Below are 144,179 nucleotides of genomic sequence, written 5' to 3' on the forward strand. Positions count from 1 at the left end.
ATGCCTGTGTGTGGCAGTGCCTGCACTACATTGGCCACTACCTGGGCAGTGGCAGAACACATGTGTATAATAAAACCCTGATTTCTGAGCTTTTAGACACATCCTGGACTACTTCCTAACTTATTGTGCAAGGAGGCAAAGCCATCAACAAAGCAATGAGGGAACCAGGACCTCGTTACAGCCCCTGGGTGGGCAGGGGCAGGGTGGCAGGGTTCAGGGGAGAGCGAGCTGCCTCAGAGTAGACATGGAAACTCCAGCATCCCACTAAAACCAGAGCACACCTGATGAAAGCCCTGCATCCCAGTCTGGCTGTGCCTCCCTGCTCCTGCCAGCTGCACCCAGACCCAGCACTGCTCAGCCCTCAGGGCCACAGCAGTGCAGGGCAGGGAGCAGCTGTGCAGAGCCTGGAAGGAGAAAGAAATCTGGAAAATGATAACTTTTAATATTGACCCACAGATGACTGGTAGCCCAGAGGAACCCCACAAACACCAAATAGCTCAGGGCTTCTTAGCAATGGGCCAAGAGAGCAAAACTTCCCAGCTCCAAGAAAAGAAATAATCTTTACCAATGACATTTATTTTACATTTTTGTCTATTTCTCTGGCATCAAGAGGTGTGAAGTTCAGCCCCTCCATACCTGTGTTTCACACACAGTGAGTATGTGTTTCACAGTTCAGTGGGACCAGCATGAGCTGAAAGCCAAGCATCTGCATTGCAGCTAGGAGTGAGGACAAGGCTTCCCCTGTGCCTTAAATCATCTTCTCATCAGTTTTGAGTGACAAGAAGAATTTCTGTGAAAAGTGTGAATCAGCAAATTTGGGGAATTAGGAACATACTTGTTGATTTTACACAACATCCACAAATACGGGGAGATGTGAAACAACATGAGCTGAGCTAGGTGTCAGGATTGCCCCTCGCACAGGCAGCTGGGGACTGTGCTGCATGGCTTGGGGCTCTGCTCACCACCTTGCATCAGACACCACTACACACTCCAATGATACTGCTAGGAAATCCACAAAGAAAACAGTCTAATGAAGAGTAACAATCAAAACAATGTCATGCAGCTGGCCAGTTACTTAAGGAGCGTTTATAACCATGTTTTACTGCTTCTTAACATAATGAACACTTATTTATATAAATGTTTAATTATGTTATGAATTAAATAAGTATCAATCTAGACTATCCCATAACAACATATTACAGCAACAAGAAATCAATTTGTTACCTTGTCACCTTTTAATCTTATGCAATGTTGCTAGCTTTTATGGTAGCAGAAAGAGTTAATAAGAATAGCGAATTTAATTAATCTGCTCTACTTACTTTGTACACCGCCATTTCTTTCTCAGTTGAGTGCAGGCTGACTACACATTTGCACTAGAAATTACAAGTGAGTGAAGCAAATACTTTCATGAGTCATAAACTTTACCAATCTCTTATATCAATATTTCTTGTCAGAAGTTAAAGGCAACCAATTGATAAAGTCACTTTCAAAAAAATATAGATGGATTAAGCACATTCCAAACTACCATTTACAGTACAATAAAGTCTGACTGCTTTGAATGACCCAGAAGGTTGCCCTAGCATGGGCTGAGACCTGTTCTTAGTTTGCTGCATCATATTTTATTGTCTGGTTTAAGAAACAGCTTAGAGATTTTTCACCTGGCAAGGCTGACTAGCTAGAATAGCCTAGAAATAGTAAGGGGAAACCCACTCCTCCATGTATTTCCACCTAAAGACAAAGAGTTGTTCAAAGGACTCCCCAGTCAACTTCCCACAAGCAAATCATGCCCATGAACAGAGATGCAGCAGGTGGTCTGTGTCCTGCACTACAGCCAAATGCAAAAACATATATATAAAGGCAAAGCCACAATTGTCATAGCTGGTGACCTTGGGGACAGCCATGGACATGGCCCTGCTCTATTCCTCTCTGCTCCCTGCAGGTGACACATCAGGGTAAGGGCTGGACACCAGCACTGCACAGATTGTCCCCATCCACCCCTGTATGCCTTTTGGCCTCTCTGGACCATGGCTGGCACTGCCACAGTGGGACTCCTGTCCCAGCTGGAGTTGAGGTCCCCATATCGGAACAGGACTCTTATGTCCCTCACAGCCTCCCACTAAAATATGGCCAAAGCATTCAAGCACTTCCCTGATGGGACTTCTGGATATTCTGGATCACTCAGACTAGCATCAGGTGGAAAATCTTGGGAATTCTTCTGTTCATTCTTAAGACCAATGCATGTTCAAATTCAGTGGAATTGGGGTCGAGGATGTAGTTTAATGTTTAAAACTACAATTCAATGGCTACAATTTTTTGCTATAAGGAGACTCCAGGCTTGAAGAGGTTGTTTTCCTGCTTGCTGCCCCCAAGGAACACAAATGCAGGCTAGACAGTCAAGGTTTATGGAGAGAAGTAATATCTTTTATGAGACCAACTATTAGAGTTGGGGGGAAAATACACAAGCAAAGCAGCCATTCTTTAGGTCTGAAACTGAGGTTTCAAACTGCAGCAAAAGCATGTTGGAAAGCTATGCTCTGGGTTGAAGTTATTATATGATCAATTAGACATTATGAGAGGAAAGGACAATTAGCACCTCTGGAGCAGCAAATGGCTGCAGAACAGGAGCCATGCCAGAGTCACTCACTCCCATGGGACAGCAATGAGAGAAACAGAGATAGTTGGACATGAGTGAAAAGTGAAAAGCTAACAGGAAGGGAATGAAAATTACAAAATTACATGGTCCCTGCTTTTTAGTATTTCCTAGAATGGGGAATGTTCATTTGCAGCTTTTCTCTGCAGTTTGTTTTGTAAATAAGCTTTGAAAATTAGAATGTTATAAAAGATGGTTTTTCTGAAAAATAATGTTCAGCCTGTGATGATATTTCTATCATATCTTCTTGAATGCCTGAAGGAATTAATTTTGGTGTATGGGGCTCATTGAATCTCACACCATTTCCACAGATTTACTTGGTGCACTGAATAAAACCTACCACAGTACTGGTACCTATGTGGGTGTGTCCACGCCATGGAAAAATAAACTGGACTACAGAAAAACTAAACAGTACCACTAGACAGATATTATGCTTATCACAAAAATATCAAAATAATTATTAGAAAGCCTTTTGTCTTCTTCTTGACTTAGCTTTTATGGATTAACTCAATTAAAAATAATTTACCTATGACCTGCAGATTAGCTTTTCTCCTTTGCATAATACATTCAAAATTATTGTGGATACCATAATAAAGAAGTCCCAAATAGCTTTTAACTTTTGTAATCCTGTTAATGGGATATGGCTGTCTCATTTTATTTTCCCATATTACAAAGCAGAAATACATTTATGCACTCCTTGCTATTTCCTAACATAAGGCACCCAGAATACCTTTGTGAAAGTGGAATAATCACTAAAACATTAACTATTACATTATTACTATTACTGCACCCATCTTGGCTACCAGTTTTCTGCATCTTTCACTCTGGAGGAAGAAAAAAAAAATGCTTGGAAACTCACAGAGCAGGCAAGAAAATTATTATATTGGATTATAGAAACTTTACGAAGTCTAACCTAAGGTTAGAATTCAACCTTGTTTTATTTGATCCTGTAGCCATTAAATGCCACCTTTATGCTGACCTTAGTGACTTCCAGCTCAGACCTGCCACCTCCTTAAGGCAATTCCAGCATTTCCCATGCATGCAGCTGCAATGGGCAGAGCTGTCCATAACAGATGACTGCTCCCTGTACCACCTGTTTTAGCTAGCAGATACATTCAAAGAGAATTACAGGCTCCATTTTATTAAAAGAGCTAACAAGGACAACAAAGGTATAACACAGAGACAGGGTATGGTTTAACAGAAATACTGACAGTTCCACATGCTTTAATTTCTTCTCAAACCGTGAGGAGCTGTTGGCTGCAATGCTCAGTGAGAGCCATCTCCTTTCACAGCAAGCACCCAGGATACTGATGGTTCTCAGACCTGTCCAGAGTTAGTCATGGCATTAATACCTCTGTTCTCCATTCTCTTAATCACTTAAGGCTCAATCATCCTTGCCCACCAAGAACTTGAAAGGGAATGGTATTGGAGATCTAAAATCAGGCTGTACTTTGGTTGACATAACTTACCCTCCTCAAAAGACAACATTTTCCTTGGCAGGTGATAAGCAGCACCTCCCACGTTTAGATGCTGCTTATTAAACCACAGTGAATTTCAGATAATTAGCAACCTTTTTAAAAACAGCACATTACTCATTTCAAACCTTTATCCAGACAAAATTATATTTAAGACATTTTAAAAATCTGCCATTTTCCATGCTTTCAAAATTATTACTCTGTTCTAATAGGAAGAAAAGAAAAAAAAACAAAACAAAACAATAAAACGGGATAAATCATAAGGAGCCCAAAAGCAGGGCAAGCATTCAGCATCAGTGGTAGTATTTGGATTGTTTGACTAAGTGAATACTGCAAAGATGTTCAATCTCCCTAGCAAAGACAGTCCCTCAGATGATAATGATATGGCATTTTTATTACATTCTAAAAACAACACTAGATTTGTAAAACCAATTCAATGCCTGTATACCTCTGGTGGGTGCTCTTTTTAACTTTTGCAATGTATTACATTACCCACATTTGGTAGGCAGTGAATTATTATGCTTAATTATTTATTATTGTACTTAAGCACACATTGCTGGATTTTCTGTAAAAGGAGATTTGCTTATATTTAGAATTGATATAAGGAAGGTATATTTACCAGGATGGAGGCATACCTATCCCACAGGAAATACTGCACATTTATCAAATCCTTCCATTACTCTGCTGGCTGTAGCTTCTGCCCACAGACAGGTGTAAGGGGACTGACCCACCTGCCCTCCCATTCTACAATATTTATAATATTGTGCAACAATAACAGTGGCCATAAAGAATATACAAAAAAGCAATTCCTTTTTTACTCTTTGCTTGCAGTCACAACTGTCTAGCTACTCTGTGTCCTTCCCATCATTCCCTGCCTTGTTCAGCAGGGCTATTGGAAAGGATGCAAGCAGGGCAGGGTTGCCAAAGCTGCTGAGCTGAGGGACCCCAGTTGACCCTTGCTCATAACACTGCAATTTATTTGGGACCTGGGGTGCGTGGTTGCAAGTTTTGCCCTCTGCTGCCTACAGCCCTTGAGCACTTCTAATTACAGTTTGTCAGCTGTTCTCCCCCTTCTACACACCCCTAATCACACTTCTCCCTCATCAACCTGGGAGCTCTGCAGGGGTTAACTTTGAAAAATTTTACAGTAAAGGCAGCTTTTATTGTAGTGGAAATTACAGAAAGAGAAAAAGCAATTTAGTCTTTTATGTGGTTCACAGTTTCACTAATGCCATAGACTTTTAACTGCCTTGAGTTGTTATGCATTAACTCACAAAAGCATGGTACACAAACACTGCTAAAATAAAAAATAACATAAGACACCTCAAACTTGAACTGCTCAAACATAGGCTTAATTCCTCAAATACCAATAATGCTTTTATATAACAGCTTTGTTAGTGCCCTCAGCTTCTAGCCAAAGTCACTATAAAGTAAACTACTCAAACAAGGCTGCAGAAGAAAAAGGTTTTTAAAACTGTGAAGAATTCCTTACTCCTCTTGTGGTGTAGTGTTCCTAGTGCTTTCTGCATCTCCTGTCATGTGATGACAACAGGAACTTAGATAAAAGGCTACATGGCCAGTTGAATCAGTTGAGCTGGAACAAGGACTCACTGTTGTGGGATATCCCTGTGTTGCTGCTGGTGCTGAATAGATCACATGGACACAGGTCGAGGTGTGGTGAAAGGAAGAGAGAGTTTATTTTTCCTCCCAGGACTTATAGGCTTGTGACCATGGCCAGGGACTGGATGGTCAGGATAGCACCTTTCCAACCACACTGGCCGTGAGAGATGTCCATCACAAGACGTGTAACAGAAAGAATGTACACATATCTCTGTTTACAGTTACTGTCCTGGGAAAGTCTTTAGAAAACCATGTCAGCAAGCTCAGAAGCTGAGTTTTCAGGGCGACACCCCTGTTCACTTCTGGGGTGAAATCTGTTCAGAAGACTTTCATAGTCTTTAGTTCTGATTACACCATTCAGCACTGCATGTCTCCAGCTCTCTCTTGTCCAGTTGACCCTTGCCAACTGTCTGGCATAAAAAAATGTCATTCTCTCAAAGAAAACTGCTTCAAGGACTAGAAAAAGGTCTAGTTAGTGTTTTCTCCTCCCTTCCTTCCCATCAGGTATAGGATTGAATCTCTCAACACAAGATGAGAGGTGTTTCCAGCACTCTGCTTATTTTACAACCGTGTGAGGCAAAGTTCCTCCAAAGTATTTTATCCTTTTATCTTTGGCCTGCAAAACAGGACAGAGGACAAATTGAGATAAGAGTAATCACCTGAATTATTTTGTTGAGCCCCAGCTTCAAATTCCAGAATTTGTAATTTTGTCTGAGGAGTCACTGACATTGCAGTGCCCAGCATGCAAGCAGATACCAAGCACACTGAGACTGTTCAATTATTTCTGGGTAGCACAGTCACAAATAAAGAACTACCTTTGTTATCCTTTGAGATATGAACTCCTTAACAAAGCGGTTCTCACTTGTCACTTAACATGGATACACTAAAACCCATATCAGATTAAGGACATGAGTACATGACTATGCTTTAAATAAGCTAGCACCAGATATCTATGTCCGTGGCTTTTCTAAAAAAGATCGTCCAGGGAAGTTAAGATAAACCAACTAAACCCATGATGATAATACATGTAAGTCAAAATGCATTAAATCCCTCTGTGGATATTCTCACTGAGAGGCAAAGTAGTCTGATTTTACTGTAAAGAGGATTAAGCTACCATGAACTACAGCCATTTTCCTTTTGAACTAGATCTTCCACAGAGGAGTTTAAAGCACTGTAGCCTTGGTGCACTTACTTCACATACATCCTTAATTTATCTGAATTTTCCTACAAATGGAACAAGCCTTGATTAACCAAAAGGCTCCTTTACTGAATTTCTGCTGACGTTGAACCACATTACCAGTTTGCTTGGTTTACAGATGTCCTATATAAAACAGCTAAGGTTGTTTTACAACCAGCAGAACCAGAGGCACCCTTTTATATTGCACAGGAAAATGCCAGCAGTGGGTGTGGAACCCGGGACACCTTGCAGGATCACCGACTGCAGTGCTCATCCTAAACTGTTGTTAATCTTGAAAAGCAAACAAAAAACCAAAATTTGAATTCAGTATTACAGCCCATCTGGAAATGTCTTCTTAAGCATGAAAAGACACAAATAAGGCATTCTCACAGGACAAATTTGGGATGGAAGGCATTTTTGTCCTCCTCCCTGAGCGGGGTTAGCATAGCACTGGAGAACCCACATCACTGACCTGAGGTATCCTGATTTCAGCTGGGAGTTGATTTTCTTCCAAGCACATACAGTGCAGTGTTTTGGATTTAGGGTGAGAATACTGCTGGTGACACACTGATGTTTTAGCTGTTGCTAAGTAGTGCTTACTCTAAATGAAGGCTTTTTCATTTTCCCATGCTCTGCCAGCAAACAGGTGCACAAGAGGCTGGGAGGGAGCAGAGCAGCACAGCTGACCCGAGCTGGCCAGAGGGATATTCCACACCACACAATGTCATGCTCCGTAAATAAACTGGGGGGAGCTGGCCAAGAGCTGCAGATCACTGCTTGGGGATGGGCTGGCATCAGTCAGACAGTGGTTAACAGTTCTATTGTGTATCACCTGCATTTCTTTAGACCCCTCTCTTTTCATTATTATTACAATTTTTTTCCCTTTATTTTGATTATTAAACTCTTCGTATCTCAACCCATAATGATTATCTTTTTACTCATTCTCCTCCCCATCCCACTAGGTAAGAAATGGTACTTACCTGCTGTCTGCAGTTAAGTCATGACAAGAAGATGCATTTTTAGAGGTTAAATCAGATGCACTCTGAAATTTATCCATCCCACGCTCACAGATGAAATGCTAACTAATGAGCAAGGAAGAGCAAACACTTCCTCAATCTGATTCTGACTCTGATGTTAGTTTTAGTATCTGAATGATAAATTTTACACTTGACTAAAATGAAATTGATACAATTCATATTTCTGAGTATTGGCAGGTAATTGAGATGTGGCAAATAAAAATCCAAAGAAAATAAAGCAAAAATACTTTAAACAAAGATTACTCTTGATTTCTAAAAGGTAGTTTGGTTTCAAACTACCAAATTTGTGCCAGCAAATAGAGAGCTCTAACTACAATATGAAAGAAAAAAAAAGCTACTAATTCTCCAAATCTTGTCTTTATCCAGTTTTCTCCATAGCACATACAGACATACACTTGCAATAGAGTTTTGTGCTAAAGTATCTATTGTTATTCCCTATGGATCTGAGATATTAACGTTGGCAGAGGGAAAGTTTAAAAGAAATCTAACACACAGAGATGTTGAGCTTCATTTTTTATTATGTCTTTGTTAATTCTTGACCTTCCCCAAAAAGAATGAGAAGGAATCTGCCCACCCAAAGAGGCAGTAGCTGCCAGAGGCACTGCTGGTCTCACACCTGCAATCCAAATGCCAGCAACAGCAACACCTCTGCACATCTGGGGCAGAAAGCAGCAGCTCTGCTGCCAGTGGTCCTGCAGGAGAGCTCTAGAAACTGCTTTTGCTTTGACTCCAAGCAGGTTACAATTGTCTCTGCAGTGCATCTCCAAGTAACCAGCATCAAGACAAGGCTTATGTACACTAAGCTGTTGTACCACTTAGATGAAAATCTGGGATTGTTTTCTCTGTGGTGATCTACATCAGATTAAATAAGAGTCAGATCTAAGAAGAGAGTCTAGCAGTAAAAAATAAAAAATTAAACAAGAAGCAAAAGACTACCTACTGTTCATGAAACAGAGAATATGTCCATCTCACGTGTGCTAGTAAAATGTTTTAAATTTATTCAATCATTCTCTATAAGAAAGAGATTTTTCTTACAGATCTCTGTTTCACCAATGCACAAGCCACCACAGAAAGAGCACCCCTACAACTCCCATAAATACAAGACCCTTCATACTAGATTACAACACAGATTTTTACTTGCTTTTTATACCAAAAGTGCTAGAATTACAGCAGGAACTACATTGTGTTAAATCATTATTATTATTAGCAATTGAAAGATTTATTTAAACTGTAACTGAAAAATTCCTTGTGCAAGTTCAGAGAGCACAGTGTCATCCTTACACTCCCAGCTCTGTTACCCTGTGCTTCCACATGAGGTGGCTCAAACCTCCTCCATGCCCACGGAGCCTGTCCATGTCCCATGGTGCTGCAGCCTGCTACCCTGAGGGACACTGCAAGATCTCTGCCCGTGAGAGGTGGCTCCTGTCCCTGCTGCTAGGAACACTGCGAGCCACAAGGGTCCCCATCCCCTTGACCTACCACGGTCACTGCGTGCTGGGATATGCTATCGACAGGGACAAGCTTCAACATTCATCCTCAAGTGGCAAATTGTACACATCAGGTCGTCTGGCACAGTCTGAATCTCCTGCCAAGAAAAGCTTGGGGGCACGTGTGGCTGCAAGGGACCAGTCATTCAATGCATATTTCTCCTGCAAAACTTTCTTCAGTGTCTGCACTGCTCTATGATTATCTGAACGCTATTCAATCTACCTCTAACCTGAGTTACGTAAGTATATTTGCATGTAGATTGTAAGCATTATACTAAATGAGATGGGACTGCCTATGTAATCATGCCGTGACTTTCCCTTAGGGAAACCTGGTAAAATTATGTTCTATTACATTTGTAAAATACTACCCATTAAAAGCAGGAATAAAACTTTTATGTTCATGTGAAACAAAGCACAAAAGATTCTCCACCCTTTAACTTGTATCAATTTTGATACGAAAGAAGCATTTTCCAGGCAAGAAGGGAATCTGAATTTGACTTCACTATTATGTGCTTTTGGCTTTGATTGTTTGAAAGTTAAGCCTCTTAACAAAATTCTGTATTTTTTTCTTATTTGAACATTATGAAACAAGAGAACAAAACCAGTTCATCTGCCTGGAAGATGACAGACAACAACCTTGGAACAAATTTTCTTGGGGACTTCTTATTTGTTATTGTCTATGCCCCAGAAGAGAACAACTCTTTGTACTGTACTATTCAAGGTCTTTCCCTTTTGCTGCTGGTCAATTCATTGTTTTAATTCGTCGATGCTCTGGCAAACCTTCAAGTATGTCATGGGAGAATTTTAAAAATGAAGCATTCATTTAGAAGTCGCACAGTGGTGATATATATACAGAGCTTCAATTTAAACCATTATTGCATACCATCCTTTTCCTTTTGTAATGATCTATTAAATGCTTTCAAGTATGGAGAAGGAATAGCAACCTGTAGATCTGAATGGAGCCCAGATGACCTATAAAATACATCCTGCCTCACTGCCTGACTACTTCCAGCTCTCATCTCTAATGGTTACTATTGTTATTCTACCATTCAGACAACCACACACATCAATTATACATTCTTCTGGGTCACAAACCTATTTTCACAGGCAACATTTTTGTCTTAATGCATGACTCCTCTTCTTCAACCAGTGACCAAAGTTGAAGGTCTCAATATTAAAACGATATTACTTTTTCTATGTCGATAATTGGAAAAGCAGCTTCATGGAAATCAGAAGGTGCAGCTTTTTGAACTATTTATAAGAGTATGTTTAGACCATATATTGTCTCTTTATTACAGCAAATGTATTAGGCAGTACTTTGTGCTTTAGGTGAACATTTTTTCTTTTGTTCTATTGGTGCCTGGCAGCACAGCTATAATTAAATGTCCCCTGCCTTCTCTATTTTATGACACTTAAAATTCAGTCATCTTAATTGGACTTTTCCTAAGCATATAAATGGCTGGCTCAAGAAACAAAACTTTTCTCAGTGAAGCAAACCCAAAACCTTTCACTATGCATTATCTCAGTGACTTTTTTAGAGTCTTTGGCTTCTGTTTGCCTTTTTTAAGTGATTATGATGACAATAGTTTCAGATAACTATCTGAAATAAGGCTAAGACAGGTCTCTAAATTAATTTCTTCTGCATGTACTATTCTCACAAACAAACCACTCATTATTTCCAAAGGGGCAAAGTAATTTCGGTTTCTTGGTTGACAAAATGAATAGAGGAAGGTAACACACCACTTCCAAATGTTTCTTGCACATCAAGTATATTCTTAAAACTCAAAGTGAGAATTCAGGGTAAGAGTCCTGAAGCCTCTTCAGCAAGATGTGAGGGCCAGGCATCAGCTCTGTCCAGCCACAGGAGCCAGCAGCACCCCATCAGCAGCAGGGCCTCGCCAGCAGTCCTGGGGGCTGGAGGAACACACCCAACTCACCACCACTCACTGGAGTGCAGAACATCTGCCTGCCTCAAGGAGGTTGCTTCTAGCCGTGGGATGCCAGCACCAGAGATGCCATCAGATCAACCCGACATGTTAAAGACCAAATCAGTGGAACAACCTCTGCAGCTAAACTGTTGAATTTCCATCATTTCAAGCTCTAGTCCCAACAGCCTTCTCAGGACAGAGCCAGTTTTGCTGGATACAAGATTAGGCTTCTCTCCTGTAGGCACAGTGGGCACCACAACAAAATCATGGTATGTTTAAGCCACGCAAACTGACCTACTGAGAATGGATATTTGAGATAGTCAGAGAATCTTGTACTTGGATGAGTAACGCCACAACCAAGGAAAGCATCCATTCACTGGCAGACACAAGCACCCAACAAACCAGAACAAATATGCAGATGACTACAGAGAAACAAAAATTGCTTCATTTGTGTATAGACATACACACATAAATGTTCATGTTCATATAAATGCACATTCAAGTACACACACACCAGCAGGCACAAACCTAAACAGAAACCTGCTAGCTTTTTGCCTACTGTAGGCTTTTTGCCTACTGTTTCCTCCAGCCATGAACCACTTTCTCAGGATAGTGTTACAGTCAGAGGCTTGTGGACAATCATGCCAGTCTGATCCTGAAGCATTCTCCTCATATGCTCAGTCTCTGCTGCCATCCTCATTGAGCAGGTTAATTGCCCTACAAAAAGCAGCTCTTCCCTTTGGAGACCTATGACCAGGGGTGTGGCATCATTAGGAAAATCCTTTAAAAAGTAGTTTCATGTTCTCTTCATTTTTTTCTGGGGCATAAGTCAGGGCAGGGGAATAATTTCTAAAGCTGGCTTAAAAAACCTTGTTCTTTTCAAGCGTACTCAGAGGCATGAGATGAGTTTTCTTAACTCACTTGTCTTCTTGTCCTGGTTTCTCCTTCCCCTGGATCAGCCAAAGAAGTCACATCTCTCTAAGGACATCAGTCTATAGAGTTTGCAAGGGTTTTTACTCCATGTTCAAACATGTGCCATTTTCAGGACAAGCCAGTCCAGCATTCAGGATCTGTATTTTCCATGCTGCAAAATTCAAGAAAGGGTCTTCAGGTGCTAGGTAACATGAAAGGATGGTAATGGAGCCCATTTCAGTCACTTTGTAACCATACCACGAGGACCACATTAATTCCTAGTCTCTCATCCTGGTCACCCACTCTGTGCCTTAACTCATCCCACATGAAGATAATTTTTAAAGAAAACCCTTGGTTTATCCTCATGAGAAGAGCTGAAGTTGAAGGGATGGCCAAAGCCCTGCATTCCTGTATTTCACATGGTCACAGGTTCAGGCCTTTAAAGCAGCTGGTTGGAACCATTTAGCTGAATTCTGTTCAGATCTAGGAAAACTGACAGATAAATATTATTTAACACAGAGGTTTCTGGTTGGCTGGTTGATTTGTTTGTTTGTGGAGGCAAGGGGGTGGGCTAGGTTTAACCTTATTATAACTAAGCCTATATAAATGCAAATACTGTTTTCATAGATATAATTTCATAAAGCAAAAGTACCCACAATCTTTAGCAGTGAAATTCAAGTGGCAACTGTGACAAGTAAAGAAAAATGAATGCAGTTAACTTCAGCCATTCCTGCTCATCTGAAAGCTTGTGTCAGTTCCTAAATAAGCTTTTCATTTTCCCTATTCAGTCTGCTGATCTTTGTTGATTTACAGCATGAATGAGCATAGCACATTGCAACTTGTAGAGTATATTTTTCCTAAATAATAAAACATTTATTGCAGACCCATCAAGCCTGCTAGTAGCTTTGAATTATTATTGCAATGAAGTGCCATGTTAACAACTCATTTACACTGTTGCAGAAGACTCTGGCTTAACACTATATGTACTTTAATCCCATTCAGGAGTGAGGGCTCCCTAAAATATAGCTAGAGCTGATAAATCACAATTTGAAGGTATTTTTCTAATCAACTGTTTTTCCAGATGAAGCTGCCTTCATCAAGTCCATCCCACCCCTCACCTTCCCTGCTGAGCAACAGCAGCTGAGCGAGCCACTTCCACATGGTGTTCTCGGCAAGCTCCAGCCTCAGGCTCTCCCTCTGTCAAAACAAGAAAGAATATTTAGTGGAGAGCTACAAAGATCTTATTGCTTTGGGAAGAAAATAATTTGTTGGGCAGAGAGTGAGGTCTGTATTTTGGTGGCTCTCGGAAGGGTCTGACCTACAGCTTCATCACTGGCCTGGGATGGGTACCAGCTCTAGCTGAGGAGGCACAGGAGCACAGGCTCCCTGAAAAGCAGGAGCTCCCCAGGGCAGGGCAGTGCTCAACACTGCCACTCTCCCCAGCTGCACGGGCCCAGAGAGAAGGGACACACCGCAGGAAGATGCTTCTGCTGGAGCACTCACATGTTTTGGATGATACAATAACAATAATTATGATAATGATGATTATAATAAATAATAAATTATTTATTAAATAATAATAAATTATTAACAAATGAGGAAAAAATCACCCAGAAGTACATACATAATTGTCCATGCACCAATCAGAAATTATCTTGTTAGTCAGAGCTTAGAACCAGGGTAACACTTCTTTCCACCAGGATTCCCTTGGCATAGACAATACACTGCAAAACCCACCTTTACATGAGCATCCTGCAATTTTGCAGCAAATGCCCCAAGGCCACAGTGAGGCCAGAATCAACACAGCAGAGGGAAGGACATGCTGTCCAGCACACAGGGACATGCTGTGATTGCCTCTGGAGATGGTGGCACGGTGTTAAAGAAGGCACAAGACACACCATCTCCACGATGAGCACTAGTGCTGTCCCTGCAGCACCCTGCTGCCCCTCCATAGTCAGCTGTGTACCAGTGCTGCTGACACAGCTGCAGCACTGTGCCCAGACTAGGACAGTGTGCTCAGACCAGGCTTAGCCACCCCAAATCTGATGGGTATGGACTCCTAGGAATGTGCTGTATGATATCCTATGTCACAGGATATCCAAATTATGACCATTTTTGCATTGTAGCATTGTTGTTTTGACAGATACCCGCCATCAAACAATTTACTGCTCCTGGTATCTTGTGGGCTTGTGATTTATTTATAAGACCCCAAAGATAATTTTTCAACAGTATTGTTTCTAGTTCCTAACACTTTGTTCTGCTACTTATGAGAAATACATCCTTTCCTGAATATAATTTAATTTGTGTCCAATAAATACAAATTCTTCTTGCACAATCTTCCATTTCTATTTAATAACCTGGGAGAGACATCACTAATTTCTTTAACTATCTTGGGTACAGTCAGAGTACCCAAAATTTCACCAAATTTTGACCAAGTCATGTCTAACAAATACTTTTTACCACATCATCAGGGCAGCCAGTCCATTCCTGAGGTCATTCATAAATAATTTTATTTCCTTAGTCTTTTTTTAAAGTTTTGCTATCATTTTCAAAGTCCCTGGAACTGCTTATAGTAGAGGGCAGAATTTTACTTCTCATCTATTAGTTTTGTTCGCAAAAACATTGGGTTTAGTTGGGTTTTTTCTTTCCCTAGTACTCCAGGTTGAATATTGACTTTATTCACTTGAAAAAGCCTCCAACTTCAGTTCCATTTCAATCTCCTTCCAGGGACTGACTCTAAACCAGCAACGTGCACTATTTCCCGTGAAACTAAACAAGCCAGAGCCTCTCTCCTACCACCAGCTGCCTCATCTAATCCAGCACCAGAAGCCAGATGTCCCAGACAAAGGCAACACTTCCAACACACATGTACCTGCTCTCCCTCACAGGCATCGGTGAGAGAGGCCACCAGAAAGAAGCCATGTGGCAAAAACTGCTAAATATGTCCCATTAGTTAGAGAAACATTCCTGCATGCAAAATCACATTGCTCTTATTCAGCTAAAATTGCATGGCTGAAAAATACAGCCATAAAACCCACATCCTACCTCCTAAAGGTATTAAATAATGGTAACCTAACTCAATTTCAATACCCCTTTCACATGAATATGCTTATTCTGCTTTATTTCAAATAAATTACCTAGTTAAAAAAATTATTTGAACTGTAAGGCACAAATAAGTGAGCATTATTGTTTGCTGGTTGACTAGATAAGGAGTTAAACATCTAGAGGTGAAGTGGAGGACAATTAATGTACTACCCTGCTTAATTATCATACAATGCCCACTTCTCAGGGAATTAGAGCTATTATGATCTACTCCTACGAATAAATGAGAATTTTAGCTCTCAGAGGGTAATGCAATAGTTTTGGAAATAATCTTTTTATGAGATTGTGGCTTTATCAGTTATGTTTCAGAGTTGGTATAAACACTGTGTATCATAGGAGAACAACTTTGGACAGGCTTGTAATTTTAATTTGTGTACTCATTCTTTCAGTTCACTTTTCCTATGCTCTTATTCTAGAAACAAAAGGAAAAATTAATTTGTTTTCTTAGATCTTTTCACAAAACATTATCAGAACAGTCATATGCAAATAAAAATACAAATTGTGATTTAAACAGTAAAAATTATGTATAAATTGGTTTCCAATACAACTGAACACTCAGGAAAAGCAGTCCTGATGATGCTCAGTCATATCCATACATTGGAGGGTAACTCAATCACAGCTTCAAAGACAAAGAAAGAGGAAAGGATACTTTTTTCAGAATTTTACATGATGTTGTAAGACATCTGTTTTTATTCAATTTTATATAAAAATATTCTTTATGGGACATTCAGACATTCAAAATTCTTTTAATCTTTATCAACAGAACTGCTGAGTTATCCAACGCTGCCCGGTTTCAGTTTCACATTCACCTTTCCAGCAGACAGAACAAACCTAAGCATACACAAGTTTTAAAGCAGCTTGACCACAAAAGAAAGCTTTAGGAGACCCAAATAGTGGACCATATGTGATATCAAATGGGCAAGCCATTAGCATCAGCTGTGAACATATTGTACCAACTGGGAATGAAAATAAAACATTCAACTACCAACTGTTATAATCTGTAAATAGTCCCCAATAGAACCCAATTCCTCTGGGTTCCAAAAATATATGAATAGGGTGACTCACTGGGGCCCCATTGTCCTGTTCATAAGTAATGCAGCAGATTTGCTCCTAGAAAAAAACCAAGAAAAAAACCCCAGAAACTGTGGTTAGTGAGATCTGATATTAGCAACAGGCTTTGTATATTAAAAGACTCTTGGGCTTTTTGAAACTGTATCTAAAGATTTCATATTCGGGATAACAAAATAAAGAATTCTTTTGAAACAACTTTTCTCTTTACAATGTGAAACATGAAAAAAAAAAAAAATATCCCCATTGCAAATTATGTTGAGAAACTGGCAGAATACTAGAAAATTTACAGAGGGCACCAAACTACTGAGAATTCGTTGTACAGCTGGCAAGTGCACTCCTACCTACTAGTTGCTTCACATTTAATAATGCATGTTATGAACAGATGGATAGAATGTCAATAAGGCTCTCTGTATCATCAGTGGTAATGAAATAGTGGACTTTGAATGCTTAATAGCACAGAAAACAAAAAGCCTAGAGGAAATTTGTCAATGTCGTGCATGCAATACTTCAGCAGTGCTTTAACACTGTTAGTGTGAGGCCATATGTTTCTTCTAACAGGATCTACTGTAGCTGGGTGCCAAAAAAAGTTTGACACTTTTTTTTTTAACTCCTACAACATGTTAAGAGCAAATACCCTGTGAATCAGTCAAGCAGAGTAGTCAGCAGAAGTGCAATATCATTACTCTTCTTTACTCCTTTCCTCAATGAAAAGAAGTTAAAGGAAACTTAATGGTAAACATTATTCTTTATACCTGTTTCAGAAATACATTCAAAAGTAATCTTTTTACAATTAAATATAAAGGCACCAATATGTTTTACGCAGTAGATCTTGTTGTCAAGAGCTGTAAAAGATGTGAATTTAGAAAATATTGCAAGTATAAATAAAGAAGAAAATATACATAGCAGCACCTAGAAATCAGACACATTAAAAGGAATAAAACACACAATTCTCTTTGTCAAATAATCTTAGGCAAAACTCAGCTAAAATATCCAGTAAAAATATATTCCAGCCTTGGAATAGTCAAAATGAGGAGGATAGCAGCAAGTGGCCATTCTAAAGTGCAGATCTGGGAATAAGTGTGAATGAGCACACCAGGCACAGGCTTTCTCTGTAAAATGGATGGACAAACTGCAGCCTGGCAGGTAGTAGCACCTCCAAAGACTACAAGGACACCTGGAGTGGTGTTTCCACCCTGCACACTTTTCAGGGAAACTGCCCTCAATATTTCAGGAAGCGTTAGACAGCTGTGGCAGGTAAGCCTCTGTGAAACACCAAGATCTCAGGTTCCACAGTATAACTGTAATCCTAAGCATGTGAAGTCAGCAGAACAAGTTTAACTATTGATTCTGGGAGAACAATTAGACAATGTTCTAACAGTCTGAAAACTCCTCAGGAAAGGCTCAAGTACTTTGAGCAGAAAAGCAATACTTTCTGCCTTGTGAGTCACTGGTAAGTGACCAAACTCCCTATCCATGCCCTCCTTCCCCACATTCTCCTCAAAGCCTTCCAGAGCTGCTCCAGTGCTACCCAGTCATGCTACCCTGAGGTGCACACCATGCTTGTCAGCCAGGACACCCAAAAGTGCCCCTTTTGATTCCCAAGCCACCACACAAGGCCACTTTGGGATGGGATCTCTACCACCACTGAACTCAGCTGTGAAAACATTCTGTGTGTCCAAAAGTATTTAGAGAAGTTTGATAGACAAACAACATTTCCCGAGAAAACCAGGCTAGAAATGACAGCTGAAAGCTGTGTAAGCTATTTCAATTTCTTCCCCTTTCCTGCAAGACAGAACACCCATAACTAATAATAATAAAAAAAGTTGCGTTAAAAAGAAAGCAAATTTTTCCAGCTGCCTGCAGGTTTTGGTGTATGTAGCACCAATACCCACCAGCATGCAGCAGGAGATTGCAGCTGCTTCCTTGCAGAGGGAAAGGATGTGCAGAGAAGCAGAGCCTGTCTCTCAGTGCCAGGAATGCACTGGCTTGTTCTCTGAGCTGGCACAGGCTGGACCCCTTCCTGCAACCCTGAACTATGCAAACACAGGACTGGCCATACCAGTAAGCCCCATGAAAACTTGCTACAGCTCTCTGCATTTCTCTGCATTAACATATCCCAGTTTCTCCTGAATAAGAAGCTAAAATTCAACCCAATTCCAAATCAAACCTCAAACTTAAGAAGAGCATCAACCACCTTTCTCCTGCCTTCTGTTTCCTCAGAAATATTCTGAGTTCTGACCTCAAGAGCTGCATCTAACAAGAATGAAGTGAATTTTTTGCAAGTTGCAGAGGTACAAAGACTAAGCAGAATGCAGTCTTTCTGTGAAGCAGAGCAGCAAGAGATGAGAAATTAAGAACCAAGTACCAGTTGGGGATCCTCACTCACAGTGACCATAAGAGCTGTGCATTGAGAATTAGAAAGACGGCAAAGGGACTTATGTCAAATCACTGATGAAAATAGGCTGCTTATCAGATTTCTCAAAGCTGAAATCTCTTGTGTTCTTTGGACCCTGAGAAAGAGAACACGAAGAAAATGCTGTGATGAGCATCTGACTGTCATATGTTTGATGGTAAATGTAGTTATCAGTCTAGCAGGTCTTAGGTGAGTTTTTCAAAACCAAAAAGATATTGGTAAACTGAAGAAAGTTTCTTAAGGGAAAAGAAAAAAATCTAGAAATATTTAACATGTGTAAAAGCTATCAAGGAAAAAAGGCATGACTAGAAATAATGAAAAGAAAAAGCTTAAGTGCAACAGAGTATCGGGAAAGCCTTCCTGACAGTGAGATGTATTAGCCTGTGAAATAGTCTCCCAAGAAGAGATATGGAAGCTTTCACTTGGGATTTTAAAAACTAAAGTTGACATAACACTAAAAAAAATGTTCTCAATGAAATAATTCTACACTGGCAAAAAAAGCAGGCAGAATGATCTATTATGTCTTTTCTAAGTTTCTTCAGTCTTTGATGCTTTATGAACATGTCTTGAACAGCCAAAGGTTATCAGAAAGGAGCTTCTTCAATTAATATGATGAACAAGATTACAAAGGTGATCACTGTGAGAGCCTATTACAAAGCATCTCTCTAAATACCAAAAAGGAGATGCTTTTAGGACAGTGGAAATTTTAACCAAGACCTGACAAATACAACCTCAATCCACCAGCTTTCAAATACATGCTCAGTTTTAAATATGACCTTATTTCCCATTAATTTAAAGAAACACAAACTCCTATCTAAAATGAACTTAAAAGAAACAGGCTACCCAAGAGTGTTTGGAAAGTTGCATTCTCTCTACGCAGACCTGGGAAATACTATGAGTAACCAGATTTAAGCAAATACTATTTATTACACATGTATATTAACACTTTTCAAGTCTCCACTGACATGTTCTGCATCTCCATCTGAAACTGTTCTGTCTTCTCATACATTGGCGTATCATTACCAATATCAGTATTTAGCATATACTGTGTTTCATTCACTTCTCCAAGATCACTGATGAACAATTCAACAGAGTCATGGAAATAATGAATTGCTGAGTTAGTGGCTGAGAATAAAAAGAAAGAAAAAAGTGCCCAGTAAATATAACCTACAATAATATTTTCAACTTTTTCTTGCCAATAAGTTACTAAACACTCAGCTATAATGTAGTTGTAAACTATTTCCTCTAGGAACATTACTGAGGGTAAATCAAGGTTGACTTAAAAAGAACTCTCCATTTATGTGTTTTAAATAACAACACACTATTTGTATATATTAAAAAAAAAATCCCATCCTCTATGGGACATGCAATATACACCTAAAGAATAAAAAGATTTGATATCTTGTCATCCAAAAAGTCGCATTTGCAAATATTAAGTGACTCTACAGCACAGGTGCCTCTCACTCTCTCAGTCATATTTTAAGTCCTTCACCCACTTGTACCATGATTTCATCCCAAAATAACTCCCCAGTTTGATAGAAACACAATCACAAGGAGTTCCTTGTAAGGACAGAAAGTGGGGAAGAGAAGAATTAGCTCATAGTCCTCTCTCCTGCCCATCTCACTGCTCCTTGGGCAGCTGAGTGTCCCAGCACCCCACAGGGACCGCTGCTCCCCTTCCTCACTCCACCTGGACCCTCCCCACCTTTTCTCCCCACACCCTTTTATTTTTCCCTCTTATTATAAGACTTTTCACAAGCATTACTATTATTATTATTATTGTCTGAGTTTTACAGCTGGCACATCATCCCCTGCTGCACTAAATCAACACTTGTGAAAGCAGCAGCCTTGGAGTGAGTGAGTAGAGCTGCTGCTTGCAGAAGTGTCAATTTGGTGCAGCAGGGGATGGGGTCGCAGCTGCCAGAGAAGAGAGGCCCTATTTTATGCCTCAAAATGATAAAAATGTCAGAGGGGAGGGAAATCTGTACAAAATATAAAAGGGGTATAGAACAAAGAAAATAAAGAAGAGGAAGAGGGGAAAAGGGTTCAAAAGAAGGAAGAAAGAGGAAAATGATACCGCACAATGGAACAAAATCACCACTGAATAAGATACAGGATTTTTGTAAGTAGGCGCTTTCAAGTTAAAAACAAGTCCTATGCATATCAAAAAATATGACCCTTATGATAGTGCCATTCTGCTTTGGGGGAGGGGATATCTGGTTCATTAAACCGAAATTATTGTCTTAACTACATCTGTGATAGGTTAGAATATGCTTCTAAGCACAAATGCAGGGTATAAAAAGATTATTTCACAGAGGGCTTGATTTTAAGTGGAAATTCAAAGTAGAAGACTGAGAATCCTGCATTCAGAAGTCTGAATCACCAAAAGTGAACAGAAATTCCATGTTCTGGAGTAAATTTGGGCATCTCTAAATCTACCATTGTTTAGAGGCTCCCATTTGAAAGTAGGTACTTATTATTTTGTATATTAAAAGGAAAATAAGCCAAAAGAAAGTGTAGATCCAAAAGCAGTCACAAAAACTCATGTTTGCTTTACACACTTATAAATAAGCAAATCTAATGCATATTTCAAATACCATTGTCAATAATGTTTTCCTTTCAAGGATTACCTTTGTTTCTTCTAATCTTTCTATGGGAGCTTCTACTTTACTCTTTATTAATTTTCCAGTGTGTACTTGAAGAAAGCAAGTAGAAAATGGGCTACACAGCTTTGTAGAAGCTCCAAAATTTGGCTCTGTAGGTCACCTTATACATACACCCAAGCAACCTCATTTTCTCTCTCTGTTCCTTTTCTTTGACCATGTTTCCTATCCAGATATTAGATGAAAATAATAACAAAATTCAATGAACAAGCAGACAAAACTAAAAATCTGAAAAGAAGCCAAATGAAGAGACTTTCCTATGAAAGGAAAACATAGATTAAATATTCCTTATCAAGGCAATTGAGCTCTGCAATACTGTAAAAGAGACAAGGCAAGTGCACCTTGTGAATTTTACACAAAATTTCAACGATTTATTTTTAAAATATTATGTAAAGTTCATCAATTCATCCAGTCCAATATTTAACAAAAGTTTGACAAAAGAAGGGCTTGGTTTATAAATCTCATAATCTAAGATTGAAATGAAGATTTTATGAACCTGCAGGGCTCCCCCCTCCTTGCATTTCAGGTAAGGTGGGTCTCCGATGTCCTGCTGCCAGGGTGGACACCTAACCACAGCGTGGCTTTCTCAGTCTTCTGAACTCCTCACCCCTAAAGGGTCAGAAAAAAATGAATTTGTGCCCAGTCAGAGCCAGGGGAGCTCAGCCAGTAGGTGACACCCAGCACAACCATCTCCCACCAGCTCTTCTCCCAGGATCAGCTCCTGCAGAACTGGCCAGAGAGCATCCAGCAAGGTACACCTGGGTATACCAACACATACACAGCCAGATCCTGTGCCCCCAGAAGTTAAAGACAGCTATTTGTCTTTATAATATATTTTATATTGGCCATGTGCAGCTCAATGCCTGGGACCCCTCCCAGTAATTACAGTTCTTGTGGCTGCAGTGGTTCCTCTGGGTGCTCCAGCAGTTCTTCCATCAGCCTTTAAACAGCTGAAGTTCTTCACATTTGTTTGTGAGGATTTTAAGACACCTTTGCATTACAAAGAATAGATGTAACAGGGCCCAAGTGCACTGTGAATTCATGTGTTTGGGCTCACGTGAGAGTGGGGTGGAGGTTTCCCAAGCTCTCCCACAAGAGCAGCTCTGTGATCTGGGCACACTTGGATGTAATAACCCAAAGTAGCCCTCCCTCCCTCAAGACTACTCTGTGTTAGGGCTTGTTTTCTTTCTACTTGCACTTTGTGGCCTGATTCAACACACAACCTACTGTACACTCTCTCCTCCTGTTCTGACCTTACCTGGTCCCTATGCTATTCATAAGGTGAACTTTCAACATTCTCCATCAAAAGGAAGATGGATGTAGATTCTGCCTCAAGGAAAAATCCAGCATGGACACATGTAAAGAATGAAGAATGTCATTTCTGTAACTGGTCTTGGAATATAACACTGGTCATTTTTCAAAGACTTTTTGGAAGGAGCATATTTGCAGGACACATTTCAAATGTGGTCTCAAAACTTAAACACTTTGTTACAAGAATTCATTACTCCCCTTATGTCCACTTCATTTTGCAAAGTAAATTGTACAGCCCCTCAGCTCCTATCACTATCCTGGTGCCCATCTGGCAGTCACCACTCTTTACTGATACTCACATTTGACTCCATGCTTCGTGTTCATAAGTCTTGAAAAGATACAACCATTCCTTTCTTCACAATTTGCCAAATTTAAACACAAATATTAAAAAAGGCCACAAAACCCTCCAACTTCATTGATATTGAAGTCAATATTCAAGAATGACTACTAGCTTAGGTATGTGGCATTGTTTTTCTCTAGCAGTTAGACTAACAATACAAATAGCAGACTAATTCTTTTATGAAAAACTCCTTTGTTTAGTTGATAGAGCCATTAGGTTTTTAAAAAGCCATGTTAGGGGTCTAGCAAGATTAACATTGTGTCATCTGATTATATTATATATCAACGTATTGATCAACCAGTCTAATTGTATAGCCTTCTTCAGGCTTGTTCTAACCTTCCACAAAAAGGCCTCCCAGACCAAGCAAAGTTGTTGTTAGTTATAGCTCAGCCTCTATAAAACATACAATATGCAAAAACAAGAGCAAAAGATGCACATTAGGCAGTCCATCAATTAAAATACTTCTCTAAACCTACTCCTTGCAGCAATACCAGTGTAATTGAAAATTTCTTCAGGAACAAATTTAAAGGCAGAACAGTGACATTAAGCAAATTAATGATTATCAAACAGATCTGTGCCCTTTTCATTTACCTTCTTCAGCTGGTAGGTATTCATTCAGCTCATTGTGTACATCAAATTACAAGAATGCCTCAGACCACCTTCAGAAAGCGTTTGCACAGTATGAACACTGGAACTACCAAAGACAGAGAACTATTCTCCTCCTGCCAAATTCCTCTTTCTTTTACAAGATCTACAGTGTTTCCATGAAAAGTCATGCAGTGAGAACTCCTCAGTTATTCCTTATCATTTAATGTGATTCCAAGTTATTAAAAAAATAAAAAAGGGGAGGAGGAAGGGAGAAAGCAACCTTTTACTTTGACCTTTACATAAATGACCTATTCAGTGTAAACACACATGGAGTGTAAAGCCTAAATTCTTTAAAATGGGCCTAATTTTCTACTGTTACTAATTCTTTCTCCATGTTTTCCTTCCCTTGGACTAGAGGCAAAATACACATTCAGCTTGCTGCCCATTCAGCAGCAAGAGTCAGCTCAACTATCCCTGGTCCCCTAGGTTTTAAGTTTTGTTCTAGAGCTGCTCTTGTGCTGTGTCACTCTGAATTAACAGATAAGCAACTTTTCATAGTGCTGAATGATGAACCATGATTAAACAAGGACTCAAACATTTCAGTAATCCCTGCTTTGGATGGGGTGCAACAACTGCTGCTCTCTCAAAAGGTCTTGTGCTGGTAATTGTGTTTGTTCCCTGATTTACATTGGTGACAAACATCAGTTTCACTTACCATGAGAAAAGACAGCTGCTAGTCAGGGTGTTTATGGTACACTGATGCCATACTGATAGGAATAGTGTAGCCCAATCCAAACAGAGCAGAAAAAGCCCCACATTTTGGCTTGGGACAAAATCAGTGTGTCTTGCTGGCAGAATAGATCAAGACAAGAGAATACAGCTGAGCTAATAATATGCTGAGTGACAGTAGTTCCTGCAGTCGCTAATGCTGCCATGGCAGAACTTCTGGCCTGTTTTCTACAAGTCTTTATTCACACCAGCTTACACCTCAAAAAGAAAACCAGTAGCATGCAGCCAAAAACTTTCTCCTACAAGAAAACTTTCCTCTATTACGAAAACTAAATAAATACAATCCAAAAATATTTATGAATCTGAATGTTTGTAACACTGGTTCAATTCCAATGATTTTTGAAGCAACTGGTTTTTTAAAAATCAGAATTTATAGCCTTAAACAATGAAATGAGCAGGCACTATTAAAAAAATAATTATATTTTATACAATTATCCATTATTATCTATTTCACAATAGCCTAAAATTGCATACATATATCCAAGAGTACTGTGCTCACATTTACAGGATTACCACAGTACATCCACGCTTGGGATTTAATTTCTAAGGACTGACATGGTCGCTGTGGAACTTGGGGTGGCAGTATGAGTTTGGAGGACACCTGAGAGACAGGAATGCTGGGCAGAGGATGTCAGCAAAGCACCACCTAAAGCTGTGCCCATCCCACAGCCCCTTCCTGCTCTGGCCTCCACCAACTGCTTGCTACTCCCAGACCCATCAACACAGCTGCTCTCCAGAGCAGAACAGGATCTGACCTGCCTTTGAACCAAAACCAGAGAGGTTTTATCAGCTCCTGCTCTCAGCCCAAATCCATGGCAGGACACAGCCAGCTGCGATGGCCTCAGATGCTGTTTGGTCCTATAAACACCACTAAGTTATTTCTAAGACACTCTCAAGCACGAGGGGACAAAACATTACCATCAATTAATTCTTAGCATAACGACAATTGTGGAAGCGGAGCAAATATTTATTTTGTAAGACGTGTGTTGCCATGGGAACAGCTGCAGACGCCGAGGGCTGTGCCAAGGCTGAGGGGCTGTGTGCCCCCTGTGCCCTGCAGCGCCAGGCTCCAGCCGGGCGGCACTCGGCACCCGGGACAGCAGCACCCAACAGGAGGCTGGCACATGCTGCCACAGCCTGCCAGGGAGGAGGACGGGGAAAGCAGCACTAATTCCCAAAAAGCTACTGCAATTTACGCTCCAGCAGCTCTGACCTACTTTGTAAGTAGCAAGTTATCTCATTAATTTGCTCAAAATAGCAGATCGTTCTGTGTGAAGGGATGAAAAACAAAATCCATCATTTCCGCTGCAGGAGGAGCACCAAAAAGAGACAACTCCATGCTTGTCACTGCAGCTGTAGTTTCTTCTCTGAGGTAACAAACAGATGAGCGATCCATCTCTAGTTGCACATGTGTGAGACAGCAGCTGAAGCCAGCCACCCACCGCAAGCTGCACACGGGAGAGCCCGGTCCCCATGGCCCAAGGCATCATCATTACAGCTGGCAAGGCTGAGCTGAGCAGTCCTCGTCCCACGCCTGGCCCCACAGCATTCTCCCTCAGTGAGGGCTCTACAGCAGTATCTGGTGACTTCTAAAAGGGCAGTTTACCCACGTTTTGGTTATTAGTCAGTCTATAAGTGGGTTTCCCTCAAAGCTTATTTGTCCTTGTAAAGGGCATATGCACAGACTTGGTAAAAAGCAAACAAGAAAATTAAATACTAACCCTAGGACTTTTAAATTTTTTTCATTGCTCTTAGCACATCATTCCTTGGTCTTTTCTGTATGATTAGAAATTGTTTTGCCTCCGTAAGTGCAATTAATTTTGTTTTCAGGTTTATATTATTACTGTACCCATATATTAAACACAGTGCATACATACATGAGCATATGCAACCAGTATTCTGATGGAGGCATGAGAGAATCCCTTTAAAAAAAACCCACAATATTTCAGTCCAATTATAACAGAAAAAATCTTCAAACATTGGAGTACAATGTAGCTACCCTAGAGAATAGATATTTGGTTTTCTGACCAGCAGTAACAGTCTGTAATTGAACAGCTGCAGAAAAGAGAGGAAACAAACATCCAACAAATTAGTTTTCAAGACTATGTTCACAGAAAATTTCTACTGTATTGTGCTTTCGATCACAACATGATAAACAGAGTTCCTCCCTTCCTTCTCTGATCTTCTACAAAACAAATTAGAGTGGTCTGTAGAAGTTTAACCTATTGTATTGCATATTCCCTCACTCACTGAAGCAAGTTAAGCACAGAGTAGCTCAAGAACTGAATGTTTTCATGACTGTAAGGAGAGTCAGTTCCCAAGTAGAAATTCACTTATTAAACAGATACAATCATTTTTCTTTTTTTTTTTTTTTACTAAATTTTGCTCAAAAATAGTAACTTTTTCATGTAGTTTTTGGTTTATTTGTATTTTTTTTACATGCCTCTGCCATTATTAGCATTGCAAACAAGATATCAATCAAAAGGACAAGGCAAAATTTTAATCATACTTATTTTAAAAGTGCAAACCCTAGATTTTCAGAGAGAATGGAGGAATGCATAATAAAATACGAATTTAATTCATATATGTGTATCTGCATCTATTTATATTGATAAAATCTACTGCTGAAGTCATAAATGTTTAAATCCATCCACTGCTTTTGTTCATTTCCCATTTTCAGGAAAAAAAGAAAAAGAAAGTTCTTTACTACAGTACAAAGAAAAATGTTCTAATACCAAAAGATCCAATTAAAATAATAGGGCCATTTGTTTCAGTAGGATTTCACACATACAAGAGAAATGCTAACCCTTGGGAGAATGTTTCTCAGCTCATTTAACAATATATGTTTCCTCTGATATGAAAACTTTAGCTTTTGCATTATAACATCATTGCTAACAAGGCACACGTATATATCTCATAAGTAGATGGAAACACAAATGTGGGAGGAATTATAATAGTTCTTTATCCATACTGCATTCCTCTCAGGATAGACTTGCATCTGTTGTTTACTCACCTAGGTAGCTTTTTCCTCTCCACACATTTAAAATACACACTCAAGAAAGGCTCTGTACTCTGAAAGACAAGAAGAGAAGCGAAAAACTAAGATACACCAGTCAGGGAAAAAACCATGAAGGGAAAGAAAGGAAGAATTTGTGTTCCAGTTCCAGGGCCACCAAAACATTTCAAAGCTGGCATAGAGCGTTTTCCACCAGCCAAAAGAAAGCTGGATTGCTCCCACTGGGACACCCTGGGCAGGGAGGCTGGGCAGGGCTGCACAGAAGCTCCTGGTTCTGTCAGCAGCCAGGGACAGCAGCAAACCTGAAGTCTGCAACTCAGGAGGGGCAGTTCTTATCCAGGCAGTCTTAATGGCAATGAAATAGAAAAGCTAAAATTATTAGGTCATTAGAAGTTTACTTCCCATTTTTGTGTACCTGGAAAAAAAAACTCTGATTGGAGATGAACTTTTTTATTTTTTAAGTGGTTTTACGAGTCAGTTAAAGATAGTCAGGACTAGCATTTGATGTCAGTGAACAATTTCTAACACCTGGATATTTTAACATTGCAATAAATCCACATTCTAAATTTTCCTGTTTATACCAGCATCTAATTTTCTCCATTTGTATGCGAAAGTTCAAACTTGACCAGTCAAGCCATTAACAAGGGAATATTTCTTTTTGTAGATCACTTTCCACTGACTATGACCACACAAATATTTCTACCTAACCGTGAGGACAAATGTAAAACTAAGATCTGAAACATCAAATCCCTAAAAGAATTTAGGCAATAATCTCAAATTACAGATACAGTTCTACAGTCAAAATGTCAAAATTATGTCCAACCAATTCAGGATAGAAACATGAATGATGTGATTAGGAATTTCATAAAGCCAACATAAGGGACAGATCTCTAGGAAAAAGCTGGTCTCTGAATACTTTTTTTCTGCAATACTGTACTTGTAAGTCTAGAACTAAAACTTGCACATGCCTTGTATATTTGATTGACTCCATAAGGTTTTCATCTAAATTCAAAATATAACTGTGTTTAGATATATTTGAACATTTTATTGCATTTAGTTATGAGAGATGAATTTTTCCTGAGAGAACCTAGGGCACACAACATTGCCAGATCATTCCAAACAAGTTAATTCTGAAATGGGCTTGAATCAATAACACAAAACAGGCGGTAAAGCCAATTTTTACGGTAGTCATGGCTGCATAAAATAATATCAAGACAGTCAGATTGTAAGCTCCCTGCATCACAAATACAATTTGCAACCAACTCTAAACACAAAGAGGAAATAGATAGGAGGAAGATATAGATAAAAACAAATGATAGATAGATTGAACAAAAGGAACTGGAGGTAAAGAAAGAATGCAGAGTAGTTGCCGTTCACCATAGCATGAAAAAAGCCAAACAAGTGCAGCATGTAAGTAATTCAAGGTAAATAGAATGCTTTTCTTTCATTTAGGCTTTAAAATTGTTATGAAAAGCCTATTTTTTTCACTCTATCTGCAAGACATAGGCAGACAGGGGATGAATGTATAAATATGTCGCTGCAATACATGGCTTTTAATGAAAATGGATTTTTAATGATCCCAAAAGCTACATTTCTTTCTGACTTGCTCCATTTCCAGACAATCAGCATGAAGTATGCACAGCAAATGCACTGGTTTTGCATGTCCTTCACTAAATCCCAGGACAACCAAGCGTCCAAGCGCTGTAAAAACCAGAGCTGCCATTATGCAGAGCAGATACAGAGAAGTGACACATCCTTCACTGCTTTTATTGAACTTCCAGAGCTCTGTGACACTGCTGTTCCTTCTCCCACAGCAGACCCCAGTGTGGGTTACCTTGCACTCCATATGCATAAATAAAGGATGATGCATGGCAATGTTCCTCGCTGTTGTTCTCTGCCTCAAGGACACTTGTTAAAAGTGTGCCATTCCTCCCACTCCCCCAAGCAGGCACATTGTGTTGAAGTGCTCCATGTAAAACTCCGAGCACACAAATACCAGAGGATTTAGCTCACAAACGAAGAAAAGTCACAAGGGGGAAAGAGGCTGATGCAATCCATAGCCTTCTTGCTGTCTGAAAACAATGAATTCTTCTTTCCAATGTCAAAGTTCCCCTTTCAGTCATAATAAACAAAAAAACGCAGTGAATAATGTGCAGAAATGTACCAGCTAGTATAAATAACATTTTTTTTCCTGTTTTTTCATGTAGGCAATAATATTTTTTTTAGATTTCAGCATCATCAGAGAATAAAGGAACATTTTCCTTACTTTATCATCATCCATGAAGTTTTATCTACAAATATTTCCTGTAATGTAGGGCCATAGATTAGGAAACTGTAATATTGTTGTCATAAAACCAAGATATCATTTACAACGGGCTTGGACTCCTGTATTGACATCATGTTCAATGCTTCAAGGTAAGCTTTGTGCAAACTACGTTCCTTGGAGAAAAACAACTCCATGTTTATTTCCTGTGTTATAAGTTTTGCTTCTTTGAAATATTTGAAGACAGAAGGAATCCAAAAATAGAATACTGATGAAAAAGATAATAACTGAAAGGTGCCACATTATCAGTTAACAAATGCTCCTATCAGTTAATGAGTCAGAGGGCACAGCCTTTTGAAGGGCTCCACAGAATCACAGAATCAAGTAACTACATTGCCTAACAAACAACCAACAAAAAAGGAGGCCCCCCAAAAATCCCATTTGTTGGGCACTTTCAAATTCATAGTTTTTTCCATTTTGTCTGCTCTCCTGACTCAGACTGCCTCCAATTAATATATACCAAATGTCTCTCCCTTCTTCATTTAAATCAGTTCAAATACGGCACCTGTTTCATGAGACTTGTGTGTGCTTCTGACAGCTGATATCGGAGAAAAAACAAAAAGAATTTAAAAATCCTAACTAACTACATTAAAGTGTAATCAAGAAAGAGGGTGCTAAGATTAGCTCTTCCAGTACAAGACATCAGCAAGGCCCATGGGTACACCCCAGGGACACAGGTGGATATCTGTGTGGTGCACAGCCTGGGAAGGATCCCACAGGTCTCACGCCATCAAATGCGGCTGAAATTCAGCAACAGCACACAACAGTTACTGAGTGCCATGGAGACACTATGTTTGCCTCATTCCTCTAGAAAATAAGGCAAAGAAACCTTGCAAGAGTGTCACAAAACAAAACAACAAAATCAAGCTACAGTATTCAAAGCCAGAGTTCATCTTAAACAATAAAATATGGGAAGAGCTTCGAAAACAAGAAGCAGCCACAGTGAACAACAGCCAGAGGATCCGATCAAAGCCAAGGCACAGACAGCTAAAGTCATTTGCCAATGTACAGATTCACTCCAAACTTCACTTAAAGTTATCAGTGCTTCTGCAGAGTACAGAGGAGGAACCAGTTTTGCCCTAAAAGGCTATACAGGACTCTTTTACATACACTGTTGCTAATACACAACAAAGTACTTTATACAGCACTTTTGTTGCTTCATTTTAGCAATTTTCCCACATTATCTAGATGAGAGACAATTGCACAATGGCAGGTAAATCTTGTTAGAAAGTATCCTAAATAAGAGGGAAGATCTTGACTATAAAATACACAGAAAAGATCACAAGTCTATATTGCACATGCTGAGGTACTCTGCCTGGGATTCTTTAGGTATAATTTGGTAAGGAGGAGACTTGCAGCTTTTTGAAGCAGTTTCCTTCAGTGCTGCCAAATTTCAAATTACTTTTCTTTTCCTGGCAGCTATTAAGGAACTGGTGTTACTGGAGCAGATTATCAGCCATAGGACTGTCCTCTATGGCAGTCAGCACAGCCCCAAGCCCACAGGAGTTTGGTGGATGTGTCCAGCTGCTGGGACTGTGACATGACCCTGAATGTTAGAGGTTCATGCACATTTCCGCATTATTTCAAAGATCCCTCCTTTTCAGAGTACCCTTAACAGGGTCTAGGTCACTTCTACACCACAGTTCATTGAAATTAATTTCTTACATATTTCTGTCAAGCTAATGGACAAAATTCAAAGAATATACAACCTTAAAGACATTTTAATGTCTTATTTTCAACTGCCTTATCTAAATTGTATCATTTTTAAAGCAATGCCTAATAATCATTGAGTCATTCTTGTTAATTCTGTATTAAAACACACCATTCTTCTCATGAATAGAGTGTTTTAAATTATGCTTGCACATTTTTTAATTCCTATTCACTAATAAACAAAACCATAATTATCATAAACTTAATCACAGGGTTCATTCCAGATGCAGACAGTTCACATATTCTATATGTTTTATTTCAGAGAATGCAGGTTAAACAATATTTAATCAGTCTAAGATTAAAGCTTACTTCCACTGACTTGAATTTTCAAATGTGAAAGACCCAACAGATCTCAGTGGTGACTAGCTCAGTCTTTTTGCAGTCTCAGATGTGCTGCTGACATCCACATGCCCAAATGTAAAAGAATGCCAGTAATTTCAAATGAAAACAGTTTTATTAGTTAGATGTTACTACCAGTGTTAATGCAGCTCTTCAATGCCTGATCTCATTTTGAAAAATCTTACTATCTCCATTTCATTTTCAAAATGCTTCTTATTTCCCTGCTGCTGAGAAAACCTCTCTGTGTCTATAAACTCTTTTATTAAATGCTTTCAAAGCTAAGCAAGGTAGCAAAAAGAAAGTACTGCCTCCTCGCTTTCATCTATACTTGTCTTTGAAATGATGGGAATATATTAGCTGTACATTTGGGCATTTTTGAAAAAGAATATTTAGACAATAACATGAACTAAAGCTTTTCACAATCTTTAAAACACTGGCCTCAAAAATACCTGTAAAAACAGTCCAATTTAAGTCCTGGAAAGATGCTGCAGTACAGCCTGCCTGAAAAACACTTTTGGGGAAATACAGATGAGGTTCTGGAATTTCAGCTGCAGCAAAGCAGAAAACTTCATAACCATAATCCAAAGAATCCTTACTAGTTCTTACAGGTTTTTTTAATACTTCATTAAGAGGTTGACACAGTAGTAGTTAGATCCATAAATAAGATATTTTTATTACAATCTAACAAAATCAAGACTGTAACCGTGATTCATTTTTTAATAACCTTAGTTCTCCATGATTTCTGATCCTAATGGAGCAATCATGCATCACTGTTGTGTTCCAACAGAACTATTAGGCTCTGTGCTGTGTTAGTGTAATTGCAGTCTAATGGTTTACACTATCATAATGGCACTAAATATTTTACTAAACGAAGTACAATAGCTAAAAAGTGATTTAAATTGTTCCAGCTTTAAGATCGTACATCAAAGCAAGAACTATTCCTTTCTCTCTGAACTGAGTAACAAAGATGTCAAAATCAGTTTCTTGTTTCTCATAATAAAGTGGTTAAAATGTAAGATTAGAAGCAGAGTTTAAAAATTATTGCAGAAAGTGATTTAGTAAAAAAATGAAAAGTATTAAAATATTTTGAGGCATTTTGATGCTCTGCTTCAGCAGTCTGGCACGGTTTAAACTGTCAGATTAACAAAGGATACAGAAATACTCTACCCAGTACTCTAATTCGGATTTGGACTTTTTAATCAGAATTTCTGATTAACTACTTTAACAAAACTTTTAATAAAAATCCCGCTCTGTGCAAGTGTGGCACACTACAAGGAACTCTCCAGGCATTAGATTACATAATTCTCATGCACTTGTGATCAGTGAGAGCAGCAGAGCAGCCCAGCAGGAGCCAGAGCCCGGCGTGACCGGGCTGTGCCTGCCCAGGAGCAGGGTGACCCCGCCGGGGACACGGAGCCTTCACCTGCTCAGGACATCCAGACCCACAGAATAACTCCATGAACTAAGTCAGACCGAGGGACAGGTGAGGAATGGGTAAATCCTACCATGAACACACCCCACTGCACCCTGCAGTGCCTGCTGCCTTACTCCCTTGGGCAAAGCCAAAAATATCTGTAATTCTAAAAGGAGTCATGAAGTTAGTACTAAAAGTGTTCAAAGATTGGATCCAGAACTCCTGAAATTTATTTCTAAAAATCTGCTTTATCTAAAGTTAATTTAAACTTAATTCTATTCATTATTTTTTATTTTTAAAAACGCTATATTTTTACTTCTAGATGTAGTATCAATTTAGAGTGTTTTTCAAACACTGTTTTCTTGGAAAACAAATCTTCTCTTTTCCCCAAAAATCAGGACTTTTTTTCAAAAAAGGCTTTTTGAATTTGGACTGGGACAACAGGGTATTTTTTCCAAAATGTTGTTTACTACTAGTATTTTCTACAACACTCATCTGCTTAAAAAAAGGAAAAAAGAGCAAAAACATGTTTGTACTATCTAGAGAACATTTTGTGCAGCTCATAACTCCTTGATTTAGAGACTGCCAAGATCTAGGATCACTTTGTACCTAGAGAATAAATTAATTCTTTTAAAACAGAATAAAATAAAACTTGTCTTTTACCTGGCACAGGAATTGTTTTTGAAAAGAAAACAAGAAATGTAGTGAATTCAGTAATTTGGTAGTAAATAATCTTTGAGTTTGCATAAAGGTACTAATAACGAGAATGAATATTGCCCATTCTGTAAGTGAGAAGCTGTAACTTTCTGACACTGATGATACTTTCTCTTTCTAGCCATGCTCTGCTCAGGTGTAGATCTCTCCAGCAAACACTCCTAAAGGACTCAACATTTGCACTATGTTAAAAAAAAACAAACAAAAAAAGCCCAGCATTTGTTAAGGAAAACCAAACTTCTCCAGTAAAATGATCAATTTTGCCAAAAAACATTAAAAATTAACTTTGCGGTTTTATTTCTCATTTAAATCAGGAATTAACGAAAAATAAATAAATAAAATACAGTAACCAAAAAAAAAAAAAAAAGAAAAAAAACAGATTAGAAAATCTGCTTTCTAAAGATCTCTCAGATTTATTGATACAGTATACACACCTAACCTATTAGTCTTAGATAATTAACTAACACAATATTCTTCTTACATGGAGAGGTTTAGTTTTAATTTGCAGTTTAATTGTCCTACTTAAAGTAAGCCTGTCACCTGTGTCACTTTGTGGCTCATAACTGTAATCCTCATTTAATTATTTACTTCAAGGGAACATTTTAATTATGGACATTACTATGTGTGCAGAGTAACTTATACTCGAGGGTGGTGAAAATTTCTACAGTAGAGTGCTCACCTGAATTTGCACTGGCCACAGCTCCATGTGCAGTGGATCAGCTGCAGAGCCTGCTTCGACTGCTGAGAGATGCTCCTCACTTCTCTGGCCTAGGATCACATCTGGGGTGCCTGAAAACAGGCAGGACCACCAGGGCACAAATGCCTTGGATTGTGACTGCAAGGCTCCCAGCTGAAATATAAATGTGACAGTAATAACTTCTCACATCTACATTTGACCCTGCAAATAACCTTTGGCCACAGGAGCGGGCATGCAGCGTTGGCTCCGGGGTGAGGTCACCACTGTGCCCCATTTCTGTGCTGATCAGTAATGGAGGGACCAGAAGAGAGGCACAGAGCATGAGCCTTCCTCTGATTTCATTCTTGAAATTGGCAACCTGTGATTTATGAGGTTCCTAAGATAGGGGGCTGCCTATCAGCTTTTTTTTTAAATAACCATCAGTTGACTAATATTCTATGAAATTATCTAATATCTTCACAAACTAGCTATATTTTTAGCTTTCAAAGTATCATGTTGCAGCAAGCTCCATCATTTAAAAATTTTAAAAAATAAAAAACAACAAAGAAAATAAAAAAAAACTTACTTTGTGTTTGCTTCAGATTTGCCAGATTTGTGGGTTTGTTCACTATTGCATGGTCATCTTTACAAAAATTTTAACTTTTAGAGCAGACATTTCTTCATCACACAAGTGGCACTGTGCAACTTCCCTGCTCTGGACCAAGCAATATCTTTCATTGCCTGAAGTCTCAATAGGCAACTTTAAAAAACTGAAAATACTTTCATATTTAACATATTTGGCACAATAGGATCCATTTCTCTGCAGGTACACCCAACCAGAAGGGAGGGTAAGGGATGCCACGTGCCCAGGCTTGCCAGCAGATGACTAGACTCTCTGCCTGGGGCAGATGGGGACAAGGGGCAGCCCAGCCTCCCATTCTATATACAAAAAATATGTGCCAGAGTGAAAGAAAAGAAGCCCAGGTTCCAAAAAAGCCCTTTTTTTTACCATTAAAACGTTTCCAGCATTCGTGGTCTCCCTGACTTACCGTTCAGTACTCCTGACTCGCACATCTTGCTCAATGCCCAGGCAGCCCCAAGGGCACTCAGGGGTGTTCCCAACTGGGATCCTCCCTGCTTGGGAAGCTACTTCTGCAAACTCCCTCCTACACAGGAGGGACCAAAGCACTGCCTCCCTACCAGGAGGCAAGATGAGTGCTGGAGGCACTTCTGAGGGACACAGCTCTCGGGACAGCCAGCAGTGCTGAAGGGGGACATGGGGCACATGGGAACTGCAGGCCACCTGCCTCTGAGGTAAGTGCCTCTCACAGCAGTCACTTCATTATTAACGACCTCCATAACTCCACGAGACGCTTATCTTTTTCAATAAACAGAAACTGTTACTGAAGGTTTTATTTGGTGCTTTTTTTTATTTTTTTAATATTGGGATGAATCCAAAGACTGCTTTCTTTAGTATCTACCTTTCTTCAGTGATGAATGTTTTTTCATGAGCAGTGTCATTACATACAATTTTTATCATACAGATTGTTCTATTTTATTCAGTAACCTAGAAAAAATTTCCTCTTTCCCTTTCTAAAGAAGTAACCTTCAACCTACAAATTGTCTGCTGCCTCTTACAGTATCCTCAGCACAGGCACAGCCACTAACAACAGAGAGTGTTCAGCACGTTCCAGTACTGGGTATATCACATTTCCCATCTGAAATTGCTTACCTCATCAGGCACTAAGGGCCCAGTTTGGAAGTCATTAAAAATAATGAAAATGCTGGCACTTCTCCCAGCAATAATGACATTGGATTCTATGTTGCTTTTATACTTTAAGACATTTGTATATATCCACAAATCATTTAACTCTTATCTTTGTACTAGCTTTAATGAAACTAATGGCTGCTGAAACCGTGTGGGTTTTATTCTACTTTTTATTTAAATAAGCTTCTGCCCACTCCATCATAAAGCAACACAAGCACTTACACAGCATATTGCATCACGAAAGCCCCAAAGTGTTTACCAGGATCACTGTATCCATCACTAAAATGCAAGCACTTCTCAGTCAATAAACACTTCAGCTGACAATAAAGTCACAAGAGAGTTTTCAGAAGGAAAGCTGAAGAGCAACAAATCCAATTTTTCCAAAACAAATTTAGAACCAGGGTCTTGCATTTTCATTTCCATCTGTATCTATTGTAGCCCTTCCTTCCTATCACCATGTAAAAAAATCTAACTCCATATTAACCCACTGAGTAACAACATCACCCCTGCAGGGTCCGAATCTTTCAAGCTTTGACAAGATAATGAGCCCTCAGGAATGTGCTCCAGGCCAGCACAAAATGCACCCTTGGAGTTTCAACTGATTGTTGGAAAATGCATATTAATGCATATTAAAACCTTAAAAGATTCACCCTTAATACTCAAGGTCTAGCTTAGGGCTAATGTAAAAATTCTCACTGCTATGCTTTTCCCGATAAGGAAAAGTAAGATTTACATTGTTTGAAATAAATAAGAACAACATAAATATGGAAAAAAACCAGCTTCTTTAGATGTGTGTTTATTTGCTCTAGGCATATATTTGAACTGTGCATTAAAAAGAGACCTGTCATGAGGACAAAAACAGAAGTTACAGATCCAGCACTTCTGCATAGGAAGTGTGGTATTTCAGACTCATAGAAATTAATGACAGTATATAAAATGACTCATATATTTTGACATCATCAGCTCACAGAGAAGGTATCTTGGAGATACAAAGGACCTGAACTCCAGTCACTCTGGAAGTCCTTCCCCAGTGTGAAAAATCCAGAGATCCTGGACTACTGCTGAAAGATGTATCTTGTCAAAGTCAGTAGAGTTTAGTGTGACTAAACTTACTGATATTTCTAGGTGGGAGCATAAGGAGAAGGCAGGTACAAGTCAAACAGTAATAATTCTAACCAATAACAAAACTATAAGTACCAGACCTAATAAAAAAGTTTCCTAAATGCTTCATAAGCTGAACTTTAAAGGTGCTTTGATGTTATTATCAGTATACATGAAAATCTGAAGAAGAACATTACCACTGCATAGAAGCTAAGCTAAAGGCCTCTCTTGTAAGGTTATTAAAAAAATATTTTTAAGGCTGTTAAATGTTTAATACCTTTCCAAAGTATTTTCTTTGCATTTATTTTTAAGTGCTGGATAAGGTCTGAATTTAGAACATATATTGCTTAATGTACCCTTTAGTTGGTGTAGCACCTTTAATCTCAAAATATTTTAAGATATGTTATAAACACCTTACCAAGCCACAAAAAAAAAAATCAGCCAGCCATCCTTAGCAGTAGCTAGAATATCATGAGTTTGATTTCTTTTATATGTTAGATCAAGGAATGAAATTACAGCAAACTAGCTTTATGATTACCAATCTAGCTTGAAATTACCTACCACATATCATCCACAGAACTACTAGTAAATGCTACACAATTCAAGCAACAGGTGCAAATGCACAGGCATCATGAGTGATCCCACCATTTTAAGACATGAGAATATCCTTATGCAGTACAAATAAATGAATAAGAATGTAAAAATTGATTTGAACATAATACTGAACAGCAAAGACAAATAACATTTAAATGGCAATTTAATTTTATTAAAATAGATATTTGTTTTTAGAATATTTGGGAAAATTTTATATTCTATTTTCTCCTGCAGTAAACAACAAAATGAAGGTAGTAGTTTTCAGATACCAAAAGCCTGCCTGTGGCTCGTTATCCAATTAATTGATATGAGTAAATTAGCTACATCAAACTAAATGACAGCTAGTTGCTCCACAAAAGCTAGTGGTAGATCACAATAAGGGGCTTTCAGAAAATTAGATCAGTGCAGAGGTCCTTCCTTTTAAACTTTAGAAACACATTAAAAGATGTTTCTATCTTTACTTTCAGAAAAATAAGCATTACAAAAAGGGATGACAAGTAATTCATATTCAGAAACTCACTGAGAGGTGTTACAGTGGCAGTGGAGAGTTTCATTGCAAAACCATGACAGAATTTTTCATCCAGATCCTCTTCCATGAAATGGATCCGATCTCTCGCACCTATTATGTCACACAAGTCTCTCCTATCTTCCTCAAGGAAAAAGAAGACAGCTTGGTAGCTCTGTTCTTCCATCCCCTCTTCCCACGGCTCCTTCTGCACCCATTTGAAAATACCCTGCTATGCAAGGTGCTTCTTTTTACACCGAGACAGGAATGACACTCAGGACAGCTCAATGAATCTTGTTCATCTCTTATGAATTTACATGGGATAACTGCTTTTTAAGGCCTTATAAGAACCCTGCTTTGGCTTTGTGCAAATGTAGAATAGTACAGGGGATGGCACAGGACTTAAAATACACAGCTGAACAAATAGGGAGGACAGAATCTGGATTCATTATATTGGGAGTTAAAGATTTGGTGCCAGGTAATGCAGAAAAAAAAATATTAACAACCCCCTTTCTGTTTGGGTGTAAGCCTCAATGCTAACTAAACTGCAGGGTTAAAATCTGCTTTTAGGAACATTAATCAGATAAAAGCTCTAACTAAACTCCTAAGCATGAACTCTGCTGCAATGGGGAATGCACACTCTCAGGCTGCACAGAAATTTCCATTATGTGAAAAAGAAAAAAGCACAGCTTTTCTTACCACTGAGATGCTTCTCGCACTTTTTCATTTCAGTGGCGGTTTGTTTTCCACCCTCCTCCCTCCTGTCACCTCAGACAACAGCAGCTCAAGTGGACAATACAAGCAGATGGGACATTTATTCATCTCACTCCTCCCTCATTTTTTGTTTTTGCTGCTGTAGTTTTATATGCATCAAAATGAGAGTTTTTGCCCAAGACACTGCCTGTGTGAAACAGCCCGTGTCACTCAGAGATTCTGAGTACCAGGTATTCACTGATGGCTTTCAAGTAGATCCTGAAGTGGCAGCCCAGAATTTACAGCTGAGGGAGCTGAGGTTGTTTAGTCTGGAGAAAAGGAGGCTGAGGGAGACCTTATCACTCTCTAAAACTCCCTGAAAAAAGGCTGCAGTAAGGTAGGGGCCAGTTCTGGGTAAGAAGCAACAGTGTGAGAGAAAATGCCCCAATTTGCACCAGGCAAGGTTTAGATTGGATATTAGGAAAAAATTTCTACACTGAAAGGTTTGCTAAGCACTGGAACAGGCTGCCCAAGGAAGTGGTTGTGTCACCATCCCTGGAGGATTAAAAGATGTGTAAATATATCACCCAGGGACAAGGTTTAGTGGTGGCCTTGGCAGTGCCAGGTTAATGGCCAGACCTTAAAGGACTTCTCCATCCTAATGATTCTATGATTCTGTCTTCCCAAAATATGACACATCAGCAGAAAAAAATCAAGCCTCTGCTTTTTACATCCAAATGTTAGCTAAGAAAGTGTTTAACCCTGGAGACATTTTCAGAAAATTAGTTCAGAGCCTTTGCACAGTTTAATCTGAAGAAGTTTTAAACTCTGATTGTTCAATTAAACACAATATATTCTTGCAGTTGCCATTTATCACACTGCTACCATTTCAAGTAACCTGGCCAACAAAACTGTCTGGTACCTAGGAGTGAAGAAACGAATAGGATAATGTTCTGTAAGAAAGTAGGTCTATCCAACATTTCACAGTGCTAAAAATACCCTCAGGACTTGTTCTGATACCTTGTAATTATGCACACATATCATGATTTATGGTCCATGTCTCCCAGCTCAAAGTAGTATGCACTCTGTTTCATATCTTGCCCTATTTATGTGTAAAATACTCCAGTCTGTAATGCCATAAAAGAGAGGACAGGCTCATTGCACATGTTACTATCGATTTCATATGAGCATAGGCATAATCTAATGATCCTTTACAACTAAGGATAAATATGCACAATTTAGCCTTAAACATATTCAGTGTAAGATCATTTCTATTGCTGCCTTAGAGAAATATGTCTGTGATGTTGAAGATCTCTGCTGTCCAGCCTCCTCCTCAAGACTGTAGAGAGTGTGGCAAAAGGAGACAAAGATGTCCAAACTGGAAAAAGGACAAGAAACTTTGTCACTTATGTATCAAGAAACATACCTGCTTCAGATCAAACTTGTGAATTCATGTTCCACAGCTTTCCCCTGCTTCTCTTCATCTCCACATGACCCTGCTCTCTCACTGACCACTGCAGCTGGGGTCATGGAAAATCTGACTACTTTTTTTTCCTACTATGTCTTAAATTTGGTTTACTGTTGGATGCACATTTATTCCCACCTTTAGCACAAAGGAAGAAGGGTTTGCAGTGTTCTTAAAATAATTTTGAAAGAGGACTCTGTTAACATAAGATCCAGTTTATCCATGAAATAAGTCCATGTTTTTGCTGACTACATTTTCAAAAACAATTTAACTTGTGGGCTGAATTCAAGCCTTATTTCATTTCAGTACACAGCTTCAATTTTGTGCTTGTCAGTTCTGACAACCCTGTACTCACTTCCTACTTGTATGGATACAACTAAAAATGTACTAATGAACCAATAATAAACTTGCATTATTAACAATCACTGCAACATAATTAGCAATTCCCAGAAATGGCTACAACCCAAATCTGAAGGTACATAATATTATTTTTCTTCATTTATTTTTGTATTCAACTACATCTACTACACATCATTTATGCTCCTCTTAGTGGTAGTTCCATCAAGCTTACTTACAATAGAATACTATTTTTTCCCTATTCAGATTAAGTAAGTTTTTCATGTTCATTCTGGAATTGGTGAGTGAATTAAGGTGTGGTTCAAAAGAATATTTTCCCCCACGTGCGCAGAAACAGCAAAATTTATGGAAAAGGAGCAGCCTAGGGAGAGGTTTAAGAAGTTCTCATGCTTTTTTAGCAAGTTCACATAGATAGCTACGGAGTCAATTTTGGGAATAACCTAAACAAATAAAACCAAGTGACACTTGTATTTAATAGGCTCTTTCAGGAACAATATAATCTGCATACATCTCACTTTCTACACTAAATATTTTTTTTTAATCAAAGAAGGTTTGCTTTTCATGACCTCTTTTATGAATCTTTTATGAACAGTTCCACTATCCATGTTTATGAGCTTTTTACTTCTCTTTTTTCTTTCTTTTTTTTTTTTAAGAGTATCTTCATTCCTTTCAAAATAAGATCATTTTTTCTTGTCACCCCACTAACTTTTTTTGTGTTTCCTATTTAAAAAGGCTTATGTGTTTAAACAAGGAAGGGCTCTGGTGCACCATCATGCATCAGATGTAGCCTAGAAATAGTTTTATCCATCCAAATTCAATTAGGTGCTGTGACAGTAGGAGCCAAACTAGACTTCTTAAGACAGAATCCAACATTTTAATGGCAATCAATACCTCCCTCCCTCTATGTGTGAGCTCTCTGATTATTATTAATCTTGATACATGGGAAGCTGAACACTGGACAGGTTGAAGAACTAGACTGTGTCTCTGCTGCCAATGTGCTGAACTGAATGAACTGAGTGCAGGAAAACAGGAGAGGAACTTTAAAATTTTAATTATCTCAGAGAGACTAGGCCATGAAAACAAAGTTCTTATCAACACACTGCAATCAAATTGATAAACCAGGCATAGAATAACTTATTTTTAAAATAAATTAATAAAAAATAGAGGACAGAAAGAGACAGACTATTCATAAAAGCAGACAAGAGAATTTAATTTTTTGGTTTTCATGCAATTTTCTTACAAGATTCTCATCAAAAGAGGAGAAATGAACCAAGAAATCCTTGAACTATTTACTTACATGGAATGAAGGACATATCATAAACAATTGTACATATAGCTGATTTTAAAACTTTCTTTGGTGCATCTGAAAACCCACCTACAAATAAGAAAGGTAGAAGCAAACTTAAGCAGTGTGAAGCTATAGTGTCTTAACAGCCTAAAAATAACCAATGAAAGCTTCTACAGCAAATAAAATACACAAAATAAGCTATCACCATGTTAAAAACTAATATTTTTACAGTGATGTTCTATAGGAAAAGTCAAAATAACAAGAGCCCTGATTTAGAAAATAGAGACTGTAATGGCATTGCTACTTTCTAGCCATCTGGATCCACAGAGATATTTAAGACTGCTGAGAACTAGGGCCTCACACAGAAACCAGAAGGAAAAAAGAGAGAAAGATGGACATAAGAGAGTCATTTAGCCTCAACAGCCAAAAATTGTCAGGAGTCTACCATATTTAGCTTATAAGATAGAGCACGTATTTAGCATCTGAAAAGTCTGGATTTTGTAATAAGCACCAGACTCAATCTTAATGTGCAGAGGATACAGCCTCTTTGTAAGGCATTCAATAACACCATACTTGATCATATAAGAAGAGCCATTTACACTTCACATATTTAGCTCATCTACAAAATATCAGTGTATAGAAAAAGCAAAAGAACGCATTACAAAAGGATATCCAGTCCTCCCGATAAGACTTTAAAGCAATATATAATATACCCTGGATTAATATCATATTAATAGCTGTGGCAAACTCATACCCTTCCCATTTCAATTGCCTGAGCCAAATAGGGAATGCATCTGACTATCTTTTCAGTAATTCTACTTTTTAAGTGTTATATTGAATCAGGTCAAGCAGAACCCAAGATACTTTATTTCAAGGCCATTTCAACGGTTGGAGCAGCAATTTAAATAGAAAGCGAGAGTGGTACTGTCTCTGTATTTTAAACTATTTTAATAGTTTAAATAAATGAAAGTTATTGAAACTGGTTTCCAGAAACGAACTTGAATCATGCACAAATGTGCTGTTTCAATACAGAATAAGATCAGCAGTGCAGAAATGAATTACATTAAAAAGCAAAAATATGCTAAATCAGACAAAGATTTGAAACTCCAATACATCACAGGTCATTCTCCAGTAGCATATGTTTCCACCCAGAATACACCTATTGCACACAGAAAGTAGAAAATGAAAAGAAATGCTAATCCACGCAACAATGCAGCTTCACAGAAGCAGTGAAGTGACACAAGGGCTTCAGCTGGGTCCTTAAAAGCAGGCACTGGGGCAAAGTGAGATATAGCAGGATGCAAAGGAAATAGGCGAGCAACTCAAAGATCAGTTCCCGCCTTCTTCTCTACCCTGCTGGAAACAGATGCCTTTAGCATTGCTAGAATACATGAAGGAAAATGTATTTGAGAAACTAAGGCACTAGAGGTTACATGGTGTGCTTCAAAGCATGATTTTTCTAAGATCATTCTCTCATTCTCTTTTCTATTTCTTTTTTAGACCCAAGAAGGAGAGACCTTGCTGACTGAAGCAGTTTCTCTGCTGAGATGCGCTATTGGCATAGAGCTGGCAAAATGATACTAAATTAGAATAGAAAGCTTAGAAGCTACCTTCACTTAAATACAAAATCATACATGTAGTTCACTCATAGTGGAAGAGCAAATAAACAAAAAATAAAAATGTACGTAACAGCAACTTCTTCCTTAGCTGCAGTGAGTCATGTTCACGCAGTCATTGCCTAGTACTCCCAGGCTGGACTTAGTTCATCATTTCATGGGAGGAGCAGAAAGAGCTGGTGAGCCAAGTTTCCTTGTGCCAGGCTCGCCCAGCAGTGCTCAGAAGAGCCTGAGGAGCTGCAGAGTCCCCAGGCAGTGCCCACTGCCCAGCACCACACAGCAGAGCCACACTGCCCAGAGCTGCTCCAACTCATCCCTGGAGAGTACGTGCCTACAGCACACCTTGGCCACAGAGCCACCACAGATTTCAGTCTTAGGTACCACCCATATTTTATGTTTCAAAACAGAACTTTAAGCCCCACAACCTGCATCAACTAACCCTGGGAATGCTAAGGTTTTCATCACAAAGGCTTAGGAGGTCCCAAAATTTCCTCATCCAGCAGGCATGCCCAGAAATATCTCAGTTCCAGCAGCTCTGGGAAATTCTCATCTTTGAGGCCTGAGCTTCATTAGGAACTGCAGAGTTATTCCCCCTAATATTTTGCCTGAGGGTATCAGTCCCACAGGCAGACAGTACTTTTACATAGAGAGGTTCCATGCAAAAACGCATCAGCAAAGACCTTCCTCAAAATCAATTGTCATCATTTCTGTGACTAATCCTGCACTCTTCCAAATAACCCTTCTCAGCTAGTATGTACAGGAGTCAGTTACCTATTCCAGGAAAGTGCAATGAACTTAAAAGGTGGGGCAAGAACCCAATGACCAAATATTGCAATTATTCACATCCTGACTGTGAAGTCCCTTTACAAACCCACACCTAGCTTCACTTTCAGCTCATTGTGTGTCTAGAGTGAAGGAAAGGAGAACAATTATACTATCTCAAATCATCATTATTGTTTCAATGATTGCATTAGCATTCTCAAAGCATAAACCTCCCACAAAACATTTGAGGCAGACATCTAATGATGGATTTTCCCAACAGAGAAAGCAATTCCTCTAAGCAATAAAACAGTCTTTGAGAAATCCTGCAGCCATAAATCTAGTATTTCTCATTACAAAATTTACATCAGCCACGAAGTGATTACTTCTAAAATTACAAACCCATGTGGACAGAAATATTAGTGGGTTACCAATTGCCATTCTCATGAGTCATGAGAAAAGCAGTTCAAGTCATACTAGTCTTGTAAAAAACAAAATATCAAAAGAACTAATTGTTTTATTATAGACAGAAAGTTTAGGGCATCCACATAACAAGCATCTAGACAACAAAATACAAAGGCCAGCAGTAAGTTCCCATCAAAACTTTCAAAGGTTGCACAGGACTATCCAAGCAATAAAGGTTTGTCACAACTTTTTAACATATCTCCACGAAAGCAGTACCTAGACCCTTCAAAGCTCCTGAGCATTTCCCACATGGGAGCATGTAATGTGCAGAAAGCAAAGAGAGGGAAGAGAGAGAGGGGAAGCATCCAAGGCCTTCCATTCTTGCAGAATTTGGGCAGTGACTTCAGCTCCCCGGGGTAGGGCAGCACTGAACCCCCTGGCTCCCAGCTGTGTCCAGCGCTGGAGGCACACGGGATGGGCAGCACTGGGGCAGGTCCCATTCTGAAGCAGTGGAGAGGGACAAGGGAGTAAGTGGGACCATGCAGGAACAAGTTTTGCCTTGCTTGCTTGATGCATATATCCCAGGACTTGTCAGGGAGCTGACATGTACCTCAGTTTGAGGATAACTATCCCACAAAAGTACTCTGACTCCTCTTTTTCCTTTTGCAGCCTTCTCTTCCCTGGGTGCTGCAACCTAGCAGCAACCTAAAGGGCTCTAAGGACCCCTGGGATTAAATCAAACACATTTTGTTTAAAAAAGCATGTCATCCAATACCATGGTTAGGAAGAGATGAATGTTAGTTTTCCTCAAAGAATGTGTAAGATACTGCACAAGCACCTTAAACACTGGATTGATCACACGGTGAATAGAATTAAAAAAAATAAAATCTGCTTAACTCATCTGGACTCACGCTTCACATACATTAAGAAACTTTTCTAGTTTAACTGCAGAGAAAGCAGAAGAGAGATGCTTTCAAGCAGATACACTCAACTGTAAAATACATTTCCACACAGCTAGTTAAAGATAGGATGTGATATTGACTTTGACTGCTCACAAAAATGGAGGTAAAGGGGGAAAAAAGGAAAAGACGGAACAGGGGAAAAGGGGGACAGGGAACCACAGCTAAAAGCAAAGAACTGTAACTATGCATTCCTTCCACTTAACAAGGCCGTTGCTCCAGTGACAGGCAGAAGACTAACCTTGACCAAGTCCCATGGCAGACAAAACTTTGCTGTGGAGCACTGGTGCCATCCCCTGCTATTTAGCTGGTAAGAGGCAACCCAGGAAGGAGCAGAGAGGCTAGGTCACTTCCTGAGCCTGCAAGCCTGATCACGGCCTATGGTGCTGCTTGCCTTACACAGCATGGTGCAAAATTTACTACAAGCAAGGTAACAATAGCAGAAAAGCCTGTAAATATATGCTTGCGAAAGAAATTAAGTTTTATTACAAACAAAAATAAACTAAAAGAATAATTCACATAATTTATTATCTCGTCTTTGCCATGTCCCATGCACTTCATTTTAACTATTCCTGAAGTGGCCTGATCACATACTCCATGTTTATGAGAAAATAATTTCTAAACTACTTTTATTCCTTATCATCGAATGAAAAAAATATTCAACATGCTAATGCTTTCTACCCTAATAATATATTAGAAATTTATAGGGTTGTAAGATGATATCTCAGTGTGGCATTAGCTTCTGGATCTTTGATCAAATGATAGATGGTAGGTGATAATTGCTTACCAGTTCAAAATACTGGCCTAGTAAAAAACTCATTTCAGTGTTCCCATAATGCATTTTACCACTAAAGGGTAAATATGTATTTCCTGTCTATTTTCTATTTCACTAGATATTCATATAGGGAATTGCTCTTTTAGGTGGTCCTACATCCAACAACTACCCATGGTGTCATTTGTTCACAATTCATTACAAAAATGCCTTTTTTGTTAAGAAAACTCAAAACACTGTTACCTAGAGATGGATAAAATTTAATGAGTATATTATGCATAATTCAGCTTCAGATCTGATATTTAAAAACCATCATCAGTCAGATTTACTCTAATGTGGGGCTGAGGTCAACTGACCAGGACAGAGGGGCAAATATTCTCCTCCTTCCTGCTGGGGAAGATGCTCCACTCCTTATGTGATCAGCAGCTTGCAGAACAGATAATCCAGATACTGTTAAACTCCATATAATTTTTTTCCTTTTATTGCCTTACTACTCTTAGATAATTATTGAACACATTTCATTACAACCCCAAGCCAGAAAATTTCTACTTTTGACAGAACAAATGTATCTTCAGCAGCAGCCAAGCTACTTTCCCTGCACTATTAATCCAACAGGACATGACATCACCCATGATCAAGATCAGTCATCTCCACATGAAAATGCTTTCTGTCTCTTTTAAAAAGATGCTTAAAGATGAAAAATTATTTCTTATATAAAAGTTAAAACACTTCATCTTGAAACTGTCAAAATGAAAACTTCCAATTTCCTGGATTGTTTATTAAAACAACCTTATATTGTTTATTAAAACCTCAAAATAGTTTCACTGTTTTTCAAAGCCAGGGAAAGAGCTGAAAACCAAAACTGTTCAGTAGATTAAACTATAGTTCTCATACATTCCTACTCCTTCTCCACTCCGATTAAAAATAAATATATATATATATCCTTGCAATTTTGGGAAAGCACTAGTAAACATGTGGTGAAAACACTATTTCATTCCAAATCTTTCAGAATTCCTTTTGAGCATTTTCATTACAGATTTTAATGAAGAATTGAGATTGATAATAAACTATTAAAATTAATTAGAGCAATTAGTCAGGATAGGGGAATTCAAAGAAGCATATTTTTCCAGAGAACAAAGATCCATTTTCACACAATCAATTCCCCAACTAAGAAACTGAATTAACATCAACAGCATCCGGCCCACTGCACAACTGGTCACTCTTCAGATTGCAGTCATGAGACCAAGTTGTGAAATTAATCTCTTACACCAAATCAAACAACATACACTTCAGCTGAGGGACTTTTTGCCATATTGCCAGAGCATGAATCCAGTTCCTACAGCATATTTCAGTGTGGAAACTCACCCTCCAAGTGTCCTCCTGCAGTGTCCTGTCCTCATACTCCAGGGCATAGTTTACACATGGCATCCCAGTGCAATTTAAACACATGCCTCCTCCAAATTCTGAGAATGATGCAAATCTGATCTATAAGCCACCTTTTTAGGAGGTACATGACAGAGATGAACAAACAGATGCTGTTGCTTTGGTTTCAAAGATGAAGCACAATTTACAGGTTACTTTCACATGGGCTTTTTTTGGGAGATCTGTGCTCAAGCTTGTGAAACAAAAACTTCCTAAACAGTCTAGAAATAGAATGAATAGGGATGAGAATGTCCTTACTGGAAATACTCCTTTCTTTACAACTCCTAAAAACTTAGAAACAACAAAACATTGCAACAGAAATTTAAAAACTAAGTAACAGTGCTAGATACAAAACCAGATTAAATGAAAAAATAAGTATGAAGTGATATGCATGGAACAGGAGATGTAAGAAGAGAGAAAGGATTTTCCATGTATACACATGTGGCCTGGGCTGATTGTCACCAATCAGAATAGAGACTTTGGGGTTATACTGAATAACTGAATTGTCAAATAGTGAATTACCAAAATTTCAGGACTATTCCAAAATTTCCATAGCGGTCAAAAAAAGCCATATCAGAAATTATTAGGAAAAGAGCAGAGAACTGAAAAGATAATATCTTGGCATATCTGCATAAAAATGTAGTATTTGATGCTTGAATTCTTTTGTGTATTTCCACTTTGCCATGTACTTCAGATAGAAGTTGCAAGATGAAAGGTAAAAGGTGTGAATCAAATTCTGTCTGCAATATGATGAGATAGACCACAATGCCTCAGCCAGGGCAAGGACAGCAGAGGTGATGACAGACGTGTATTCAATGGCAGGGGACAGAGGGACAGGGAGATCACTGCTCACCATCTCTTCCAGCACAAGAACAAGGGTCAAAAAGAGAAACTGGTAATATTGAGAGATGGCACAACATCCACTGAGTAACTAAACTGAGGGAACTGTCTGCTAGAGGAATTAGTGCTAAGGAATTAATTTGGGGAAGTCTGGAGAAAATTTATCAAAAGCTGTTACATGTAAAGATGTCCTTCTGGCTAAGGAAGTCTTGAACAAGTTTTAAGCCCCTCCCACAGTCTTTGTTGGGGAATCTTGTAACATGTACCGGGGAAGTAATCCTACACTCTTGACTTTCTTTGATGTTTCTTAGGTATCATCTGTTCAAGACAGAGACAGACAAGGCCAGACATACCATTTTTTTGGCTACAACAGTATCTGGGCTTTTTTAAGCAACACTTCTATGTAATTAGAAGAACTAATTTCAAAAGTGTTCACTCAAGATGCGGTCAGGCTGATGTTGTGACTTTGGGAAGTTCAATCTGCTTTGGAAAGGGAAGGCAAAGGACATCAGGAAAAAGAAAATACTGGCAATCAGGAATGGAGATGGCAGGCTGGTAAAGCCCTGCTATCCTCAGCTCTCCCAGGCTCCAGAGAAGGAGGCCTCAGATGGTCACAGCACGGTGCCACACTGCAGCTCTTGGCTCCTGTGGCTGCACAGGACTGCTGGGTACGAGCTGCTCCTTACAGGTGCTCTTTGAGGAAAGCTTTATTGGGTTAGTTTAGATAGCAACATTCACCAACAGAAAGGTATAAGCAGTCCAGTTGTTATTGCTGGGAGGAAGAGGTGGGATATGAAATGGACAGTTTGAGAAGCAAAGAGTATGAAATATCTATGGAAATATTTGGAAGCATATTGTTTTTCATTTATCTCAGATAATGTTTTCATTTGCTTTTTGAGTGTCTTGCACACTGAAAATGAGGTACAGATATAAATTTTATTTGTCTGACAGTGAAAGTTTGAAAACATTTTGGATCATGAGGGCATTTATACCCAATTTGATTTCCTTAAAAATAATTTAACTGTACTATCTAGAGTGTGACAAAATAGACATATTAGTTGAAAAAAATTTCATTCTTCCCAGATAAGACTACTGTTACAAAATTTTCCCAGTGAGAAATGTTAAAAACTGGCATGGGATTCTTGGTTGGATTTTATTGCTAGTGAAATATACGTTGTTGTGTCATGTCATAAACAGAAAACTGAAGCACCCTTTTTAAATCCTCAGCACTGCTGACACTTCCAACAAGTACTTCCGTATTGGTTTTGGTCTTATCTGTTTCTAACAGACAGCCTCATGCCTTGGAAATCTGACCTGAAAGAAAAATTCAGCCCCAAGTATCTGCTGTCAATTGTGCAGAAAATAGGAGATGACAGCAAAGTCACTCCTGCATGCCAAATTAGATCTCTTTCCAACATCTTCTAATGTCATTATTAGCACTCAAATACACTGTGTCAAAATGTGTCTGTATAGGGAGATGGACCAGGCAACATCAAATTTATCTTTTAGTCAATATGACAAGCTGGTTTTGATTCAGACTTCTGAACAGAGAGACTCCTAGGAAAAAATATCTGCTCCATCATGAAGGTTTGTTTATGAATATGGATATTATAATAGATGGAAACAGTTAGGAAAAAACTGTATTATGCAGTTTCATTGGATTTCTGGAATCAATAGTGTAATAGGAGTTAAAATCATCAGTGTGAGCCTTAGGGTCTACGCTCCAAATAGTCAATGGTGCAATGCAAGGAGTTATAACTAGATCATCTTCAAGAAGACTACTGTCTGCTTCAGAGATAGCCTTAACAGAAAATACTCATTCTAAAGCAGCTACATAAATGTGAATTTAAGTGTACCAGATGGCTTTAGAACAATATTCAACGGACTGAAAAGGGAACCACATCTGCAAAGATTAAATTCCAGGAATTTGTTCACAGTTTTATTTCTGACTAAACATACCCAAATGAAAGTGAATACCCAGACACAAAAGGCACTTAACTACTGATAGAAAACAAATCCTGAAAAGTATTCTTCTGTAGCACTGAGAAGAAAAAAGAGTGTATCATCTAAATACAGTGCCACTGCTTAACGTATAGCAAAAACAGTAGACCTTACAGCTCCATACCCTTCATCTGTACAGCAAAGTTCAGAAGGTTAATAGAAGAAATTAAATAAACCACAATGAAAAATATTTGGAGTCTCATAGACATGGGACTATTAACTAACCAAAAGAGAAGAAAAGACTACTTAATTCCATTAAATAAATGGATATTGATAAACTTCACCTATTCTAATTAGCAAGATTCTTCCTGTTATTTCATCTTCATATGACTTCTTAACACCCATTTCATTCCACCCAAGGCCAGACAATTATTATTTCGTAGTGACACAAACTCCTGTACCTTCTCATTAAAATTGGATGACTCTTAAAAAAATGTTTATGAATGTTTAAATACCTTGTGTTTGTTTCTTAGTGAGCATGGAAAGTGGCTGTAAGCCATTTACACTTACATCCACAACAAAGGTTATCATACTCTGGCTTCTGATCTGGGCTCACAGATCCATAACTAGCACATGGTGTTGTATAAATCTACTATAATAATCAAAGTAGTACAAACCCTTCCACTCCTTAATAAGATTTAACCCTGTATAACAAGAACAGGTTTGTTCAAATCTTAGCATTTTAATTTCCTAACTTCTTAAAACACAGGAATTTAACTATGATCAATGCATATTTTAATGCAAGATATCTCATTATCTTTCCAGAAGTGAATTTTTACTTTTTTTCTATGTTAATTGCAAGTACTTTTGAAGTGAATTTCAGAATACAACTTTAACACAGATTTTAATCATTCCATTACCATAAAATGTATAGACATAATTTCTCATAACACAAAATGGTATTCCTTAACAGAGAGGCACGGTATCATTTCATTTTCTTTGTATACACTCTACATATGATACACCAACTTTTTCCAGCTACAGCAATATATCTTATCTGCTCAGCTCATTGCCAAATTAAGACTGAGAAAAAGACCTACACAGATTTGTACTCATAACCTTCCTCCCAATAGCTTGCATGAAAACAACAGTTTATCTGTACGTTGCATCCAAGGCTTAAAGTTTTGACTTTTTTCTATAAAAAGAGTAAACCCCTTGTTGGTTTATATGAAGGGATAGAGAGGCACAGTCCATTTCCCCAGCTCTGCCAACTCCACCCTAAAGTAAAAAAAATTGGTATTATTTTTAATCTTGTCATAGAAGAATGAATCCAACCAAGCCTGCCTCCACATCAGCAGACTGGAAAAGTTAATATCAAGCATATTTTGGGGAAGGGAGAGAGGCAAAAGGCATAAGGACAAACATTGGTTATGGCTACTGCCACTCAATTAAGCCACTCAATTAAGGCTGTAAAATCTTCAGGATAATCAATTAACTCTGAATTTCAAGAACAAGCTAGCATAGTCTTGCTCTATTTCTTCAGCTGCCAGCTGATACACCTTACACGTGAGTCTGCAGACCGGTGTTCCTCCAACAGATGTACCAAAGAAGATCAAAGGTTTTTGAAAATAAACTGTAACGAGATGTGGGTATAAGCAAGGTCCCTGCTGTAGTCTAAGATGAATGCAACAAACAAGGTATTGTTTTAAAAATATTGTTTTTAAAGCAGCTCTTTGCAAAGACTGAGCAGGGGCCAGGCGCTATTCACAACCACAAGGGCACAGCATGATAGTCAAAAGGAAGTGATGGTGGAGGCAGCCTTGCATCTAGGAAGGGGAAACACCAGAAATTACTGAGTGGATGTCAGTGTTTCTTGTGCCTCCTGGCAGGGAGAACTTGAGCACCCTCTGACTTAGTTTAGCAGCTGCCTCCCTGTGGTCACAGCAGAGAAGAGCTGAGGTTTCAACTGCTCTACTTTGGTCTCTTGACAGGGCATGGAAGAGATTTTTATACCAGATGAACAAGTACAGGGAAACTGACGGTGGGGAAATACCTGGAAATTCAGTTCTAGCAGGGATGATGTAACAGCAGCACATATCCAACGCAAGTCATCATTTGTCAGAGCCTCTACCCCAAATAACCCAATTTCTAAATAGATACAGGAAAAAGCTTTGGCAAGTACTTCTCAAATGCAATAATAAAGAGGCAGCCAAGTTAATCTATATTCCAAATTTTTTCTTCTATTTTCCCAAAGACAGTCAGAATTAAAAAAAAAATATAAAATCTTAAAAGTCCAGACCACTTGATTTTAAGAATGCTATGAAGCATTTCCTGAGAAAGACAGATAGTTGTCAGGGCCATACAGATAACTCTGGAAATCAGCTGCATATTTTCTTTATACCTCAAAATGAGTTCCTAAGTTATGAATTAGATTAAACAGTCACCTTCTTTCTGCCTCTGCCAAGTAAATGGCAGTAACAGTAGAAACCAGGGGAAAAAAAATGTGAAATTGAAGAATCAGGTAACTAAAATTGATGAAAGATGATAACGGTGTTTCATAAAAAATGCAATGTTTAACATCAAAATGCAACCTCCAGCCTCCTCCTGCACATGAAGGAACCAACAGCTTGAGATGGTAATATGGCATAAAGTAAAAGGTGAGAAAAAGGCACATGATGAATCACTAAGTTACCACAGATGAAGTTACAGATACACTATTTACCAAACACGTCTCCACACAAATCTCTTGACATTTAAGTCTGGCTTACAAATAACTCCTGCAGCTTTAGTCACAATTACCCTACCAGTAGCTTTACAACCCTGTGCACAAGATGTCAAACAACCTTGGCATGGTCTGTGGACCAGAAAGAATGAACTGAATAAACTTCAGCCACCAATATTGGTGCTTTTCCCTGCCTTGAACTCTGTGACAGAGCAAACCAAGCACAGGAGGCAGCCACACCACATCATCCCCTTACCTATCGCTACCCAAAGCCACTTTCTGATTGGATCACTTAACAAAATCAGAAAAAAAAAAAAAAAAAAAAAAGGAAGGAAAAAGAACAGGAATTATTCAATTTCTCTTAAAAAATGATCAAGTCTAGCAAGTAAATAATGAAGTCAAAATAACCCATATGGCTACTAAGTACATATAATACAGTACTTATCTTTAAGTCACACAGATCTCTAATTTAATAAACCAATTGTAATGGTACATAACATGTGTGCAAGCTTCCCTCAGCTGTGCAGCAGAAGAAAGTTACTAGTTCAAGGAATAATTACATTTCCCTAAATCATCAGTCTCTCCTGCACAAAGGAGCTGGGCCCACTCATGCCATACTACATGAGCAAACACATTCACAGAGAAAAAAGAGTGATGCAACTTTCCCTTAGCATTCCTCACACTATAGATGGGCATGAAAATAGTCACCAAATAAAGTTAAACAAATCACTTTTTTCCTTTTTTGTGTGTTTAGATAAAACATCAAAGCAATCAATAACAATTTTCAGACCATTAAGTTTAATTGATGAGAACATCCATTAACAGTGTAATTTCTGAACCTATAGATATTAATTATTTTCTTTCAAAACCTATTACTCATTTTTATGACTTTAAGGCTATTGGGCACCCAGGAAAATGGCCATATTAACGCTCAATACTTTCTATTTACTATCTGTTTTACAAAATATCTTTCAAAGAGCCTCAAAGGTACCAGACAGATCTAACAGCAATGCAGACATCACACACATCCCCCAGCACTGCCTATCCTGGCTAACAAATGGCTTTGGCCTCTTACTGACAATTATCAAAGTGCATCTTTAGAGGCTTTACGTGAAGTTACCTGGAAAGTCAGAGATAATATAAAGGTCCTATAATAATTCAGAATCTATCTAGCCTACTTTTCCATATAATATGCTTTCTTGCACAAGCTCTTAAGAGAATTAACGTACTTTTAATGAAAGATAACTTTGTTTGAAACATTACAGAGGATACTTTGCTTCCTTTTGGTTAGTTTGGTCTTCAAAAATAAAACTTCAATTTCACTTTAGAAGAGACAAAATTTTGACTTCTATCTCATAGTAGGAAGACTCATGCAAGACAAAAAAATTATACAGCCACAGTTATAAAGAAACCAGGCCCATGGGTGTCCTCACATTTCAAAATCTGGCAAGTCAGTCAGACCTAGGGTCTGAAAAAAACCTAAATTCAATCTATTTATATTTATTTTTCCACAGAAAAGCCATATTCTAACAGCCAGAGAAGATTACAGACTTACTGTTGATGATTTGCCTAGGAGTTTTACAGATAGTCACATTAATAAAAGAAACAGCATTCTCTATATCAAACTTATAACTAGTAATGTCAATTTTGCTTTAACTATTTGCTCCATCGTGTGGTTTTGGGACCCACATATAATGTTATAAACAAATCACACCACTGCCTAAGGGAGAAAAGGGCAGAAAATTACTTCAGCAAAAGTGAATGAAAAACCCACTTTCTAGCTACAAACTCATATATTTGCGGTCAATATTTAATAGCATTTGTGTAGCAATATTTCTGCAATTAAGTTTATGCACACTGTGCACCATAGTCCCAATGAATCAACACAAATATCACTTTCATTTGCAACAGTTTTATTTCTGAAAATAACATAAAATTATCTACAATAAAGTTGGCTGGTGTTTGGGATTTTTTTTTTTCTTAAAAAGTCATTTAAGGAAGAAACTAGTAGGAAGTATACTTCTCTCAAGTTTTCAGGTCCAGTAGCCCAAATCTGCATTCTGTTTCTCCATTTGTTAGTTAATTAAGATATGCACAGAGGACAAAAAGACAAACCAAATATCTACTTTGATAGACACACTTTCCTTTTATGCTCTTTTCCCTTCCCAAACTTCAAAAGTTTCAAAAAGAAAAGGCAATAATGGCATTAATTTCCTCAAAGGTCCCCTTGTTCAGGACAGTGTAAACAGTTGTACATTCAGGTTTTTTTGTAGGACTTCAGGACAGTGTAAACAGTTGTACATTCAGTTTTTCTACCATCCACTTGCCCTTGCTAACTTAACATTCCCTTCCAGCCTCGATGACCATGGTTCTAAGATCATCCAGTCTGACTGCCAATCCGGCACTACCACTGCAAGCACCACACTGTATCAGCCACTGCCAGATCCAGAACTGTATTTCCCATGCCTTAAGCACTTCCAGAGTGGTGCCTCCACCACCTCCTGGGCAACCTGTCTGCCCTAACAGTGAAAAAAATTTTATCTAATCTGAATCTCCCATCTCAGTTTAAAGCCATTTCCTCTGGTCCCTTCACTGCAGGCAGGCAGACAAGACTGGACCCCACCTCACTCCCATCTCCTCTCATGTGGTTGTGTGGAGCAGTGAGGTCCCCTGAGCCTTCTCTCCTCAAGACTAAACAAGCCCAGCTCCCTCAGCCAAGTCCCATCAGACAAGTTTTCTAGACAGCCCACGAGCCTTGTTGCACTTTGCTGGACATGTTCCAGTGTCCCCATGTCCTTTTCAAAGTGAGGGGCCCAGAACTGGACACAGCACTCGAGGCACAGCCTCACCAGTGCCGTGTACAGGGGGGTGATCATTGCCCTGGTCCTGCTGGCCACATTATTTTTGATCCAGGCAGGACAGGGTGCCATTGGCCTTCCTGGCCATCAACCTCCAAGACACTTTCTATCAAACAGCTCTTTATCTCTGTAATGAACTTTGAAGTGAAAGTAGTTCACTGCATCGTCAAAGAGCCAGTGAGAGGCATGCACTGTATCCACACATCCACAGCACCCCGACAGCATGGCACCATGTACATGGCACCGGAGTGGCACTGGCTTTTACACAAGAGATTCTAGAATCAGAGATTTGTTTGAGTTGAAAGAGGCTGATAAAGATCATCTAGTCCAACCCTTTTGCAATGAGCAGAGACAGCTCCAACTAGACCAACTTGCTTGGAGCCCTGTCCAACCTGATCTTGAATGTTACCAGGGATGGGGGGATTTACCATCACTCTGGACAACTTGTTCCTGTGTTGCACCAAGCCCTGTAAAAAACCATTTCTTATCTCTAGTCTCAGTCTATCCTCTGCTAGTTTAAAACCATTATCCCTTGTCCTATTGCTACAACCTGCTTAAAGGTCTGTGCCCCTCTGTGCCCCCAGTGAGTACAGGAATGTTGCTATAAGGTCTCCCCAGAGCCTTCCCTTCCAGGCTGAGCAATCCCAACTCTCCCAGCCTATCTTCTGGACAGGTACTCCAGCTTTGGTCAGCCTCATGGCCTCATCTGTACCTGCTTCAAGAGGTCCATGTCATTTCTGTGCTGAAGACTCCAAACCTGAATGCATCACTGCAGGTGGTGTGTCCCCAGGGCAGAGGGGCAGAATCCCCTCCTCAGCCTGCTGGCCACACTGCTCGTGCTGGTAGCTGGCTTTCTGGGCTACAAGCTCACGTTGCAAGGACCTTGTACTTATGATTAGCCACGTGTTGAATAGTGTTATTCTTTAAAAGGGATGTTACCAGCTCACTAAGTATGGAGATCAGGCACACTGGTCAGTAACTCACAGGTTACCCTCTAGAACTAAATTTATGAACATTAACATAAAGATTGACAACCCACGAGCTTCCTGCAATGATGGGATGCAGCAGCAGCACAGCTTCTCAATACTCACTCCAGGCTGATTTATTTTCTCTGACCTGCCTGCTGGAAAACCAACACCACCAACACAAAACACAATAAAAGGAAAAAACCACACCACCACAATCACAGCCATAAGAAGAAACTCCTGTGAAAGATCTTCCCAGAACTTTCAGCAGCAGAGACCAACAAAAAGAATTCATTGACCATCTCTGCCCCAGGCTTTCCACTGAGTGCCCCCAGCTACACTGCTGTTGTCAAATAGTCCCACTGATTTCCTGGGTTTGATATACTAAGGAGCTTTTTGTCAACAGCTTGAGCATCTTTTGTAAGACACTTTTCTAATTCTTTATAAGATTTTTAATTTCCTGTTTGTATTTTACCTGCCATGTTTTAAGGTCTTTTCTCTACTGTTCATTTGAGCAGGCTTTCCTGTTTCTGCTGGCCATTTCTACATTTTCCCCATTTCTAGCTGGCCATTTTGCTACACTACCCTCCACTGAGGTTTCTATCTAGTGAGGTAAGCTCCTGAGGATGACTTAGTATTCTCTTCTTTTACTGTGAGACATATGTGGGGCCTTCTGATAACTTCATTAGAATAACTGTATTGTTAGTAGCCCTCAGGCTGCTTATAGGCCTTTTAGATCAATTCTTTAAGGAGTTGTTGTCCAATTGTCTGTTTGTTCTGCAGATCCTTTACTTAAAATCAGATGACCATGTGCTGCATATGTTTATTCTGCTCTCTTAAACTATAGAGCTCAATGTGATCTTATGACACAATTATGACTTAATTACAAAGCAGCTCCAGTGCACCACTCGGGAGCACATCCAGAGTAACACCTTATGGATGCACAGGTGTTCTGGGAAGCAGCCACTTTGCACATCTGGATGCATCCTCTCTTTTTCCCATCATGATGAGGCACCAATCCAGTCTCTACAGGACACCTGTTGAAATGTCTCACTGTTGCTGGCTGTACTGAATTTGCAACTTTTTTACTCTCATTTCACATTTCCTGAGCACTATTACAGGTCTGAGCAGGGGGCTGGTAACACAATCTTAGCACCACATTTTCATTAGAGAACAAGATTTCTGCTCACAGTGGTCCCATGGATCTGCTCTTCTTCCATAATATTTTTTGCACTGCTGTGCTTTATAAAATGCTTCCTTGTAGAGCATCACTCTCTTATAACTGTATGTTGCTCTCATCTTTCCTATAAAGCTTATACAGCCTGGCAGCATTGATTACCCTCCTTCCACCAGGTCTGTTTTCCAAATTCATCATTTCACACCGAATTACCTCATCTTACATCATAGGCCTTAAAGCTGGTGGGACAGAACTCAAGTTTTTCCTTTCTTCCATCTCTCAGTACTGCTTCTTACTGCCACTCTTAAGTGGCATTGCAGATGTTCTGAGAGGACTCCCTTTCTTCTTTCACTGTGCTCTTCTTTGTCCCTTGCAGGCTTGTTTGGTGTACTTCTGAAAATCAGCCATGCTCCCATGGCAACCTCTGGCATTCCTACCCCTGAGGATGCCCCTGATACAGGAGCACCCCACTGCAAGAAGGCACTACAGCAGCACCTGCCAACAATTGCATTTGAGCAATCCTTTCCTAACAGGTGCTTCCCTACCCAAAACTTGTATCCTCCATGGCAGTGCAGAGGCTGCTGCCATGGTGGAGGCTTCACCTGCAACCATAGCTGGAGTCCCATAGCTTTGTGCACTGCTAATTGGAAGACACACACACATAGAGCAGCTCTGTGAGGCTTTTTCACTTAGTGTTGAAAACAAGTCATTGAAACAAAGCAGACAAGAGGACAAAGAAGAAAAAAAACACCAAATGGGCAAGGTCAGGCAATATTAAATCAGTCTCGATCCCACTATTTCAATTTAACTAATATTCATCACCTCATCAGACAAACCCTGCCTGCATTCTGCACTCCTTCCTCAGCAACATCCATCTGTCAAATTATGCACTCCTTGCTGAGACCAGGATATTATGGCTGCAAGAAAGCATTTTGCCCATCATGTTTGCTGCTGCAAAGTAATAAACAATACTTAAGGGAAAGGAAAAAGAAGGTATGAGACTTTTTTTTTAATTCCATTTAACTGAGTTGATGGCCTTCACCTCTTAATATTATGTTATTATTGCTACAGTAGGAAGACATTTAGCTTCTAAGTGTGTTTGAGACATCTGTGAATGACTCATTATCACTTTCTTTTCTTAAAAAAGATTGGCTTCTGGCTCAACTCCAAAAAAAAAACCCACTGGAACACCTGGATACCAGAGCCATACTGTTGTGACTACTGATCCATCTGCAAAACAAGCTGGCTACTTATCTGATCCAGGATAGTTCAACAGGGAGACACTGTTCATGTTTCCCTACAGTTATGCATCCCCCACCCAGAGACAAGGGGCTAGTTGTTTGTTAGTTGCTCCCTAAATCCCTTGGTTTCTATCAAGGCATTTTGGAAACCAACTGATCTGTGAGAGATGTCACAGGTGCAGGCTGGCTGTTGCAGTGTATCAGAAAAGGAACCAGAAACAGAGGTTTTAGCAAATGAACAGGGACTTTGACAGTAGCAATTTAGTTTCAGTGGGAGACATTTGCTTATTGACTTAGTTTATCCGTTTCTTTCACTATTTATTGAATTCTGATTGCAATAAAGGCACCTGAACAACTTTAAAATATTTTTTAATTGATCTGCATGACATAATCCATTACCAGAATTTATCTAGAAAGACAAACTGCCTTTTGATTGGCTGTCTACTAAAACAGGTCCAAGCTGAACAATCAAGTCCTTTCAAAATAGCTTTCTCTTGTCAAAAAAAAAATTAAAATAGAATGAAAACAGACATTACATGCAACTTCTGCTGTTTTTCTCTTTTCCCCCTTATAATTAAAGGGCTTGATATTCCAATAGCTGTTTTGCTGTTGTTTGTACTAAAATGGTTTGAAATTATTCTAAAACCTCTTTCCATACATAGACAAGTATTTTCCATGATATAACACTACCATTAAAATAAAAAAGTTACTGCAATCAGCAGTTCATTTTTATTTCTCACAATGGACAAAAGTATTTCATACTGGCAATACCTTGTTATGCCCAGCTGAGATCAATTAATGCCAAAAGTATTTTTCCATAAAAAGAAGGATTTATAGGAAACATTTGCTTTTGGTTTGAGAGGTTAAATGTTCTGCTTGCATTTAAGTCTTGCATTAAGTCTTGAGTTAAACATTTCAACAACTTCACTGCTTCTAACTTCTAAAGCAAAATAGGTTGTGACTTGAGAGTTTTATCTCTGGTGAACTGGCCTCAAGGATTACATGTAGAATTTCAGCCTTCTGAGTTAATGGGGAAATCCCAATTCTCAGTACAACATGTCAGCATGGAAAAACATTAAATAAAAAATATTATTAATAAACAATACACTAATCTATTACCCGTAATTATTAGAAGATCAGTACAAGCCAGCTGTATACCTGATTAAAGTTAAATTCTGCATTTTGCAATTATGTGTTTGAAGTGATAAGGGAAAGAGGGAAAGGATTGTTATGAACACAAAGTGCTAATTTGCTGTCTAAGTCTTACTGAACCTCTCCCCTAACACTTAATCTGAAATGCTTTCAGCTCTTAAATTCACTTTCCAAAACCAGTAGGAGGTTAAAGCAGGACCCAATGGGAGGTTACATTTATTTAATATTCAGTCCTTTCTCAGATGAAATATTGCAGTCTGTCCTCCCAGGTATTTGTTAAACCATTAAAGTAATGGCTTACAACTATTACTTGAAATAGTAGTTCTATTTGTAACTACCACTGACAAAGGATAAACAAAGTGCATTCATTTTCTTTGAAAAATACCCAAAACCTTTGCCATAAGAGCACTGAGGGAATGTGCCCATGAACTAGTTCAGAGCTGTAAGCAATTTTCTGCAATGCTAGCAAATTCTGCTTAGCTGAAAGGAACCTGCACCTCTCTTAAGACCTCCTCCAGCACTACCCTCCATGCCTTATGCTCTACAGCTCACTGCAGATGCCTCCTACAAGCTCTAACACAAGTTCAGTTTCTGTACCTTCACATATTAACAGGACCTAAAAAGATAATATTCATAACTAGATCTAGAAATTGGCTATTTTTTAACAGTCACTACATTTGACATACATAAAATCAAATAAGATCATCAAAAATAATGTAATAATTGTAATAACACATTGCGTAATAACATTAAATCCACAGAAGAATCAAACAGGACGTGTCACAGAAATCTTTCTGTGCCATTTCCATGACATGCAATGTGCACAGCTTCCCTGGACTCTGCAGATCTCAATTTCAAATCTGCATTTATGCATTGTGATAAACTTCTTGAAGTTTAATTCTTACCTTTGTCTCTATTTTTTGCTAAGGAGGACTTTAAGAAGTAACTAGAGAACAATATATTTATCTTGTTCAAACAGGAATCTTAAGTGTGGCAAATGTGGCCAGGCAGTTTTGACTTGTGTTAAAAATTTTTCATTTATACATCATTCTTAGTGACAGTGGATAGAAGAGCAATGATTAGTACTTGTTGCTATCACTTTGAAAGCTATTCTTTGATTAAAGGCAAATTTGATGTGAAATACAGCCTTTTATTGAGAACACTCAATTCATTAATTATTTTTTCAATCCTGCTAAAAAAAGTCCACAAATCTAGTATTTTTGTAATTTTGCAGTCAAGAAATACCTATAAGAATAATCAACTTTGTCACTTTATTTTGATTCTGCAACAGCTTTTCCCAAAGAAAATGTTTGCTCTAATTTAGATTTTTGCTTATTAAAAAAAAAAAGGTTTAAAACTTGAAGCCAGCAGTGTCCCTTCAGTGTCACAATGAACACAACCAGGTCACAGAGCCCTGCCTGCTGTCAGGCTTCTGCCACCCCCACTGGATGTGGATAGTGCCTTGAAAACACCCACAGCTGCAGTCCACATGCAAAGGACAGATAAAAAATTCTCATGTTCCTAAGCAAGATGTTCTTACCGTTGCTCCCAGCCACCACTGAGCTGAAGCTATACTGCTGGCAATTTTGTTATTTCTTAGAACAGTCTCTCTTAAAAAGACTTTCCTGTTCCTGCATCCCGTTATACTCTCTATGAACATCTGCATATCCAGCTGCTACTTTTATTATTGTCTCAATTCCAGAATTCTTAAAGTTTTTTTCCTTTTTTTTTTTTAAAAAAAAAGCTACACTTAAGGCATGAAACACCTATAATTACATTTTATATATAGTCTATTAATGGTGATGGTTAATCATAGCCTTCTCAGAAGGAAAATGCTACTGAAGACCAGAGCTGAGTTACATCATTACAAAGATACACTGCCAGGCAGACAAACTGACTCTCAACCACTGCTTCCCACATAACCCTTTAGCCTGTTATTTATTTTTTTTTTTCACATCTCCCAAAACTGTGAAGTCAACAGCATTAAAATGCTACAGGCACAAATACAGCATCTGTGCCAAATCCAGACACATTCATTCTCACCAGCTACCGGTGACTTTACCATGAGTTTATGCAATAAGAGCAACAGCTGATGATTCCTCTGCTCCTGTCCCAGCACCAAGCAGCCAGTGGAGCCATGGCCAGAGGAAAGCCACCATAGAGGCTCAAGAGGCCTCAAAGCAGTGATGTCACTGCTGGTTGCCTGGCACTAGCTTGAACCTTGCTGCTCTGCCTCCAGAGGCACACAGTGGGTCCTAAATGGGTCCTCTCTGTTCCTCTTAATGACTTTTTACAGCAAAAATCAAGTGGGAAATACTAATACTTGAGGAAGACATCCTGTAAAATTTCCAAGGATGCCAAGAGCCATGATGATCAGCTTGCTGATCCAGGGAATGGCTGCCCTGTTGAGTACAAGCACAGTCAAAAGCAGAACTCCTCAGAGTTGCAGGCACACTGGAAACACAAGGGTTACATCTACTAAGGATTCAATTGCTAGTTTGCTTCTTGGCCTTTGATAACCAGAAACCAAATTGCTTTTCTATTGCATAAAGTATCTTTCAAATTCAATTGCTTATCTCCTCATTCACTCAAGAAAGGGAGACCTCAGATTTACAGAAATGAGAGCCCACAATAGAAAGTATACTATATTAGACATAGAACAGACACCTGAAAAATAATCAAAACACACTCTATTGATTTTAAGCTTCAATATCAAGGTAACCTTCAGCAATCTCAACTGGATCCAGGCTATAAGAATTTCCAATTATTTGAATATCTGTATACAGGATAAGCATTTAGTTATCAACATTCACCATAAAACTTATTTTTGGTTGTTATAAGGGCGCTATTACTATGAAGAATTGACTGCATTGCCACTTCAGACCACGCTGCCGCTGAAGTGAGAGCAGCTCCAGGCACAGGGTGGGCACCCAGAGCAGGGCAGGGGTGCTGCCAGTGGGGCAGAGCTCCCTGCTTGGCTGCTCAGAGGCACTGCTGACTCGCTGTTCCAGCAGCCCAGTGCGTCACAGGCTCCATGAGGACTTGATTACAGTGCTGAGCAATTCTGCTTGGCAAAAAGTCACATTCATGTGAAAGGCATACGCGTAACTTCACGTTCCTTCATGACTGCAGCACCAGCAATGGTGTCTTCTGCTTCTTAACTTCCAAAATCTGTGATTTTGAAAAATTGCTGTGAATGAAGAGGGAAACAAAGGAGTGGTCCCATATTGGGTGCAGAGCAGCCTCCATGGGATCTGGCAGAGCCTGGAGGACCTGCCATGGGCATGCCAAAAACCAGACCAGGAGAGAAGCCCCGGGGCACAGGGGCTCTCCACTCCCACCATAAACTCTCTCTTACTGGAAGAGGAAAGAGGAGAGGAAATCTTTCTCCACAAATACTTCAGCCCCAAAATCCTCTGCCCAGATAACCCAGAGGGAACATCAGAGTCTGTGTAGCACTGGCAAGCGCACCTGGCCCTCCAACAGAGGTGTTGAGAGGCCGGGCTGGACCTTGTCAGGCCCTGCATCCTGCTGCAGGCACAGAGGGAGCAGCGAGCAAGCAGTGGCACCAGGGGGGCACGGAAGCATTTAGTGGCCGGGAGGGCGGCTGGGCTGGGCAGGGAGCTGCTCTGCAGGCCCAGGCCAAGGGCCAGGTCACTGACCGAAGAGCCAAGGCAGCGCTCTGCCATTCTAGAGCTGTCCAAACCATCCCACAGCAAGATGCCGAGCAGCACAAGGCAGGGAGGCCTCCCAGGCTGGCTGCTGACCAACAGCTCTTCCCGACACTCTGCCCCGAGCGGCCGCACTCCCGCGGTTTTCACCAGGAACACCTTGTGCTGGTGCGGCCCAGGATGGCGCAGAGCGGCCACACACGAGGACGGGCTGTACAGCACTGGGGAAATGGAAGAGGAAAGCCAAACACTTTTTTCTCCTTGTGAGGATTGCTTGTCGTGAGCTCGACTTCAGCATCACCAGCCATGAGGACTGTTAGTACTGTCTCTCTCCTTTGATCACTCTGGACAGTCAGCCCAGATTTAGCAAAACCCAAAAGGAAATTTAACAGAGAATTATGGTGAAATGCATTACCACAGACTTCCCTGACTCACTTGCACTGCTGCAGGGTAATACTGCAAAAAATATTAGCACAGATGCATCCAGTGATTTAAATAAATAAATAAAAATCTTATTTTAACCCTTTGTTTCCTTAGTATTTTCACAAACACCAACCCAGAGTTTTATGGACTTACTCTAAAAGGGTAAAACTGTTCATTCAAATAACACTTTTAATTATTGTAAAAATATAAATATTAAAAAAAATAAATAACTATAAATAATATATTTTAAAAATTAAGATAGTGATCTAAAATTCTCATTGATTGATGTTAATGAAACCTGTGCTAAGGAACTGTTCCTGATGAAAGATCAGGCACCACATCTGAAAGCAGAATAAAATCCCCTAATTTGTACAAAAACTCTAAATCTACTGACTAACAAACTAAATTTTAAAGGTTACATATAATTCCCCAAAATAAGCTCCTGATATTTCTCATTACTTTACTTCGATTTTCCCAATTTCATCATCAGAGGTACTGATAGCTGCCTTCTGTTGCTAATGTGTTAGAGTCTCTCCCAGCTTTTTGTTGTTGGGGTTTTTTTCCCTATCAACTCAAATATTACTTCCCTATTTGTAACATCAGCCACCAAGTGAGGTAAACAAGCACTAGAGCAGATGCCTGGAAAGCACTATCCTATTTTTGCAGCCCCAGGCCCCAGACAAAGTTTCTTTTCCACAGAGGATTCACTCTGACTTTCTTACAAGGTTTTAATCAGAGTTACCTTTGAAATTAACAACTGATGTGAGACAATGAACCTATTTGGATATATAGGTATACTTTTAGGCTTACTCCACTTTACACAGATCTGTTCAAACCTTGGTCAGAAGAACACTTGAAATGCAGACACTAAATAGTCTCCAAAATGTAGGTGCAGAGTCTTGTCAGACTTGTCAGACAATTATAGGACACAAAGCAGCCCTCCAAAATTCAGGGAAATTTTGATACATTCCTGTCTGTGTCACCTTAACATGTACTTACAGCATGCATTAGCTTATCTTGAGAAAGACTGATATTACACTTAGAAACCTTTTCTACCTACTGTCATTATGAACTGTAAAATCTAAAAGGATGATTATAAATGAACCTTCTCAAGGTAAAAGTAATGATGTAACTTTTAATGGTTTTAGAGTTGCACCTTTATAATCAAAAAAAGAAAGGTATGGTGTCTGACTTCTGTAAATTTTGTTAATTTTAAACATCTAAAGTAACTTCTAATAAGTGCCATTATGGAAAAGATGACATAAATTTCTGTGGGTTCACATTTTCTTATTAGAATAGCCCTTTTTAGATAATCCTTCGAATTTGCCAATGTCTTTATTTTTTCCCACACTGAACCAAGGAGCAGAAAAACCTTTATTGTGTATTTATTTTTAAAGTTGTGGAAGGAGTTTGGTTACTTTGTATGTCAACTTACACCTAAAGAGAGTTTAGAAAACAACAATCTTAATGTACTAGTATATAGAAAGGTTTGATTAATATCCTTTAACAACAGTGAAAAGAACCACATTTTATTGTACTCCCATGACACCACCAAGCAGTGGCAGTAATAATCCTTCACCACACTGTATAATGAAAAAAGCACTACAACTTAAAAGAAAAAAAAAATTACAATTCACTATAGCTTTCCTTTAGAGTGCTATAAAATGCATCCACATTCACATGACAGTGTCTGCGTGTATATGTGTCTCTTAATAAAGCTTCTCTGAAGGGCAATACAGCATGTACCATGGAAACAGGGGTTGCCATGGAAAGAGTGCTTTTTAGTAGATGGCAAAAGAAATGAGGATTTGATTCCCTCTTTCTCACTTGTCTTAAAAAAGGATATAAATCTGTGTAACTATTGACATCAGCAGAGATATTCCTGAAAAACGTCAGCATGAACGAACAGACCCGATACGTTCACAGCGGAGAATTTTTGGCATCAGGGCTGTGGTGATGTGTATAGTCTGGATTTTCAGGGCAGCTCTCCAGCTATCCCTCACACCACACGGCTCCGCAGCCAGCCCCCCTCAGGCACACTTGTGACACGTCCTTCCAAACACTGCAGGAGCCAGAGCCACAACAAGCCACAGGAGAGTGGATTTGCAAAGTTGCTGTTCCTCTCTTGCTCAATTCTCATGCAGAAAGTGCCAGAATCTTCTACCTGCCAGATCTTTCCTTTGCTTGAGTACAAAACATTTTCAGTTATAATGTACATGTTGTTACAAATGAATGAAAAGCATGAATCAAATTAGCTTAAAGCATATTGGTTTTTCAGACATGCTTAAAACGAAGACCATATTGATGTGTTTCATCTAACTTATTCATTAAAATGGCATTCTTGATGTCCTCATGTTACCATAATCTCTGAAGCACTGGACAAACAAGTACATTTGTTTATCACTCTTTCCTTACTAAAGAACAGGGCTTTATTAAAGAGATCAATCACCTGTGTACAGTTTAATAGCCTGAGCTGTGCATGTAAGACAGAGCTTCCTTCAATAGCCCACAACTCCTGAAGTACAGAGGGACATGTAAAACCATTTGTTGCTTTAATAAAACAAAATATTTCTCAGAGCTAGCAAGTACCCTATTAAAATTAGCAATTTGAGACAGAAAAGCAGAGCTTAGAAGAAACGAATTCTAATAAAAGGAGCAGAATCAATCCTGTTCACTTACTTCCAAAAGACCCTATGCTTCTAACCAGAGACACAAAAACACTTTACATGCTTAATGCACTGCCTTCCCTCTTATTGAATCACGCTTATTGTGGAAACAGTCTTTTGAGGCTTCTAGCTGTTTGGAGGTAATTGGAGGATTGCTGCTTCTAATGAATGGCCTCCTCATAATGGAGGCCAAAGTGTTCAAAACAATGTCAGAGGCAAAGCGTACAAAGGAAAGCTTTTCAGAAATGCCAATGAACAATCTTGAAATACATTCTTTTACTAAAAGATGATCTTTCTTACTAGGCTACTGCTATAGTGTAATGAAGTTGTATTAGCAGAAGAAATAATGTTTTATTAACACTGTTGGATGTTACTACAAATTGCAACAGCCACTCCTTCTATGATGAAAGGCTGAAAAGAAATCTAACATTAATTAAGATCACACCTTTGAAGACTTCACTTTCTCACAATCAAGAGTCAGTAAATAGCTAAGCTGTTTGCTTAATTGTCCTTTTACCTATGTTAAAGTGAAGAACAGGAACTTTCTCATTAGATGAAAACTTGTAGTTCAGTACCCGTCAAGCTTTTGAGTGTTCTAATTAATTTCTTAACTATTTAGTTTCATAACGAGACTGTTTCATTTGGGGAAAAAAAACTTCCTTTAACTGCCATCTTTGATTAAACAGTGGTTTTAGCAAATGGACAAGTCATGCAAAGAAGCTGCTAGCAGCTGTAACATGAAAGAAAAAAGTTATTGAAATAACATTTTATAAGAAAACAAGGCCGCTTTAGGTAGCAGCAACTAAACAAAACACTAAGGTGATCAAGAAATGTTTCACAGATTTTGAAAATAAAGTCAAAAACACAGAAGAAAACCAATCCTTCATCTCCTATCAGCTGTTCCTGTTGCCAATGATTATGGCAATATTTCACAGAGAACATATGGCAGTGTTTATAGCCATCAGGCAGTATTTCACAGAAGCTGCGACACCATGTGTCCACCAACTAGCCTTTCTGATTGCAATTAATTAGAGAAGAAGCAGGAGGCACTTTTTAAATAACATTACATCTTCGAGATTCCTGAAGTTCCATGGCCCGTGTACAAGACTAAGTGACAGGAAAGTCTATTAAAATTGTAACAAGCCTAGTACAGTGAGTCTGTCCTTGAGGAACAAGACCTAATAAAAAAAAATACTCTCCTTAAGGAGCATAAGAAAGAATAGAAATATAATAAGCCGTTCAGGGTGGTACTTTGGAAGCCTGCAACAATAAGGAAATATTGAAGACCTTTAACAGGCCATTTTATGAAACAGATTCTGCAGGAAAGCTGCCATAGTGAAGGCTATAGAGCTGGTTTATAGTTGCTAGACCCAAGAGAATGTGTACCAAAATTACATGGGGATCTATTAAGGAGCCAAAACTTACGAAATATTCTGTGGCAGTCATTTCATGACTCCTATTTTAATAAAGGCAAGGAAGAGAGGAAAAATAAGGGTAATAACTACCCAATAGGTTTTCATATGGAAGTGAAAAGCTGAACTTCCCCAGCCAGCCCCTGCAGCTGAATCCAGCACTTCCAGGTAGCCCCATTCAAAGATAAAGCAGGGGGTGGCCAGCACCACCCCATACAACTTCAGCAGCACTGCAGACTACAGTGCAATTACTCCCATGAATAAAGCTTTCATTACAGAGGTGTTTTTTCCAACCCAGTGCCATCTGACCCATTAGGAATCAGCCAGAAGAATCACATGAGCTCAAAATTGTACCAAAACTGATCCAACAGGCAAGGCACCAGTCAAAACTGATGCAGAGAAGTTCAGCATCATGTTCCTGCATTTGGGATGGGCTCATAGAATCCTCTCACCTTACTGGACACCTTTGCTCCGTACAGCCTGCTTCCCTGCTGCTCCTTGTCTTGAGTTGGGATTCCATTTCCTGGAGAACTGCAATAAGAGAGCAAGTTTGGAGGAAACCTGTCCAGCTGTAGCCTTAGCAGAGCTCCTTTATTCCAAAACTCTAAGCTCTGATCATATAACTGAGCTCACCCTGCAGCTTTTCCCACAGCTGGGGTACAAATGTATCTCTCTCTTCTCTCCAGACTCTTAGTCGCATAAAACTTCTAGAAACTCAACACCTTTGAGATCCCACTACATCCATTGAATTTTTCAAAGTTAGCCAGCAACCTCAGAAGTTATTAAGACATATTAACAGTGCAGCCATCCAAGCCGCTTTTCCTTAAGAAAGCAGGCTTTTATATTCCTATGCCATTATATTCTTGTTATTTTAGTATTTCCTTCATTTCCCCAAACCTCTAATCTCTAATTTTTATTACAAAATTCTCATCTTGGGACACAGGAAAAGCAAATGCTGTTGGAAAATAATGGATACATTTATTTTTATTATTCTTAAGAGCAAAATTCCACAATATACTCATGGTGGATCTTGAAAAGATAAATTAATGACCACAATACACCTGCCTAATTGTAGTACAATAATCTAGGATCTGTTGTCACACATGTGACATGACAGAAAATAGAGGCTATGTTTAAAGGTGTCTCAGGCTGTTGTGATTGGTAAAAATCTTTCCTCTGGATCTGGGCATGCTATTTAAAACTCCAGGTGCAGCCTCAACACCAAGCAGCAGCTAAAAATGAGCCACCATTCCACCCACCACTACGCTTGCATGATGACAATAGAGTAACTTTATAAATAAATAAGTACCAAAATAAAATGACAGCTGGCAACTTCACCATCCTTGTCTACACTTTCCTAGGAGCTGAACTAATATTTTGAGCTGTGCATGCAGAATGCTTTCAAGGTTTGTACTCCATCAAAAAAGTTCCCAAACTGCGAGGCTGACAGCTGCCACCAACTTAACAGCTATACTAAAGTTCCTGGCACAAGTTACAGTGGCTTCCCTAAAATTTAAGGGTAGCTTCAATGCTGAAAGGAAATTGCAATATATTCCTTAATAAAACATATTTTGATGAACAAAAGAAAGAACTCAGAGAGAAATTCCTGTGCAATATGCACCACTAGCTGTGCCATTTCTACAGTGCTTACTAATGTTAATTTTAGGACAGTAACACAAATGCCACTGATAATCAAGAGCTGTAGCAGGGATCACCCTCCCCAGTTAAATCCCTCTTCTTGCCCCTTTCAAGAAGCTCCCATGAGTGCCCTGCTGTCCATGTGGGCTGGAGCTGGACAGGCCCCCAGCCCATGCCCCTGGGATGGTCAGAGGCTGCGGGCTCTCCCTTCCCTGCTGAAATGCAAAGGCAGTGTGAGGAGTACCTTACACCCTTGGGCTGATCTGACCCAGCCATCCAGGTCTGGTGGATGCAGCCTAAAGCCAGGGGAGGAGTTGAAGGCAGCAGCACCACTCTACCTCAGCCTTTGCTTTACAAACATCAACACAGCTTTGGATATGACCCACTACATACAACTATGGTCTTCTAGGGAAAAAAAAAAAAAAAAAAAAGCCTAAAAACATTATGGATTTCAGCAGCAAGGAGGCATCACACACAGAGATACTGTACCTTTCACAGTGGCTGGTCTGGAAAGATAAGCAGATGAAAAGTAGAAGAGTAATTTATATCCCTGCTAGCTAAAGTGGGAAACTATAATTTTTCCCCAAAACACCAGGACATGACAGTACAGCTTTCTTTTGGACAAAAAAATATTCTTGACTCAACTATATGCATAGTTATCCTTATAACAGTCACGTCAGCAAGAACAGTCATAGCAATAAAAACAAATATATATAAGATACCTGTGAAAAAGCCACAATTTGAGTAGAGCTCATCTGAGCCCCAGCACTCTGCACCAGCCAGCCTCCTCACACCACAGACCCAACCAACCCTAATGCCAGATTTGAAATGTTGGGGTTTTTTATTTTTAAATTTGAGGTGCACAACCTGGCAACCCGCTGGTGAGGGACCACTGATTCCAGTCCATCAGCTGATATGCTGATATGATCTGAGTGATCAGATAACTAGATGAGAATGAAAAGGAAAACCGAGATGGTTCTGGCAGTCACATCTCACACCTCTCTGCAATCCTGACACTGCCCTGAGGAGTTAAGAGAGCAGCTGATGATCAGTGGCCCATCCATTCTGTGCTGGAGAGACTGGACCCTGCCACTAGTCCACATTGCACAAATGAGAAATAATTAGGAGATATAAATGGTCATTTTAATGAATAATTGACTTCTACCATAATTACTACAGCTCTGATCATCTCCAGAATTTATTTGTACAAGTATCTCAACACCAAGATTAATTTAATTTTCTCTTAGGCTAACAAAAGAACTAGATGAATAGCTGAGTTGAAATAAGACATTTTCCTGGTATCAAGCAAAACCACAAGAAACTGGATTTCACATTCCCTTTCTGCACACACCTTGAAAGAGTCAAGCTGAAAATGAAAAAATCTGAATTTCCAGTTCTTGGTAAACAAAGCAAGTTATGCTTAAAAAGTTCTTTTAATTCTTTTAGAACTCTTCTAGTAGTTGCAGCTGGAAGAACACACATTAGTCCCTCTGGATGAGCTATATCTTCAGTGAAGATTACTTGAAGATGTACACATTACATGCTATTATCTGGATTACCTTTAACAAGAATAAATGGATAAGACAAAATATGCTCTTTTTATGCTTATGGAATTTGGCAATATTTTAATTTCCTTGCACAGGCTGTTTAGAAGGAAGTGCTATTATCAGATGTCACAGGCTACTTGACACCTTTGCACATATCACACAGAGGAATGACCAAGGACATTAGAATTCTTAGCCTGAGCTATCCTAAACATGACACACTTCAGATTCTTTCTGCCCAGAATAGTGCAAAACAAACAAACAATTAAAAGTAGAAGCTAGATCAAAAGCAGTTTTTTTGCTGCAAGAACAGCTACAGAAACCACACTGAACACACTGTTTCGGAAGAACTTTGAAATAATATTTCTTGATCATTACATCATTCTTCAGATGCTTTTTAATGATGCATTAGTACTTAGAGCCATGTAGTTTGCTATTTCAAAAGACAACAGCACCTGCTAGGTCAAACTGTCTCCTGGCTGATTTACACCAGGAGAGTTAATGGTTTAGATGAGATCATTACATTACATAAAATCTGCCCCAAAACATCTAGGGAAAAAATACAAAGTATAATAGTTGTTAAGCATTTGAGTACAAGGAAAATGGTAGCAAAGACTATTGCTAATGAAAGTTTATACTTGAAAGACATGGAAACAAAAAGCAAAATAAGAATCAAAATGAAAGTTGCTTCTTTACCATAAAAGAATTTTCATTTGACATTTTTCCTCATGAAAGGTCATTTAGATAAAAATTTTAAGATTTTTTTCTCCCTTTTAAATATCTGCTTCAATTAAAATGATCTAAAAGCATTTTTCTTGTTCCAACCATTCAACTGGTCAAGATTGACTCAGAATCAAGATCATTAATTACAGCAGAAATTCAGCATTAATAAAAAATGAAGGCAAAACCTACCTTCAAATAGATAAAGAAACATGCATTCTAATTTATTCATTTTTACCAGAATTCAAAGCTGATCTAATAACACCAACAGTATTCTTATTTATACACCTGAACTTTTTGTCTAGTGTTAACTATATCTTCATTATTTGAAAATTTTCTTTCCTCAACCAACAATCACAAATTACATTAGAATACAGCCCAGGGCTTAATAAAATAAATAAATAAAACCACCACACAAAACAACAAACCACAAGAAAATTACATTGAGTTCCCAACAGAAATAATTCTTCTAACAAAGACTTAAGACCATTACGCACCTTCTACAAAACATTTACTTAAATGTTGGAAGGTGAAAAAGTGAACACTCAAAACCTTTGTTAAACTACCCTAAAAAAATTTTCGTCAATCATTTTGAGGGCAGATCTTTCTGCATTATAGGCAGGCTGTAATGAGCATACCAAAATGTTGATGCTTTTGATTTTAGCTTTTGATTTTTGGAAAGCTGCAAGGGTCATGTTTGTACTAAACCCAAGCAAAGGTTACAAAAAACTCTTTAGGCACTTTGGAAAGAGCAGCAGGGCTCTGCCTACAAAACAAACCTGAAGGGCTTGGAAGACAAGGGGAAGGGCTGGTTTGGTTTTTTACATAACTTTATGAGAATAAGAAAGGAAGTACCTACATTTGTCTGCATACTGTGTAGCATGGGCCTGCCGTGTGCTTCTGTCCCACAGCCCCAAAATTCCACAACCCCAGAGCTGCACACCATGGCCCAAAAGCTGCATCTTTGATAGTGGGTGCTCATGTCCTTTGTGAGGGACTAAAAAAGTACAAGTGATAGGATGAGATCTGGAACTCACTTTTAGAGAGGAAGAGGAGAGTTGAGCATCTTCAAAAGAAACATTAGAAGCAATCAACATTGGGTGATGCCTTTTTATTTGACACTGGTGTTCAGATCACTACTGTGAAATAAAACACAAGCTTATATCACAGCCATGAAAATATGGAAAAGAGGACTAAGTTGGAGTGTTTTAGCTTTATCAAAGGGCACACTGCATAGCAAATAAACCTAAGATGATCTACTATTAGAACAGAACAAAGTAACTCTCACATGCTTGTACTTGTTGTGTTGTGTCTTTTTTTGCCATCTATTTTCTGTAAGATCAGAATTCACAAGGCATAATTTGTGTTAGGAAGAACGCTAATAATTAGGTTATTTATACTTTGTTCTCATTATCTTCAACTGAAAATTACTGATGATAGAATGATACTTGCAAACTTATTTGTAGTCATATTTTACTCTTTGGAGGCAAAGATAATTCTCCAGGACACAGAATTCTCCCTATCACTTTGTTCTGAGTAAATGCAACAATAGACTAGTAACTCACAGCTTTTGGTTATGCTCCAAAATAGTTGTAAGTCTCAAAGAGGGACCTGGGGGAACCAACCACATACCCACAAAGGTTTCATGCTTCTAGTCCACAGCAGTGTGAAAATTGAACCACTAAATCTTTAGGGCAGTAAATGACCTTGAAAACTCATCCAGATTACATTTCTTCATTACCCTAGGATTTATCTGCTCTGGACATCAGACTTGCTTCATCACCGTGCACTTGCCTGGCAACTACTGCTGTGTGCCTGACCTCAGTTACTGTTCTGGGCCAGCCCCAGCCACTGTGTGAGGGCACTGCAGGATGGTACCACTCCAAGGGTCCCCTGCCGTGTTTGTCCTCAAGTCCCAGTTTGCCAGCTCTTGTGGATCAGCCAAGCCCATGTTGCCCTCAGCATGTTTTTCCCAGATTTTTGGCTTCTAGCACAACCATGCATGAAAGATTTAGTGTTTAACTCATGCTTGCCATCAGTGCCCAGTCCTGATAGAATGCTTTGGGTATTAGAAGAGTTTTACACCAATCACAAATGACCACTGCATACAGACTGCTGAAGTTCACCCCTATTTTTTTTAATCTTGAGACAGTCCTCAGTCAACAGCCAACAGCCTGACCAGGACAGTATTGCATGGATAAACAGAGGTCCCACAGTTGTGTCCCTCAACTCTAAAGAGGCAACCAGCCACCCAACCCACCTTGATTTGGCCAAACAGTTGCTGATGTGGGCAATGTGCAGATGTACTGCAGCATGGATGACACACATCATTCTGAAAATGCTGCCTGCTGAAGTTCAGCAGCAATAAATAACAAAAATAGAGCAGCTGCTGCATGACTTGGCAAAGCACAGCCTCTGGACAGGTGCAAAGCATGAGCTCCCATGCAGTGAACAGCACCAAGATCTCATTAGGTCTGTTCAAGTTGTGAGCTTTTTGTTTTTAAGTCATTCCCACAGTTCTGAAATTGAACATTGGAGATTATAAACTGTTATCTCAATCATTTCTTGAAAACCTAGTCCAGTTTAGATCACCAAGGGTATTTGAAGCAGACATCTTCCTTGAAGCTACAAAAATGACAAAGCGAGAGCAGCACAGCACGTGGACACAAAGCCAGCAAGGCACGTTTTACCCTTTCTACTGCAACACAGATTTATGTTGTGTCCATAATCTTTCCAAAGATTACAACAGCATTACTGCTACTCCTTCAGCACAATATATGTTTTCAAACTCCATTGCTCTGACTTGCAGAGTATTCTTTGAGATCATCTTTTCTACTTTCTCATCTCACTAGCTGGCCTCAGGAAATGTCATCTCCTCCAACAATACCAAGAATTTCTCCATTTTCTGAGCTCCTTCCAAGAGCAAATGGATTCCATCAGGTTGTGGATCAGAGCCTCAAAAACATCACTGACCACAAAGTCATGTGGAGTTATAGGTTAGATAGAAACAATACAGAAATCCCTAAACATTAGCCAGCAGGAACTCTCCTCTGGCCAGACCCTAATCCAAACCTCTTCTGACCTCTTCGACCATTTGTTGCCTTGGTACTTGGCCAGTTTGGTCAATGCTGCTTTTCTGAGAGCAAATCCAACAGGCCCTCAAAATATATAAATTAAAGCAAATTTTTAAAGGGAAACCACTTCTACTGGGACTAATGAATATAATGGTGGTGGAGCAAGTCAGCCTAAACAGAGAACCCACTGTCAACAGTGAATGCATCCTAACAGTTTTTTACTTCTTGGTCCCCTAGTTAAAATAAAGCTCTTCCCTTTTTTGGCCTCACAATGTCATGTCAGATTGTCCTTCCTTTTCAGCCGTTTTTGTCTTTGCCTGTATTTGATAGGATTTTTTTTAATAAAAGTGGAGGTGTTCTTGGCATTTCTGCCACAACAGCAGGGCTTGAACTTAAGGTCAAATTAAAGGAACAGTGTGTTCTGTTACTATGACAACCATTCCAGGCTAATATCAGGTACTAAGATACCAAGAATGAAGTGATAAAATCACTACATTAGTTTAATAAACAAGTTCCATTGTCATCATTTTACTATATATATATATATGTGGTTCTTTGAAAAAATATCAAATTTCGGAACTTGTTCTGCTTGGCCTGTCATTCATTGTATAACAAAAATGAAAAATTTTTACTTTTCTCAAGAGCTTCAAAATTACAGGTATATTGAAAACTCATTAAGGCTGCTATAGATTTTAAAGCCATATTCTAGGTACACCAAATTTTGCAGACCCTAAAGCAAACCCTAATATGACATTTAATTTCAATTCTCACTTTACATATTCATATTCTGCCTCAACCTTTTAATAAATGTATAATTGAATTTTAAATATAAATCTCAATGTGTCAAACTATGAAGTGAAGGGCATACCTTAGAAATTCTTTATACCAAGAGGACAAATGTGAATGAAAGGCCTTCTCAGCACGCACCCAGAAGCTGGTGCTGCGAGCTACAGCCTGCGCGTGTCTCCCGCATCCTTTATCTAACATCCTGGTCCAGAGCCAGTTCCAAAGCCAGCAAGGCTGAACATGCACAGAGCTTGCTGGAGCTGGGTCCAGCTACCCTTGCAGTTAGTGAAGGGGACAGAATTTGCCAGCCCTGGATGAAAGGTAACTAATGCCATACGTTAATTGTACGTATTGAGGCATACGGTTTGAGGCAGGCACCTTGAGAAGCTCCTGGAAACCCAGGCCAGCGCCAGACAGGGAGAAGATGTTGCTGCATTTATTACTGGAGTGAGAATATCCCACCCAGCTCTGCTTCCCACTGACCTCCTGGGCAGCCTGGAGTTAGATGGCCAGTGAAGAGGCCAGAGACATAGATCACCATGCTGAATGAGTGCCTCTATACCAGAACTGCAAATAAAACAAAGATTTAAAATGTCACTTTTGGCTAGTGCTGACAATAGTGGCTAGAGAAATAATTAACACTGATTTCCATATTACTGATAATTCTGCAAATGAAAATGAATGGGGCCAAATGGTTCTGAGAATTTACGATAACTCCAGAAAGTCAGGAAATCCAACAGAGTCTGAGCACTTTATTTGCAAAATAATTTGAAATTACTTTGCATAGTAATGGGATTCTGGAGATATGTTGTCAACCATGCAGAACAGCCACATTGATTGAGAGCTGCAGTAGAGAAAAATAAAAGGTTTTTTTCACAACAGAGGATTGCAAGACATTTTTGTGACCTTTTTAACCAGATAAAAACAAAAAGTCATTTAGTTCACCCACCACAAATCACCAGCACAGCATCACTTGAAAGACAGAGATAGGTCACCAGGCCCACCAAAAGAGACACTGCCTGTTTTCACTAGACAAACCAAAGCAGCAGATCCAGAAAAAAATTCTGTAGCATTTCCTCAATTTCCTCGTGTGCCCAAAGACATGCTTATATGAAAGTCACATCATCACTGCAAAAAATTAATCTTTTCAGTATATGAGAAAATATTTAGAAAACATGCTAATAAATTAATCTTATTTATCTTTTAATAAATATATACACCTAATATTTACCTTTTAAATAAAGTCAGACCAAAAATGAATTGCTGAGTAACAGAAAGATGCTCATAAGCTGCTATCAGAGTGCTGCTGACACTCTTCCATCTCATGCATTCATCTGCTTCTTGGAGCATGCGTTTGACATTGATTTACTGCAATTGCACCAGCCTGGCATCAGAGAGCAAGCACTACACAGGAGTAGCCTATGGTCTTCCAGCCACACATCTATACACAGACCCAAGAGCTGTAAGCTGTAACTGCCAGCTCCTCCCAAAAAGTCTCAGGGCAGAAGGACTAGCTGACCTAATCTGTGCATTGTTTAAATAGGTTTTGCAGTGAGGACACAGCTAATCCTTGGTTGACATGCCAGCCAGGAGAATTTTTTTTTATTTTTCTGTGATTAATGGACTTGACATCCATGTTCCCACAGCTTCTGCTAAACATACAGTTCAGACCTTATTGTTAAATACCACCAAGATCACAGAAAACTAAACTCTTATGACAGCAGAATGACTATGCCAGAGGGAAGATTTTTTTGAGACAAATATTGGATTACTCCAGAAATGTAACACAGACTAATAGTGCACTACAAAAAGGTTCATGATCTTGGGCCCCTGAATACCTTGCACCCTTAGACTGACCTTTTTGGATAGAAAATAGATTGTGAGAGTTCAGAGATCTCAAGATGGTATCCAAAATTATACTGGGAGATCATACTCACATACAACGTGTTTATCCTATTTAAGTCAGGGGCATATGCAATCAGCATGACCTTTCATTTTGTATTTAGTCACTGCTCAAAGCAATATGACTAAAGCATTGATGGAGGTCTCCCTCTTCCAGAATTCACAGGTTGGAATGTGAGAAGAAATGCAATATTCAGAAATCCTAATTTCTGTTTTTCTCTACATTTTGCACAGATGCCAATAATAAAAAAGAGTTAAAACATGCCAGTCTGAAATAGAAAAGCAGTGTCAGTTCATAAGGGATGCTGTTTAAACAGTTAGCTCTGTCTGAACTATTCTTGTTTTAGACTAGGAAGTATTTTAAACCTTAATTACTACAGTCTGCAAGACTGTGACAGATCTCGCTTTTCCTTATGGGCATCTTGCCAGGATGAAGCATGAATTCTTTTAAGATGACCATACTTAATTAGCACTTGAGCTAACTTTCTGGTGCCTACATGATTCAATAGACTACTTCTGGCTTTGGCAAGTAGATCTGTCTGTTGCAGTTTGGGAGCTTCTAAGGTCAAAGCTATTTTTCATGCATTTTCACAATTTGTCATTATGTCTTGTTTGTTCATGGATTTTGATTTCTGTGCGTAAAGTACAGACTAGGAAACTGAAATTTCGTGGACCAAAAAATCCCTTACTTTGAATATTCCTTACTGTATCAATAGTCACCGTTGATTGTAGGTTCAAAATGTTGTTACACAACTCGGATATTTACAACTACAGCTCTGTATGGCAATAGAGATAATAGAGATGGAAGAGCTGAGTTATTGTCCAGGAGACTGTTCCAGATTCTGAAAAGCACAGTTGGGACACAAGAATGATGTTGTAATAAAAACACAGGAGAAGGCACAGATCGCCTGGAAAAACCAGTCCTCCTTTAGCAGTGCTTATCACCTCTTGGACTGCAGGTGGGCTGCAGAACACCCCCAGCACCGTGCCATGGCATCGCCTCTGCCCAGCACAGTCCTGGGCCAGCAGGGAGACACCCTGCACTGGCCCAGCCACCAGCCAGTGCCACCCTCAGCCGCTCCCCCTGCGCTCTCCGCTGGCTGTGCCTGACAGGGGGAGATGAGTGATTAAAGTGACAGGGCTTCAATCCAGAGAGGAGCTTGTTTTAGCACGGGCCTGTCTACTTCAGTAAATCTCCGGCTTTATCAGCTCTGTGCAACTGACTCATTTAGACCTGATCGGTGGCAGTCCATCCTGGCAGCCCCTTGTCAGTGACAGCCCTCAGGTGCCTGAGCATGGCAGGCTTGATACGAGTCAGACCCTGCTGTGAACAGAGATTAACCTGCAAAATCATGCAGGGCTCCTTTTAAGTGTGTATTCTAGCCAGACACAGTAAAACTACAGACTTTGTCAGACTTGGTAAACTTTCTTTAGCTTCTCCATTTCCTGCACCTCATTTACATTCACTCTGGAGGGTGAATAAAAATAACCAATGACCCAGGCAGCCTGATTACTGCGCAGAAACCACATGAGCCAAGAAATTTCTAAATGGTCTTTGTATAACCAAGTAGTTTGCCAGACAACACTGGAGTGGCTTTCAAAAATCTGCATAGCCATATAGATGAAATATTAATAAATTTAATATTGAAATATTTTATTAAATTAATATTAATTCACCATTAAATTTTTAAGAGTTTCATATTTCATAAGAAAATCACAGTGAAACTACCAATAGGGACTTAACATGTGAAACCAATTATACAAGATCATTATGCAATGCCTCAAAAAGCAATCCAAACAGTTCTCAGTGATAAAAAGGAATTAAGTGAATTTTGCTTACAAACCACTGTTTGTGCAAATTCTCACTGGAAAGGAAATTTGTTCTCACTCACAAATGTATCATGAATGTTACTAGGACATTAAAATATCATTCTTCTTCAGTTCTGCAATATACACATATGGTCCCATATTTTTTATTTTTTTTTTCCTACAGCAATAAAGTCAACCCTCTGAATTTTTTCTGTGGTTATGGGTGAATGTTCTTGAAGAAGCTGACTTACTGACAGGTGAAAACAAAAGCTTTGATTGAAATCAACTATCTTCTGACAAAGCAATAGGTACAATAATGGTGTTCTTTTCAAGTGGGCCTATTCAATTTCTGCTAGTAGTTCCAAGCCTCACAGTTAGCTTCTTCTTGAGGATCCAATTTTCCTTTCTACAAGTACACCTATATTTCTTCTATCAATGTTATTCTTAAAAAATCATCTTGATAATATCAGATTCATTTAAAGCATAAGCAATAGATTTTGTTCAGTTATTCGCTTTCCTTTAGATGTTCTTCTAAGCAGTTCACTTTTGCCCTCTCAAGTATTCATAGTCCAACAAACTCCAGTCAGAACATCCCAGTCAGCTCCCTTCAGATGCGAGCCACCAGCTTATAAAGTCACAATGCAGACTACCTTTCACTGTAGCAAGGTGAAGCCAGACTTAAATTAATTTTCCAATGACATTAAAATCTTGTTTGTATAACGAACAACACTGGACCGAAATGGTGCATGGGGCTTCATAATTAGATAAAGCCATTGTTTAGAGTCAGACAGTGCCCGTTTACAGTTCAATAAACCACTTGTCACAGTTGCTTGGTCAGAGCAGATCTGGATGTCAATGGAAACAGTTAGCACCGAGGTAGCGAAATAAATTGGTCTCCTGGGTATATAAATTGAACATCAATATGAATATGCCTCATCAGTAAAGACTGTAATTTACAAAGGTTTTATAAATACTGTTTTATATACACTGACATTTAAGAAAATGCCTTGACATCTTTTATGCTTAATTTATTTTTTTTTAAGGCTTAACAATGGCCTCTTGTCCATGAGTTTCATACATATTACTGCAAATATTACAATCTAATGCCAGCACTTAAAGGACTTTGAATATTTTCCTTAATAAATAAGTACACATCATTATACCAGATTGAGGTGGATTTACATTTCTCATGTTGGTTTTGCCATTTGGAAGTTCCCAAGAGAATCAGACAGAAGCCCACTCACTACCTTGCTTCTAGCCAAGATGAAGTGCAACTTCTTGGTTGTCCCAGCACCATCAGTATGTGTCCATTGGTGACTCTGAAACCAGAACACAAATTTTAACTTTTCATTGTGAGACTATCCTTAACTCTTAAATGAGTTAGATTTATTTACATTTTTGCTCCTTATTAATCTCAAGAAAGCCATTAGTCCCACACAAGATCATGTACACTTATATAGTCAGTGCTTCTTCGTTCTTACTTGACCAAAACTAGATAAATGGCTAAGAATAAGTGATGCTGAACAGTCTGCAGACTAAAAGATGCTCAAAGAAAATTTCATGAATATCTACTGTCTCTTAAGAAAACTGACATGATGAAAAAAATCCTAACACAAATTTTTTATCTCTGTATCTGTATATGTATGTGTATACACACACACACACATATATACATATATATACATATACACACACACCCCCATAAACTGCTGCTGTTCAAAATAATGAAGTCCAGATACAAAGGCTCCTATTAATACTGCACTCATTTGCAAAAGTGATCATTATTTCTGGCCAGTGTCTAGACTGAAGAAAAACTGATGGATTGCATTTTCTGGAATGCTTCCCAAACCAAAGGCCATCAACAATGTTGTTATTTCCATGGAAATAGTTTTCTTAGCCCTAAATCAAATTTCCATTTTAACACATTAATCCATGTACATCTATAAAAAGAGGGGGTGGGAGGGTGGAGAACAATAACATTAGTAAAATTATACATAATTTTGGAAAGAATTAGAGAAACACACTCTGTCTTGCTGTTTCCTTAAGCGTTCATTATATTTCTCCCTTTGACACTACTAAAAAGGAAGGCAAAAATATCTATTAGGTTTCAACTCCAAAGCAATTAATCACATGAAAACTATTGAACTATTTTAAAAGTTACCTCTTCAAAATGCGTAACATGTTTGTTCTTAAAAGATCATTATTTTATTTCAATGCTATTTATAAATGACTTATCGAACTGAAATGCCTCTTACTTTCAACTCCTAGCACATATTCCAATGCCTCTGAACTCCCTCTGCATTGCTCCTCTAACATTGTTTTTCTGTTCTTTTCAAGAGAAATGTAAAGTATTCTCTTTCATACAAACTGCAATACTTCTATTTACCAACCCAAAGAAACAATAAATTAATTTGCTCCTTCTTCAGAGCCAGTTCAGAGATTCTTTATTTTTTTTCCCCAAATGTCAAATATTGAACTTTTTATTCTAACTCAGCCCATTCTGTGATCAAACACCAAGTTCATTTCACTGAGAACAGCTAGTTCTATTTTTCTTTCCAAAGCAAATCTCAGAAAGCAACTCAGGCCCAACTAATTACCAGCAGGTTTATTAAAACAGTCTAGATATGGGTCATTTCAATAGAAATCTCTGCAGGAAGGGAAGAACTGCACATTACTGTGGAATATAAGTGACAAGATCATTACAAGCTCCCTGTGCCTCCCTTAGCATCTCAGGTCTGTTCTCCTTCAATTTCTGTGTCCTCTTTACATTCAAACACAGATTTCATAGTTTCAGTTCCTCTCTCACTTTCTACAATGTTGGAAAATTAATTTTTCACTGTATCTGAAGGTTGGTTGGCTTTAATAACCCTGATACATACTGCCCAAAACAACTTGGAACAACTCATCTGTATTTCTTCACAGCCTCAATCTGACAGGATCCTTTCAGGACAACATGACTTTATCTGCTCAGAGACATATTTCTACTTGTTCTTTTTTCCCCATGTAAATGCCTAAAATACTATTTTTATTAAATTTCTTAGATTGTTTCTCTAGCTGTCATCCTGTCTTGCTACCTTGAAACACAAATGTTGAAATTCCCTGCACACTATTAATATAAAGTTTGATAATTCAGGCCCAAATTAAAAATCATTTTTTTCCAGACATAGCATTTCTTTCTTTTCATATTTTTCTTTTCCTAAATACACAGAACTCACCAGCATAATACTGTCTGTACCCACCACAAAAGGAAATTCCTTCCAGGAGGGAACCAAGCTACAGTTCAGGTAACCAAGATAGGGAAACCAACACAAAGTCAAGAATTGGGGAATCTATGAGCATTCAGCCTCTTCTAAAAGCATGGCTTTCTATTTAAGTGCATTATCAAGACTTAGACATTCAATCACACACATAGCTGTAGTATGATTATTTCAGTGAGTTAATAAAAGAGGCACTGTTGCCACAAGAATAAAATAATAATTTGATGTAAAAAAATTCAGAGACATCCCTAAAATTACCAAATACCATAATCAGAGAAATAAAGAAACAAAAAATGAAACTAAAGAGATCCAAGTCAAAGATCAAACACTTGTTCTTTTTCCAAGCTGGACAATAATTCCATTCAGCTGCTTCATTTCTTTTTTAATTAGTAATTGATTTACAGTGGAGGATCTGCCACAAATTAATCTCATTTCCAGTTCCAAGTTTTTACCTCTAGGAGAAAAGTAACACCCCAGTACCAGAAAAACCCCCATTTTTCCACATGAATACCACTCTGTCTTCCTTCAATCTTTCCACCATTTCTGGCTCAGAAATTACAAAAGTCAGACTTCTGTCTTTAGTATTCCCCAAAAGACCTACCGTCCTCATAATTGAAAACCATTTTAAACTGAAATGGCATTATGAGCATTACTGTACAACTGAAATAGTATGCAAATTCTAACAAAAGGCAGTATTATAATGCATGAGTATGAAAGTCCTAAAACATGACACTGACCGTGTTAATCCTGGAATCTCCTCCCTCTACTGAAAGCGTGCCTTTGCAGCCTTCATGTTCCCTTAGCAGAGCTTTATTTTAGCACAGCAAATAAAGGGAAACTCTTTCTTCTTGACTCAGACTGGTTTTCCTTCACATAGATGAACACTGAAGTAGAAAGAAATTGTCAGTGTCATACCCTGCTTGAATGAAATCACTGTGCCTCTTATCACAGAGCAGAAGCAAGAAATACATCAATAAATAAAGACATATTATTCTAGACTGTCATTTTGGTTATTAGGGTAATGTATTCCAGAAGGAAGGGAGGAAGAATAGAGTGCTCTTCCAGTAAATATGTGGCTCTGCAGGTATTAACTGAACAGAAATACTGTAGCAGAGCTCCAATTTGCAGGAGCCTGCAGCAAGGTTGCATTCACAATAAGGTCAGTAAAAAATGGCAAACACATCAGCAAGTAAGCTACTCCTGTAAGTGTATGACACTTTTTCCATCAATATTTTGTGGGAATTTAAACCACAATGATTTTATTATTTTATAAATCTAGGTTAGCATGTGTATAATGACATGTCAGTTCATGCGCAGTGTCAATATTAAATGCCAGTTTTGAATTCAATCAGGCATGTAATTAAAATGAAAACTGATTGACATTTCCAAGGAGCAGTAGCTCTCCCAGAAGTAACTCAGACCAACCCCTAAAGAGAGCGAATTATGTCCACCTCAGTGTCCAGCAGTCCTCCTACACAGGGTATGAGCAACAACTCATTTCCACATACACCACTTCTGGATTTAGTCCAATCTTTCAATTGTCTGGTTTTTTTTTTTTAAATAGGGATGCACACTACTGCAGAGGTATTGGCCACCACTGGTGGTACAGGTCCAGAAATACCTCTGGCTGCGAAGGATATAGCACACAGCCACAGCTGTAGAGAAGAAGACCTGCCAAATTTATTTAAGTATCATATAAAGCTTTGGCAACTTGAGGAAGCATAAGAATAACCTGTAAATGATCAGATCATTTCACTGTTATTTTTCATCTGATTTGTCAGTTAGTTGTTAAATCTTGGTGTTGCTGAATTCAAGCAGACTTGTGTCACTGACTTCAACAGACTAAATATCTCTCACCACAGACCTTTCCTGAAACTGTAGTCAATAGAAATGTTATTAACTTGTATAATTGCAGAAAAGATTCATTATTACATCCACTAGTCAGTACACAATATGACAAATCAAACTTCATTCAATATCCTGTAATTAAATACAGTTCTTTCAACAGCTAGATCATTTAATGCAGTGAGGCAGCGTTCCCTTTCACACTGCACAAACACTGCCTGGCTAAAGAAACTGAAAACAGACCATACCTGTGCCAACCATAACAACTGCAAAGCTGAGAATAAGAGGTCAGAGCAAGTGGAAGTGGTTAAAGGGCCACCGAGGCACGGCTGGGCTCCACCAGCTGAAGGCATTTCACCAGGGAAGAGAAAACATGGTTTTGCTGCATCTGCAGAATAGGTTGTGAGTGACAGGATGGATTACAAGGGTCAGTGAGTAGTCATGTGTGAGTGCAGCTGAAAGGAGTTTAGGAAATCTTGGAAACTGTTAGTGGGAAAGTGATGACAAGTAATAGGTTTTCAGGGGGAGGGGGTGGATCAGAGCTAAAAGACACCAGCGTGGTTCCAAAGACCATGACCAAGGCTCTCGTTCCAGGTCTTCTTTTCAGCAATAAACTTAACTAAAAGATTTCTTGAATTTTTTTTTATTTTTTTTTTTTTTGCCTAGCTCTGTCTAAAGCACTCAAAAGATGTCTCTGATTACTTCTCTGGTCATTTATAAATATAAAAAGCAAGATCTACTTGCATGATCACAGATATTTTTCTTCCATACACATACCTTTCCCAAATATAAACAGCCTAGAAAATCCAGCCAGTGACTGCCTGCTTCTTGCAGAGCTAAAAAGACAACAAGGTATTGACACAAGTCCCTGAACCAATCCATCAAAACTGTCAAGAGAAGGCAGTGGTTACTAAACTACTGTGTACTTTGCACAACCAATATTATGAGGAGAATAGTGTTCCACTAGTTCCAACTGGAGCTGGGGTTAAAATTAAGTAGAAAGTGCAAAGTAGATGTCTGAAGTTTACAGGAAATGTGACTATTAGCTGTGACAAGGAGAAAAACTGAATACCATGACTTCACAGTCATAGCTGAAAGTAGTGTTTCTGGTGGTACAGTTCTGGGTCTGTACCCAGAACAAGTGGAAAGAGAGCTGGGAGGTGAAGAAGGTGTGCACCAATATCCAGATGTTCTTAATCAAAGGGGCAGGAAACCAGCTGCCCCCCTCAAAGAGCTTTCCACCACTGGCCAACGCTACCTCTGGTTTTTATTGAGCAAGATGGGTATTTTTTAGCCAGCTCTCTGCAATTCCACCAGTCATGCCTGCATTGATTGAACCTACTCCACTACCATTATGCATATGGCCTCAGAAATCAAGTATCCATTTAGAAGTTCCTACAGTGGCTGCATTTCCACTTCACCTTCAATTTATGCTGCCCACAGATGTACATCCTGCCTCTCGTCTGAGCTATGGCACATACACTGATCCAGGTCTACAGAAGCAAGGATGGGACTTCCCTGGAGCTACACGGTGGACCTCCTGTAGCAATGACTGTCTAGTCAAACAAGGATAACAGCACTACAACAAAGAGTTATGGTTTACATTAGGAAGCTATTTTCCGATGGTTATCACACCCAGATTTCAGTGTTTGAACTTGTCTCTATTCATTGCTCCTCTAGGAATTTCTAAAGCTTGATGTGGAGCATGGCTCTGTCTCGCCACAGAACAGAGCAGCACAAACTCCTTTAGCTCTTTTACAGTACAACTGGAGATACTGCAAGGATAGGGGGATTTCTACAAACTTATTATTAGATATTGGAAAAAAAATTTGCTTATAAGTGATTAAACAGATGTGCTGTTCTAGAGCGTGTAGATATTTTGGTTTTGTTTTTGATGAAGAGGACTATCTTTACCATTAACAAATAATTATCCATTTAAAATATAAGATGTAGATGTAAAAACTTTGAGTCACTTACTGCAGTTGGAAATTACTGATGAGTACTGTTGATTACCGCTGCAGTTTCTCAAAAAGCTTTAAGATTAAGAGACATTCACTGCTCTTCTTCTGTCAGGTGCTTCAAAAAGAAACCATGAGAAGAGACACACAATGAAAAACAGCAGGTTATAGCACATGAGACTCCTTATTAAAAACATAAAATGCCTTTCACTCTTGCTTTTATTAAGTCTACTTTTCAAGCCAAATGAAAGTTAGGTGAGCCGATTATAATACAAGTCACGTCTAACTATTTCATTATCCACGTCCTGCAGCACGATAGCCCACAGAATACCTTTTGAAAGCTCTGGAGTGACGGCAGCAGGTTGAATATAATGAACAGTGTTACAAATGGGGACATGAGACGACAGGGCTGGTGAAGAAGGAGTCTCCTGGAAACTGTATGGCTGTAATTACTGAGTGCTGGTGCTGTCTCAGTTGGCTTTGAACAAAGGTAACCGCCTTCAGCAAGTTATATTTCCTCAGCTAGCTAAAATGAAACCAGTCAGAGACACAAATATTTATGATACACAATACATAACCAAAGTCATTGTCTGCTTTTATTACCTTATTTTCGTTGTCACTCTGAAGTCTCCCACATCAACAGCACAAGAGAATTAAGCAGTGAAGCACTGAATTATTTTTAAATTAGACTTCCAAAACGAGAATGTTGAAGTCATACTTAGAGGAAGATAAAATGCTCTTTTTCTGGTCACTTTGCTTGCACGTCACCTTGTTTCTCAATAACTCATTCGGTTTGTTGTTCAAGAATCTGTCAAGCAGAAGTAGGTGAGAACAGAGACCCCTGCCTCTTTGCATGTGAGCACCCCTCAACAAACACCCAGCAGGAATAGTTTGGTAATAAAGGGAGCATCTGGTGCAGGAAACATTGGAGACAGCAAGACTGAGAAGAAAGCTCAGGCTAACCTATGTTTTCTCATCTGTGATCTGTAAAATCTCAGAAATGGGCTCATTTGCCCATACAGTAAAATACCAGAGAACAGCGGACAATCATGTCATAATTAGATCAGACACAAGGTGAGAAAGAATATCTCTGTTGAAGTTATTTCTGTTATTATCTGCATGCCCCAATTCCTGTTTCCCTCTTACCTCTTTTCCTGGAGAATCATAAATTCTGAAAATTCATTTCCCAACACTAGTGATAATCATTAGGTTATATAGGAGAGAAGACAACTGGAGCTATTATATCATCATTCTTCATCTTTATACCAGTTAAGGTTTAATGCCTGCTGGCAACTGAGTACCACACAGCCACTCACTCCCCCGAGCAGGATGGCAGAGAGAATCAGAGAAGTAAAAGTGAGAAAACTTGTGGGTTGAGATAAAAACAGTTTAATAGGGAAAGTAAAAGACACACACACAAGCAAAGCAAGGAATTCAGGCAGGCAGGTGGCTTAGTCATTTCCAGGAAAGCCAGGCTCCATTGCACATAATCATGACTTGGGAAGACAAACACCATTACAGAATCACTGAGGTTGCAAAAGACCTCCAATATTATCAAGTGCAACCTTTGACTAAATACCACCATACCCATGAAACCAAACAGCTGAGTGTAATCACTCCAAACACCCCTCCTTCTCTTTCCCCAAGCCTCATGTGCTGAACATGACTCCATATGGTCTGGGATATCCCTTGGGTCAGTTGGGGTCACCTGTGGAGGCTGTTCCCCCTCCCAACTCCTTGTGTACCCCCAATCTCCTCACTGGTGGGGTAGGGTGAGGAACAGAAATGGCCTTGATGCTGTGTGAGTGCTGCTCAGCAATAGCTAAAACATCCCTGTGTTAACAACACTGTTTTCAGCACACATCCAAAACACAACCCCAGAGCAGCTACTGTGAAGAAATTAACTATGCCCCAGCCAAAACCAGCATAATATCATATTTTTTTTCATGGTCAATTATTTAAAGAAGGCAAAAAAACACAAATCAAAACCAAAATAGGTTCACAGTGGTAAAATGAAAAGTACTACAAGTTCCAAAAAAAAAAACTTTATAATGAGCAATTAAAAAGAAGGGAAAGTTAACTAGTGAAGAGATGAATAAAAGATGATACAATATGACATAAAACATAATGAATGGAATGAGAGAGGTCAGCCAGGTGCACTTGTACACCTCTTCAATGTTTTCAAATATTTCATATCACACAATGATCTCAATGATACAAGAGAATATATTTTAAATTGGACAACGTGACATACAGAATGAGCCTGCAGAAGTTACTGCAATAATATTTGAGTTATATCCAAAAAACCCAGAATTTTATTTTATTTGTGGATGACCAGTAGTGGTTTACCTTTCACTGTGGAGGCACAGAGTCATCCACAGCAGTTCTCAATTACCATCAGCCAGTTGTGGCTCTGGTACTGTCATGGTACAAACACGATAGGAGCGCACATGAAAACTTCTGTAGAAGTGAACCAGCAAAGAATGAAACATCAAAGCTTTTACATAAAGACACTGTGAAAGAAAAGTTATTTTGCCACTATCATCACAACAGGAAAGCAGGAAAAAATGCAGCACTGATTTACAAGGTAAAATCAGAGCCCACACTCTCCATCCCACTTTCACTATCTATTCTCATTTAATCTTTATGGATGAGAAATTCACTTGAAAGGGGGGGTTTCTATGCTTTATTACTCTGTTCTCTCTGAAGAGGCATTACCAAAGCCATAAGGGAAGAATCCTTTGTCAGATCAAGCATCAAACCTGGGGAGAGTCCAGGACTAGTGATAGAACAAGAAGACACAGGTTTTAGTTGCACCAGGGGAAGCTTAGGTTGGACATTAGGAAAAAAAACTACTCACTGAAAGGGTGAATAGACATTGGAATGGTATGCCCAGGGAGTCACCGTCCTTGGAAGTGTTTAACCAAGACTGGGCATGGCAATGATGTCTGGTTAACATGGTGATGTTGGGTCATATATTGGACTTGATGATCTCAGAGGTCTTTTCCACCCTAATTGATTCTGGTATCCTGTGGGGGTCAGTGACAGAACTGCTGAGTCCTATCCAAAAAGAGCAGCAGCTGTGGAGTCCTGTTTGGCAAACCTCAAATGGGTAGAAGTGGCTCCTGAGCCTCAAGGACACGTGAGATGAGGAAACCAGGCCCAGCCTGGACAGCTGAGTGCTTCAAACAGAAAGCAGGAGTAGAACTTGGCAGATTCAGCCAATGAGGCCACCAGACATGTAAGTAAGGATAAACTTCCTAGGAAGTATGTCAGGGAACCATGGCATCCACTGGCACTAATCCTAGAATACACAAGACAGCTTTTGGTGGATCACACTGCATGTGTAGCTGCTGGATGGTGAGCAGCCATTGTACACAGCCCTGCATGCAAGGAAGTCTCCTATGCAATGAACTCATCCTTTCCCAAGGAGCACCCACGCTTTTACCCTGCCTACCACCCTAACAAAGCACTGCAGGACAAAAAAAATTGCAAGACCTTCATATGAGGCAAAGAAAACAGTGACTGTTAGTAAAACTTCACACAAATAAATGAAAGTATAGAAAAGGAAGCCTAACTGTCAGTACATATTCTCTAATTCTTCCCCAGAGGCTCACATCTTACCACTGCTGTAACTACCGTGCCCTAAAGGCCTCTGTGCTGCAACTACAGTTCTGGTTTTTTAACAGACTCCTGCCCTTCATCACACCTATTACCACATTACATCCTCCCACTGCTACTCTAACCACCTTCTATTCACAGTATTCACAATGGGCAATTTCACAAGGAGGGCAAAATAAAGCAGCCATGCTTAGTCTGGAGCACACAAATTTACTGACTATAAACTATGTTCACATTGTTGGTACTATTTAAAAGTGTTTGGCACTGCCAGTGGCCTGAGAGGCTGACAACCAAGCCTGACTGAGATGTGAAACTTCAGCTTCCTTTTCCTCCTATGCATCCTCCTATGTAACTATCCTGCAGGTCACAAAAGGTAAACACACCTGAAATGTCAAACCATTAATTTTCTAGATTTAAGCTCTTGAATGCTCCATCTAGTTGGTTGACACAGAGCATTAGGAAGCCACAAGACATGCTTCAACAATGGACATGGAAAGCAGCACAGGCCCCTGGCTGCACAGGCATGGAGACCTGTTGAGCTGCCACCTAGCCCAGGCACCCTTTCAGCAGAGCCACCTTGTAGAGAGCTGCATTGCTTGGCCAGACACAATTTAGCCCAAACCTCAGTGTAGGGGAGGCAGGACGGGTAAAGAGCTGCCTGGATCATCAGGTCTGCTCTCCCATCATCAGACAGCCATACCATATATACCTTTCCTATCAAACCACATCTTAAAACTACTTGAGTAGGTAGATGAAAGTAAGGTACTGCTATTAGACAGAAATTATTGCATCTAAAATTGAGAAATGCTTTTAACCTGTGCTCCTAACAGGACAACTGAATTTCCTTTTGGGAAAAAAAAAATTAAAAACTTTCTTGAGAAGTTGTTCAGCTCAACTACAGACAAGCAGTAAGGTATACTACAGCTTCACTCCAAACACAGAAACACCAGGTGATTTCAGTTGCTGACTCCTAGATAAAATATTCAAACAAATGAAGTGACAAAGAAGATTGAGAGTCTTTTGCCATCTGATAACAGTGTGTCATGCATGGTTACTGAGGGCATTATTAACACATACACATACACCCAGTGATGAAGACTTCAAGGTTTTCTATATACAATATCTGTTAGTAAATTTTTTCATAGGAGGGTCATTAAAGGCATTTCCTATGGATTTTTTATGATGATAATATTTTATCTGATTAATTAGGAGGGTGAAGGGGTTTTGCCAAATCAGTTCCTAATTATACCAAATCAAATACAACAAAAATATCTATCAGGACAATGACATCTGCTACCATGTGATTTTTACTACACAAACTATTTTATGTCAGACTTACGGAAATTTTGACTGAAAGAAAAAATTCAGATCCTACTTTAAGGCTTCTGGATTTGTCCTGAAAGTAAGGTGGCACTGCAAGAACTGTAGAAATAAGGAAATAAGCCTGAAACGTGTATCAGTAAAGTCAAAAGCATTCTCAATTTTGTTCATCACAAAAAAACCCACTACAGTTCAAAGGCTTCACCTAAACAGTTTAAACAATCTGTGCACTGTATTACTAGTGGCAATATCCACTGGCTGACATTTAAAAGACATGAATAAAATAATGTCTCAAAAATCATTTAGATAAAGGTTTATATCTCTATATTTCTGATCAAAAACTTAGGATGCAATTGAGGATACATGGCAGAGCTGATTTGCCCTACAAAAACTACTAGGGTAACTAGAAGCCGTTGCAATCATTCTGAGCTGAGATTTTGAAAGAGGAAAAACAAAGAGCAATATAGGCAGTAATTGCTCATGTTAGTCCATTCAGACAGTATTATCTTTTATCTGCAGGCTGCCTGTAACACTCCCAGCAATGAGTTGGTAGGCAAGGCAACAAGCATTATCTTTTCCAACTTGGTTCTTAGTTAAAGAGTATCCCTTCCTATATGCTACATCACTTACATTGTTCATACTGCTGTTGCTATCAAGCGTGTTACACTGCCAAGAGTGCCGAAGAATTCAGCATCTGTTATGTATCTTTTCCCTATTTAGGGTAAACAGTATGTATTTATCAAGAACCCGTCTCTGTTGATTAACCACCCTGTTTCTCCCTTGCTTTCCCATTTGCAATTCTCTTCCATAAAATTTCCGCCTGGACTAAATCTTTGCCTGCGCACACACCATATGGCACAATGATATAAATGAGATGAGACTAACTTAATTGATTGTATTAGACCCCATGAAACAGATTTTAAGTTCAATGATGAGCATTTTTTTCACCTATGCAGGACACAGAGGTGTCACCCAAGCCATGAAGCAGCAGACTTTTGCACAGACAAGTTATTTGTGCACAGAAGAGAGGAATTCTTCCTTCCATAAACTGGAGATGAAAGAATAGCAGTCTTTCTATGCATATGTGCTTTATGAAACTATATTTGTCTCCTTGAATTGTACATACTGAAGAACTGACACAGCCATATCTACAGCTCAAGACATACATGAAGACCTTTACCAAGCAGAGCAATGGAAACCCTAAGAGTCCAGCAATCACATTCCAGTAGCTTTACTCACAGAGATATAAGAACCAGGCTGAGAGAGACTGCAAACAAGTGACTTTCTGTGCTTTTCCTGCTGTTGTTGGTTTTTTTTTTAGATTACTTTATTCTGGGATGTAGAGATACACACAAGTATCTCTCATGTAGTTTTACTATCTAGCGCCCTGCCAAAATTTTTTGCATCACCTGTAATGAAATCCAAGAAAAAGGAAATATGTCAGGAAATCTTTAATACAGCTTCCAAATCACACATAACAAGATATTTTAGAAGAGAAGATTTTATATTTATTCAAAGAAAGAGCAAATATGAAGCATTTTTCTAGACAAAGAGAAAAAATATCAAAAAAAACCTTAATATGCAGTTAAAAAAAGGAGAAATACAGAGCTGCTGTTGAGCATGGACATAAATCAGATGCTGGTATGCTCCCTGCTGCTTATGTGTGGAGTTGCTCATCACAACCATAATTTATACGTGGAAAAAAAGTTCTTATAAAAAAAAGATTAGGGTGCAACTGATTTCAATGCAAATTCAGGAACGTAAACAATGATACTCACAAACAAATGTTTTCTACCAAGGTCACTGAACAAATGGGAATTATCAAAGAGCACGACCAAATCCACTGTATGAGAAAACATTGATGGTTTGTTAACTTCTAGTAATTCATATAGCAGGTACAGGAGTTTTCAATTTTTGTTTCTAAAATATAAAGTATATTATTTGTACTTTCATGATATTTTTTAAATGAAACTTCACACTGCCTGTCACTATGTCACTCTGCATTATTTTTATTCTCAAAATGTAAAGATTCTCAGATGGAAACACCTTCACTTTCCAAGTATTTGTAGAGACCTTTGTACTAAACCTTGCAAAGTAGTTAATCTTTGATATTTTTTTTTTTTCCTTTCCCCTCTCTTGCCAAAACAGGAAGAACCACAAGAGATACAGGTTGCAACTCCAAAGCAAAAGTTGGCTCTGCATCAGTGAGTCCCTGCCCTCAGTGAGTACAAGGTACTCATGGCCCCAAGGGCTCCCAACAGCCCCTGGAAGGGCCAGGGAGTCCCAGAACCCAGTCCAAGAAGCAAGTCTTCCCAGGGACAGCCCTCCCTGTTAGATGAGGCATCTGTTCCCTTTAAAAGGCAAGGAAATTTTTTACTACAGCCTTTCCTATATGAAGTGGGTCATTACGGAGCAGGGAGCTTTCATGGATGCTCCGGAGAATAGTGGTTTGCTGTAGGATCAGTTTTTTTCTCAGCAAGAAGGGTTAAGGCTCTGTCATCCAGAAAACCAGAACAAATAACGTAAGACTGGTGGCAATCCTGCTCCAAGGGAGCAGGAATTTTCCAAAGGGGAAAATTCAGAACAAAAGAAATAAATGCAGTTTGCAATGTCAAGTCATTACCAAGAGAAAGATTGTGGGGTAAAGTGCTGCCTGAGCACACAAGCTTGGGACTGCCAGGCAGGACGGTGTCTGCTTACTGGGAGCAGGGAAAGGCTGTGCACACGCTCCAGGTAAACAGAGCATCACATCAAAGGCACACCTGACTCCAGCAGCCATTTTCCTGCCTAATGGGAATAACCTGGAGGACCCCAAATACTGCCTAACAGCTTGGATCAAAGAGGACAAAGAAATATTTGCTATACTCCTGCAGAATTGGAGTCCGCGCTACAACGAAGATAAAAGAGTATTTGTTTGTCCTCATTACATGAAGCTTTTTCAACAAAATAATTAACTGTAGCATAACAGAAAGCTTTGCTGGATAAGAATTTTTAAAGCATGTGTTGAAATCCAACTACTGAGAATGAATTTGAAAGGCCATGTAGGAATATGGGAAAAAAAAAAAGAGAGATGTGAGGCTTTTTTTAGAACTTTATTTTTTTAATATTTTCTACCCTCTTAAAAGCATAACCATCAAAGCAAATAAAAGTTTAATAAGTAAAAAAAACATTTTAAATGAAAAACCATGATTAACTTATTAAGATCCATTAAGTGTATAATTACAAGGATTCTATTACATTAAGATACCAATTTCTTTAAAGCCAGAAATAATACCTGCTGAAACTTTAATTATTTAAATGAGAAGAGAAAAAGGCATGTTATCTTCTCTGACAAAGATTAAAATCAATTTAATTGCTTCTCTGCTGCATTGACACGATTCTTGCTGTGAGTCAAGCAACCAAAAAGGGAAATTAATACTGCAGCTGTTAATCAAGTGATATTTGTGTGCTTCATCTTATTATAGCAGAAGCAAGAATAACTACTACTTTGGAGAGTTTGTCCACACTATATTTCATAGAATTTTTTTGCTTGAAAGAGCATCTTTACTTAATTTGAGTTGCAGGCATCTCCAGGTGACATGCAGCCTGAGAAGATTGTATGTTACATTGTTTGATCCCCTCGTAAAAATTGCTCTTCCAAGAGTAAGGTTTATTTCAAATTAAATTCACCCTCAGGTATCTGACTCGTTAGTATGAAATTACCAAGTCACACCAAAAAGGGATAGAAATACAGCTGGAGGAGAAGGTTGCCTATGAATCATACTTTCAAGGAAGAAAGCAGGTCAAAGAAATCAACAATTTGAGTAAAATTAGAACATGCATTTGAAAACACTTAACAGCTGAGCACACAGCACAACCCATGGCTTCTATCTACTGATTTAAAAATGTTTATCCTTGCAATGCCTTTGTTAAACTTCTGTACCAAGTGAATATTCAGCAACATCTACAGTCAACAAATTAATGTATCTGATTGTAAGAAAAATGGTATTGTGAGATATTTATGAGTTCTGAAATACAAACCCATGTGGTGCCTCATCATCTCTTATCAGCCCTTGTTAACTTTACAGATGATGAGAAGCACCAGAATAACTGAGGTTGTCAAAACTAATAGATCTCAGATCTCAGCACCAGCACAGTTCAGTTCCATTTACAGTCCACTTTTGAGAAATTTTAACTCCTTCACATCTCTTCACTGAGCAGGAACCAATTCCATTACCTGGGCTGTTATTTACTGTTGGCAGCATCAGGCACTACCCTAGATATTTCAGGAGCAGCAGGCAACACTTCTGGGGCCTAGATCTAGATCTTATTGGAAATTCTAGGGTCTGGGAACAGAAAAATTAAGGTAAAATGTTTTGAGAAGGGCTTTTCTAGGAAAGTATGGGTACGCTTGCTAAAGAGTAGAATCATTTGTAACATTAATTCTTCACTTAATGCACTAGCAAGCATTAAATAACTAAGTACAGAGTTAAATAAATGTTTTCACACTGCAAAACTGGTTTGAGTTTAGCTTATTGCAAAGAGTTGGTGAACATGAGGAGCCAAATCTTTTTTCCTTCTGTACTACTTGGGCAGTTTCATTTTAATTTAGTGCTGTAAACTGGGTACCTGGTCACTTCACAGCCCCTGCCATGGCTGACTGTGCTGCTATCAGACCACCAGGTTATATTCAGTTTGGCCAAAAGCTGCAGTGATGGATCCCAAAGGCTGGTTTTTAAGAAAGAAAAGCTTCAGCGAGTTTTGATAACAGACTGCAGAAACCAGCCTGGTTGTGGGTTGTGACAGACTCCCAGAGCTCAGATGTTCTTGAAACTGAAAGCCAGGGAGCCCTATTTAGAAGGGATTTTGGCTCCATTTTAAGATCTTGCAGATAGGCTCAGGACTAGACTTGCTTTTGAGCACTTATCTTCTGGTTCACTGAGAAGAAACAAAAAACAAAAAACAAAAAAACCAAACAAAACACAAATAAACAAAAAAGAGCCTCTGGCTGTAAGACATTCTGGTTATCAGCCATCATTACTGCCTCAATTTTATTTTTTACAGCAAATGATGGAGCTCCCTCCATCATCTTGGGATAACTTTGGGAAAACTCCCCTATCAAGATGCACAGAAAATTTCACCAATACAAGTGTGTTTCACCTGTGCACATCCAGCCTCCCCTCAGGGACCAACTCTGAAAGGAGACTGGAAACGTTCTGGACAGAATGTTTCTGCACACAGTGCCAGGGAGGAAAGAAAACATCAGACAAGCCATTGAGGATGCTCATGAACACACCAGCAATCCACAGCAAGTTTATTTACTGTCTCATAAAAATTTGGTATTTAGAAACCTGAATTTGTAAGTCTTCTGGAGGCTTTGCAAGTTCCCCAAGGAGCTGCAAGAAGTGCAAGAGCAACAGAGCAAGCTGCAAGGTACCTATGCACTGGCCACTGATGCCTGCAGGGAATGCTGCAAATCCAGACAGCCTGGCATACAGTGGAGTAGCACAGTGGGACCTTGGACAAGAGGCCAAGAAATTCAAGATTCTATTCAGCAGGGGAACAAAGCCAAGGAGTCCAACAGCATCAGCAAAGATTTTCCTCCCTGCATTAGATCAGACTCAAAGGGAGAGGCTAGTGACACCAATAAGGACAGAACATGAGCAAGAGTCACTGCAACTATGCAGAAGAAAATAAATCTGTCATGGAGATGAGACAGCAATAACAGCAAGCTCTCACTGTGCCTGGCAGGCACAGACAGTTTCCACACGTGCTCGCACACACACCCGCAGGCTCAGATGGGAGTCTCAGCTGAACATGACACTACCAGGGGCTCAGAACAAGCCACAGCATCAGAGTAAAACTTTTCACTCATCTGACACAGCAAACAAATATATCCAATAACCATCATGTCCTCTGGGGTGTGCAGCAGAACAAAAAAAAAAAAAAAAAGAGATTTAGAGAAGGAGATTGATAGAATGAGTCCAATCTTATTTTCCACAAAATGTGACACAGCAAGCTTCACTTGCTCTGATGCTTGTCACAGTGTCTTTGTCACCAAGAGACAGTCTGTCCATTTTCTAGGCAAAAGTGGGATTGACTTTAGCAGTTGCTTCTCTTAAGAGCCCTAAATGTAATCCTGCGTATCCAGGAATAAACAGACGTGTTCCATCTTGTTCGACAAGGATAACGTTATGTTGCCTCTCTTCTTTCCCTCACATCTTGTCCATCCTACCTCTAGCTGTAGGATGCCACAGGAATGAAAGAGTTCTTGGCAAATGCTGTGAAAGCCATATGTTTGGCAGCAACTTTTTTCAATCTACATGCATACCAGCCCAGTCAGTCAGGGTACATTACCATTTATACTGGTCTGTATGGGGCCAACCACCTCACCAGACCGAGCAACTGACTAGAAGTAACAAAAAAAAAATTAAAAAAAAATTTAAAAATCTAAGAAAACAGCTGAGAGCCACAAAACTTAAGGTGACTGAATAATATCCTTTGTCATAAAACATTAAAGCAAAGTGCCCAGAATTGTTGGGTGCACACAATTCTCCACTTCCCAGACAGTCTGGTGCCTTGCTTTGGAAATGCTGCATAGCCAGAAGCCATGTACCCTTCCTCCCATGGCACCAGGGCACAGGTCTGCAGAAGCAGCACAGGGCTGTGAAAGAGGATAGTTACAGGGCAGGGAGGGAGGTGGGAGGGGCAGAACAGCATAAAAGCCTCCTGGCTATAGGGTACTCATTTGAATCCGCCACTGGGAGATAACATCTAAACATCTTGGTGTACCTTCAGCAGGTGAGGTGTCACCCTGAAAATTAAAGCTTTCTGAAAATGTTTTCATAGTTTCAGTTACTTTCCCACGCAAGTTCTATAACCAAAAGTTATCACATTCCTTCTAAGAAATGTCTTTTGATGGATGTGTCTCATGACCAGTGTGCTTGGGAAGGTGGCAACTTAATTATCCAATCCCTGGTCATTGTCGAGAATCTATAAATATTGGAGTCAGAGAATAAAGGTTCTGCTTTTCTGTTCTGACACCAAAAGGTATTCATGTGAATCATTTCATATCCTTTAATGACAGTGAGGTGTAGGGGCATGGGTTGGACTTGATGATCTTGAAAATCTCTTGCAACCTGGTAATTGTGATTCTGTGTAAATGGGCTTGAAACCATGATCCAGTTCACAGCACTGCCTTCTCACAAAGCTATCCCTTGGGCCCCAGAGAGCACTGCATCTGGAGTGCCCCTACCAGCGGTAACACCAGCACACAGGCAAGAGACACAGCACAAGAAGGACTGAATGATGCTGTGGACCAGCCAACATTGCCCATAAGTCACAAACTCTTGGAAATGCTTAGTGCTTTGTTGTGGTATGGGGTCGATGGTAGGGTGCCACAACCTTCCCAGAAGTGTCTCCAGGAAAGCCGCTTTGGTCAGCGCCACGCACCCACACAGACACTCACACAGCTGGACAGATATTGTTGGAGTCAGCAGCAAGGAGTAGAGAGGGGCCTTTGTATGGGTTCCACGAGGTGAGTTTATTCCCCCTAGACAGAGAATGGTCCAGGAACAAAGGGCCCAGGGCAGGGCTGTGCAACACGTTTGTACTAGGGGTGGAGAACAAGTGGGACCAATGAACTTGGGGCTGGGGGGTGGTACAGAGGAGGGTCCAGGGTGCCAGAGCCAACCAGTCTGAGGTAGGAGAGGGATCAGAGAACTTGGGCTAATAGGGGACCAAGGATGAGGGAAGGTTCTAGGGATAAGGGACGGTCTGAGGAAAGGAGGCAGGGAAGAAGCCAACCAGGGGGAAGGAAAAGGGGCTGGCCAACAGGCCAAGGGGAAGGAAAAGGGGCTGGCCAACAGGCCAAGGGGAAGGGTAGAACTGGGGTACAGGCACCATCAACAGGGATGGACCATAGGGGACGCCTTAACCCTTAAATTATAGTGGTGTCCCTCCAAGGGGATTTACTACTCTCCGGGACAGGGGCCTCACAAATCCCCACAGTGCTTCACACAGCTTAGGTCCAAGACAGACCCAAATGTATTTAAAGAGTCTGGAGAAAGAAAGATGAGAAAAATACATCTATCATTTCAAGAGCTGGCAGTACTCCTCTTTTGGGGAAATCTACCAAACAAACTCAGTTTTTGTTATTGATTGCAAATGAAAGACAACAAAAAGTAGATTCAAGCCTTTCTTCTGGACATAAAAATGTTTCCAACATGTATTCTATACATTATTGTGAAGGTTCTTTCAGAAGCCATTTTGCTTTTTCCACGAACTTCACTTCCACAAATAGGAGGTGAACATAGCTTGTATTTATTTGATATTAGCCTTAAATCCTCCCACTCCTCTCAACAGCACCAATTCCAATTAGATTTTTGTATTTCTTTCATCTCTGTGTAGAGATGAAATGTTCTTTAACCACTTGGCATGGTGCCAAGATTAATATTTGCAACTGTAGTACAATACAGCCTAAATCCCACTCCTGCTAGAAATCAGGGTGTTTTGCAGTAGAGGCAGGGAGGTACAATAAAAGGAAGTAAAACCTGATTTGATTTTTCTTGTGAGCATAATTTCATAGAATAAAAGTGGGTCAGAATCAAAAGACATTTTTAGTTTATTAGATTTTTATTATACTTTAAATTTAATCAAATATAAAGTTATACTGTTTATATTATATAATAATTATTACTATTACATTATTATAGAGAACATCAATCTTCTGGTATGGAGAGAGTCTGATCTGTGATGGCAAATGTGAGAGAGAACAGCTCTGGTCACATTTCTCTGTGTATGTCGCTTTATGTCAGCTTGGAACATCAAGGATCCATGTGAAACATTTGCTTTTTCTGGACACTATCAGCCTGAACAAAAGGAGAGATAAAGAGTTTCATAACCAATATTTTGGCTTCAACATTCTTTTTCTCAGCCAACAGCCTTTCACAAAATTAGTAATAGTAAAAACAGATTTCTGGTCCCTTACAACCTGCCAGGAAGCTAAAGGACATTAGAAACTTATCAGGTTTCTAGCATCTCAAGCTTTCTTCAGTCATGCGTTCATCTTCCTTTCCTCATGACTTCTTTCAACACTGATAATTTGCAAAAGGCTTGCAGAAACAGGAATGAGGGAGGGAGCAAAAGGTGTCCCCACATCTTTCACCATCAGTAGGTTTTATGTTCTGACAGTATGGAAACGTAACTAATAGCATAGCATACATCATTCTCGATGAACAGTCATCATCAGGGACACAGGAAAAACACAGAGGGGACGCTCTGAAGATCAGTGGTGCAATTTAGGGACTGGGAGCTGGGAAGTCACACACTTTAGATGCCTGACAAGATTCTGTACTTGTGGTTCTACAAGGATGCTTGCAATGATTAATTCATGGCTTACTGCTGTACCACTACATCTGCAGCAAGTTAACCTCTCTGCCTCTGTTTAAACTTCTGAAAATTATAGATTATAATTGTGGGCTAGGGATTAGTTAATATTTTTAATGGACCTAAGGCTTGAAAAGGCACAAAACTGCCACCAGCTATTGAGGGGAGGAAAAAACCATTTTGTATGATGCCCATGAAAGTGTAATTCAATACTGTATGAAGGAATGCACCCAGGCTTGTATATGAGACATGCTGAAATAAAAAAAAAGAAGAAAATACAAGCCTTTAAAGATAAATAGAAACTGTGAAAAGAAGTATATAGCTTGCTTAGAGCCCTATAAATGCCATGGATTTATGAAAAGAACAACAATAATATTATTGTAACTCCTGACCACCCTTAGATATGGCTCCACAAACAGGTACCACCTGGGAGGTTAAGTGTGAATTTACAATACATTTATTACTCTACAGTAACTACCCACATGTATGCTTTTACTGTCCAGTAAATACAAGGCTGCTTATAACACATTCACGGCTCAGCTCATGTAAATTCAACTATATCTGAATCTCAGATCACTATTATTAAAAACACATGTATCTGAGGTAATAACAACAGCAGGTCCTGTATGACACCAGCAAACAAAACCTGAAATGAAATTCAATATAGCATAATGTAAGGCAATGCAAGATGATGTGAAAATGGCCTTCCTGCAGATCTATGCACTGAACAGGCATTTAAATCTTATTATGCCCAATCATATTGCACTATTTGGGCACATTTCTAGATAGTATAAAGAAACATTATGCCTAGTACTGCTAATTCCCCACACGCAGCAGATGGTTCCACCATAGTGAAAATGTGTGTTTCAAAATCAGACCCTGTGTAGGGAAGGTAATGATGGAAACCGTGGCATCACATTTCAAAGACACAGAGCTCAGTTTAAAAAGAAAAAAAACAAACCAAATGCTATACAGGCAGAGAATATGGCAATGATGTACTGAAACTTCTGCAACAAGCAGGGAAGCCAGAAGTGAGATGCTGATGCTTTCCTTACCCTTATCATGTAGGAGAGAGCAGCTGCACCGAGCACAGCTAAGGCGTGGGGTTCCAAACAACAAAGTTCTTTTACATGCTGGGGAATGAGAGAAGTAGAAGTACCAGCTCCAGTGGTAAAGGAAGGCTCAGTAAGCCTGACAAGCAGCAAAGCCACATCCATAACCTAGTGAAGGCAACAAACACCTTTCTGAACACCTCACACAGCACTGCCATAGCAAATTCTGGCTCTACTGGAGCCCGGTGCAGACACACTTGGTGTTAGAGGAGACAAACTTGGAATTTCCAAGAAATTTCTCTATAGGGAAAGAATGTCAGCTCTTTCTATTAGGAATTAGAGAGGGCAAAAATATGTACTCAAGGCAAATTATACCATTTCTGTCACAAACTCCCTGCAAGCAGGAGATTGCTTTATTTGATGGAGACTTGGATTTGGCTCACAAACATCCTTGTCAGTTTGTCCCACCCTCCCCTGAATGCAGCCTTTCCTTGGGACCTGACAGCAATCAGCAGAGGCAGCTGCCTTTTACAGATCATGAAAAGCAAAGAAAGATGGCTTTTGTGTCCCTTTATCCTATAAACCTTTAGGTAGATAAATGGGCTTGGCAAACTTCTCACCAGCTCCTGTGAATTCATGTTCTTTGAGTGTGAATGAAGACAACCAGGTCCAGCATTTTATGTTTGATATCCAATGTTCAAAGGGAATTAAATGAGCACAAGGTTTGGGGCAGGGGGGGAGCAGGGAGGAGTTGAGGCATGGCTTTTCCCCCAGATTCCTTCAAAGAGACTGTCAAAAGACTGCATTGTTTATTCCACCCCTGACTCCTGGCCCGGAGGAAGCCCTCTCATACAGAATTATCTCTGTACCATGATGGCAGGGAGCAGGTCTGTGTGGAGGCTGTGTCTGGTTTCCAAAGCATGGCTGAGCTGAAGGAGGAGCCAGGACTGTCACATGAAGTCAGAGGCAGGTTCCAAGTGCCAGTACTCCCTGAGCACAGTGCTCAGCATCAGCTGTCCTACAAAGAGAGCAACAGTTCTAACAGGGGCTCCATTGCTTGCTCAATAATTTTTAAGCTTAATCATTTTTGCTGTGATTACATCCACATGGTATCTGTTTGAGACTTAGTATTTCTGCATTCCCTCTTGGGATGTAAATGAGCCAAAGGGAGAAGATTCACCAGGATCAACTGCCTCCTCTACCAAAAGGAGCACATCCCATATCAGCTCCTTCCATGTCCTACACCCCAGTGCAGCAGTCGCTTCCTTCCTCAGATCAGAACCCATAATGAAGGCATGTCAAAGCTTCTCAGGAAATAAGTTTTTCATTAAAAAATTCACATTCCCTAAGAAAGTTTCAAAATTGCCACTTTCCTACATTTGTTTTGCTGAAAAATTTATGACCGGTTCTGTGAATATAACATTACATGTGCTGCACAAAAATAAACACTTACAGAAAGCTAGATAATATAAATTTGGAAACCTGTTAATTAGAGCTAAACATATGAAACATATGTCAGTTACTGATATATATTAAAATATAGTTAAATATAGCAGCTTGTTTTCCATCACTACAGCTATGTAATAGCTCACAAAAAATGAGAAGTGTGAGGGGAACATCTTGAGACAGAACATTAGTGTTCATTTTGGTCACTTTATTGGTGTCCTCTGTATATGTACTGAAGACAAAACATCACTGCTTTTCAGGGACCTTCAGCAAATAAAATGCAAATACCAATTCTACCTTCTTTATCATGGTCAGCAAATCCTGAATCAAAGGTATTTTCTCAGAGCTGCCATTACTCAACCGTGAGAAAGCCTGCAATGTCTTTGGTAGCAGCTTATGTCAGGACATGATTATACATACAGCATCTATTACCTTGGAATGTGTGTTTGCTGTCCACAGAGTCTAGTACTGGCACTTCACCAGAAGTTATAGACACTTTCCTTCAAAGTTAAGAGAGAAATAATTATATAGCAAAGGGGTTAGTATTAGTTTTAAGTGAAGGATGTGACACAGCATTAACAGAAATGGGGCCAAACAACCTTTTCCTCTACGTGTCATTCTTTGCTGGGCAGTAGCCAAACTCCTCATGCAGATGGAGAAAAGATGACAAATGGTCTATGCTCTACTCTGGAGCCAGTTCCCAAAAGCAGACTGGCCCACTGCACCATTAGCTTTGCCACAGGCAGGGAGCAGGTCTGTGGAGTCAGCCACCACAAGACCCTGCAAGCACATGTCTGGCTAGCACATTAAAAACTCCCCAGCCAGGCTGAATGGAGCCCAGGCAAAGACATATTTTTACACTGGTGACCAAATTGGATCCACTCATTAGAGCATGGCTGCCAGCAGGAGCCAAACCCAGAACCTTCAGTTACAGCTGTACAAGTTACTATCTCCAGCCCCAAAGTAAAAACTCACAAGCAGCAACAAAAACCCACCAATAAAATGCACCCACAAACAACAAAAAAACCAAAAAACCAACCCACAGATATGTTTGATCTAGTTTCCAGCACAACAAAAATGACTACACTGAAAAATTACAGCAGAATAAAGACCCTTAAGCCACAGACATTCTGGTCATATTTTCTCCCTAACCTGAGAATCTCATTGGTATCCTCCACGATGGAGTTTGCCCTTTCCCCATCAAAGCTTAGCTAAAAAGCAGAAGCAATCAATAACTCTTCCAAAACAGATACTGTTTTCTGCACATGTCAAGAGTTTCTTAAATCATTTGTATACAACACTTGGATTTTCTCCTTCCAGTGCCCAGAGAATAAGTTGTCATTACACTTAGAGGAATTAAGGAAATCTGAAAGCGTTTATAACCTGAGGTGGGCTGTTTCTATCATAGTCATGACTTCTCTGAATTTAGTTTTACAAATCTAGAACACGTATGCATAGAAGAAAATCAAATGCTATAAAGTGAACTTGACACTTCTAACTAGTAGCTAATGAATTTCTTTGATAATACTAAAGAGAAAAGTTAAAAATAGTAATAGAAATTATTTGTTCCTATATAAAGAATTAATACTGCAGAAGAAAACCTCTTTGAAGTTTTATCACATTTCATCCTTGCTGAATAGCCGTGGCTTCAGCAGCTGCTACATGAAATGTAACTGTCACTACAGTGAATAAATACGTAAGCAGTACTATAATGCAGCTGCCCCCGGTAACAGCATTAGTATAAAGCCTTTAGTGGCCACCACAGACCAAACCAGAAATGCACTCTGACTTTTTAAAGACATGCTTTCATATCAGTGAACATGCTAGCCCATAGACTATAAAGCTCATGAACTAGAGCTTATCACTAATTTTTCCTCCTTCTTCAGAACTCAGAAAAGGGAAGTACCTTGTTCATGCTTTATTTTGGCTTCCTCCCTGTAAGACATTTCTAACAAAAAACATGTTCAGGTCCTTTTCCCCTCTGGCCCACTCTTCCAGTACTAAAGAGTTCCTCTCATCTCTCCCCACAGCCAGCACTACCTCAACACCTCTTTCCCCTTTCCCGTGTTTTAACACAACCCTCTCACACTCCGAGCAAAACACAGACCCTGGAATAATGCCTGTGGGAAAAGGGACAAGGTAAGATCAACTCCCTCATCTATGCTAGTCTGCAGATTTCATCAGAATACTGATTTCAGAAAGAAAAATGTCCTGTTCATTTTAGTAGGAAACTCCGAGAGCAACAGACCTACACAGATGGACAACAGTGTAATAAACAGAAAGTTGGCAGCATGAAAAGAACACCTGTTGCTGACAAACTATTTTTATTACAGTTTTAAGTCTGAATATCTTGTACTTATTTTAATTTTTTTTCATTCTTTTGCAGATCTCAGTTACACATAATCAGAAGTCTTCAGGCCTACTGATTTCCTTAGCAGACAAGCTCTTTTCAAAGAAATGAAAGATGATTCTTTTATAAGGTCACCCTTGGAGAACCTGCCCAAATAGATATGAAAACATTAACAAGGGCCTGCTCTGTATTCTAGAGAAAAATAATACTTGAAAGGAAGAAAAAAAATCAGACAAGCAAGAGCCAAGTGGGAAGTCTTGCTATCTACCCATACAGCACTTCTGCAAACAAATCGATTTAGTCATCTGCAAGCTTGGCCATAAGCTCCCTGCAGGAACTATAGCTCATGCATACACAAGCCCCAAAGATTTTCTTTCAAAGTTTAATCATATGACAGAAAAATATCACCTGTTTACTCTATATGCTACCTCAAGTTATCTCATAACATCACATTTTTGAAAAGGTAAAGGAACCGTGCAGCACTGGCAAAGTGAGAGAAAACATTTAAAATGTTCAATCCATCAGTTATTCAGGATATTCTCACTAAGAAGGGGAAAAAAAACAAGGGCAGTTATGAAGGAAGATGTGCAAGTGCCCAGAAGTTTAAGCATTGAAGAGTACAACTAATATATCAAATACTAAATTCAAATGAACCATTAGGATTTCCTCCTTCCCCCATTGCAAGAATGTTGAGAAAAAGCTCTAAAGTAAGTAGATGTGTTTTCTGAAAGGTACCATTTCAGTTTATTTGGGGGTTTTTTGTTTCATTTTTTGATATAGATGGTTACTATCCCTCTCCCTCAATATCATTTCAGCTCTAGGTAAGAGTGTTGTGAGAGAGTACTTGATTAAGTACTTGATTTGCTTGTAACTTCATACAACTTCTGTTTCAGCCTTTCCTCTGCCTTACTTTATGGTCTAGAAAGATTATGAGAAACCTAAAGAGGCACAGTCATCTACCTCAAAAGAATGTAGTGAAACAGCTGTTTTGTCTCAAAAAGCATCTTTTTCCACAGCATTCAATTTCAATTTCACCTATCCTTGGGGAGCCTTGTTCCTTTTTTAAAAGGAAAATAGCTCAAACTAGGCAAGTCAGTAAATGGTTTATACACCACAGCTATTACCTAACAGTTGAGAAAGCTGGTCAAAACTTCCTCAGACTTCAGGAGCCCACTCTCTCAGAGGATGGTCCAACACCACACAGTAGCGCTCAGGTAGCTTTATAAGAGAATAAAGAAAAATACACACATTTCTCAAAAAGCCTACAGGTGAGGTCAGGAATCAGTACTGAGGAAAAAAAGGCAGGGTATTGCTGCTGAATATAATTTTTCTCCTCAGCTGACAGATAATCCAGAGGGAAATGCTGTATGTCACTTCAGGGCTTTGCAGTGGTACAAGAGGTGCCAAGGCCAGCAAGGCTTTCCTGACATGTGCACTTACTCCCCACCCACCAGTTGTTTGTACTGCAGGATCTACAAAACATTTGCTTTAACAGATATGGGGGTTTGTGTGATTACATCCAAATTAAACTGAATTCTTGACATATTATTTAGAGATATAAGGGGAAAAAATATTATATTCATACCAAAGAAAAAAAGAAAACATGCTCACAAAAGAAAGAAACAGAAAAAAATTACACATTTTCTACAGAGGCATACCCTGAAAATGGCTGAATTACATTCAAACTTTTTTTGGAGAGAACAAAGGGAGTCCAGCTCATGTCAGACAGTTGAAAAATTCAGACTCAACAGGTACAATCAGAAAACACTATAAGAAATGATAGTCATGATATGAGCTATAAGTTTGCCCTTAACACCTCTGTGATGCCAGGTGCATATTTTATGTCACTGTACAATACAGTTGCAATAATAGACAACCACATGATAGAGGTATCATGAGCTGTGACTGATCCACAACTGCACAAAGCACCTCCTCTCCTCTATCTTTATTATAGCATTGTACTGAAGACAGAGAAAAGCCAGCATGTACCAGCCCACCATCACTAAGCATGTTTCAGGAGAGCCTGACCTAGATCAGTAATGCTGTATTTCCACCACATTTTCCTTCTCTTTCAGCCATTTCTTCTTCCTCAGTCTCCACTCCGTTGGTTGGAAAGCAACAACTACTCAAACAATTTTTAAACACCTTTTGGCTTTAATTTGTCCTCTCCAAAACAGGTCTTAAATCAGAAAAAGAAAAGTGAAACAAAATCTCTACCACATTATCTTACACATTATCTTACCACCTTATGGTAAGTAGTACACAGAAGCAACCAGCCAGCTCCATGTTAAAAGGCTGAAGGAGGAAGATTTAAAGATGCAAGTATCAAGGAAAAAACAATCTCTTGGATCCATTTTTAGGCAATCAGCCTGATTATCCAGAGCAGCTAAGCTAGCAGCTCTCAGATTGTCAGTATTATATTCTCAGTCCTCGTGCTCTGGTGTCCAGTTTCATGCTACTACATTTCAATGTTTTAGTGTAGAGCTGCTTATTTAGACTCTTCATTTGGCTTTTGTCACTGTTCCTATTACCAGGGATCAAGAAGATTCGAATGTGTATATTAATACCACTGGCAGCTTTTCTAGAGCAAAACAAATACCATCTTTGAGTTGTGCTTGCCAACATCTAACTTTTTTTAAGTATACATCCATATTGCCTGGCATAAAGGCAGAGAGCCACCTTGGGAGGGCCTAAACTCTCCCTTCCCCCAGAGGTATATCCCCCAGAGGTATACAAATACCAAAAAAAAAAAAGAAAATCAGAAGGCTTTGTGATTACTCCGTGGCACACTGAGCCTGTAAAACTAAACCCATTTTATTTCATCATATTCAAATCCCCACAGTTCCAGTGAAATTTAATTACACCTTCACTTTGCATAATTAAACAGCCATTTCATGGCTTTCTAAAGCATATAAAATGACTGATGAGTGTAGTGGTAAAACTTTCAAAAGTACTAAGAGATTTAGGAAGCTACAGGTATGTCTAGACAGCAGCTATTTCTTGCATAAAAGGAGCAGTATTATTTTGTTTGCCCAGTGGGATTAAGTAGCTCTCCCCATTTGCCACATTTTAGCAGTTCAGCTATTTCTGGCATTTTATCTACCCCATTTATAGCTAGCTCAAGTAACTGCATCATGTAGAACAGATATATGTAAAATCCTGGTGATTTATTGGATGGGACTCAATGTTTTAACCACAAAGGAACTTTCAGAAGGTTCATACTTTGGTGAAGCAGCAGCTATGAACACTCAGTCAAACCTTTAGCACTGATTCATGCCAGTACATTAATTAAGATACAACATTTTTTCCCTCCCTCCACACTGAAAAAAACATGTATTATGTGACATTTTTTCTCTCATTTTGTATATTCCCTGAAAAGCTTCTTAGATCAAATTCACCATATTTTAGGTTTCTTCTTTCCTGGTTTTCTGTGCCATGTTGATCCTTGTGGTATCCAAGTCAGCTGTCCTTAATTCATTCCTCATTGAGAAGAGGTGGTAATGAGCTGTGGCATCTCTAACAGCACAGCACTAAAGCTTTTTCTAACTTTTTTCCTTTTGGAAAACTGATATTTTGTAAGCAGCTAGAATATTCACACATACCAAGTAGTATGTGGATTTTTTTGTCTCTCTCTCATTCCCTTGTTTTTTCAAAGAGACTTCCTTTGCTGATAGAATGGTTTCTGAAGCTAAAGGATGCATCTTACAGAATCCTTTATTTCTTTATACAGCTGCACAGGTGATAGGGACTTTCAGTCAAAATGCTGCACACAGAACATAATTAACAACAGTCTGCTTTGAGAAAGTATTTGCTTCACATACTAGGTGAAAAGCAATGGTTTTTACCATTCTCAGGAACTCTACAAAAAGCCTTTACTATGCCCAGAATACTACCACTTTATATGCAAAATTATTCAAATAAAGCAACCAAGGATAACACAAGTTGATTTGCCTATAGCAGACTTTTCTTTTTAATTCAGACTTGTTTTAACAAGTCAGTAAGCCATAACTTAAGATAGCATTTCTATGCCCAATACATAATCTTCTATCTTGTAAGAAAACTAGAAAAAACATTAATTAGGACTCCTGTCTGAAAAGTACATCATGCTGCACTCCAAGTAGTAAAACAGATGTTTAACTTATTTTACACATTTCTATTTGAATACAATCCTAATGTAGAATGGTAAAGACTAAAAGTAAAAAAAACACAGATGGGGTAATATATACATAACAAAATGTGAAAGTATAAATAATGCAAGCATATGGCATACATGTGAAACTGCTTGGATGATCAGGCAAAAGTCAAATGAGAGCAGCATTTCCTGTTTTAATCTTCAGTCATGAGATGGACAGTCTTCTTGCATTTTATACAAATGCTAGAATAGTCCTTTTTCTTGACAATTACCACACTCCCTAGACAAAACACTTTTTACTCAGTTTCTGTTATTCAGGGACTAAAAATGCCCCTTAGCTTGGCCCAGTCACTGGAGACTGTGCAGAGCACACAGACCTGATCACAGCAGCTTTGTGATTTAGCGTTTCCAGAGATCCACATGTATCTGGTAGCAGTGCATAGAAAAGGTCACCTAAGTTTATAGCATGCACATGGATAGAATAACAATACAGGAGAAATCTCTATTGAGGAAAAACAACCTTGAAATCCCACCAGATTGCATAAACTAAAAATGTTGCCAGAAGCCAACACAGACAGAAGTAGAAATTGCTGAAAAACAGTTCTCCAACAAACAGCTGACATACACAAATATAAAACCAAATTTAAAAAAATAAGCAACCTACTTTTTCTTGGACAATCCAGCTTGAGGAGCTGCAGCCCCAAGCATATCCTGCCACTTTTACAGGCCCACAGCTGAGGGACCCCTAAAAAGCTCTTTTCACACCTGGAGCCAAATGGACCTTCAGCTGATAGGTGCCCCAGATGCGCCACTGCAGCTCGCAGCAGGAGCTTCACTCACCCCTTTGCAGGAGGCTGCTGGTTCTGCAAGGGATGGAGGAAAGTGCACACACCAACACCTCAGCTGCCCCACCACAAACTCACTGTTTCAATGGAAACCTGCCTTTAACATCAGTTTAAGCTACACTCCCTGAACTGGCTGAGGTACAAGTGTTTCTTTCTTTTGTGCAGAGAGAAAAACACCAGGCACACACACATTTTTTATGCTGTTGCTGGAAAATTTGTCACCACTAAAATGTCACAAGTGTTACATCCATGGCAATAGAACAAGTGTCTGAAGAGCACAGCTGAGCACCAGGGTCCTTCTCATCCTCCTGCTTTATGTGATGTCCTCTTCCGTGGATGAGGAGGTGTCTGCCAGCCACGAACAGGGAATTATGTCCTACTTGCATTTGCTGACTTGCCTGTGCCATAGGCAACACTGCAAACTACAAAAGCATTTGCCACCCAGCTTCCTTTTACTCAAGAACGATGGCAGTTAGGACAGGTGGAGAAAGAAAACAGGGAGGAAATTCATTTAACTGTTCCAGCAATTTAAGACTAACTCTTGGAAACGAAGCTGTAGCGTTCCCTGCAAGTGTCATCACTACAAAGCCAGCAATGAACACAAAGGATTTAAAAAACAATCCTCAGTTACAAATGCACATTGATTTTCAATAAAGCCATTTGAACATTATTTTTTTTTTGCTTGGACTGCAGGTTGACTGTCACCACTGATTTACAGACAAGATATCCCCATATAATATTATTACTACTATTATTTTGTATGTGTTAAGTATTTTTTGAGCATTTCTACTTCCAACAGTGGGGAAATAATATGAACAAAAAAAAAAAAAAAAAAAAAGAGAAGAGAAGAATGCCATTTGATTTTCTTTTATTTCCTGTTGGAATTGCTGGGAAAGCTGAAAGAACACATAGTCTTACCAGATAAAGAGGCATTTGTTTTGAAATAGCAATACAGATCATATTGGCTTTCCACCAGCAATGTCACTAAGAGACTGACCACAGGAAATTAAGAATAGACAGCTCTGAGAAAGCTCTTCATGATTCATATTCAAGGTGAGTGGCTAGTTTTTTCTTCCTCGTTCAGCAACTTTCCACTACAAAACACCCATATACTAGAAGGCTGTCATGCAAGAGGCAGAGGTCATGCAAAGAAATTAAAGTAATACAACTGGCTGATATAGGTCAACCTGGTGATTTCAAACCTTTCAATTCAGGACTGCCTTAATTTGTTCAGCTATCAAGTAGGATAGCCCCTGAAAGAGCAATCACAGTAAAAATGTATGAATAGGAACTTGGAAAGGATGCAAAGAGCACCTATTTGGTGATGCTGGATGCTTCACACACACATCCTGGGAAATGCAAAAGGAGGAAACCTTAGAACAAAACTCTTGACTATTTTTCATCCACACACAGTACCTATGGGATCTGATTTCACTTTCCAAACAGATGTAACTACAGCTGCTTCACTTGCAAGGTGTCTCCTAACACTGTTGATGAATAGCCCTACATTTATCTCCCAGGGACATTGATCAGAAGGGAATCTGCTTTGTGCTCCAGATTTCAGTAAAAGTGCCTAAAACCATGAAACACCACAGACAACCAAGGGCTCACCTGGGAGGGATCATGTCGTTGTTATGATTCCTAAATAGTTTTCAGGCACTGTCAAAACAAAAGTGAGCATGCATTTGGAATAGCTAACAGTGACAGAGAGGGTTACACACTGGAAGTAGGTCTTTCAAGCTGTGTGTCCTTCAGGTGCTCAGACCCTCAGCTCTTTGCCAGGATGCCACAGTGAGGGCTGAGAGCCTGTTTGGCCTGCATTAGGGCCAGGAATCTGGTACAGTCATTGATTTGACATATTACCCATTACTATCAATACTTAAATATTTAGTGTCAGTATTTGACAGGGGTAAATGAGATGATCTGGATAATTGTAGACTTCTCAGCTCTATTTGAAACCAGAGGGAAATAATGAAGCATTTGATACAGAATGCAGCTAAAACAAAGTGATGAAAGGTGGTGTGATGTCAAATAATGTGGATTTATGAAGAAGAATAGAGCTTTCCAAGCAGTTGTTACCTTTCTTAAGAAAAAGACAAGTTTCAGTGAGAATGGCAATAATATACTCAGCCTTCTGTAGGGTATTTGACTTGCTAGTCCTGATAGAGGAGATCAGATAATACAGGGTCAACACAGTTAGCACTTAATGTGTTAAAAACAGTCAGTCAAGCTTCATCTTAGTAATTTGAACTAGTTATAGTTGAGAAGTCATCACAAAGTAGGGACTTATAGGGGGGACCCCAAGGATTTGCCTCTTGGACATAGAGCGCTGACACTTCTCAGGACACAAGAGAAAATAGAGCCTCCCCACTGAGAAAGGCAGTAGAGCTGAAGATTAGGGAGGTGTTCAGAAACAAAAACACATCTTTGCTATAGAACATTCAAAGTCACATGTATTTCAGGACAGCCAAATGTACATGTCAAAAACCACAGACACTCTAAAAACAAAGAGTGAAAGCCAAAGAAAAAAAAAAAGTTATTTAAAAAACATTTCTCCAGGCATTGGCTCCCACATTCACTCCTCCTTGTGGTGCAACTAGTAATCATGCAGCAGGGGGCTGGCTAGTTGTCTATGCAGAGTTAGTTTTCTGTCTGTAAATTTTGGAGGCTTTAAATAAAAATACCGAAGAAAAGGTTCCAGATATTATGTGGCAGTCCCAAGGCTCCAGCTAGCTAACACAAGGAGAAGGGAAACAAGAGAAACCCCCCAGGAGATGCAGAGAGGATAAAAGGGAATGTTACTTGTTCCAAAAAGTGCCCCACTGATGACCGTAGACTTCTTGTTCCTGATGCTGTGGAAAAGCCAGAGATGCCCATGGCATTTTGACAAGTGAGCTCTAGGTTAGAAATGACAGGTCACAGAGTGAATCCAGAAAGTATCCTTCCTCAGGACAGCACCTCAGTATGTGTTTAAAGTATACTACTGCACTTGAAGTGTAGCTAAGTATGTTACCTGCCTCTGATTTTTGTGCTGGAGAATGATGGCTTCGAGAACATGCTTAAATCAGTGTCAGAATCCTTCACTTCTTGGCTGAGCAATTAGTGTCAAGTCAGGGAAGGGGAGCATATTTTTATTGTGAGAACATATGCCCAGGGAGAGTAGGACTGAGCCCAAAAATCATCAAATATGGTCCTGAATGTTGCCTGAGGGTAAATTTCAAGTTGTGTCAACTTGGCCCACATTCGAAGGAGTAACTTCAGGCAGACAGGCGGGAGTAACCTGCCAGCCTTGAGAGCCATCCGTTACATCCTCCCTGACACAGAAGGAAGCAGGTTAATTTTGATTCAGACAGCCCAGCAAAATCCTACTTGTACAAAGTGAGCCATTCTTCAAGGCTTGTTTTGAAAGGCTTTTTTTTATAATGGTTAAATAACTATTTGTTTTTGTGCTGTTATCAATCATCGTGGTGAACGGCCAGTGATAACTGAAAAAATTGGATGTGTTCAGAAAGAAAGAATACCTGGGGACCAGGCTATAAACATCCTTCAAAAAGAAAGCATCCTCTGTGGAAAGCTGATTTTCATTCTTTCCAAACACATATCCTAGTCACACTGGCTCTTTGTGAATAAAGAGTTTAACTGCTTTAATTAAGGCAATACAGCTAAGCTATCACATCCAGCCAAGCTAATGTGACTTCTGCTGAACAATAATGGTAAAAGTATTATTCCCTGAAATTTGGATGAGGGACAGTTTTACTAACTACTTTTTTTCTAGTCCGTCCATCATCACTCTTGTACAAGAACAAGTTTGTGGTCTCCTCTGTACTGAAACCCACTGAGCTAGAAAATGTAAAGACTAGAAATATCTACCCATCAATCCCTGTTAAAGCCTCACTTTAGGGGATATCCAGTAAAAAATGTCCTGGTTTTAAAAGCTGAAGTCTGATATCACCATTCTCCCCTCTCCCTCCTCTCCTTTTCAAGGCATACAGTAAGTTTCAGCAGTTTCAGAAGGAACTGTGTCTATCACAATAGTTGAAACTCTGGCAAGAATATCTAATTATGGAGAAGAAAACAGTAGTGCTCTAGGTTTCAGTACTTGCAGGCAAAGAACAATGTCTCATCCTTCAAAAATAAGCAATGAAAGAGTAATACTCTACATATTGTATAGGGATATTCTAATTAAAGAATCTAAAAATATTTATGAACATAAGGACAAAATCCACAAGAGAATTAAGAGAATTTCTCAGCACAGGCAAAAACACCAAGGCAAAACAATTCCTGACAGTCATGAGCAGTGTGTCCTGGAGACTTCCAGAAAAATATCTGTTCCTTTAGTAAGAAACCAGCCTGGAGAACTTCATATCCAGGACTGCAAAACTGAGGGGCCAAGACCAAACTTAGAATTTGAGCACTAAATAAAAAGATGACAAATTTTCAAGTGTAATGAAAATTGTTTCTGTAAGGATTTAAACATGCTTTCATGCCTCCCCTGCCCTTGGGCTACCTCAGCTTGCAGTAGCCACCTCAGTCCACGAGCCACACCCCTCCACAGCGTTGCAGTGTTTGAGTGGACTCCAGTATCCACACAGCTAGTCCAGAAAAGCTCCTCCTGCCCACAGCATCTCCCTGTTTGTGTGCAGATCCCTACTCTTGGGTTAGCTTTGACAAATTTACATGAACTGTAGTTGTACCTTTGAACTTGAGTGTTAGTATAGGAAATTAGCTGAGGTGACGTGCACAGACAAGGCACCCCTTGGTGCTGCTGGTGACACTGCTGGGACATCTGTCCTCTGCAGCACATGCATCCCTAGAGAGATGCCTTGGTCCCCCCCCTCTTTCTGACCTGAATCTCTCTTGTCACACCTCCTGGAGCACAACAGAGGAACCTGGCCAGATGTTTCAATTTCCTCATATTCACAGCTTTGATTGCATTAGATTAGACAGGATTTCTCCACTGGCACTACCCGGGGGTAATGTGAAATGAGTTATGAACATTAACCACTCTGTGGTGTACATATCTGATGCCAAGGAAACCTTAATGGGGTCAAGTGGAATTTCATGCTTGAAGAAGCTCATATGCTTGGACATGACCCAACTTCCGAAAATGAGAAGGTTTTGTGTCTGTAAAAAGGCTTTGGAGATGTAGTTCCTAGTAGAAAGTGACTGCTGAGTGAGGAAGCCTGGTATAACCCGTCCCAAAGGGGAGTCCTGCGCACAGAGGCAGCTTTTTGTCATTTACATCACAAACTGTTTGGCACATTAAATGGCTCTTATTCTTTCTGAAAGACCAACTACAGCAGTCTAGAATGTTTGATTCATTTATTTAAATGGATAAGCTGATCTACAAAGGAAAGAAAAATAATACGAGGTTTTACTTTTGAGTAGGTGGTAACCATGACTTGGCTCTTCACATGATCTCAGCATTTCAGCTATTTAAGAGCAGAGGACACATCATCTCTTCTTAAATGAAAAGCTGAAGTTTTGATAAAATCTTCTAAATTGTTGAGTAGCAGCACAAGTGAAGCCTCACTCCTGCACACGCCTCTTCCCAGGGTGAGTGCCTGCAGGCACTCTAGTGTCTGGTCTGGTTTAACACAGCGCTGTCCTCGCTGGTGTATCAGAAAGGTTTCAGATGCCCTATTTAAACACATAAGGACTTGATGCCTTTGAAATCTCCACCCTCAGTCAAACCAGACTGACACTGTCTAAACCCAACACGTTCAAAAGTGACAGGGACAGGAGAGAGGGAGAACAGTCAGTTAGAAAGAGTGACCACATTTCTCATTTTGTTGAGAAATCAGACTAAAAATCATTAGCTAATTAAGACAATCATTTTTGCAGTCGAAACACAATATGTTGGTATTGACTGCTATATGCATAATCAATAATAATATTTAACATTACTATAGCACTTTTAGTACACAGCATGCACTGATTCAATCACTGCCCAAGCAGTACAGAAGACGAAATTCTGTTGTCTGCACTTTTTTTACATAATGACAAGGGAGAGTTGTGTGATAAAGCCTGGACTAGAAGGAGTTAACACGGAGTGCACTCTTATCATGAAAGAATGTGTAATTGTCTTAAGATAAAATACATTTATTTTCTTTTAAGCACAGTAGCTTGCCCAATATGCACTCCATTACATCTTCCTGCCAAAGATTTGATCCAAGCCTGCTCTACATTTATTAAGTTTGCTTTGTGTAAATTTGTGGATTTAATAACAGAGGAACTTTGGGAGCAGAGTGTCCAGCAATCCATTTACTGCTGGCAGAGGCCGGTTACCACATGCTTCAAAGGAAAGCACAAGAAACCCTTTGTAGACTTGTAGGGAATAGCCTGTTCAGAGAAAAAGCCCTAATTAGTTCAGAAGATGGCTTGTACCCTGAAGCACAGGAGGCATTCGACGGTAATTAAATATAAAGAAAATTAGCGTGTAGTTCATGAACCACACAAGCAAGACGACACAATGCCTGGTAGCACTGAATTGAACTATTCTGGATGCCTAGAAATTAATACTTTTGTTATTAATGTGACCTTTTCCTCAGCCCCAATTTAAGCCTGGAAGAAAAGGAGAAGGATGAGAATTCAGCAAGTACAAGAGAAGCCAAAGCTTGCCAATGACAAACATGGTGTGAGGAAGAGGAGAAGCAGCAACTGCTGATTGACCTTGACCTGGCACCCGACAGCACGGGATGCAGAGAGCTTCCCTTGTGCTTGTTTTCACCCAAATTGCATGGGAGACATGCCAAACAGAGCACCAGATGGTTCCCACTTTGAAGAAAAAGGTGGAAAATATTCCAAACAGCAGCTGAAGTTATTCAGGGAAAAAGAAAAAACAATGGAATGCATCACGAAGGAGGACATCAGCTAGAAAATATGCCAGACAGGCTGGATGGAAGCAGGGAATGGCAAGGAGAGATGTAGAGAAAAGCAGTTGAAATGTGAATTTCCTACTGTACTCCAGTAAGGTCCTACTAGAAGCCTGAACAAAGAGATGTAAAAGAGCCAGACATGCAGGACATGCAGGCAGAAGCCTGGCAAGCCAATTAAAAAGAAGCACTGAAAGGATGAGAGACAGGTAAAATGATCTTGTCAGTACAATACAAGAGGTAAAGTGTGAATGATAGAGACTATGAGAATAACAATAGCATCTCAAGTGCAAATAGATACTCCTCCCCACCAACATATGAGGCATTAGAGAGAAGCATCAGTGGATATAAAAAGGATGTGCAGAGCAAATTCAAACCTGTGTTAAAGACTGCAGTGCTTGCCAGCAGATTCTACCATTAGGGCATGTCAGGTTCTGGTTTTACCCAAACCAGGCTACATTTTACAAGGATGGGATGTCTGTCTGGAGGGAGTGAGGAGGCTTGTATCTTTTCTGCCTGCCTCGGCCTAGAAGAATCTTTCCTTTGGGGCCATAATGTCTCATTACAAATGTCCCCAAAAAGGATTTGCTCTTCTCCCTATCACGCCTGCACCAGAGGACCTTACACTTAATGCTATGAAACTCATCCCACTTCTATATTTCAGTGTCCACCATGACCTATTTCTGCTCATGTAATAGTCTAATTCTTGTCTCTATTGAAAGTACCTCCTAATTTTTATCATTATATCTTCTCAAGAACATTGATTTTTTTTCAGTGTTGCTATTATTTTTCAAACTGTGTATCAGTTCTCCTTTGAGAGTCCCTGTGAAATGCATCCTCCTACTCTCAGGTCTCCTGTTTTTCCTTTGCAATTAAACTTTTATGTTTTAGTTCCTTAACATTGCTCACAGGCTGTGATGTGATTTCAGACCCTTTTTCCATGTGAGCATTTCTCTGACATTTGACAAGGCATGGCCCCAGTGTCCCAGAACAAGCCCCATAACCCCTGGGAGCAGCAATCCCACTGAGTGACCATCCTTCCTGCTTCAGTGAAGAGTCCTGGAACTTCAGAAGAGAAAAAAAGGTGAATTTCAAAATCTCAGTATTTTTCACAGCAACACAATTCCTATGTCATTTCAATTTTCATCATTTATAAACCAAGCAACAAAACCCAGGAGCACTGGGGAGGCAGAGCGGGGTGACTACCTTGCCAGACCTGGCAGACGGCTGCGTTCATGCTCCTGGTATCTGATACAACAAAGGCACACTCAGCTAATCCCTGCTGGCAGCTACCATTTCAGCTTCTGCTTCTAGTGGCAACACAAGGCAGCTAATATCCCTTTAAATGCCTGGGAGATTCATGTGAAAAGAAATATGGGCACCTAACTGGGAAAAACACTACAGAGCCATGAATCCCATGTTAAATTAGGAAAGACCTAAAGCACAGTACTGCAGGCAAAAAAAAAGTGAATATATATATAAATGGTGATGAGCTGCATGTTTACAGACACTCATCTTTAAGCAAGATATCTTTTGTCTTTAATTAACACACGCAGCTTTTTATATATGCCAATGCAGACAAACAAAGCAATCAATAATCTTGCTCAAACAGTAGATACCAAGCCTGAATTCTTTTTTTCAGGAGTTTATCAAATATAAATGTGAAAGCCACAATGCTGTCTTAAAAAGCTATTCATAAATTAGGAATGACACAGACAAGGCTTTACAAGTGTACAAAAACACAGAACCCACCTTAAGTATAAGAAGACCACCATAATTATTTGCCTGTTGTTCAGACTCTCTCTTACAGATGCTTATTTGTCTGCACTCTGCTGGGAACCAAGGTCTGGCAGCGTGGCTCAGTTCCTCCCTGCAGGTTTGGCTGCAGACCCCACAGTCAGTTCCTGAATCAAACAGCTCCAGAGTCTGGGGCAGGTAGTCCAAAGGTAGCCTAGCCTAAGCCTTAACAAGATCTGACCTCGGCTGGGGCTCAGCTCATCTGCGTCCCACCTTGGTGCTGGTCTGGGTGTTTTCAACCACCTGGAGTCCCCAGAGTAATAGGATTTTCAAAAATCCTGTTTTAGTTAGAGCCACAAGACTGGTGAGAAGGGAGTTCTCTTATGTGTGGAGCCTGTACTCTTTCTGCAGTGCCTCCTCCTGCAGGTCCATCCCAGGGCCAGCCTGCTCCTGTCCTTCCCTGCTCGGGAAGCACCAGCTCTGCAGCAGCCCGGGCTGAGAGGCCCAGGCAGGCTGGGGCAGAAGCCAGCACAAATCCTTGTGGCTTCCACACCAACCACTTGCTGGGCAAGGAACAACCCTGCTTCTACCTCCTTTCTAACCCAAAAAACAGCTTATATCAGTTTACATTTCCAAGGCTATCATGGCAAGGAAAAGTGCCAGAAAGTTCCTTTTTTAGAAATGAAAGCGTTCTTTACATGTTTAGCTCCTCCAAACAAATGCAGCCTAGACCATGTCAGAGAGGCCTGAAGTCTAGCTCTGTGCAAGTTAGAGAAAAACTCAGGGCCTAAATCTTCTCAAAATACATGTTGCATGTCTATGATTACCAGTGGAAATGTGCCATAATGTGCATCAATCTAATTTTGGAAACAAAATGTCCAACCGGATGGCACATTGCTAATTTCTTCCTCCTTCCCTGTGATTTCCTGCAGCCCGAGTCTCTCCCTGCATCTCTGCATGTCCACAGCCATCAGAAGCGCTGTCTCCTGGACCCTGAGCACTCTGGCACTCTGACAGGAGCCAGCGCTCCTGATTGATGCCAGCACTGCCAGAGGAGGTCTTGATGAGATTTACACACTACAGGACTTGGTGCTTTCCTTTCTCTCCCTCTCCCCAGCCACATCTCTGCAACATGTCCCAAGCCATTGTTGTCTGTTTCTGTCACTGTGCCATTAACCTAATTAGCAAGAGGAAACAAGAAATCAAGACAGTGTTTAGTGTGCTGAATTTCCAGAATGATTTGCTGCAGCTTTTGTCTGTACACAACAAGAAGATGTCACAAGAAGAGAAAAGCCAAAAGTTTATCTAAATTAATCTCTTGGAATCAGCAATAAGAAACAAACAGAAACACTCAATAGAAAGCTTTATTAATTTCTGCATTAGTCTTGATTTTAATTTTTTGTGAGAAAAAAAAGTATTAACAATGTGTTAAACGCTCAAGATTTAAAATTTCAGCATTATGCAAACCTGTAGTTACATAGCAGAGATATTAAAATATTAAGATCTTGTAATTTTTTTTCTTTTTGAGGAGCTGGCCATGACTCTTTTAGCATGTATTTGCCCAGTTTATCAAGTTTAACAATTGTGGTGTGTCTCTGGACTATAGGGCTAATGTAATTAAATCCTATTAACACATCAGGAATAAAATCCTTTAATAGGCACATGAGGCTTTGAGAGGCAGCTCATTCCTGAGCAGATTTAATATCCTTAAATTAAGCAAGTGTGAATGGGAGGATGAATCTTATTAAAAACTTAAATCTGATTATATTTGAAAATTATTGGTTTCTTAATGTAATAAATTATCCAATACAGACTAGAACAAATAATATATCCTAGCTTCACATAACTCCACTCTATAACAAGTGACAAACGAAATTAAGAATGACTGTGGGGCAGAAAGAAAGGTCTTTTTATAAAAGTCATTTTGCATAATGAAATACTTAAATCATTTTAACAAACAGTGGGGGAGGGGACAAAAGATATATGCAGATGAGGGTATCAGAACAGGACTTTTTCCTCTTCAGAAAGGAAACTCAAAGACAGTCAGATTGGGTTTTTTTCCTCTAAAAATGCTATTCTGACAAATTTGTTGTAAATTTTGAAAAGAAAAGATGAAGCTTATGTTGGTGGGAGCTGATTCCTTTTCCAGAAGGCTAATGCAAATGTAAACCATCTGCCACACATTCTGCTGATAAAGCTGTACTTCCGAACAATGGACCTACAGCACTGGAATACTAAAACATTAACTCAACATTAGGAAAAAGTTTTGAAAGAGATTGTAACTTCCATAAAATATAGGTGTTTTTACTTCCCCTTCATGCAAGGATAAATTATTTAATAATAGATAGATAGATAGATAGATAGATAGATAGATAGATAGATAGATAGATAGATAGATAAACAGATCTGTATATACACATTTTCTTATGTAACAGGTATGGGGCATAAATCAGGAATACTCGGGAAGAGGTAAGGGAGTCAGTTAATGGGATCCTTTGCTAAAGTATAAATCACATTTAATCAGTTATATAAACAGAAATATCTCAAAGTTTATAAACAGCATTGCTACTTTAAATGAAAGCTGGAATTGTCATTACTCCCTGAACACAATTAGGTCTCTTTTTTTCAATTTCAAATGGGGGCATTTCAAACCCTTAGCAAGAAACAGCAAAACAAGAAGTATTTGGACAATCAGTAGTCTGAGGTCGTTACTCAGGATGGTGGACACCATCCAATCCCCAATAAATCCAGTGGAAAGTCACAGTAGATTTTAAATCTGGACCTATGTGACACATTTATGAGTGGAAAAACTGGGTATCAGAAAGCTTTACTTTCAAATCAGAGTAACCAAAACAATTTACTGTGAATGTATGCAAACAAAAATAGTTGACCTAAAGAAAACACCAGAAAAATACCCTTATGGAGATAAAAAACTACACAGTTGATTAAACAACGTGCAACAAAATGCTTTCTTAAACTACTTTGATGATGGTAGGTGCCAATATAAGAATTTCTAGTGAAAGAATTTATGATCTTTCTATCATGTAATGCATTAGCTTAAAAGTGTTCCCCTATTTCAGCACAGTAAAATACTCTCAAGTGCATTTCAGGCATAGCATAGGGCATCATATATGTATTCACCAGAACAGATCTGGATACAAAGTAATTTGATCTTAAATTGCTAATGATTTAACCAGAAGACTTCAATATCCAGTAGTTCACCTAACTATGTAAATTATTCAGGCATCAAGCTGTGGGGGGAGGCCAAAACTGTACAGTCACAAGTTAAAATTTCTCTAAAATGCAACACCAGTAACACAAGAAAATAGCAGATACCTATCTGTTGAATAGACAAAATAGATCATTCTAGAATAAACAAAGTATATAAAATAAACAACTCTCCTCCACCACCACATTTGGTAGCCAGAACTCATTTCTCTTTAAATCTGAGGCAAAAAATTCCCAAGAGTTCTGGTTGTTTCTTAGATGGATGACAGATTTTGTTCTAATTAATCTAGAGCACTGTGTATAGAAACTACTGCAAAAGCAAACATGTCTATTAACAAAAAGCAGTGATTACTGCTTGGCATTTAGCCAGTAACTCTACATAAGCAATGAATTGATGCCTGCAACTGTCTCAGTGCCATATGGGTTCTGCTGTAGCAATGAATTGGATCCAACGCAAGGTTAAGATGTGTCAAATTTAACTGGGGTTTAATTGATACTGGTAAAGAGGCTCTAAATAAAGAAACAGTGTGTGTGCTATGAGAAACAGGATGCATGTCAGCCTACATCCCCCAGCTTGTTGGCAACAAAACTATGCTTAGAGATCCAAAGGAGTTTCCAAACTCCTTTTTTTTTTTTCCTTTTTCTCTTTTTCTTTTTTGATTAAAAAACAAACAAACAAACAAACAAAAGAGACAACAAAAAACTTTAGGTTAACAGGTTTACTAGTACATAACTGGAATTGAAAGATGGAACACAAACCAGTGTTACCAGTTCCTGTTTTTTACATGCTACAAATCTCCTCACCAATCATTTTGCCTGGCTGAAAATCCAAGCTAGTATTTCCATTCACTTATGAAGAAATATCCCTAAACTACACAAGTGGCAAGATTGCACAGCTTACTATGCAGAAGCTAGAAATGGCGGTTACCTCCAAGAAGGACTCTTTTATTGAAGAGAAACAGAATACTGACATGCCTCAGAAGTTACTCATTGTGTATGATGGTTATTTTTGTTCCACTGACAGCCTTGGGGCAATGAGCCTTTTATCCAAAGCAGCATGTACTCAGAGCGTAAAGACCTGGATTGTTCAGCGGGAGCGGATTAGCGCCCAGCCCGGGCGGCAAGGAGCTACTGAGAGTTGTTCACATCCATTTTGTGCTTGGAGCAAGCCAGCAGCTGTGGGGTGCTGCAAACATCCATGCCTGGCTGGCTTCTGCTGTAAGGACCCTGCTCCCTCCATGCTGCCAGATCTCACCCCAAGTGGCAGCACCAGCCAAAAGAAACCCAGCACCAGTCCCCTGCCAAGCCCCTTCCAGCCAGCTTCAGAAACACTGCAGCCACCAGGCTGCATCCAGACCCTCCTCTGCTGCCAGGCTCAAATCCTGTCAGGTCTGAGCTCCCAACGTGCCACTGTCCTCAGTGGCAAGTGCTGATATTCATAACAACATGCCCCCTCTGCAGACCTCAGGTGAGGAAAAGGGTTGAAGTGACATAGGAAGAGAAACAGATACCACTCTGGTTTGCAGCTTTCCATGGCAAGGAAGAAGACAGCAACAGGAACAAAATTCCTGAGTTTTTCAGTTTTCAACATCAACTAAATTCTCTGAAAACAAAGATGACTGTCCCTTCAAAACTTTTTACACAATTAGACCCAAAGACAGTGCCTATAAATCCCTGATGGGAAGGAACAAAAACCACCAAGCCAAACTCTTAGTAGTACCCAGTGGAAGGATGAGCAGCAACGTGCACAAGATGAAATACAATGAATTTCACTTAATCATAAACAAATTGTTTTGTTGGATGGTTTGGGGTTTTTTGTACAGTGGGAGTGATCAAACATAGGAAGAGGATTCCCAGAGAAGTTGTGGAGTCTCCATTCCTGAAGATCTTTAAAACCCAGCTGGCTACGGTCTGGAGCAATTTGCTGTGGCTGTCCCTGTCCTAGCAGGAGGCTGAACTGTACGGGCTCCAGACATCCCATCTCAACCACTCTGTGATTTGGTGATTCTGTAAATTACCATCACTTCAACAGTGAGACAAATCTCACCTTTCCTGATACAAATTAAAAAAAAAAATTAAAAAAAAAAGAAAAAAGAATATGGAGAAAGCTGATAAGTAAAAATATGGAATGGCTGTATTTTTAACCTGTCTCCCACTTGTTACATTTCCAAAGATATACTGCTTCCTTCTAACTGTTCCTTATGCTCCAGTGGTAGCAGCACATAAATATATCTAGTTTCCCTAAAACTGCTTTGATTTACTTTCTTCAAAGAGAAAAAAGAAAGAAACCACCCATGCTGAGACCCTACTGTACTGATGCTGGCTCAACTACACCTATCTCCTGTATTCTAAATTTTGTTTTGAAATTAGGTCACTGCTTTACCTCATGTTTGAGCAAAATCTGGCAAAATCTGGCATAGTGAGATCTATGCTGTAAACCCAGATTTCTAGGCATCTCTCTCTATTAGCAGTAAGAATTACTTTATTCTAAGAACAATCCTGATATGCTAATTTCTTCAATAATATCTTTGCTTCTTCTTCCCAGACTAGTATAATTCAAATTATTGTCTATGTCTAGTTTGGCATTTATACATCAAATGGTATAAAGATTTTATCTGGTAGCCTTTAGCCCTTTTATCTCAACATTGAGTTATTCTGATATTCTGTGACTATTTTGACAATTCTTTATCATAAGGCTTTATTGTGCAACTAATTTATTTTTCATAATCATTTTGATGTAATTTTTGTACTTTTGCCAGCAGTGGAAAATGTTTTCTAGTATTTGTAATAATTCCCTTTCACTTTGCTTTGCTGGCAATGTTCTAATCCTGTAGGTAGCTTTCTACATTGTTTTTAACCCTGCAGGGAGTAATGACTGTGTGACATATTCAGTAAAGGAACCATTTACTGTAAAAGACATTGTTCCATTACTTACATTAAGAAAAAAGACAAAAGAACAAGACAGGGAAATAGAGTAAAAACAACTGTATCTGTACAGCTAATGTTTGATATTTGTCAGAAAGACATAACAGAGTTGTTTTCTGTATGCAGACAGTGAAGTCAATACTATTCTACAAATAAATATATGACAAAATAAAAAAAGGTTGCTTATTGCTTATTAATGCCCAGTTATATCATGTGCTGTGTATATTTCAAGCAAAATGCAAACCCTGGTCTCATGCAGCAAGGAACACAATGACAAAACAATTATTTACTACTGTATCTTTAATGCCTCACTGCCTGTCTTGCCTGAAAAGTAGGAGCTTGATTTTCTTCCTCTCTGTCCTTTCCAACTGTGATGCCTGTGTCTGAGAGACAAGATTGCCATGTTACTTTCAATTCTCTAATACACAGTCTTGTACACTGGAAATCAGTATGGAACACTGCACTCGCATCTCCCCTAACTTTTTACAGCCTTTAAATTGCCAGTCTTCTGACTACATTTCTTCAAACAATATTGCCATCTGACTGATATCAATCAAACACATTGCCCTTTGATGTCAGAACTCACAGAGTCATCCCACTTGACTGAATTTTGATTACCTCTGTATTCAGTCAAGTAATGTGCTGTTCTTCAAAAAATAAAGAAGCATAGCCACTGTGCATTTTTAATAAAAAGACTCTTGGCTCCTGTATTAGGAAAATAATGCCAAAAACATTAACTTTGAGATTCCAAGTTTGCACACATGTTTTGTTTCCTGAGTAGAAATGGATGTTTTATAGTGTAGTATGAGATGAAGGAGAAAAATGTAGGGGCTAAATTTCTAATATCAGGCTTCCATCTATGGTGGCTCCCAAATTTCCCACATCTCAATAGTCCTATAGTACCAGTACAGAGGGGATGTGGACCCATCTTTTAAAAAAAAAAAAAAATTAACCTGTTTTACATTAAAGCATGAATCAAAAACAGAAGGCTTTAGTCAACAGGGAAGGAAAAATAAAACCTCAGATATTAGATTCCCTATTGCTTAAGTCAGGTGCAAAAACTTCATTAGGAGGCACAAAGGACAGGAGTCCAACCAAAATCCTGAAAACCACTGACAACGATAATTGCTGCATTTGGAATTATTTTATTTGATATTTAAGTTGTTCCTGAGCTTTTTTCTAACCCCTGAAGTATCCTCTTTCTCTGTGCTCTACTCTTTGCTTCAATGAATGCATACCTTTCCATTGTGCTACAGACACCTCCATCCCTCCACGCTGCAAGAATAGCAGACTTGTGTCGGTGGGTCAGAAGAAGAAATCTCCGCAGAACTTCCTCTGCAAGCAGATATTTTTAAAGCTGTCCAAACAGAGCCATTGGCCATCTTCCAACCTGAGACTGAGTGTAAGTATAAGGTGTTTGACTGCTGAGGAGGAAAGAAAAGACCCATTCCAGGAAATGAGATCAAACACAGTCTAAGCATATCGAAGATAACTCTCTGCAGAGCAAGAAGAGATCACTGCAAGTCACTTTCTCCTTATATGTTAAAGGTGCTGAGAAGATGGGCAAGATTTACAACCTTAAGAAGGAGGCAGCCCAAGCCACCATCAGGTGGAAACAGTTCTCAAACTTGTGGATAACAGAACTTTCAAAAGACCCCTTCTAAGAAATAGAACCTCAGGCTGTTTGAAGTCTGTTTTTTTCTAGCAGAAAATATCTTTTAGTAGGAAATTAATAGTTTCAAAAAAAAAAAACCCCACAAACAAAAGGAATAGAAATTAAAAACAAAACAAACTGAGAAACCCCCTCCCCAAACAACAACAAAAAAAACCCCTTCTGTATCTTCTTCCTAAACTTCTACCTAAACTTCCTTTATGGTCATTTATGTTACTAAGTGGGCTGTAAACTGCTCTTGATTAGGTTATTGGTACACCTGCAGTACAGTACCTACTGGAGCACACTGCTTAGACTCACTAAATTAGCACAGATTCTGTGGTCTGTGTTTCAGACAGCTCTGTCTTTTGCTTATGTAGCTCATGAAAATTCAAGTCTTTCACAATGCTTAGCTTTCGCTGCACTCTCACTCCATCACTGTTGCCAATACATAAAGTTCCTTGGCACATCAGGGCAGACAAACTGTTTCTCTGGATGGCTCATTTTTCCAGAAATGACATGTGTCACAAAGCAGCTCAGACTCCTTAAACCCTACATTCATTCCCAGCCAGTCAATATATTCTCATGCCCTTGTATACAACCTTCAGTCCTTGAAAGGAAGAAGAATTAACTTTCATAAAATCAATCCTCAGTATTCCTAGCATAACTGACTGTACTGTCACACCTGAAGTCTCTGCTTCTCCAAACATCCTCCTCATCCTTTAGGGGGAAGAAAGGGATAACACCAGCTCTCGGAATTCACACTCTCAGAATAAGCACAAGTTTTTATGGAGGTAGGAAAATTCCATGCCTTCAGATTTATGTCCTCCTTCTGCTGGAGATAGACTTTCTGAACACTCGCAGCATCATTTTTCCATTTCTGGGCCAGAAAAACTGCCCCAGCCACTCTGCAGAATCTGATCAAGCAATGAGACTTGCTTGAGGCTATACATAATTCTTGAGATTGTACTTTGAAGAATGATTTTAACACAAAAGGGATTGTTTTCTTCTTTCAATCTAAATGGCTTATAGTGACACTTATTTCTATTGGTCAGCTACATGAAAAGATTAGGTCTGCCAGACATTACAGGATGTGGGTAGTGCTGATCAGAAAAAAGAAACAAAACTAAAAACAAGATTTACAACTGTGGGTAGTTTATAACTCTGTTAGTCTTCTTTCTTAGTCTGCCTTTTCTAAGGCCATCAAAGGTTTCTTTCAAGTTGTACTTATGACTTCACCATGTAAAGGGATGTATCAGTATGAGTTTCCTTTGCTCCTTCAAACCATCGTTCCTGCAGACACACCGTCTCTCATCCCACAAGGAAACACGTCATGTATTCAGTACCCATTACAAATGCTCCACTCACTGTCCCAGTTTCATTGCCTGGCTCAGCATGTTTAAGCCAAAAACAGCAGGGAAAAATGCAGGTGCTGAAGTAAAATCTGGGTGAGGAGGAGAGCAGAGCTGCCCTTGGCTGCTGGCCACCCCTGCCACCCACTGGCCAGCACACTCTGCCCTGGGACATCATCCTGGCCCTGGCAAGCAAGATGTTTGCTCACCCTAACCAGGAAACCACCATGCTTGCTGCATTCGGAACTGCATTTCCATTCAGAAGCTAAAAAATATGTAGTGCTGTAGCATCCTTCTATCTCCTGTTTCCACAGCTGCTCACTGGCACTGGCTTTCTCCTTTCTTCTTCCTTTTTTTAATCTAAGAATGCATTTGCCTTTGACCATTTAAAAAAAAACAAAAAAACAAGAATATGTAGAGAACTCAAACATCAAAATCCTTCAATCTCTAACCACAGGTATAGAATGATCAACAAGTAGCACAGAAGAGCTCCTGAATGACAGTAGGAAGAGCACAAATGTGACTGAAATGACATTTACAAAACTAAGACTCAAATCTTTGGCACTTTCTAAAAGCATTTTTTTGCAAGAAAATTGTGTTAGTGGTGCTCTAGGATGGGGAATAACTCTCCTCCAAGCCTCTGAAAAAACAGCCCAATGAATGATGACTGGTAGATTTTGCATCATTGAGAAAAAATAAATAAAAATCAAATTTGAGAAGCTGAGCATAGTATATATTATCATATATGTTATTGAGTGGTTATTATGTTCTGGTCAACTGTTAGAAAGCTGTTAGAAGATGACATCTGCTTTTCAGAAAAGAACCATACTTAAATGGGACTTTTAGCTCTTACACATAAGTGATTCATTTTTTTAGTCATGCTCACTCATTATTTTTTCAGACATATTTCTTCTTTCCCCTTCTGATAATCTAAGTATAAATCTGTTCCAAATCTGATAGATACCACTCCATCTTCTGTCAGAATCCTTACCTACTTACAGGTAAGACACTTTTACTATAAGGTTCAAATCATTACTTGGTTTTTCAACACTTCTAAAACACATGTCTTATTTCCTTCTTCAGCCCAGTTCCAACCTCTTAAATAACTGAGGCCAAGTTTCCACATTATGTGCAAATATAGTCATTTCTATTTGAAAGAAGGCAGGAAAATTAAACACAAGATGCCATTCTAGAACAGGGGCAGTGCTTAGATTTTAATGACAAGTAGGATACAGAGAGATATGCAGGCTATGGACTGGTTTAATGGGAGAAAATCCATAAACTCCCCAGAAGATGCTCTAGCCAGTGCAGGAAAGATATAAAATCCAAAAACTAAAAAATGGGCTAAATGTTGCCCATCCTCCCACAGACTGGAAACTGCCAGTTCTTTCCTAAAGCCTATTGAGTACAGAGAAATACAGAGATAATATGAAAGTTTCTTCTGGTGTTCTTTAGGGAATTAATGGAAAACATAAGGAAGAATTAAATAATATTTTTGTTGGCTGGGACGTCCATTTCAGCAATTCAAAGGACAAAAGATTAACTTGAGAAGCTAGGAGGAGTTCAAACTTGCAAGGAGTTTCAGAAGTCAAGTGCCAGAGAGGTTAGCACCAGAAGTTAAAATAAAAAAGTATAGTCTATGATCCAAGGTAAAAGCATTATTCTTTAAAAGCTTACACTATGCTGCAAAACTGTGTGGTGTGCTGCTAGCAAACAGCTTCAATAATATGCTTTTGGAATGGTGGCTTTTGCTTTTGGTGCTCATTTAAAACTGGTTCTTGTCTCTTTTGTGCCATGGTTCATCATGTGCTGCTGCTCTGGACCAATTCTTTCCTTTTTTATTTGATGTTTTTTGGATCCTTAATCCTTTAGCAACTTACATTTTAATTGCCACATTAAACACAATACAGCAGCGCTACTTTTTGATATTGTCCTTAAGTATTATTTCTGAAGCCCTGTCAGAGGGATTGACCTTCCACTCTTGCTTTCAGTTAACAGGTAGTCACCAAAGACTAGGCTGAGCTGTTTCTCTTGAAGTACTTTTCCATCCCTGAGTTTTGCATTCAGAGGTTGGTAACTTCCCAAAGCTCAAGAGAGCATCACCTTTCACTGATGGTGCTGCAAGCCAACATATCCAGTTACACACCAATGCAAATAACAGGTGTTTTATCCCAGTGAAGGGCTTTACAAACCCTGCAGTTTTCAATCCTTAACTGCTGTGACAAGTTACTCCCACGAAAACTAAGCATAAAGGCTCAATTTTACCCTTCACCAGTTCAGAACCAATTGTTTTATGAAACCCATTAGGAAATATTTGTTTATGGACATGTTCCTCTGGACCAGAACATTTGTATTTCTCTGCTATTGGTTAGTATTTCTTTTCCACCATGACCCCCTATGCCCATCTCTGGGCAGACAACAGCACAAGCCAGGAATTGTGATTTATTTCAGTTACAGAGCACAATAATTTTGAGTCTATTATTCCCATTCTGCAAGGGAAATTAGCTTTTAAAAGCATAATATGCAGAAGCAGAAAGTCCTGAAAATATACACATTGGCTGTTTTAATTGGGAAATTTAGAAAAGCTTTAGCTGCATAAAGTATTTTAAGTTTTAAAAAAAGTAAAGTTCAAAGAACAAACCATTGAATAGCTGCATTTGTGACAGTTCTGCGCTATCTTCACTGTGGAAACATCTCGGTTCATGAAAACAGTCATGGACAAGTTCAAAACGGGCACTTGCTGAGATGCTGTCCTGAACATAGCCAGTACTTGGGGCCATTTTTAGAAATCAGCAGCCTATGGATAAGCCATACTTTTGCCATTTGGTTTTCAAATTGCTCATGTAATTGCTCAGCAGCCCTTACAAAACATTGCATCTGTGGAGTCATGAGGGGAAATGCTGATAGAAGGACTTCACCTACTTCTGGTTCCAGCTGTGCAGTGTCCTCACTTCCCAAACATACAAAGGAGGTGACTCTCCCATTTCATTCATTACTACAATCCTGACTTTAATTCTTTCTAGATATTTTGCTTGGAATATGCATTTTTTGAACAAAGCTCACATCAAGCTGTGCCTTTGGCAGCACATGGATCACCACAGCAGTTCTTGGAAATCTTCATTCCTTGCAGAAGGTTCAGTCTGCTCCAGCACTCCTACACAGGTACGTAAGAGCTTGCAAGACAGGAGTTTACACAGCACTGAATACTGCTGTGCAGAGAGGAGTATTCTCACTCGTGCATGCATGTGCAGTAATGTGCAGCAATTGCCAACATTTCTATTTAAAATTTTACTGCCTTCTCATACCAGCTCCAGCAGAATTATACAGATACCTGCAAAGCAGAACAAGATGTTTACAGATCCTCCTGCCCTACTGCAATTTACAGCCTTTACTTCCCTTCCTGATGTCTGCTTGCTTCCTTCATCACCACCATGCTTTTACCACTATGACAGAAAACGATGAGGAGAGAGGAAGAGGCCTGCAATCATGAAGCAACCCAGTGATAGCTCAGCTAATAACATGAAATAAAACACATTGTGCTTCCCTGCTCCTGTGAGAGAAAATGATGAAGCACAAACCCAGCTCTCATCATTCAGGAGTCTGGCTCAAGGAATAAAAAGAGATACCACATGATGGCTGAAGAAAAAGATTTTGGATTGTGCCACAAAAATTGCTCCGTTTTCTGTATTCCATAACTGACCAGTTTTAAGTCTTTCTTCAACCTGTAAAGTTGTCAGGCCTGGTAAAAGTGAAGGGGTACTACAGTATTTAATGTACACCACACTCTCAGCAAGCCTTAACAGCCATCCTGTTTCAGAAAGCATGTGTATGTTGCTTAGCCTGTGGATTATTCCCTCCAATAACTTACAAAGAAACTCCTTGATGCATTGTCTATATTCCAAGAAAAACCCTGATGACCATAATGAGAGAAGACAGTTGCCTTCTTCTGTTTATTTATTACCTGTAAGACTGCTCAAAAGAGTGACAATTTTATTGAGTTTAATCTTTTCCCCGAAAGCTAAATGTTTAGAAATGTAATCAAATAAAATGTCTTTGCAGTCCATTTTGTAATCTTTCAGCAAAGATTTTAATTTTTAGTAGACTTTTACCTTTTTATTTTTCCAAAAACAGTAACTATTTATGACCTGTCACAGAAATAAAAAAAAAAAGCCCTGACTCACCAATTCATTGCTCTTCGTCCTTGTCTGTGACCATGGCTTGATTTTGTAATTTAAACTTTTTTTCATTTATTCTTTAAGCAGTCTGACTTCTTGGGGAAACACATGAGAGAAATCTAAACCAGGCTGAGAAGAATCCTAAATGCATAACATCATATTCAATTTGCCTTTTTTAAAAATTTTCTATCTCTGCCTTACTGAGCGTAGAGAGACTACATATTCTTTGCTTTTTTATAAAGGAGCTCTTTGAAAATAAGGAAAGGCATAAGTCAATTTTTGATATGCAGAAGTGTATTAGCACCTGAAATTTTAGTTTCCCACTGTAGGTCCACATTTCTTCACAGCAGTTTCATTTTTAGCAGGGTTTCACCAGAGTACAATGATAAATAACTTTTGCATACCCCCAGGCTCACAAGCAGGTGAATAAAAATCTGCAGTTTCAGGAATGTACAATTTCTAGATTTTTAATAAATACACTGTGTCATGCAGCTGTATATAGCAGACATATATAACATATTAGTATTAGGGGCACATGCATATTATATAACTTCATTCTAATAATGCATTTATACCCTGATTTATTTGAGCTTAATCATAAATAGAGACAAATTAAGAAGTGCATAATAATTTTCAGCTTGGAGATCAGCGCCTACTGTTCTGCACAGGGATTAATATCTTCCTTAAAAAACACTCTGCACTGTAATTTGGAAGGAAATCATCTCCTTTCTCATGTTTGCATCTATCCAGCAAAAGAAGTGATTAATGATCAAGATATTTTCCACAACGAAAGAATCTGCTTCCTTCATATCGTTTGATTTACTCTCTCTTATTTTTGTGTTGTATTTTGATAAAGGGCACTGCACCCATCCATCTGGACTGGTCTTAACCTTTGTAACTAACCCAGTTCCTGAAGTCCTCAGGCTTCATGCAAACCATTACTACTTGCATACAAGCATATTACCAATTGCTCCGGACACAAAGCAGCTCCTTGCAGATAGGCTACTCTTTTATTTAGCCTCAATATTTATTTATATAGCCTCTTATAAGAAGAAATATAATCAAGAAAAGGCATCAGAATTCATGGTGCAGAGATATTCATTGCATAATTCTATGGCAGCAGCCTTATTTCCCACCAGTTGCCAATATGTTGGATCACAAGTTGCTTTCTCTCAAAATCAGTACAATCAATTTTTCTCTCAGAAGGTATTCCAATACACCCAAGAAGAGGAGAGTCCCCTGCCCAGCACTGCACAGCAGGATGGTTTCCCAGGGAGAGCTGCAAGGGGCAGCAGTGTAGGCACAGGGCTTGCCCTGCCACCATCACCACCCAGCCTGGTTCCAGCTCGCTCAGGTACAAACACCCACCCAGCAGGGACCCCATCCATCCCGACTGCAGGAACATGCCTTCCTAAAAACACAAAGCACTCCCTCCCCTGTCCTGGAGGCTCACTGTGCAGGAACCAAACTCCAAAACCTCCACAGTGCCCTTGGTCATTTGCCTGCTCTCCCTTCCCCTCCCGGCTGTCTGTCCCATCTCAGCACACAGCAGACACGCCTCGTGTCTCCCACAGCCTGCTCCACACTCACCCCCTGGAGAAAAGCCAGCCCAGAGGAAGGAAGCTTCTACCTGCAAAAAGAAACCCCAGCCAGACTTCACAAGCCCCATTTAACAAGAATGCTATCACCTGTTTGACTATGACCTCTGCCTAAATATAAGCTAAATATCAGAAAATAACCGGTTTTAATGCTAATGTGAATATTTTTGCTAACACTTGTTGAAAGGAGATGAAAACTTGCCAGGAGCACAAATGCTCCAGGAGACACTGCATTCCAGTCTGACTAGCAGCATTTATTCCCTGCAGCTTATTGCTCAAAATGGGATAAATGCTGGAAAATCTTTCAACTCACAGCACACAGGAGCCACAGTACAAAGCAATGTTTGTTTTAGAAATAAGATTACAACATAAACAGTGATTCATAAATGTTTGCATTTTATAATTCTTTCTGCAAATGAGTTGGTAAGTCAATCCACGTAGGAATGAGATTCTTCCCCTACAAAGGGAATGAGCCACAGAATTTTAACTGCCTGTGAGGTGTGGTCACTTTTTCCCTCTCAGAGCTCTTTCCTCATCTTGTGCAAGTGAAAAGTTACTGGCTCTTCTTTTGCACATCTTCTTGCTTGGAGCTGTGTGGGAAAGGCAGCCATTCCCAAAAAGCAACAGAAATGGCAGGAATAAAGCAATGGTCAATTCCAAAACAGAGCTGATGATTCAGTTACCTTCCTGCAGTTCCTTCCCGCTATTGTACAAAGAGTGTAAATACTTGTCTGCCACAGCAGACAACATGCCCCAGCTACTGGATCTGAAGAGCACAACCAGACTTACAAATATTTTTTACAGTGATATTAAAGAAATCCCTAGCAATACTGAGGAAAGCAAAAGGCTAATTAGCTCTCAATAGGGATGCAGAATAAAGCACACCCTCAAGGGTGCTTTTCCTGAAGTGCAGGTATCCGGAATGCCAGTGTCATATTTTCTTCATCCTGTGTGACCTAAGGACAGGACGTGAAGGCTGAAGATCCCTCTCCAGGCTGGTGAATGGCAAATCAAGACTACATGGAATTGTACTGAGTCACTTCTCTCTCCTTCCTCACACACTATAGAAAGAAAGAGAGGGAACACAAAAGGTTGAAGAAAAAGAAGTCCAAGTCACAAAACAATGATCACATGGCAGCCCAAAAGCATTGTGGTCACCTACCAGTACACAAAGAAGAGACAAAAAAACACCTAAGGCTGCAACTCACCACCAAAACAGCTCAATAGAGCCTTCTGGTGTGTCTTGTGAGCATCCTACTCAGCAATGATGTTGCTCTCCCAGGACTCCAGCATAAGGGTTGCCTCTCCTATGAGAAAATGGCAGGTGTGGGATTTCACTTAGGAATAAACTCTCTTAAGCCCTCCTTTCCCCAACTCCTCTCCAGGCACTCCCCTCCATCCAGACAGACAGCTGTGCTCCCTGGGCAGTTTTGCTCTTTTTCCACGCTGGGTTGGACTCTTCAACAGGCAAGAAAGCGTAAGGGAGAGGTGGCTGCTGCAAACACATCAGCTCTACCCAAGGGAAAGTGCTGCCTTCGAGACAAGCTTGCTTAGTGAGTAAACCAGGCTGAGGAGAGAGGAGATGAGCATACCTAGAAATGAAGGAAAAAACCACACTAACAAATATAACCAAGAAACTATCAGTATCTACCTGCCACCGGAACAGTCCTGCACCACTGAAACAACACAGGCACATGAGGAGGTGCAAATGTGCGGAACCCAGGCAACCAGAAGTGTGCTGCAAACCACACTGAGCCAAGTGCACATGTTTAATCTGATGGCAGCAGTGGTTCCCTTCTCCATTTTGGACATTAATTCTTTTCTTTCCTTATCCCATGCGCCTGGCAAGCTCTGTGAGATATCTCCCAAATTCCAGCAAATACACCAATTTCTGGCCATTTGAATGAGGCTGTTGCTAAGCAACACCTTTTTCCTTTCTCTTTTGGTTTGTTTTTTTGGGGTTAGTTTGGTTGGGAGGTTTTTTTGGTTCTTTTGCTTTTTTCTGTTCAATTGAACTTACAAGAAGAACAACGTAAGATTAACATTCTCAATTTCTTTATGAAAACAGTGCCTCAAAAAGAAGCCCATTTTTGTGGAGACTAATTGTATTCCCTATATTCTTCAAATAAAGTCTTCAAATGAAAAACAAGTTTCTTAATAATAGGTTACTAATTCTTACCTACAGGCCATTATATACTTTTGGGGGCTCCAGTGCTAATCAGCTTCCTTACATCCATATTTTCCTTACCACCATCTGCTCCCCTGTGTGAAAGATGGAGGACCCTTTTCCCTGAGTTATGGTAAATACATGAGAAAAAAAATCCACATAAGAGATGACCCAAAGCATGCAATACTAGTGGGAGATTTTCTTTTAATTTCAACAGATTTTGGATCTGAAAGGAGTCAGACCATTTATAAATTTCCTTGCAAACACTGCACATAAAATCATGAAGCTGTTTCTGTAAGCGGCTCATTAATTTAAAAGGGTGGCTGATCCCTGAAGGGAAGACCCACTTCAACAGGAAGGTTCTGATGTCACGCCGGGATTTCATTAGTGTACCGGCTAGAAAAAATGCAGAAATAAAATGTAAATAACTAACTAATTATGCATGCAGTACAAAATGGAGCGCCTCCAAAGTAATTAGAAATGTCCATACATGGCAGTCGGAACTGCAAGCTGAGCACAGAGGGTTCGTGCTCTCCAGCTATGACAACAGAGCGATCGCGGAGAGTTTCTAGGCTGCGGCGGGGCAAAAAGAGATGGCATTTCCTGAGTGTGCAGCCTGTAACTACATTTAAATTAACAGAGTTATGGGGGATTGAACCATTGCCAAACCAAGACATTCTGGGTTCCTTGTCTGTCATAGACTCATGTTAAGGAAGGCTGAAATCTTACACTAGCAGAGAGATAGAATTGGATTGTTTTTAACAGAGCTGAACCTCAGTAAAGACAAATATAGTTCTGTATATTGTCAGTAAAAATGAGGGTGAATATAGAGAGGATGAACGTAGTGACGAGTCGGGAACTAAGATGTTTCCCCTTCCCTTCACCAATTAAATTTTTCCTTTATTTTCATGTCGTTATTCTACCTGTAAAACCAAAGGATTCAGTGTAAATGCTTCTTTTTTTTTTTTTTTTTAGAACTCCTTGTTAGATCTTTTTAATCCTTGGCACAAAGAAATGTCATTTTGAAATTACTTTCCTTCTAATGAAAGTACCGTCTTTGCTAGGAGATGTAGGAAACTTTCTTTGTAGAGAACACAATTATGCAGAATGGCACAAATTTTGCTGTCATTTGTAATCCTAAAACTCCTGTGGAGCTATTGAAGCTACATGGGCATTTCAGAGAAGAATCTATTTTAACTCTTAGACACTCTGCTTTTTTTTACAGCAAGAGCTGTCACTTCCCACTCAATTCTTCTGCCAAGGCATCACTTCTCCTCTGCTGCAATCTGAACTGAGCCCTGTCACAGTAATGTGATGCTCACTACCTGGGCCAGAGGTTTCATTCTGTAAGTTGGGTCACACCTGCAGAAGCATTATTAGCAGCCAGAAGAAACACCATGCAAGGCTACTCAGTCTGTGGGTTTTTCCCTCCTAAAGCCTCCCCTCCATTTTGATTTAGAAAGTGATAAACTAAAGGGTCTCTCATGTCTCTTGCTCTTGGCTGGGTGTTGTGGGTGCTGCTGGTACAGTGAGTGCTCCCTTCTTTCTGTTTTTTTGTCATACCATAGTAAAACGAGACACACTCATCAGTTTTAAGGTTCTTTATGGTTCACACTATTGTCACCCAAGCCACTACATTTCCTCCTATAGATCAGCTTTCTGTGCTTCATGCAAAAGTCTGTCTTGTCGTTGCCTTTGTCACATCTATTCATAACATTTTCTACTCCTCCAAAAACGCTTCTTTCTAGGAAAGCCAGATTCCTCCTCCTATCCTCAGAGATATTTAAAGTATTACATCTTACAAGAGGCTTTCCAGCTCAACTAGCAACAATTTTACATATGTTTGTATAATTGTTTATGTGCCACAGGTCTCTCATGTTTAACCCATAGTGGATTAGAAAGCCTTGACCCCCATCTCCCCAAGAATGCCCTGTGTTTTACCTCCTTTGCACCTCTAGGTGAAAGCAGACCTTGGCTACCTCCCAAACCAAAGTCCTGCTCTGAAATGGCATCCGGTCTAGTTCCTAGGAACTCCTGCAAAATGAGAGCCATCGTCATCACACTTGGCACAGTAACCTACATTTTGGAACAGATAAAGTGCAAACTGCTCTTTCTGCCTAGTTTCAATGTCTTACTCAAGTCAGCTTTCTGATGCATGCTCCTGGAGCAAGCACGGCTGTTCCCCTGCTCTCACCTCAGGTCAGCAAGGGCTGCTTTATTAATAACCAAATTTAAAACCAAGTAAATTTAAGGCAAGTAAACATTCCTTCCCAAAGAAAGAAAGAACTGATTGTCTGATATCTTACCAGTGCCTTCTGGTAAGATGCCAGGATGATCATGGGCTCAACTGTGATTTCTGTACAGTATATTTTTAAAGCATGATGTTTGTTTACCTTGGGCATTTGGGGTTTCTAACCCAGGGCTGATGTTCCCAAGTTTTAAGGGAAGGAGCCTGTCCATTGGGAAGAGCAGTGTGGGAGCAAGCAGGGACAGGCTGCCCATGCAGCAGGCACAGAGCCCACAGTGCAAGGAGGGCTTGCCTCACACCATCCCCAGCCTCACCCGTACAGGATGTCACATCCACAGCGTGGGGGAGTTGCCATGGGAACCTTATTTTGCCAGGCAGAGCACACAGATGCATGCAACCAGCAGCTTGCTCTCAGTAAATTACTGTTTTCTCAAGGGCTCAGTAACTTATGGAGGTGCTCCTTCAGAAGTTGCTTGAAGTGTTATGAAATAAACTCCTTTTTTGGGGAATGAAATGACACCTGTGACACTAAAAGCAGGTGCTGGCCAGAGAGAGAAGGGCAGGGGGATGGATGGGCTGGGGGACAAAGGCCACCTGGCACCCTGCCTTTAGAGCTGCTGCACAGCTATGGAAACTTGGGGAAGCAGTTAAAGGAGGGAAGTCCTATGTAGAAAAATGTGTCATGAAAATAAAATTTCGTTAAAAACATTGTGAATATTGTGAATTGATTGATCAATTATAGCAGACTTCAATGAAATCACTACTGTAAGTCCCTAAAACCCACAGGAGTTTTTTTAATAGCCTACAATTTTAAAAACCACCTGCAAGTTTAAAAACATACCTAGGTTGAAGCGTAGAATTGAGAATGGTGCATGAATAAGGTGAGTTTACTCTGGTATGATTATTAAATAAAAATAAATTTTCTTTTCAAAGTTTCAGAAGTGAAAAATAAACAATTGAATAATGCAGGTGCATGCTGCATACCCTTTCAGAATGACCTGCAAAAAAGGTTAGAAATCCCTTGTGCATAGAATTTAGTTACCAAAACAGTCTGAAATAAATAAATAACCCAAAATTTGTTCAGCCAGTCAATTGCTTCTCTGCCTTAATAAGCTCTTCAGAAATAAACATACATTTCTTAACTCTATTCTGTTGTAGTCACAGGGTGAACACTGGATTCTGAAAAGACAATGGATCCAAAGGGCAAGACACTCAAATTTCTTTGTGAAACATTTGCCGTGTGAGCAGAGCATTTACAACTCTCTATGTGCAGTCTTCGGTATTTCCTTTTTTTTTTTCTTTTTTTAGAAGATAAAGAAGGGGGGAAGGGGAGAGAGCTGCTTCTGGTTTACAGGCTACAAGATGAGATTTGCAACATGCCATATTTTGTGTGGTCTAGCAAGCTACTACTGGTTCAGGGAGCAGAGTATTTGCAACGGTTTTCCCGGATAATAATGCCACGTGCAAGTGTTTTCTAACCAAATCATATAGAAGGTTTGTAATCCAAATGTATAAATACCCAAATAACTTTGTGTTAGAGCAGGTAAAAAATGCCAGAGGGAAAACAAACAACAAGAAATCATGTTTGAGGAAGAAAACCAAACAAACCAAAAACAAGGAGAGTGAGAGAAGGTGCTATTCTTATTTTTCTCATGCGGCGAGGTGGTTTGTGAGGAGCTTTACATCCCTGCAAGATAATGTTAAATTATAACCTTATTTTATCCATTCAAATCATTAAGAAGTCGATTTAAACCATCTCCTACCAAGGACTTGATCTGGGGGTAGAATACACAGGAAAGAAGGAGCTTCACTGCTTGCTGTATTCTGGAAGTATTACTTAAATTATACTCAAGCCATCAGATAATTATGAACTTTCTTTTCCTTTATATTTATATGGAATATTTATTGAATTGCACAGTGTGCTTTTACAATAAAGTGCTTTTTACGTTGGTTTCTTTGTTCATCCAAAATAAAACTGACAGTTATCCTTTTATAACCTATTCTGAGAACATTTTCTCTTCTTTGAAACTGATTGATGCACTACTTTAAGTGTTCCTGCAAATATCGTTTCAATTCAAGTTTCTGCATAATGTAATAAGAAGATAAAAGAATTCTATACTTCAACAAGAGACATTACAAAGCAACTAGAGACATTATCAAGGGCATTAACAAGCTCCTAATAGCAATAAAACCTTTTAACTGTCTGATGTAGAACATGCTCCCACCAAACCACCACATATTATGGTAATTGGCTCCAATTTCTGAATCTTTCACTGTAAAGTTATGAAGAGTTAGGTAGAACAGAAAAATGAACCTGGAATTCACAGTTCAGTTGCTTATCTCCTTTTTGTTTTGCTGGTGTTTTCTGTACAATATAAAGAATCAGCATGAGCTCCAGCTGCAGCATTTTATATTTTGCTCTATGGTTCCTGAGTCTCATCTTATTCTTGTATCTCAATATTTAAAAGTATATGGTTTTAGTCCTTCCAACAGCTTATCCTGTAAAGACTAATACAATGTGGGAATTAGTCATATTTTGGCAACCTCATTTGCTTGTTCACTGCAACACTGAAACTTCAGAAAATTAAATAGAACTTAACTTCAACGTTCTAATTTACCTTAGGAAATAATCTGGGGTAAATTGCTTACTTTCCTTTTTTGGATTCTTCTCTCAAAAACATAAAGTTCAGGCTTCATCCAGGGTCCCATGAAAATAAATATAAAATTCAGTACACAACAAAAATGAAACCAGAACCTGCAGCAGAAAAGTGGAGAAATGACATGAGGCTCTCTGGTGATTAACCTGCAGTGCAAAGCCACACATCCTGCTGACATGTCTGTCGCACCACACCACTCCTCACAGGTTGGTGACCTGCTTACTGGAGAAGGGCAATCCAACTGGTATCTAGAATCACAGTCCAAAAAAGAAGTTGTCATTTCATGTCTCTGGAGCTATCCTGGCTTAAACAACATGACACCAAGAAACAACATAATGCAAAAGAAACTCCAAGGAGAAAAAAAAAATCAGCCTACCAACCAAAAGAACTTCTTATGTTACAAGCCCAAAGCTTGGTATTCAGACACCACAAAACTAGCCAGGCTCCATTAAAATGACAGGTTTTAGGGATAAATGTGCAAGGATTAGAGGAGAAACACACTGGAAACACCAAACAGGGTAACTGGACCACACATACCGCTCTCTCAGAAGAGGGAGGAACTACCTCATTGCTGAAGTTCTGGCTGATGGCCGGAAAGACAATCACTGGGACTTCACTGAGATCATAAAAGCACAGCATGCAATTTCTACCTAGTTTGGAAAAGCAGCTCTACTATTTCCTGTTACATTTAATGGCACAATTCTTTCATTACAGTGTAAATTAAAGCAATCTTATTATTGCCATTATCAAAGGCTGCTTTAATTAGACTCACTTAAAGGTTTGTTAAGGTTTTTGACAGCAGAGCACACAACTATTATAAACATGCTTTCAGCATGGCTACTGACAAACTCCTGAAACCTACTCAAAAGTAAAACAAAACCAGGACAAACAAACTCCTTTTCTCCCAAAAGTCTGTGACTGTGGTCCTTCTACTGCAGCTGTTGTAAAAGTTTGGGAGATTAAAACAAAAACAAAAAAAAAAAAAAACCCAAAACATGAAACTTGAGAAGCAACAGACCAAGGACACCGATTATGTAGGTAAAACATTTCATCAAAGCATTTTAATTACCCTGACTTCACTTATCAGAAAACACAAAATGGACTTTTTGCTTGACACTAGGTTTTCTCCATAAATTCCAGTGAAATCTGTAAAGCCTTGCCTTTGCTTACTTCAATCTATTGTATCTCTGGTCTTAACTTGTTAACTATTACAAGTGAGATATTAGCCTTGGGAAAACAAAAATTGCATTACTCAGTGCCATTATTACCTTACGTATTTCTGCATTGAAGGAAAGCCTAGTGTAGTGATCTCCATCACTTTTGAATGGCAGTATTGCTAAAAACATTTTTAGGGCATTTTAGATTAATTCCAAT

At 39.3% G+C, this 144,179-nt stretch overlaps 2 long non-coding RNA genes across 5 annotated transcripts; one reads left to right on the forward strand and one right to left on the reverse strand.

Moving 5' to 3' along the window:
- Positions 1-7,360: 7,360 nt before the first annotated feature.
- On the reverse strand, positions 7,361-89,387 carry LOC117244797. 4 transcript variants are annotated; one of them, XR_004498558.1, is made up of 9 exons: positions 89,207-89,387; positions 88,664-88,868; positions 88,080-88,178; positions 84,995-85,141; positions 82,248-82,319; positions 34,759-34,929; positions 27,577-27,635; positions 13,405-13,483; positions 7,361-12,458 (listed from the first exon to the last, which is right to left on the reverse strand). It is a non-coding gene; the product is annotated as an uncharacterized LOC117244797 (long non-coding RNA). The 4 variants fall into 4 exon arrangements; XR_004498559.1 differs by lacking the exon at positions 34,759-34,929; XR_004498560.1 differs by lacking the exons at positions 7,361-12,458; positions 13,405-13,483; positions 27,577-27,635; positions 34,759-34,929 and adding an exon at positions 80,846-81,897.
- On the forward strand, positions 35,936-44,221 carry LOC107208016. Its single transcript, XR_001523057.1, has 2 exons — positions 35,936-36,069; positions 44,027-44,221. It is a non-coding gene; the product is annotated as an uncharacterized LOC107208016 (long non-coding RNA).
- Positions 89,388-144,179: the final 54,792 nt, after the last annotated feature.

Source organism: Parus major, chromosome 8, assembly GCF_001522545.3.
Source record: "Parus major isolate Abel chromosome 8, Parus_major1.1, whole genome shotgun sequence".
Taxonomy (NCBI): Eukaryota; Metazoa; Chordata; class Aves; order Passeriformes; family Paridae; genus Parus; species Parus major.